The sequence below is a fragment of the Epinephelus lanceolatus genome, chromosome 4, assembly GCF_041903045.1.
Source record: "Epinephelus lanceolatus isolate andai-2023 chromosome 4, ASM4190304v1, whole genome shotgun sequence".
NCBI classification, from domain to species: Eukaryota; Metazoa; Chordata; class Actinopteri; order Perciformes; family Serranidae; genus Epinephelus; species Epinephelus lanceolatus.
This window is the reverse complement of record NC_135737.1, coordinates 38,765,986-38,883,136: the sequence shown is the minus strand read 5'-3', so window position 1 is coordinate 38,883,136 and position 117,151 is coordinate 38,765,986. Positions and strand designations below refer to the sequence as shown.

The 117,151-nt window shown below is 40.8% G+C and overlaps 12 protein-coding genes across 20 annotated transcripts; 6 read left to right on the top strand and 6 right to left on the bottom strand.

Moving 5' to 3' along the window:
• The first annotated feature begins 1,219 nt into the window (after positions 1-1,219).
• On the top strand, positions 1,220-11,375 carry LOC117260161 (sodium- and chloride-dependent GABA transporter 2-like). Its single transcript, XM_078166804.1, has 10 exons — positions 1,220-1,404; positions 1,485-1,619; positions 2,781-2,830; positions 2,909-2,999; positions 5,876-5,963; positions 6,074-6,368; positions 9,063-9,192; positions 9,994-10,094; positions 10,229-10,399; positions 10,836-11,375. Exons 1-10 carry the CDS (start codon positions 1,245-1,247, stop codon positions 10,926-10,928), a joined length of 1,314 nt encoding a protein of 437 aa, XP_078022930.1. The 5' UTR covers positions 1,220-1,244; the 3' UTR covers positions 10,929-11,375.
• Positions 11,376-23,281: 11,906 nt separating this feature from the next.
• LOC117259226 (sodium- and chloride-dependent GABA transporter 2-like) lies at positions 23,282-31,663 on the top strand. Of its 2 annotated transcripts, XM_033630473.2 has the most exons (14): positions 23,282-23,487; positions 23,565-23,699; positions 24,319-24,459; positions 24,751-24,838; positions 24,946-25,078; positions 25,163-25,297; positions 25,374-25,477; positions 25,634-25,758; positions 26,254-26,366; positions 26,454-26,591; positions 29,148-29,250; positions 29,506-29,606; positions 29,776-29,946; positions 30,388-31,663. In XM_033630473.2, exons 1-14 carry the CDS (start codon positions 23,328-23,330, stop codon positions 30,478-30,480), a joined length of 1,740 nt encoding a protein of 579 aa, XP_033486364.2. In that variant the 5' UTR covers positions 23,282-23,327; the 3' UTR covers positions 30,481-31,663. The 2 variants fall into 2 exon arrangements, with proteins under 2 accessions (XP_033486364.2, XP_078023377.1); XM_078167251.1 differs by lacking the exon at positions 23,565-23,699.
• A 1,529-nt stretch (positions 31,664-33,192) lies between these two features.
• LOC117260160 (sodium- and chloride-dependent GABA transporter 2-like) lies at positions 33,193-38,829 on the top strand. Its single transcript, XM_033632066.2, has 14 exons — positions 33,193-33,585; positions 33,663-33,797; positions 34,578-34,718; positions 35,164-35,251; positions 35,335-35,467; positions 35,551-35,685; positions 35,763-35,866; positions 36,005-36,129; positions 36,724-36,836; positions 36,924-37,061; positions 37,211-37,313; positions 37,511-37,611; positions 37,769-37,939; positions 38,294-38,829. The coding sequence occupies exons 1-14, from the start codon at positions 33,426-33,428 to the stop codon at positions 38,384-38,386; spliced, it is 1,740 nt and encodes a 579-aa protein (XP_033487957.2). The 5' UTR covers positions 33,193-33,425; the 3' UTR covers positions 38,387-38,829.
• An 888-nt stretch (positions 38,830-39,717) lies between these two features.
• On the top strand, positions 39,718-48,108 carry LOC117259828 (sodium- and chloride-dependent GABA transporter 2-like). The gene is made up of 14 exons (XM_033631601.2): positions 39,718-39,935; positions 40,016-40,150; positions 40,864-41,004; positions 42,030-42,117; positions 42,229-42,361; positions 42,444-42,578; positions 42,656-42,759; positions 43,025-43,149; positions 45,553-45,665; positions 45,754-45,891; positions 46,070-46,172; positions 46,872-46,972; positions 47,147-47,317; positions 47,490-48,108. Exons 1-14 carry the CDS (start codon positions 39,776-39,778, stop codon positions 47,580-47,582), a joined length of 1,740 nt encoding a protein of 579 aa, XP_033487492.2. The 5' UTR covers positions 39,718-39,775; the 3' UTR covers positions 47,583-48,108.
• Positions 48,109-48,585: 477 nt separating this feature from the next.
• LOC117259829 (CLOCK-interacting pacemaker) lies at positions 48,586-54,485 on the bottom strand. 2 transcript variants are annotated; one of them, XM_033631603.2, is made up of 4 exons: positions 54,202-54,485; positions 51,637-51,819; positions 51,128-51,327; positions 48,586-50,633 (listed from the first exon to the last, which is right to left on the bottom strand). In XM_033631603.2, exons 1-4 carry the CDS (start codon positions 54,290-54,292, stop codon positions 49,641-49,643), a joined length of 1,467 nt encoding a protein of 488 aa, XP_033487494.1. In that variant the 5' UTR covers positions 54,293-54,485; the 3' UTR covers positions 48,586-49,640. The 2 variants fall into 2 exon arrangements, with proteins under 2 accessions (XP_033487494.1, XP_033487495.1); XM_033631604.2 differs by lacking the exon at positions 54,202-54,485 and adding an exon at positions 53,831-54,055.
• A 1,166-nt stretch (positions 54,486-55,651) lies between these two features.
• Positions 55,652-59,906, bottom strand: ccnp (cyclin P). 2 transcript variants are annotated; one of them, XM_033631606.2, is made up of 9 exons: positions 59,714-59,906; positions 58,933-59,058; positions 58,572-58,641; positions 58,054-58,223; positions 57,756-57,854; positions 57,112-57,267; positions 56,709-56,867; positions 56,439-56,617; positions 55,652-56,223 (listed from the first exon to the last, which is right to left on the bottom strand). In XM_033631606.2, the coding sequence occupies exons 1-9, from the start codon at positions 59,765-59,767 to the stop codon at positions 56,055-56,057; spliced, it is 1,182 nt and encodes a 393-aa protein (XP_033487497.1). In that variant the 5' UTR covers positions 59,768-59,906; the 3' UTR covers positions 55,652-56,054. The 2 variants fall into 2 exon arrangements, with proteins under 2 accessions (XP_033487497.1, XP_033487496.1); XM_033631605.2 differs by having other exon boundaries at positions 58,054-58,226; positions 59,714-59,905.
• A 4,019-nt stretch (positions 59,907-63,925) lies between these two features.
• akt2 (v-akt murine thymoma viral oncogene homolog 2) lies at positions 63,926-73,533 on the bottom strand. 2 transcript variants are annotated; one of them, XM_033631617.2, is made up of 14 exons: positions 73,111-73,533; positions 71,170-71,342; positions 70,790-70,921; positions 70,570-70,681; positions 69,331-69,484; positions 68,382-68,516; positions 68,196-68,261; positions 67,860-67,928; positions 67,223-67,345; positions 66,953-67,081; positions 66,052-66,266; positions 64,821-64,908; positions 64,628-64,730; positions 63,926-64,517 (listed from the first exon to the last, which is right to left on the bottom strand). In XM_033631617.2, the coding sequence occupies exons 2-14, from the start codon at positions 71,213-71,215 to the stop codon at positions 64,438-64,440; spliced, it is 1,452 nt and encodes a 483-aa protein (XP_033487508.1). In that variant the 5' UTR covers positions 71,216-71,342; positions 73,111-73,533; the 3' UTR covers positions 63,926-64,437. The 2 variants fall into 2 exon arrangements, with proteins under 2 accessions (XP_033487508.1, XP_033487510.1); XM_033631619.2 differs by having other exon boundaries at positions 68,382-68,513; positions 73,111-73,521.
• Positions 73,534-73,893: 360 nt separating this feature from the next.
• On the bottom strand, positions 73,894-79,460 carry dhx40 (DEAH (Asp-Glu-Ala-His) box polypeptide 40). The gene is made up of 17 exons (XM_033630621.2): positions 79,125-79,460; positions 78,855-79,000; positions 78,640-78,759; positions 78,264-78,500; positions 78,068-78,134; positions 77,862-77,993; positions 77,621-77,720; positions 77,401-77,487; positions 76,377-76,559; positions 76,216-76,296; positions 75,962-76,119; positions 75,555-75,669; positions 75,309-75,417; positions 74,913-75,007; positions 74,730-74,799; positions 74,387-74,615; positions 73,894-74,112 (listed from the first exon to the last, which is right to left on the bottom strand). Exons 1-17 carry the CDS (start codon positions 79,291-79,293, stop codon positions 73,991-73,993), a joined length of 2,220 nt encoding a protein of 739 aa, XP_033486512.2. The 5' UTR covers positions 79,294-79,460; the 3' UTR covers positions 73,894-73,990.
• A 174-nt stretch (positions 79,461-79,634) lies between these two features.
• Positions 79,635-82,592, bottom strand: LOC117260231 (zona pellucida sperm-binding protein 4-like). Of its 3 annotated transcripts, none has more exons than XM_033632172.2 (10): positions 82,297-82,592; positions 82,085-82,206; positions 81,894-81,996; positions 81,596-81,813; positions 81,421-81,509; positions 81,212-81,345; positions 80,667-80,823; positions 80,422-80,560; positions 80,259-80,322; positions 79,635-80,136 (listed from the first exon to the last, which is right to left on the bottom strand). In XM_033632172.2, the coding sequence occupies exons 1-10, from the start codon at positions 82,538-82,540 to the stop codon at positions 80,045-80,047; spliced, it is 1,362 nt and encodes a 453-aa protein (XP_033488063.2). In that variant the 5' UTR covers positions 82,541-82,592; the 3' UTR covers positions 79,635-80,044. The 3 variants fall into 3 exon arrangements, with proteins under 3 accessions (XP_033488063.2, XP_033488062.2, XP_033488064.2); XM_033632171.2 differs by having other exon boundaries at positions 80,667-80,856; positions 82,297-82,586; XM_033632173.2 differs by lacking the exon at positions 82,085-82,206 and having other exon boundaries at positions 80,667-80,856; positions 82,297-82,583.
• Positions 82,593-83,388: 796 nt separating this feature from the next.
• Positions 83,389-87,551, bottom strand: LOC117260172 (uncharacterized). Of its 3 annotated transcripts, none has more exons than XM_078167248.1 (11): positions 87,177-87,551; positions 86,000-86,350; positions 85,705-85,806; positions 85,528-85,587; positions 84,621-84,668; positions 84,457-84,519; positions 84,181-84,348; positions 84,037-84,084; positions 83,900-83,962; positions 83,764-83,793; positions 83,389-83,668 (listed from the first exon to the last, which is right to left on the bottom strand). In XM_078167248.1, exons 1-11 carry the CDS (start codon positions 87,244-87,246, stop codon positions 83,610-83,612), a joined length of 1,062 nt encoding a protein of 353 aa, XP_078023374.1. In that variant the 5' UTR covers positions 87,247-87,551; the 3' UTR covers positions 83,389-83,609. The 3 variants fall into 3 exon arrangements, with proteins under 3 accessions (XP_078023374.1, XP_033487971.1, XP_033487973.1); XM_033632080.2 differs by having other exon boundaries at positions 86,000-86,353; positions 87,177-87,534; XM_033632082.2 differs by having other exon boundaries at positions 84,457-84,483; positions 86,000-86,353; positions 87,177-87,528.
• An 8,085-nt stretch (positions 87,552-95,636) lies between these two features.
• On the top strand, positions 95,637-98,726 carry LOC144462755 (uncharacterized). The gene is made up of 7 exons (XM_078167247.1): positions 95,637-95,978; positions 96,170-96,238; positions 97,122-97,216; positions 97,325-97,451; positions 97,553-97,673; positions 97,758-97,828; positions 97,991-98,726. Exons 1-7 carry the CDS (start codon positions 95,907-95,909, stop codon positions 98,105-98,107), a joined length of 672 nt encoding a protein of 223 aa, XP_078023373.1. The 5' UTR covers positions 95,637-95,906; the 3' UTR covers positions 98,108-98,726.
• A 6,629-nt stretch (positions 98,727-105,355) lies between these two features.
• LOC117259081 (P2X purinoceptor 5-like) lies at positions 105,356-116,206 on the top strand. The gene is made up of 12 exons (XM_033630292.2): positions 105,356-105,571; positions 106,359-106,509; positions 107,087-107,158; positions 110,598-110,673; positions 111,059-111,155; positions 112,183-112,263; positions 112,400-112,541; positions 114,721-114,851; positions 115,049-115,142; positions 115,226-115,291; positions 115,423-115,505; positions 115,907-116,206. The coding sequence occupies exons 1-12, from the start codon at positions 105,435-105,437 to the stop codon at positions 115,983-115,985; spliced, it is 1,209 nt and encodes a 402-aa protein (XP_033486183.1). The 5' UTR covers positions 105,356-105,434; the 3' UTR covers positions 115,986-116,206.
• Positions 116,207-117,151: the final 945 nt, after the last annotated feature.

Below are 117,151 nucleotides of genomic sequence, written 5' to 3'. Positions count from 1 at the left end.
GTAATAAAGTACTCTAACACAGTGGTTCCCAACTGGTCCAGCCACGGGGTCCAGATTTCTCCTTAGTCATTAGTTCAAGGTCCACACAGTTTAATATATTCAGTGTCATACTTGGGTTTGACCATGTCGCCAAGCTAGTTTGCTATTTCTGTTAAGTAGCCGTCCATTATTCACTGAGTCCACAGTAGGACACAGCACTTCACAATAAAAACTCTGTGCCTGAAATCCGCTGTGCTTAAGAATAAATTGTGTTTCTTACAAACTTGACATGTTTGCATGTCCTTTCAGAATGGACCCGCGGCCCATCAGTTTGGAACCACTGCTCTAACACACCTGCATCAGGGTTATGAGCTCTCACCTCCGCGGTTCAGAAAATGGAGCAGCAAGTAAAAATAGACACAGCACAAAAAATATGAATTCAACAAATACAACCCAATCACCAGAATAAATGTTAGCATTGTATGTTTCCGCAAACCACGGATAGCTTACATTTGTACGTCATTATGTTGTGGATATGACGTACGTCATTTGTACGTCATTTGTACGTCATATCCACAACATAATGACGTACAAATGTAAGCTAACCATGGATAGCTTACATTTGTACGTCATTATGTTGTGGATATGTTGAAACTTGTGTGGTTAGGTTTAGGCACAAAAGCCACTTGATTATGGTTAGGAACAGATCACGTTTTGGCTTAAAATACCTGCTTTTAGTGGCACAGTCTTGGCTGGAAACACAGCTATGGCTCCCTAACAAAAACACCCATGTTATGTAGATAAACAACTGGTTGTACTTCTCTTCAGTTGCAGGTTTTCCACTCCAAAACAGATGCTTAACAGTCTTGTCATCTCTCTTACAATTTGGCTATGTATTCAGTTAAGATTGATGTAGGCCTGCTACAAAATATTTATTTCACCATCCTTTAAATCATTTCAAGGCAATACTTATAGCACATATTGTGGGAACACATCCCTCCAAATATTCAGATATGCTCAAAATGTCCACCCAGCATATTGATCAAAAAAGACATTGAAACGTGGACTTTTCTAATCAGTTGTTTGTTCAGAGATTGCAATTCATGCTCATCCTGGAGATTATTCATTTCAACTGAGAACTCATTAACTGTCAGGCAGTTGCTTATTACACAACACAGTAAGTAGTGAATATAAAAGCATAGAAGGTCCTGGACACAAAGCATGTAAATGAAGAGGACGATCAGGTTCAGACTGAGCTTTTGGGCATGATGAATAAAAAATGTGCAAGAAAACACAAGCAAGCGAAGGTGGAGGAGAGAGGACATTGGGCCAGTAAGGTGGAGTTTCTCCTGGCTGTGGCGGGAAATATTGTCGGACTGGGCAATGTGTGGAGGTTTCCTTACCTCTGCTACAAAAATGGAGGGGGTAAGCAAATATGATGCTAACTCCCTGTTATTCTTAATCTGTGATAGATGTATACATTGTTGTATACTTTGTAAATTCAGGAGCATTCCTGGTGCCATATCTGGTATTTGTGGTGACCTGTGGCGTACCACTGTTCCTGCTGGAGACGACTATAGGCCAGTACACCCAGCAGGGCGCCATCACCATCTGGAGGAAGCTATGCCCACTGGCAGAAGGTATGCTGAAAACACTCTCAGTGATTTATTAGCTCCAGACGTAGCTGGTAGTTATATTATTGGCTTCTTTTGTGGACTGAGAGGGGTTGGTACTGTTGTGACAACGCCACTGAGGAGAGAACCTTGTGTCACAATTTGAGAGTAGCATGTTTGTACTTAAATGCAGAATTAATAGATTAAGGCAGCAGGATGATTTGGCTGATTTATTTTAAAAAAAACAAAAACTTACAGCAAGCAGTCCAGAAAAACAGACATACATCAAAGACCAATCAATCCAGATGTAGAAACACTGAAACACTGGGAAACAGACCCTGAAAACAGGCAGACTTTTTGGCACAGGGAGTGACGACAAACTGACAAATGACAAGGGGAGCAAAAGGACTCACACACAAGGACAGCAGAGTGAAACCCTTTTATTTCACAGAGAAAGAGTATACTAAAAAATATCTCTGAAAACCCCTCATATCAGAGCTTCGTCATGGATGTCTGTACAGGGCAAACATTAACAAGCTAACAACTGCATGGCCTCTGTGGGCCTAATACCAATTTTTTTTTTAATTAATATTTAAACAAGAGCGGGGGGTCTTAAGTTGTGTTGTGCTGCTAAATGTTTATTTTAAAGGGAAACTCCACTGGTATGGCACACATGAGGAAGACTTCTGGATATGTGAAAAAAGTTGTATTAAGTGTTTTGTTGCTCCAAAGCGAGTTGTGCAAAATCCTAGAGAGTGCCTCAGTTTAATATTGTACATTTAGATGGCCATTATATACATCCCAACATGGGGATGGAGAATTCCTCTCACTATTTTCATGATATATTATTAAATAAGACTATATATTACCAATTTATTTCATTCTGCCATTATTTAAATGTCTGCCATCTCCTGTGGTCAAATCTCTCTTGAGCTACACTAAACTGCCCCCACAATCTCTGTAAGCTTTCAGAAAATGTGCACAAATATGGACAAAATGATTGCAGAGTACAACACAAGGCACTGTCCATCTCCGTATCTAACAGAGAGCATAAATGAGCTCTTAGTGGCAACTTTTGGTCAGTCAGGTTTCCATGGCCCTGACTGTGAAGCAGTTTGGGTAATGGATAAATAGAGAAGGTCAGGTTTTCATAATGATTGTCTATAACCACCAAATGTGGCCCTGCAGGTATTGGCTATTGTGGACAGCTGATCCTTTTCTACAGCTGTATGACCAACATCATCATTCTGTCCTGGTAGGACAGAATGATGATGTAGGTCATACAGCTGATCCTTTTCTACAGCTGTATGACCTACATCATCATTCTGTCCTGGGCTTTGCTCTACCTGGTGTTCTCCTTCAGCTCACAGCTGCCCTGGGCCAGCTGCAACAACTACTGGAGCACAGGTAAAACACATACTGTCTCAAAGCATGAACATTGGTATGATGTACTGATGTTATGATAGGAGATACCAACACTTAATCAAGTGGCATCTGTGTTAAAGTATGGTCAAAATGAAAGCAACAGAGGTCCTGTGTCTTTCTTTTGACCTCTTTTGCCTGGTCAATGCCCACATCTTTTAAAGGGCCAGTGTGTAATATTTGGCATGGTTTATTGTCAATCTGAATCTGAATCTGAATCTTCTACCCAATAATATGTTTATACAAGTGAATAATCGCTATAAAATAAAATTCGTTTGGTTTTCGTAGCCTTATAATTATGCTTTTTTTTATATATATATATATATATATATATATCTCAAGGGCCTTGCTTTAGAGAGGTCGCCATCTTGCGCCACCATGTATGTACGGCAGCCCGAGCGGACAATCCAGCCAGCCAGAGAATGCGTTTCGCGTGTATAAATAAACCAACGAAGACAGCGGAAGGAAGGAAGAAGGAGGAGGAAACAGCAGAGAGTGTTAGTAGTTCGTCGATAGAGAGTAGTGAAAAGTTTTTTTAGTTATAAAGTTTGCGAATGGACCACACTTACCACGCAACAGGAGAGAATGAACCCGAACCGTCATCTGCGAGGAAAAGAAGACGCAGCTTCACTCCTTGTGATGCACTCTCTGCGGTGCTTTTCCTCCTGGTCATATATCTCCCCAACAATGGTAGCAGTAGCACCAAATCCCATTCTGTGCATTCAGCCTCTCTTCTCGCCCGCTCAGCATCAAACACATGGAGTTCCTCATCTGTATGCTCCGGCTCAAACAGGTATGGCTCTGGGTCTGTGTCCGCTACAAGAAACTCTTCAAAATCGCGTTCAAAGTCATCCATTGCAGCTACTATAGTCCGGAGATATTGCTAGGCTAAATAAACAGCTGAGCTCTGTTTACCGGCTACGCTGTCAGTTAGTGTGCGGGCTGGAGATTGAGCAGAGAGGGGAGGGGGGTCCCCACTCAGCATGGTAAACGAGTATGTGTGTAAAGTTATGAAGTGTTACGCTAGAAGAGTCAGAGTTTGGGACGGAGTGGAGCGTTACCGGAGTTTCTGGAGTGCTCAAATAAACAGGCCTTTTTCCCGAACGCTCCTCTGGTCTCCTGCTCATGAGGGATTCATTACAATATCGTAACATGGCTTAGATTTCTAAATAAACATTCACCTCGTCACTAGATAGACCTACTCCTGAAAAAGTCGTGCGCAAAGCGTTTTGTCCCTACGAGCCCGCCATCATTTACCCGACGGGAGGGGTGAGCGAGTGAGCCCTGCAATCTAGAATTTGGCCATTGATGTCACTGTTTTCAACCCATTTTACACACTGGCCCTTTAAGTTCCCCCCCAATGTTGCAGGTTGTTTGGTATAATGTGAGGTCTCTGTGAAGCCCCTGGAGACACATAATACATTATACACAGAGTTGGGTTACTTTGGGTTACTTTGTAACACGTTATGCGTTAGAGCACTTTGATTACTTTTTGCAGTAACGAGAAACCTAACGCGTTAGTTTGCTGTTTGAGTAATCAAATACTTAAGTACATTTTCAAACAAGACATCAGTTACTTCTGTTACTTTTAGAACGCTGGTCCTTCAGCTCCGAAACAGCAACGGCTGTCGTTTGGTTCTAATAACGGAGATAACGTTAAACCTATCAGTCTGAAAGAAGCCAGGGCGCTTGTGACTCGCTACGTGGTCGGAGAAATGCTATTTAGAGTCTAAATAGGTGGAGTAGGACTCGCTGACAGACATATTTCAGACTCAGGACTTGCATTATGCCTGATACACGCTACACGCTGGTACTCACCAGTTATCCCCGGTCATCTTTCATGGCGTGTGTGATGTCATTGGGTTATTCTTGTCCTATTTTACTACTTTCACTATCATTTGAGTCACTGCCAGAACTGTGTCTGTTCCATAGACTGTATAAAAATATGTGCCAGCCAACATGTTGTTGTAGTCACCTAAAAGCGTCAGCAGATGGCAGGAGCTACATTTGAAGCGCCATAAGTAAACTGTCAAGTTACTGTATCTTCCACAGGAAGTTGTGACAAATGTTTCAGAATAAAAGCCTATTTAGAAAATGGAGGGATTCTCTAGCCGAGGTTATAAGGGGCTTTTAATGTGAAACAAGTGTTGAGTTTGAAATTACGGTGCGATATGTTAACTTTACAAAGACAACGGAGCGGATAAAAAGTAAATATATAAACACACAGAGGGATTAATAAATAATGTAGTTTGTTTCAAATGAAGCTGGGAGCCTCTGCAGTTGTGGTGAGTAAAAGCCCCGCCGCTATGTTAATGTTATTACTTTATGTCCGACCGTGAGGATGTACCATTGTTTGCTAGCTTGATGCTAATGACAGTAACGTTAACTCAGTGGGCTGACAAAGTGCCTCTGCTGTTTCACACCATCATTTCCCCCTTTTACTCTGTGTGGTAACATCCCTAGAGGAAAAAACGCTGGGGTCTTGTTGTCATACAGTTGTCTACGGCAGCAGATCATTCTGTGTTTCTACTGGTCAAAGTGACGGCTGTGATGGGAGAATTGGATCTCAGTGAAGGGCAAGTGGTCCATACCTTTAATTTTGGAGACAAAAAAATGTAGGCTTAGTGCCCTGTGGTCCATTGCCCAATAGAAAATGTAGAATACTCAAAAGTACTTTAAAAGTGCTTGAGTTACTTTTCTCAGGGAGTAACGCAGTAAAGTCACTGGTTACTTTTTTTTTTTTAAAAAGTAACGCAGTAACGTACTTTGATTACTTTTAAAGTAACCCCTACCCAACAGTGATTATACATCATCCTGTTTTGTGGTAATTGTTATATATTTTTATCTCACTGTCCTTTCAGATGACTGCATAGACTTTTCAGCACAAAATAAAACCTCTGAATGGACCAACCAGACAAACACCACCTCTGCTGCCACAGAGTTCTGGGAGTATGTCCACGTAGATGAACAAACCAAGCCTCTAGGATCCTCTAGATGTCCAAAATGAGCCCTTACAAGTCTCAATAACACATTTCTTTGTCCATCTTTTTACCTCCTAGACGACGAGTGCTGGCTATCTCAGGGGGGATTGAGGAGATAGGCAGCTTCAGGTGGGAGGTGCTGTTGTGCCATTGCTATTTGACCACGAAGGGGAGTTATGGAGTGCTGCGGCAGATGACCTGGCCTCCACAGTCACCGGACCTGAACCCAATCCAGATGGTTTGGGGTGAGCTGGACCGCAGAGTGAAGGCAAAGGGGCCAACAAGTGCTAAACACCTCTGGGAACTCCTTCAAGACTGTTGGAAAACCATTTCAGGTGACTACCTCTTGAAACTCATCGAGAGAATGCCAAGAGTGTGCAAAGCAGTAATCAGAGCAAAGGGTGGCTATTTTGAAGAAACTAGAATATAAAGCATGTTTTCAGTTATTTCACCTTTTTTTGTTAAGTACATAACTCCACATGTGTTCATTCATAGTTTTGATGCCTTCAGTGAGAATCTACAATGTAAATAGTCATGAAAATAAAGAAAACGCATTGAATGAGAAGGTGTGTCCAAACTTTTGGCCTGTACTGTATGTTACAGAGTATCACCTCATTCTGACATCTTGTTACTTAATTTCAATAATGAGCCCTTAAGCTCAAATGATGCTATTTGACATTTTGTAACCACATGACCTCAGGGGTGGAGGGGGGGAAGGAGGAGAGGCTCCAGCCCTAAATGTTTTCTCATGAAACCCAGGATCTACACTATTCGCTAAAGAAATCTGATATAACTGAGTATATGTTTTTTATATGTATCTCATATCTAATGCAGAACATTGAAGACCACATTTACATGGCAGGTTTGGGATCCTTGATATGCAGTTAAAGAAGCCCAGACTATTGTGGCAGTGAGTCAAATGCTACAGGGTTGTCAGCTAAACTTTCAGTTTGAGAACTCTGTTCCAGCATAGCACAATAAAAACAGGTTTTAAGGTTAGTAAAACTGTTTAAGGCAAATTCCTACCCTACCTATGTCACTCAAAAATTGAAACATCAGACAGCTTTCCTTTTTTTTAGATGGCAGAAGTGATATTACTCATCCTCAGCATTTGCATACCCAACTCTGGTTGTGTTACAGAATAATGAAGACAATTCGGCAATTTGGCAACTACCATGTTTTTCCCAAATGATGTACAGATTTCCAGGCATTCTCTTATCTAAGCCTTGAAAAATACTGCCTATTGCTGCAGTGAATGGGAAAAATTTCCCTGGGGGCGCACGCCCCGGGACCCTTCTAGGTTTGGGCTGAGCCAACATTTGGCTCCACTCCTACAAAACCTCATTATACAGTAGTATGAGATGCACACCTCCCTCACTCCCAAGAAGCCTACCTAGTCCATGACAACACACAGCACAAACACAGCACTGCATAGACCTCACCTGAACCATCTCTTCAAAGCCCGGCTCATCCATCACATACGACTTCTGGCCAACAAAGTAGCACACCACAGCGTCTTTTTTCCCCTCCATTCATGGACTTGTAACATAACAACTGGGCCTAGATAATGTTAGCAGAAATGTATAAAACTTAGCAGACTGTTTAACTTTTTCAGTGTACATGTATTGATTTGGTTTGGTTTAATGATTTGGCTGTCCTCTGAGTTTTATTGTTGTGGTGTCTTTGTAGTGAGACAAATGGGGTGAAGTTAATGGTGGACACTGCAGAGCTGACGTTACTTTATGCTTCATACAGACACGACATATTGCATCTAGCTATCCTCCTTTTAACCTGGTCACGTTATCCTATACTGATCACACTCATATACTGTTGGCTTTTAAACACTCAAAGCTCCAACACTAGAAGGTGACAAAGCTACCAATGGGTATGGACGGACTAGTATATATATATATATACAGTACAGGCCAAAAGTTTGGACACACCTTCTCATTCAATGCGTTTTCTTTATTTTCATGACTATTTACATTGTAGATTCTCACTGAAGGCATCAAAACTATGAATGAACACATGTGGAGTTATGTACTTAACAAAAAAAGGTGAAATAACTGAAAACATGTTTTATATTCTAGTTTCTTCAAAATAGCCACCCTTTGCTCTGATTACTGCTTTGCACACTCTTGGCATTCTCTCCATGAGCTTCAAGAGGTAGTCACCTGAAATGGTTTCCACTTCACAGGTGTGCCTTATCAGGGTTAATTAGTGGAATTTCTTGCTTTATCAATGGGGTTGGGACCATCAGTTGTGTTGTGCAGAAGTCAGGTTAATACACAGCCGACAGCCCTATTGGACAACTGTTAAAATTCATATTATGGCAAGAACCAATCAGCTAACCAAAGAAAAACGAGTGGCCATCATTACTTTAAGAAATGAAGGTCAGTCAGTCCGGAAAATTGCAAAAACTTTAAACGTGTCCCCAAGTGGAGTCGCAAAAACCATCAAGCGCTACAACAAAACTGGCACACATGAGGACCGACCCAGGAAAGGAAGACCAAGAGTCACCTCTGCTTCTGAGGATAAGTTCATCCGAGTCACCGGCCTCAGAAATCGCAAGTTAACAGCAGCTCAGATCAGAGACCAGATGAATGCCACACAGAGTTCTAGCAGCAGACCCATCTCTAGAACAACTGTTAAGAGGAGACTGCGCGAATCAGGCCTTCATGGTCAAATAGCTGCTAGGAAACCACTGCTAAGGAGAGGCAACAAGCAGAAGAGATTTGTTTGGGCCAAGAAACACAAGGAATGGACATTAGACCAGTGGAAATCTGTGCTTTGGTCTGATGAGTCCAAATTTGAGATCTTTGGTTCCAACCGCCGTGTCTTTGTGAGACGCAGAAAAGGTGAACGGATGGATTCCACATGCCTGGTTCCCACTGTGAAGCATGGAGGAGGAGGTGTGATGGTGTGGGGGTGTTTTGCTGGTGACACTGTTGGGGATTTATTCAAAATTGAAGGCACACTGAACCAGCATGGCTACCACAGCATCCTGCAGCGACATGCCATCCCATCCGGTTTGCGTTTAGTTGGACGATCATTTATTTTTCAACAGGACAATGACCCCAAACACACCTCCAGGCTGTGTAAGGGCTATTTGACCAAGAAGGAGAGTGATGGAGTGCTGCGGCAGATGACCTGGCCTCCACAGTCACCGGACCTGAACCCAATCCAGATGGTTTGGGGTGAGCTGGACCGCAGAGTGAAGGCAAAGGGGCCAACAAGTGCTAAACACCTCTGGGAACTCCTTCAAGACTGTTGGAAAACCATTTCAGGTGACTACCTCTTGAAGCTCATGGAGAGAATGCCAAGAGTGTGCAAAGCAGTAATCAGAGCAAAGGGTGGCTATTTTGAAGAAACTAGAATATAAAACATGTTTTCAGTTATTTCACCTTTTTTTGTTAAGTACATAACTCCACATGTGTTCATTCATAGTTTTGATGCCTTCAGTGAGAATCTACAATGTAAATAGTCATGAAAATAAAGAAAACGCATTGAATGAGAAGGTGTGTCCAAACTTTTGGCCTGTACTGTATATATATATGTATATATATATATATATGAAAATAGGGTGTCAGGAATGGGCTTCCATATATCTGAGGTTGACATATTACGTAAAATAAATAAACCCTCATCAAACAAATGTCTATGCTGTCTCCAGGGAGGGATGTATGTGTTTCAGTTATGGGACCACTACGCTTGTAACGAAACCTGCATCCTCTTTCTCTGTGTGTTTGAAACTGGCACTAGGATGGATATTTGGTATGTGTGTTGTTTTTAAAGGGACAATCCAGCAATATTATAATGAAACTCACAAAGATTAAAAAAGAAAGTTCTAAACTGAAGGTATACACGTTTTCACCAGTTGATTAGTATTTTCAGCAATGAGTAAACTGATCTTTATGTTCAGAAATGTGAATCATTTGCAAACATCTGGTCCGATCTGTCCATTATGTACTGATCATCCTAAGTCATCTCTTATAAAGGGGCAGAGCGGCTTTATGGCATCGTTAAGGACATGACAGGTGAACACGCCAACCCATTCTTTAAAATCTGCTGGCTTTACCTCACACCCCTGGTCTCACTGGTGAGTTGGCTTTCATTGTTGCTTAAGCATAATGAATCACCCAACTTCCTTGGTCTTTTCATTGGTTTTTATGCTAAGTTACATTTCTACACTGAAAAGAAAATTTCTTAATCTCTTTGTATTGTTTCTTTCAGGGCTCTTTTATATGTTCTTTGGTTGAGTACCAGCCTCTGACCTTTAATCGCTGGTACGTGTACCCAACCTGGGCATACGTGTTGGGCTGGGTACTGGCCCTCTCCTCCATCCTGCTTGTGCCGGGATGGGCGCTGTATAAACTGGGAACTGGGACTTGTAGCCTCAGTCAGGTGGGACAACTGTGTAACTGACTGTTGAAGAAATGACATGGTGAAATATCATGAAAAAGAATTAAGTTTCTAATTTAAACTGATTTTACAGGGTCCTATAGGGCAATTTTGACATTATCTAAAATCATGCAGTAATCCAGACCTTACAAAATGAAAAGGGTGTTTAAAAGTGTGAAATGTTTAGATTTATTATCAAAATATGGTGATTTCGAGAGTACAAACTACATTCTCCTTAGTTTGACCCTTTATGAGGGATGCAACTGCCAACAGCCAACAAGCAGTGTTGCTGATATTGATTACTGCTGATTCGCCTCTGCAACAATGCAGTTAACACATATGCAACCACCTCAAAACCATGTGTTTTGCACAGGTCTTGTTTTATAAATGTTTTTCAGGTCACTGTAAAGTTTTGTTAAATATTTCTCTCCATTTTCAGCGTTTCCATCATCTGTGCCGACCTGACCCTGCCTACTCACTGACAGAAAAGAGAGAAACTGAGTTGCAGCACATCAAAGAGGGAGATCTGTAACTAAGGGTATGATATTGTAACCCTAGTTCTCTTAGCACAGGCAGAGCCCTCTACTGGACTCTTTGGGTAATACTCCTCCAGTCCTGAGCACACATTTGCCCACTGAGATTTGTATAAAACACCAATCAGGATGAACTTACCCAAATACATGTGGACTCATGTGTGAGATACAACTGTTTTCTACCAGCTGATGTGAAAAGTTACTTGTTCCTGAACTCTGTCAACTGTAAAAACATGTCTAACATCAAAGATCTGGCACTGATTGAGCTGGTTACTGTTTGTGATATGACTTCCTCTGCTTCTCTACAGTCTGTCTTACTTTAGCTACGTCATGCTGATCATGGATACTTTACTTGTGTGATATCACTGCAAGTGTTGTGGAAATGTTAATCAACACAGATTTCTCCTGTCAATGTCCCACACTGAATAAAAAACAAAATATTTCAACATACATTTTCAAACTGACATTTTTGCAGAAAAAAAGTCTTTGTAGTCACATCATCAGATTTCTGTTTTGATCCAAAGTAGTGAGTAGTTAAACACAATGTAAAATGCACATTCAAAACTTAATTCAAGTCTAAAATGAATTTGTTTTTAAGACATATTAGGAATTTGTTTTACACTTTACTGATAATGAAAGAGATATGAGAGGGGAGGACATGCAGCACAGGGACCTGAGATGGACTTGAATGCGATCTGATGCAGTAAGTTCTCAGCTATACGCTCTGCTGTATGAGCTATTGGGGCATCCTGAAAATACATCACTGTTACATGTGCAAAATGCTGTTGGAAGGAAGCGACCATCATAGGAGGGATTAAGCACAGTACGTCAGAGTAATTGACACTGTAACAGATATGAATGAACCCAAACGCAGCACTCAGTAACAGATGGTAATGACCTTTATTTATGCACAGAATAAACAGAAACTTCAGCTGACGAAGATATTCAATCAATAATTCATTCTTCGGGCTCAGAGCCCACACACAGTATCTAGGTTCAGGGGCAGACAGGTAGGTGAAAGGTGGACACACACACACACAAAGCAGTGTGTGATGTCTCTGAGCTGTAGCAGGCAATTGACAAGCAGGTGGGAACGCTCACGCTGAAACGTCGTGGCAGGAAAACACCACACAGCCACAGGCAGACGGAAACCAGAGACGCCGAGGCAGAACTCGTGGTCGGGGACAGAAGGCTGGTGAGTTTACTGGGAAACTGACGACGTAGACAGGTCAGAGGCTGGCAGGTAAGAAGTGCTAGAAAGTCTTGCATGAGGTTGAAGAACAATCTGGCACTGAGGGAAAGGCAGCAGCTGCTTATGCAGGGAGTGCTGATGAGCTGATGAGAAGCAGCTGTGTGCGCAGGTGAGTGGAGTTGTCTTGATGAGGGGGGCGTGGTGAATGGAAATTTACCAGGAGCAGGGGCCTCATGTACAAACCACCTACAAAACGTAGCGTACGTTCTTTTCCACGGCAAAGTTCAGATGTATCAATTGAAATGGCCTTGGAAATGTGAGGTGCCTCACGCCAACTTCATGGCTCGCGTAGCACATTTCTACAGCTGTTGATCCTTTGGCGACACTTAGGTGATGCTGGGAAACTGTTACAATAAATAAATGTGAAAACAATTAGTCCTCAGAGTGATGTGCACATCAGAGACACATGAACAATTAACACTGATGAACAATTAACACACCTTTGATATACTGGCATGTTTAAATTTAAATTCAAGAGATTTATTTTAAACCAAATAATACCATACAACATTTACGCATGAACATTTACACATGAACCTCTTATATATATCTTATAGGGCTGTGAGCAGGCTGTTGTATGACCCGTATAAACACATTTGTTGTAAGTTACACAAATGTATAGGTATTTACCTTGGGGGTAATGCGAGTCATCCACCTGTGCTCCCACCACCCCTTAGAGAGCAGTGTCACCCACAATTGCGGCGACTCTCTGTTCAAACGGGGTGAGCTCCTCCTCTCCTGTTCCCTCGCCTGTTTTGGCCACACTTTAGCGGTGGGCAGCCGTCCTCCACTTCACGACCACCTTAATGTCAAACCACTTCTCACTTCTGACCCCACAGCATTGACAGCCTCACACACACTCTCCCACTCACTCCTCGTGTTTAGTATTGATGCCGGAGGACAGCGTGCCAAAAAGTAAACGATATTTTTGCGCGCCTCCACTTCAGTGAGTAGCGATTCTGTTTTTTTGTTTTCCCGTCTTGCTCATTATTTTGTTTTAGTTTTCTGATCGTGCACAGAGGGGAATCTCAGGTGCAGGGCCCATTTAAATATGATTTGGGCATGGACAGGGAGCTGTCAGGTACTCCAACATGTGCACTCAATTCCACGTTGACTGGGATGTACAAAGGAAATGTGCTTGGATTCATGCATACGCACAGATTCATACATCTGGATGTTTTTGTGCATATGACGTTTCCTGGATTTAAGCGTACGCCATGTTTCAGTAGGAAGTCCACAAGTCTTTGTACATGAGGCCCATGAGGGAGAAAAGGGGAGCAGGATGCAGGCTGTGACAGACACATCATACAGACACAATAGAAGAACTTACTGAGAAACCAACCAGCTGCACTTCACCTCAAATGCAGGATTTAACTGTCTTGTCATTAACCCATTTGTCTTTTACAACTTGGCTACGGACGGAGAGAAATATGGGGTTCCATTTGTGCCAAAAATATGTCGACACGCGCACTGTCTATGTCTATTAAACGCTGAACTGTCCTTGTGTCATTTGACTTTGTCATTACATCATGTCGTCATGCTGTGTCATTTGACAAAGTGTTGTTATGATGGGTTGTTTGACAGTGTCATTATGATGTGTTATGTTGTGTTGTCTTGCTGTGTATTATACTAAGTGTTGTTTGACAGTGTCTTTACGTCGTTACTACGTGTCGTTACTACGTGTCGTCTTGATGTGTCGTTTGACGTCGTTGCTATGCGTTGTCTTGATGTGTCGTTTGACAACGTCGTTGCTATGCATCGTTACTGCGTGTCGTTGCTATGCGTCGTTACTATGTGTCGACTTGATGTGTCGTTTGACAACGTCGTTGCTATGTCATTACTATGTATCGTCTTGATGTGTCGTTTGACAACGTCGTTGCTATGCGTCGTTACTATGTGTCGTCTTGATGTGTTGTTTGACAACGTCGTTGCTATGCGTCGTTACTATGTGTCGTCTTGATGCGTCGTTACTGCGTGTCGTTTGACAACGTCGTTGCTATGCGTCGTTACTATGTGTCGTTGCTATGCGTCGTTACTATGTGTCGTTTGACAATGTCGTTGCTATGCATCGTTACTATGTGTCGTCTTGATGTGTCGTTTGACAACGTCCTTATGCCTGGCTACCGCGGTGGCACCGGGCGCCCCTTTCCCGGCTTACCCTTTGCGGTCGGCGGAGCAATCAGGATCTGCACATTAACTTCACCTATAGCAGTGGCGAGGGACACAGTCAGTACAGACACACACACAGGCTGCCAGGCGCTCTCTGTCTCCAGCGCAAAAGCATCCCAACTTTTTGCCGGGCAGGTAGAGCTACGTCACTATTACATTGTTGTGTACCATTAATTAAAGTCCCCCCGCTGCAACAGGTGACACGGAACCATAAAAATACTTAATTCGATTTAACACTGGTTTTACAAAAATATGAACATACATGGATAATATTACACATAGGTTTTGAGAATGTTCACAAAAATAAAAGATTTAAAATAAAATACATGATAATATGTGTAACACATTGACACAACTACACAATAAACATTAGTCAGAGTGATCAGAATTTATTTAAATGTTACAATACAGTAATGCAATAAAATAATAATCAAGGGGCATAATTGTTAATCACTGCTTTCACACAAAATTACACTGGAAACACAGGGCCAACAGTCACCAGTGTCCACTCAACTTCAAAGTTTACTGAGCACCTAATGTAGTTGGATTTAAAGATACCATTTCATTTCAAAAGTAACACAAATAACAAAAATATTGATTAGACTGTATTTCATTCCAAATAAGTCTGAACTGTCGTCTTCTTTTGTATAATGTTCTTTGGTATAACAAGAAAGTAAGCAACGATCTCACACGCAGTGAAAAATCTTCTAAAATACTGTATGTTTTTATTTCCACCAAGTCAGATGCACAATTTTTCCATGTCTCTCTTGGGCTCCTCCTCACGGACTGAAGGATGAACTGAACTAGCGTGGCCCAAGGATGGTGCTCACACCAAAGTGGTGACGTCACAGTTACCCACAGCCACCCTGTGGTGAACAAACAAACCGTTAACAGCAGTGTTTAAGACAAATTACACATTTCCAAATGGAGTTTCATGATCAATTGACACAATCTGTATCAAAAGACAGGAAAGGACATAGAAACAAAGGTAGCACACATCACAGGACCCATCAGTCTTGTGGTCACACTCAACTTGGCCCTGAACAGACACTCCACGGCAAAACCTGTAGAGGGAAAAAAAACTATATAGCAAAATCAGTCTCCAAAACACATGTACCATACGTACATGTGCAACCAGTGTAGTGTAACAGGCTGGATTTGACAATTCCACTTTCAAAGTAAAAGCCTATAGTTGTTAGATGAACACATTTCAGCATTCAATGCACATGCAACAAGTATTAGCGACAGAGTGAGTGACACAATTACCGCTGAAAAATAATGACACAAATATGAAGTACAGGGCATTACCCTGTGGCTGGCAATTTAGGCGTGGTGGTATGGTATTATATACAGTGCCTTGCAAAAGTATTCATCCCCCTTGAACTTTTCCACATTTTGTCATGTTTTAAGCACAAATCTATATGTATTTTATTGGGATTTTATGTGATAGACCAACACAAAGTGGTGCATAATTATGAAGTGGAAGGAAAATGATACATGGTTTTAATTTTTTTTTTTTCTCTAAATAAAAAACAGAAAAGTGTGGTGTGCAAAAGTATTCACCCCCCTTTACTCTGATACCCTTAAATAAAATCCAGTGCAACCAGTTGCCTTCAGAAGTCACCTAATTAGTAAATGGAGTTCACCTGTGTGTAATCTAATCTCAGTGTAAATTTACAGCTGTTCTGTGAAGGCCTCAGAGGTTTGCTAGAGAACGTTAGTGAACAAACAGCATCATGAAGCCCAAGGAACACACCAAACATGTCAGGGATAAAGTTGTGGAGAAGTGCATGGTTAGGATATGAAAAAATATCCCAAGCTTTGAAAATCTCACAGAGCACTGCTCAATCCATCACCTGAAAATGGAAAAGAGTATGGCACAACTGCAAACCTACCAAGATAATGGCCGTCCACCTAAACTGACAGGCAGGGCAAGGACAGCACTGATCAGAGAAGCAGCAAAGTGGCCCATGGTAACTCTGGAAGAGCTGCAGAGATCCACAGCTCAGGTGGGAGAATCTGTCCACAGGACAACTATTAGTCATGTACTCCACAAATCAGGCCTTTATGGAAGAGTGGCAAGAAGAGAGCCATTGTTGAAACAAAGCCATGCAGTTTGCCACAAGCCATGTGGGGGGCACAACAAACATGTGGAGGAAGGTGCTCTGGTCAGATGAGACCAAAATTGAAGTTTTAGGCCTAAATGCAAAACACTATGTGTGGCAGAAAACTAACACTGCACATCACCCTGAACACACCATACCCACTGTGAAACATGGTGGTGGCAGCATCATGCTGTGGGGATGCTTTTCTTCAACAGGGACAGGGAAGCCAGTCCGAGTTGATGGGAAGATGGATGGAGCCTAATACAGGACAATCTTGGAAGAAAACCTGTTAGGAGTCTGCAAAAGACTTGAGACTGGGGCGAAGGAAGAATGGACAAATATTTCAGTCTCTATATGTGTATCGCTGGTAGAGACTTACCCTGAAAGACTTGCAGCTGTCATTGCAGCAAAAGGTGGTTCTACAAAGTATTGACTCAGGGGGGTGAATACTTTTGCACACCACACTTTTATGTTTTTTATTTGTAGAAAAAAAAATTAAAACCATGTATCATTTTCCTTCCACTTCACACTTATGCAACACTTTGTGGTGGTCTGGTCTGTCACATAAAATCCCAATAAAATACATTTACATTTGTGGCTAAAACGTGACAAAATGTGGGAAAGTTCTAGGGGGGTGAATACTTTTGCAAGGCACTGTACATTACCGTGTGCGTTGAACCTCCAGGAGATGCTCTGCCCCTCACAGGTAATATCTATCAGATGTAGCAAGGACATATTCAAAATCTTTATCTCCTACAGCTTTGCTCTCGTGTGGCTCCTCGAGATTTGCTGTAAACAATGATGCACCGTAGAATCACAGATATTTTGCAACCAACACAGATGGAAAAACTGTTAAACTATATTCTTACAGAAACTGACACTTACTCCTGCCAGCACTTGATGTCTCTTGATGAAGACAGTGGGCTCTCTGGTGTCCGCTCTTGCAGTTGGTGATCTTTCTCAATGGCTGGGTCGATGGGCATTCTGTGCAGAGGCAGACAGAGTGATAAACTGACACAAAGACATCTCTGTGTGTAATGACATTATGATAGTGTTAGACTCCAACATTGTGACCACAGATACAGCAACGGTTCAGACATTTGGTGCGGGGAAACTGATGTGAGAAAAGTTTAGTGCTACGGATGCTTCCCGTCGCATATCAATGTGATTACAATAGCAAGCACCGGGTATGTCAATGCTGATTGCGGATTCAGGATCATCGATCACCATCGGAGGGAAAACGGTCCTCGTCACGTGAGTACTGCTCATTATTTGATAGGGATACGCAAAGAAACACGCACATCTGTGAAATAAACAGTATCTGCCATGTTACACTTGCGCAATGATGACACTGTCCATGCAGGTGCCAAATGATTTTATGCAAATCGAACAGAAACACAGTCTCCGATGAGTATCAGTTCTCTGTGTCTCTACGTGTCTTATGTTTTAGACATGGCTAACTCGCTGCTACGGCGGGATTACAGCCAACAATAACACAGTAACAAACAACGCAACTACAACTGCCCAGAAACTAAATTAATTATTAATACACAAAATAACATGTAATAAGGCTACTCACTAACAAACGGCTTACTGTATATGACCCACTTACATCACATCATCCACTGAACACAATACTGTATGTAGGAGACTCAGTCCACAGCTAACGTGCATGACCTGCCCTGATTACCTACCGAAGCTAGCGCTACTTAGCTGTTTCATTTTCTCATGTTTATAACCTTGTTAACATCAAATCATGCCACTGACTAATCACCCAGTACGCTATCTGGTTTCCCCTCGCCCGTTGTAGGGGCTAATGGCTTCAGTGGGGTGATAGCTGAATGTGAGCGCGAACGCTGCTGGAGTCCTGAATAGCGGCGGTAACGTTAGCTTGTTTGTTAGCTTTGCCGAAAACGCACACCACGCTTTGACAATCTGAACGCACTGCATTTCATTTAAAATAGCAATGACTACAATACAGTGTCCTTCGTGTCTTCAATATGACTCTTACCATAGCGCATTTACATCAGTAACGTTCCTGTAAACGGGGTGGAGAGACGGTGAACCGGGGAAACTGACGACGAATCACTCTCTGTTGTTGTTCTCCCGCCCCCCAGCCAATCAGTAACCGAGGAACTTGACGTTGCCTCATGACTGACGAATAAATGGTCGAACACAACAAACAGCAGTGTAGGATGTACAATAAGCAGGCTAGCTGTCAACACACATAAATAGTTGCAGACAAACACTATTTTACACATTATATGACTATAATAATAACAAAGATCTGATCAAGCAAACGTTTTAAAAAAAATATATAACTAAACTGCAATGTTGATAATGTGGAAAATTCTTTAAGAAAAATGTTACGGGAGTATGACTTTAAGATCAAGATTCAAGATTCAAAGATTTATTTGTCACATGCATTGTACAAGTACAGCAGCATTGAAATAGAATTGCAAACCAAATATTAAATAAAACAAGATGGGAGATATAAAGAGGAGAAAGATAATTACACAACAGACTTAAATTAAATAGAATATATATATATATATATATATATATATATATATATATATATATATATATATATGAGAGTTCTGCACAGTGTCTTAGCTGTTCCTGGGACTGCGTTCTTCTGGACAGAGACCTCATATGTTGTACCTGGAATCTGCTGGAGCCACTCACCCTTTCTATGTATAGTCATATAATGTGTAAAATAGTGTTTATCTGCCACTATTTATGTGTGTTGTTATTTTATACAGTCTATGTGTGTTGACAGCTAGCCTGCTTATTGTACATCCTACACTGCTGTTTGTTGTGTTCGACCATTTATTCGTCAGTCATGAGGCAACGTCAAGTTCCTCGGTTACTGATTGGCTGGGGGCGGGAGAACAACAACAGAGAGTGATTCGTCGTCAGTTTCCCCCGGTTCACCGTCTCTCCACCCCGTTTACAGGAACGTTACTGATGTAAATGCGCTATGGTAAGAGTCATATTGAAGACACGAAGGACACTGTATTGTAGTCATTGCTATTTTAAATGAAATGCAGTGCGTTCAGATTGTCAAAGCGTGGTGTGCGTTTTCGGCAAAGCTAACAAACAAGCTAACGTTACCGCCGCTATTCAGGACTCCAGCAGCGTTCGCGCTCACATTCAGCTATCACCCCACTGAGGCCATTAGCCCCTACAACGAGCGAGGGGAAACCAGATAGCGCACTGGGTGATTAGTCAGTGGCATGCTTTGACGTTAACAAGGTTATAAACATGAGAAAATGAAACAGCTAAGTAGCGCTAGCTTCGGTAGGTAATCAGGGCAGGTCATGCACGTTAGCTGTGGACTGAGTCTCCTACATACAGTATTGTGTTCAGTGGCTGATGTGATGTAAGTGGGTCATATACAGTAAGCCGTTTGTTAGTGAGTAGCCTTATTACATGTTATTTTGTGTATTAATAATTAATTTAGTTTCTGGGCAGTTGTAGTTGCGTTGTTTGTTACTGTGTTATTGTTGGCTGTAATCCCGCCGTAGCAGCGAGTTAGCCATGTCTAAAACATAAGACACGTAGAGACACAGAGAACTGATACTCATCGGAGACTGTGTTTCTGTTCGATTTGCATAAAATCATTTGGCACCTGCATGGACAGTGTCATCATTGCGCAAGTGTAACATGGCAGATACTGTTTATTTCACAGATGTGCGTGTTTCTTTGCGTATCCCTATCAAATAATGAGCAGTACTCACGTGACGAGGACCGTTTTCCCTCCGATGGTGATCGATGATCCTGAATCCGCAATCAGCATTGACATACCCGGTGCTTGCTATTGTAATCACATTGATATGCGACGGGAAGCATCCGTAGCACTAAACTTTTCTCACATCAGTTTCCCCGCACCAAATGTCTGAACCGTTGCTGTATCTGTGGTCACAATGTTGGAGTCTAATACTATCATAATGTCATTACACACAGAGATGTCTTTGTGTCAGTTTATCACTCTGTCTGCCTCTGCACAGAATGCCCATCGACCCAGCCATTGAGAAAGATCACCAACTGCAAGAGCGGACACCAGAGAGCCCACTGTCTTCATCAAGAGGCATCAAGTGCTGGCAGGAGTAAGTGTCAGTTTCTGTAAGAATATAGTTTAACAGTTTTTCCATCTGTGTTGGTTGCAAAATATCTGTGATTCTAAGGTGCATTATTGTTTACAGCAAATCTCGAGGAGCCACACGAGAGCAAAGCTGTAGGAGATAAAGATTTTGAATATGTCCTTGCTACATCTGATAGATATTACCTGTGAGGGGCAGAGCATCTCCTGGAGGTTCAACGCACACGGTAATGTACAGTGCCTTGCAAAAGTATTCACCCCCCTAGAACTTTCCCACATTTTGTCACGTTTTAGCCACAAATGTAAATGTATTTTATTGGGATTTTATGTGACAGACCAGACCACCACAAAGTGTTGCATAAGTGTGAAGTGGAAGGAAAATGATACATGGTTTTAATTTTTTTTCTACAAATAAAAAACATAAAAGTGTGGTGTGCAAAAGTATTCACCCCCCTGAGTCAATACTTTGTAGAACCACCTTTTGCTGCAATGACAGCTGCAAGTCTTTCGGGGTAAGTCTCTACCAGCGATACACATATAGAGACTGAAATATTTGCCCATTCTTCCTTCGCCCCAGTCTCAAGTCTTTTGCAGACTCCTAACAGGTTTTCTTCCAAGATTGTCCTGTATTAGGCTCCATCCATCTTCCCATCAACTCGGACTGGCTTCCCTGTCCCTGTTGAAGAAAAGCATCCCCACAGCATGATGCTGCCACCACCATGTTTCACAGTGGGTATGGTGTGTTCAGGGTGATGTGCAGTGTTAGTTTTCTGCCACACATAGTGTTTTGCATTTAGGCCTAAAACTTCAATTTTGGTCTCATCTGACCAGAGCACCTTCCTCCACATGTTTGTTGTGCCCCCCACATGGCTTGTGGCAAACTGCATGGCTTTGTTTCAACAATGGCTCTCTTCTTGCCACTCTTCCATAAAGGCCTAAACCCAAGAGAGACATGGAAAAATTGTGCATCTGACTTGGTGGAAATAAAAACATACAGTATTTTAGAAGATTTTTCACTGCGTGTGAGATCGTTGCTTACTTTCTTGTTATACCAAAGAACATTATACAAAAGAAGACGACAGTTCAGATTTATTTGGAATGAAATACAGTCCTATCAATATTTTTGTTATTTGTGTTACTTTTGAAATGAAATGGTATCTTTAAACCCAACTACATTAGGTGCTCAGTAAACTTTGAAGTTGAGTGGACACTGGTGACTGTTGGCCCTGTGTTTCCAGTGTAATTTTGTGTGAAAGCAGTGATTAACAATTATGCCCCTTGATTATTATTTTATTGCATTACTGTATTGTAACATTTAAATAAATTCTGATCACTCTGACTAATGTTTATTGTGTAGCTGTGTCAATGTGTTACACATATTATCATGTATTTTATTTTAAATCTTTTATTTTTGTGAACATTCTCAAAACCTATGTGTAATATTATCCATGTATGTTCATATTTTTGTAAAACCAGTGTTAAATCGAATTAAGTATTTTTATGGTTCCGTGTCAAGACGACACATAGTAACGACGCATAGCAACGTCGTTGTCAAACAACACATCAAGACGACACATAGTAACGACGCATAGCAACGACGTTGTCAAACGACACATCAAGACGACACATAGTAACGACATAGCAACGACACGCAGTAACGACGCATAGCAACGACGTTGTCAAACGACACATCAAGATGACGCATCAAGACGACACGTAGTAACGACACGTAGTAACGACACGTAGTAACGACGTAAAGACACTGTCAAATAACACTTAGTATAATACACAGCAAGACAACACAACATAACACATCATAATGACACTGTCAAACAACCCATCATAACAACACTTTGTCAAATGACACAGCATGACGACACGATGTAATGACAAAGTCAAATGACACAAGGACAGTTCAGCGTTTAATAGACATAGACAGTGCGCGTGTCGACATATTTTTGGCACAAATGGAACCCCATAGAGAAAGACTGAGAGAAATTTGGTGAAGAATTGTTTTAGGCCTGGTATGAAATTATTGTCTCACCTGCCTCAAAGTGTTTTGAAGGACATTTTGAACATTCTGGTATGCTCAAAGTCTGGATAATCAGGTCCTGACCTCGTGTGGAGATTCCCTTTCACATATGCAGCACACAGCAGGAGATTGTCCATGTCAGGAGCATTCACCTACTGGGAAAACTTTTTTCTTCCAGTTTCATGAAAGGCACGTGATAGAAACGTCATTGATTTGACCACTCGCACATGATGAAATCTCTGGACCATGACCTGCTCCACTCATGGCCTCATTTACGCAGTTCACAAACTGTACTAGGAAGCTGGCAGGATGAAGTCTATTTAATGTGTGATCCAACTGATGAGGACATTTGTGTTCTCATATACCCAGACCCCCTCAGAAGATTTGGTTCCCCCCAGTGTTGGCAATGGTTATGGCCTTGAAACATTTTGAAGCATCTGTGGGAATATTTTAGCTAAACAAGGTTAAGAAATGGATTTGACCCCTTTGGTTAAAACAGGACATCTAGGTGTTTGTTTAACTTGTGTTTATCATCAGTTGGACTTTCTTAATGTTTGTTGAGAGACTGTACTTATTGCTCATCCTGGAGATAATTCATTTTCTCTGAGAACTCATTGACTATCAAACAGTTGCTTATTACTTTCTATAATACGTAGTGAATATAAAGACAGAGAAGACCTGGACACAAAGCATGCAAGTTTAGAGGACGATCGGGTTCAGACTGAGCTTTTGAGAATGTCATATAAAAAATGTGCAACAAGGCACAAGCAAGCAATAGTGGAGGAGAGAGGACATTGGGCCAGTAAGGTGGAGTTTCTCCTGGCTGTGGCGGGAAATGTTGTTGGACTGGGCAACGTGTGGAGGTTTCCTTACCTCTGCTACAAAAATGGAGGGGGTAAGCAAATATGATGCTCTCTACTTGTTAATTCCTGTACATAAAGGTATGTATTGTTGTATACTTTGTAAATTCAGGAGCATTCCTGGTGCCATATTTGGTATTTGTGGTGACCTGTGGTGTACCACTGTTCCTGCTGGAGACCACTGTAGGCCAGTACACCCAGCAAGGCAGCATAGCCTTCTGGAGGAAGCTATGCCCACTGGCAGAAGGTATGCTGTTCAGGATTTTATTATAGATTGAGGATTCAGTGACACTCTATAACACTATTTGATTGATTAGCTCCAGAAGTTGATAGTTTCATTAGCGGGTTCTTTTGAGGATGAAGAAGAGGTTTGTTTTGTTGTGAAAACTCCATCTAGGAGAAAGCAGAGGTTTTGATCTTCATATTTGTTCAAGTTGATTAATTCAATTTGTTCTCGATTGATTTTACAAATATAAGCAAAATGCTAAGAGTGCTCTTCTAAAACTTAAAAATCAACTGTAACTGTGCCTGACTTTATCTTTTATTACAAAAATTAAAGACAAGAAAGTTTCTTTACAACAAACAAATGCTTCAAAATAATTTTTAAAAATTGAACTTATAAAAAATAAATGATATTGATTGATTGATACTTACGAAAATATTAGCTACAAACATGGGTAAAATCTTAGTCCACGTCAAAGTACTGTCTGTACAGTGGGCTGTTTTTGTCATTTTCAGAGCAGCTTTAGTAGTTACATGTGATCAGGTTTCCATGGTCCCGACATTAAACAGTTTGGGTAATGGATAAATGGAGGAGGTCAGGTTTTCATAATGATTATCTATAACCACCAAATGTGGCCCTGCAGGTATTGGCTATTGTGGACAGCTGATCCTTTTCTACAGCTGTATGACCTACATCATCATTCTGTCCTGGGCTTTGCTCTACCTGGTGTTCTCCTTCAGCTCACAGCTGCCCTGGGCCAGCTGCAACAACTACTGGAACACAGGTAAAACACATACTGTCTCAAAGCATGAACATTGGTATGATGTACTGATGTTATGATAGGAGATACCAACACTTAATCAAGTGGTATCTGTGTTGATTTATGGTCAAAATGAAAGCAACAGAGGTCCTGTGTCTTTCTTTTGACCTCTTTATGCCCACATCTTTTAAGTTCCCCCCAATGTCGCAGGTTGTTTGGTATAATGTGAGGTCTGTGAAGCCCCTGGAGACACATAATACATTATACATCATCCTGTTATCGTTATTATTATTATTTTTCTCTCTATCCTTTCAGATGACTGCATAGACTTTTCAACGCAAAATAAAACCTCTGAATGGACCAACCAGACAAACACCACCTCTGCTGCCACAGAGTTCTGGGAGTATGTCCACGTAGATGAACAAACCAAGCTTCTAGGATCTTTTAAATGTCCCAGACTGACCGCTTACAAGTACCAATAAAACATTTGTTCATCATTTTACCTCCTAGACAACGAGTGCTGGCTATCTCAGGGGGGATTGAGGAGATAGGCAGCATCAGGTGGGAGGTGCTGTTGTGCCTAATCGCAATGTGGATCACGTGCTACTTTTGTATCTGGAAAGGGGTCCGGTCTACAGGGAAGGTATTTAGCCTATAAGTCCTCATGTTGTAGTAAAAGTGTATACAGTATATTTCTTAATGTCTTACACTGTTGTCTTTTTCCCAGGTGGTGTATTTCACTGCTACCTTTCCCTATGTGATGTTGGTAATTCTTTTGATTCGTGGCCTCACTCTTCCTGGAGCTCTACAAGGAGTAGTGTTTTATCTTCTGCCTGAACCCTCACGACTCGCAGACCCTCAGGTTGGAGCTTTTTCATATACTACAACAGTTTAATGTTCAGGATGACAAACTTACTCACTGTTGCTTTGTGGAACAGGTTTGGATGGAGGCTGGTTCTCAGATTTTCTTCTCATACAGTGTGGGTGTGGGAACCTTAGCTGTGCTGGGCAGCTACAACACCTACAACAACAACTGCTATAAGTAAGTATTTATTAGTGAGTGACTGAGCTTGATGCTCCGACATCAACTTTTCTGACAGATGTACCAGAGGACAAGAGCTACGCAGTAACATATTAAAAAATGATCAACTATATGCTATGAAATCATGGTATACACACTTTTTGGTGTGTTTTGCAGAGACTGTCTGTGGCTGTGTTTACTGAACAGTGCTACCAGTGTGGTAGCTGGATTTGCAGTCTTCTCTGTGCTGGGATTCATGGCTCGCCAGCAGGGTGTTCCCATTGCAGATGTGGCCGAGTCAGGTAACGAAATCACCAGAGATATTCAGACAGCTGCAACCTACTCTTCCTGTGCATATATGTTACAGAGCATCACCTCATTCTGGATGGAGAATCTTGGATCTTCTAGATGTGAAGATCCAAAATAGGTCTGAACACTCCCATCTTCTTAGGAACCAGGAAGCACATGATGTAAAACCCTTTTTATCTGTCGTGAGTGGGGACGACAGACACTGCCTGTTTCTGTAACTGGTTCTGGATCTCTGCTGAGAGGTAATCTGTCTCCTCCTTCTGAAAGGATAGATTCACCTCCTTGGTACCCATGAATGAGGATGAATGCAGCAGGGCTGGAGAGAATAGCCCAGTCTCAGCGTCCTGTCCATCCATTCTTGTTGTTTATATGTTACTTGATTGATAAAATTTCTACTGCATCACCGTGTGGATGCATATCATTGATGCTAAATTGAAAAACAAAGGCAGTTGGTAGACAGTGATGAGTCTAGCATTGTTGTGTTCCAGGTCCAGGTTTGGCATTCATTGCATACCCTCAGGCTGTAGCCATGATGCCCCTTCCCCAGCTGTGGTCCATCTGTTTCTTTGTCATGATCATTCTCCTGGGTCTGGACACACAAGTAAGATACACTTGGATGATTTCTTTGTGGAAGAACATGTTCACATTTGGAAACGTACATATTGTGTCTTGTCCTTTCTCTGTGCAGTTTGTTGCCATGGAGGTGGTAATGACATCCTTTGCAGATATCTTTCCCACAGTGATGCGCAGGGCAGGCCGACGGGAACGTTTCCTCATCCTTTTCTGCCTCGTGTGCTTCTTCTCTCAGCTTGTGATGATCACTGAGGTCAGTATGTTGTGTTGTATGCATATTTATTATTTATTAATCTATCGTGGTGGACTGCCTCCAAAATGTGACAATCTCTATGTCATGACTTTGTCTTATCATTTTAACAAGATGATCTGAGCATTGTATTTGTAAAATATCCTCGGGGCTGTTAGGATTTCCTGGTTACCAGGAGTTAGAATGAACACTATGGCTGCACTGTCAGACACAATAACACAATGAAGAATCCATGTCAATTACGATTTACCAGGAAGTCTGGCACAAGTCAGTGCTGCTGGTTTTTATTCAGTCAAACAATTGTTGCTAGGAAGCCCAGGGTTCTCCTGCAGGTAGTGTAGGAAATGGACTCATACTTGAACCCAATCCATACACTCACATCAAACCAGACTCCACCTCCTTCCTGCTCCTCCTCAGACAGTTCCTTCTCCAGGCCTGATCTTTATAACAGCAATTCAATAAGCAGAGACAGACAGACATACAGACCCATTGCACTAACACCAGTAGTTGCAAAATGTTTTGAGAGACTGATGTCACAGCACATCAAAGACTGCCTTCCTCCTGCCTTTGACCCACATCAATTTGCATACAAAGCAAACAGGTCCACTGATGATGCCATCTCCACAGCTCTCCACACTGCTCTGAGTTACCTGGAACACCCAGGGACCACTGTAAGGATGCTATTTGTCGACTACAGTTCGGCTTTCAATACCATCATCCCCGACATCCTTGTGGGCAAGCTGGCTGCCCTGGACTTCCCCCCTGCCACATGTGCCTGGATTGAAGACTTTCTGACCAACCACCCACAGACTGTCAAGATCGGCACCCACAGCTCCCCCACCCTCATGCTCAGCACCGGCTCTCCACAGGGCTGTGTGCTGAGCCCTCTCCTGTATGCCATCTACACCCATGACTGCACTCCCACCCACCCCACCAACGCAATAATTAAATTTGCAGATGACACCACCTTGGTGGGACTCATAACTGGAGGGGATGAGTCGGCCTACAGGGACGAGGTGCTGCAGCTGGCAGAGTGGTGTGCCAAAAACAACCTGGCTCTCAACACCAAAAAAACAAAGGAGGTGGTCATGGACTTCAGGAGGCACAAAGCTGACCCCACTCCCCTATACATTAACGGAGACTGTGTGGAGAGGGTCCCCATCTTTAAATTCCTGGGGACTCACATCTCTGAGGAGCTCTCCTGGTCAGCAAACACAACAGCGGTGGTGAGGAAGGCCCAGCAGCGACTCCACTTCCTGAGAGTCCTCAGGAGAAACAGACTGGACCAGAGGCTGCTGGTGACTTTCTACTGCTCCACCATTGAAAGCGTGCTGGCATTCTCCATCACTGTGTGGTATGCTGGCTGCACAGCAGCTGACAGGAAAAGGCTGCAGAGGGTGATAAGGTCAGCTGAAAAGACAAATGGCTGTCCCTTGCCCTCCCTGGATGACATCGCTAGCTCCCGATGCCTCATGTGAACAAGGAAGATCATTCGCGACCACCTCCATCCAGGACACCACCTGCTCAGCTTGCTGCCCTCTGGAAAGAGGTACAGGAGCATAAAGAGCAGAACAAACAGACTGAAAAACAGCTTCTTTCCGTGGGCTGTCAGGACACTCAATGCTCACATGAGTCACTAATGCCTCCTTTTACAGACTCTTACAGACTTAAGTGCAATACCTTCTTTTATTAAGTGCAATACAATTTTTTTACTTATTGTTTTTATTATGACATGACCTGTATGCTCTTGTCTCGTTAGTCTTGTTTGTCTTGGGTTGTCTCCACTTGTTTTATTTTTGCTCTTATATTTACTCCTAATGCACCTTCGGTTGTGGCACTTCCAATTTTGTTGTATAGGTGTCTGTACAATGACAATAAAGGCTATCTTAAATCTTGAATCTTGAATCTTGAAGAATGAAGTAAAGATAATATTTAATACATAATATGAGTGTACAGATTAACAGATGATTTGTGCTGATTAAGATTTAACAGAAGTCTTTGGCACTTGGACACCAGAAGGAGATAATTTGTGATCAAGGGACATCTGAGTGGCAGCAGGATAAATCCCCCCATGGAGTCCAGACACTGGTGGTGAAGGTGGCTGGTGACTACGAAGCTGCTGACTGCTGAGGCATATGAGGCTGATGAATCCGTAAAGACTAGGTGGTGATGGGGAGGTAGAGGGCGAACATGACTACAGCAAGAAAGACTCATATTCAAAATGTGGAGCAGTAAGACGATAGGCTGACAAAGACTGCGTGTCGCTGTGCTGTTGGTTGATTGTGAATCAGCTGATGACAATGACATCTGGAGAAAGTGAGTGAGCATGCGTGCAAGGAGTGAATGGCAGGGTGAGAAAGAAACTCACTACCAGAGCATGAAAAGTGTTTTCTCCCTGTCAGAACTTTCACCAGAGCTTCCTTAATTGCAACATGTAACTTGATATGTTGTAAGCAGTATGAAAATAGGGTGTTAGGAAAAGGCTACCATAAATCTGACATTGACATATTCTGCAAAATAAACAAACCCTCATCAAATGAATGTCTGTGCTGTCTCCAGGGAGGGATGTATGTGTTCCAGCTGTTAGACTACTACGCTTGTAATGGATTCTGCATCCTCTTTCCCTGCGTGTTTGAAACTCTGGCACTGGGATGGATATTTGGTAGGTGTGCTGTTTTTTTTAAGGGGCACTCCAGCATTATTATGGTGAAACTCCATAAATTCAGAGGACTCACAAAGATTAAAAAAAAAAAATCTGAACTGAAGGTATACACATGTTTTCACCAGATGATTAGTATTTTCAGCAATGAGTAAACTGATATTTATGTTTAGAAATGTGAGTACCTCAAATCATTTGCAAACATCTGGTCCGATCTGTCCATTATGTACTGATCATTCTGAGTCATCTCTTATAAAGGGGCGGAGCGGCTGTATGGCATCATTAAGGACATGACAGGTGAACATGCCAACCCATTCTTTAAAATCTGCTGGCTTTACCTCACACCGCTGGTCTCACTGGTGAGTTGGCTTTCAATGTGCACTTTGAATAAACCCACAACCTTGGTCCTTATCATATACTCCTGAATATGTCTTTGCACTTTATTTGAATCCTTGTTTTTTTATGATAGATTACATTTCTACACTGAAAATACAACTTCTTAATCTTTCTTCTCTATTGTTCTCTTAGGGCTCTTTTATATGTTCTTTGGTTGAGTACCGGCCTCTGACCTTTAATCGCTGGTACGTGTACCCAACCTGGGCATACGTGTTGGGCTGGGTACTGGCCCTCTCCTCCATCCTGCTTGTGCCAGGATGGGCGCTGTATAAACTGGGAACTGGGACTGGGAACCTCAGTCAGGTGGGACAACTGTGTAACTGACTGTTATAATCAATACAAGAAATTACATGGTGAAATATAATGAATAGGAATTCATTCTCTTATTTTAATTAATTTTACAGTTCTGTTGGGCTGTTTCGACATTATCAAACAATCATGCAGTAATCCAACTTGCTGCGAATAGCATCCTTAAATCAGATGCTATTTAACACCTTATGAAATGGAAAATAAAGTTGTGCTTCATTATTCTTTTTCTCTTAAATCCTTAAGAAAAACATTAACTGATACAAGGGATTTGAGTATAAAAAGCAAAGGAGCAATGCATGTCTTCAATTCAACTGATTTTATCATCATATCCATATACTTTTAAACTCTTTGAGAATCCCATCAAAATGAGTCAAGTTTCAAGTTTTGTCACATTTTTGCTGTAAATCTTTAGTAAATATTTCTCTCTATTTTCAGCGTTTCCATCATCTGTGCCGACCTGACCCTGACTACTCACTGACAGAAAAGAGTGAAACTGAGTTGCAGCAAATCAAAGAGGAAGATCTGTAGCTGAGGTTACGATATTGTAACCCTAGTTCTCTTAGCACAGGCAGAGCCCTCTACTGGACTCTTTGGGTAATACTCCTCCAATACTGAGCATGCATTTGCCCACTGAGATTTGGAGAAACATGGCCGGTCAATAAGGACGTGCCTACCCAAATACATGTGGACCCCAAAGTATAGCTGAAGGCTGTCTAGCATCCTAAACTCTCTTCAGTGAGAGGTGTGACAGGGCCCCTCAGTGGAGGGCTCCGTCTGTGCTAATGGAACAAGGGTTACAATATAGTAACCTTTGTTCTACCTGACACGGGCAGACAGTTATCACCAGCAGGAGGTCTCAGTGGAGAGATGTTGTCGGTGGACTCCCGTGGGACACTGATATACAGGACACTGATGGGATGTCATCATCTACAAATGAGGTCATTGTCTGGGGTCCATGTCATTGGTCCGACAGCCCATTGGTCCGACATCCCATTAGTCCGACGGTCTGCGGTGCTGAACGGCTCCCGGCAGGCGTATTTCTGCCTTGATGGTCCGCCGCGACCGGCTCTGGGTCAGCTGGGAAAGGCTTGGAGGAGGCTGCTCAGTCTGACAGTGAGACTCTACCTCCTTGTACATTGTGGGATTCTCATGTATTTGGGTAGGCATGTCCTGATTGACTGGTTACATTTATGAAAATCTCAGCGTGCGAATGCATGTTGGTGATTACAGGAGTATTACCCAAAGAGTCCAGTAGAGGGCGGAGCATGTGTAAGATGGAACTGTTCACTCCCATTTGATATGAAACGTTACTTGTTCCTGAACTCTGTCACCTGCAATAATGTGTTTAACATGTAAGATCTGGCACTGAGTAGGCTGGTTACTGATTGTGATATCAATTCCTCTGCTTCTCTACAGTCTGCAATCCAAAGGTCAAAGACAAACAAGACCAGTTTTATTTATTTTAGCTACATCATGCTGATCTTGGATACTTTACTTGTGTGATATCACCGCAAGATTTCTCCTGTCAATGTCCCACACTGAATGAAACAACAAACCATTTTAACACACAAAACAGACAGTTTCAAACTGGTATTTTTCAGGATTTTTTTTTCCTGTCACATCATCATCACCATAACATTTCTGTTTTGATCCAAAATAGTGAGTAGTTAAATGCAATGAAAAATGTGCATTAAAAACTTGTATAATGTCTAAAATAAATTACTTTTTTAAAAGTAAAAGCATTTTTCATACTTTATTGATAATGAGAGAGAGATGTGAAAGGAGAAAGGGAGGGGAGGACATGCAGCACAGGGCCCTGGGCTGGACTTGAATGTGAGCGATGTTTTCTAATGTTTGTTTAGAGACTGCTTTTCTTGCTCATCCTGGAGATAATTAATTGTCTCTGAGAACTCATTGACTATCAAGCAGTTGCTTATTACTTTCCACAATATGTAGTGAATATAAAGACAGAGAAGACCTGGACACAAAGTAGGTTAAGAGGATGATCAGGTTCAGACTGAGCTTTTGAGTATGTTGAATAAAAAATGTGCAACAAGGCACAAGCACGCAAAGGTGGAGGAGAGAGGACATTGGGCCAGTAAGGTGGAGTTTCTCCTGGCTGTGGCGGGAAATGTTGTCGGACTGGGCAACGTGTGGAGGTTTCCTTACCTCTGTTACAAAAATGGAGGGGGTAAGCAAATATGATGCTCTCTACTTGTTGTCCTTAATCTGTGGTAGATGCATGCATTGTTGTATACTTTGAAAATTCAGGAGCATTCCTGGTGCCATATCTGGTATTTGTGGTGACCTGTGGCATACCACTGTTCCTGCTGGAGACGACTATAGGCCAGTACACCCAGGAGGGTGGCATCACTTGCTGGCTTTTTGCAGAGAAAATGGACAGTCTTTATAGTTACACTGTGATCACCATCAGATTTCTATTTTGATCCAAAATGGTGTGTGGTTAATGTGCACTAAAAACGTGTATAATTCAAGTAATGTCTAAAATAAATAGTTTTTTAAGAGATTTTTTGGCATTTTTCATGTGTTATCGATAGTGAGAGAGATATGAAGGGGGGAGGAAAGGGAAGGACATGCAGCACAGGGCCCTGAGATGGACTTGAATGCGGGCTGATGCAGTATGGACTCAGCTACTGGGTGAGCTACTGGGGCGCCCCTAAAATGAATCACTGTTATCTGTGCAAAATGCGGTAAAAGTTCCAGGAGATTCTAGATATCAAATTTGAAAATACATAAAAGGAGAACCCTTCCTGTTTGTTAGAGTCTCTTCCTCTCCCCATTCTCCTCTCTTTTTTAATAGTCATGCTCTAAACTATATAATTATCTTCTAAATAGGCTTGAAATATTCTTAAAGAATCCCAAACAATAGACACATAAAGCTCCGCATTCCTCCTCTGCGCTCTTTATGCACTGCAGCCCCAAACTGCATGTCATTTTGTTTAAATTAATTATCAGACACATCCTGGGAGATGAAAACATTAACAAAAAGCAAAAACATCACAGTGTTTCATATCACATCATTTAACATCACAGTGAAAATAGCAGTGGACATAAATATCACTGAAACCCTACAGATATGTTTGAGCTACACAGATTAAAAAAGTACATCTTTGTGGCAGACAAAACATGTCTAATAATTTGACTTTATGAGTCACCCCTATTCTTTGCCATATCAACCCCTCCAATGACCTTGAATAGACATTTTCAGCAGTCTTAACCAGGTGTTTCAGTGTCTGATGGTAGCTGCTTGTAGTGTATTAATGTTTAAACAGACTTAATGAACCTATCTTCGTATACCTAGGTGTGTGTTCCTACAAAGACCTAAGAACTGATTAACTGTTAGGCAGTTGCTGATTACATGACACATTAGTAGTAAATATAAAGACAGAGAAGACTTGGACACAGAGCATGTTGGTTAAGAGGACCATTGCATTCAGACAGAGCTTTTGGGAATGTCGTATAAAAAATGTGCAACAAAACACAAGCAAGCGAAGGTGGAGGAGAGAGGACATTGGGCCAGTAAGGTGGAGTTTCTCCTGGCTGTGGCGGGAAATATTGTCGGACTGGGCAACGTGTGGAGGTTTCCTTACCTCTGTTACAAAAATGGAGGGGGTAAGCAAATATGATGCTCTCTACTTGTTAATTCCTGTACATAAAGGTATGTATTGTTGTATACTTTGTAAATTCAGGAGCATTCCTGGTGCCATATCTGGTATTTGTGGTGACCTGTGGCATACCACTGTTCCTGCTGGAGACCACTGTAGGCCAGTACACCCAGGAGGGTGGCGTCACCTGCTGGAGGAAGCTATGCCCACTAGCAGAAGGTATGCTGTTCAGGATTTTATTATAGATTGAGGATTCAGTGACACTAGACAGAGAGGAGACTGGTTCTGTTGTGACAGGCTGCTGTGACCCTTACAAGATTTAAAAGAAGATAATTAATATTTAAAAAGGGGTGGGGGAATTTTTTTTAGCTATGTTGCTGAATGTTAATGTTAAAGGAAAACTCCATTGATTCCACACAAAGAAGTCTGTCAACAGGTCTTGGGCAGCACTTCTCCATATGTGAAAAAAGTTGTGTAAAGCGTTTTGTTGCTCCAAAGTGAGTTATGCAAAACCTTAGGAATCACCTCAGCTGATCTCACTTGAATCAGCCTGGGTTTGGCCTGCAGACTACCAGTTTTAAAAAAATTTGATGGTGTGGAGTCAGAAATGAGCTTACCAGACCTCTGCAGCCTGCTGATCATCTCTGCCTGAGGCTACACTCCTAGCATTAGTATTATTGAAGAAGAGACAGTAGAGAAAATAAAGTGTTTCTTTTTTCAACTTTTTCAACCATTCACACTCACATTCACACCTATAAGCAGTAAAGTCACCAATTAACCTGCATGTCTTTGGACTGTGGGAGGAAGGCGCAGTACCCAGAGAGAACCCACAATGAACATGCAAACTCCGCACAGAAGGGCTCCAGCACGGGTTGGAACCAGGAACCCTCTTGCTGTTAGGCGACAGTGCTAACCACTACTCCACCATGCCGCCCTTGGGGGAGGTCAGGTTTTCATAATGACTGTCTATAACAGAATGTGCCAAATGTGGCTCTGCAGGTATTGGCTATGGTGGACAGCTGATCCTCCTCTACAGCTGTATGACCTACATCATCATTCTGTCCTGGGCTTTGCTCTACCTGGTGTTCTCCTTCAGCTCACAGCTGCCCTGGGCCAGCTGCAACAACTACTGGAACACAGGTAAAATACATACTGTCTCATGCATTAAAGGTTGACTTGTTAAACAGAGTATAAACATTTGCATGATATGCTGATGTTATGATGGCAGATATCAACACTTCAGTCACGTTTGTTCCAATGAAAAGAGATTTAGTTTTGCTCTTCCTCAAAGTTGGGGGATTTCAGACTGATTTTTATAAGAACTAGTCAAAGTGAAAACAGCTGAGGCTGAGGCTGGGTCAAGATTCAGAAACACTGATCTTACATTCCTGATGATGCAACTGGACAATGTCTTTCATTAGATCTTTTCTGCCTGGTCAATGCCCACATCTTTTAAGTTCTCCCCAATGTTGCAGGTGGTTTGGTATAATGTGAGGTCTCTGTGAAGCCCCCAGAGACACATAATACATTATACATTATCCTGTTTTGTGGTTATTGTTATATCTTTATCTCACTGTCCTTTCAGATGACTGCATGGACTTTTCAACACAAAATAAAACCTCTGAATGGACCAACCAGACAAACACCACCTCTGCTGCCACAGAGTTCTGGGAGTATGTCCACGTAGATGAACAAATTAAAAAGTTCCTTAAAAGTCTCAATAACACATTTCTTTGTCCATCTTTTTACCTCCTAGACGACGAGTGCTGGCTATCTCAGGGGGGATTGAGGAGATAGGCAGCATCAGGTGGGAGGTGCTGTTGTGCCTAATCGCAATGTGGATCGTCTGCTACTTTTGTATCTGGAAAGGGGTCCGGTCTACAGGAAAGGTATTTATATTAGCCCTCATACTGTAGTAAAAGTATATACAGTGTATTTCTTAATGTCTTACACTGTTGTCTTTTCCCCCTAGGTGGTGTATTTCACTGCTACCTTTCCCTATGTGATGTTGGTAGTTCTTTTGATTCGTGGTCTCACTCTTCCTGGAGCTCTACAAGGAGTAGTGTTTTATCTTCTGCCTGAACCCTCACGACTCGCAGACCCTCAGGTTGGAGCTTCATGATATACTACAACAGTTTAATGTTCAGGATGACAAACTTACTCACTGTTGCTGTGTTGGAACAGGTTTGGATGGAGGCTGGTGCTCAGATCTTCTTCTCATACAGTGTGGGTGTGGGAACCTTAGCTGTGCTGGGCAGCTACAACACCTACAACAACAACTGCTATAAGTAAGTATTTATCATTGTGTGACAATAACTTTTCTGACAGATGCACCAGGGGACAAGAGCTACATAGTGACATATTGAAAAATGATCAACTATATGCTATAAATTCACTGAGTACGTTCATGTTTTTGTGTTTTGCAGAGACTGTCTGTGGCTGTGTTTACTGAACAGTGCTACCAGTGTGGTAGCTGGATTTGCAGTCTTCTCTGTGCTGGGATTCATGGCTCACCAGCAGGGTGTTCCCATTGCAGATGTAGCCGAGTCAGGTAATGTCACAGCCAGCTGGTGGCAAGCAGCAGCAGCACTGAGTCTAACCTGTGAAGTTATGCTATCTCTGTGAGTGTTGTAGTCCAATCCTCTGTGTGGTTTGTTGTAGTTAGCCCTAGCAGCAACCTGAAAAATGAAGCCAACGCAGAAGTGCCAAAAACTGCAGTTGTTTGAATGGCCATTTGAGGCCGGTTGCAGACAGGAGTCAATCCCTACAGACACCCATTTTAAAATGTTTCCAGCCTGGTACAACAGGACCATTTGGTCTCTATAGCTTATTTCCCCCGTCATGACACATGTAAAAACTCATGTTTTCACATTTTATTACAGCTTAAAGTTATGCAGAATTCAGGGTATGGCCTTTTCAAGCAACAGATTGTCAGCAAGGGGTCACAACAGTCTATGAGTCAGATCCACCTTCTCAGTCAAATATGCTAGGGAGGGACCTCTCTCTCGGTTGGGAAACTAAACTAAGCCAGCTAACTGTATATAAAGAAGTTAAAACTTGCTCCACCTCAGATGCAAATGCTAAATAAATTAGAAAACAAAGGCAGTTGGTAGACAGTGATGAGTCTTGCATTGTTGCGTTCCAGGTCCAGGCTTGGCGTTCATTGCATACCCTCAGGCTGTAGCCATGATGCCCCTTCCCCAGCTTTGGTCCATCTGTTTCTTTGTCATGATCATTCTCCTGGGTCTGGACACACATGTAAGATGCACTCTGATGATTTCTTTGTGGAAGAACATGTTCACATTTGGAAAGGTACTTATTCTGACTCATCCTTTCTCTTTGCAGTTTGTTATCATGGAGGTGGTGACAACGTCCATCATGGATATCTTTCCCACAGTAATGCGCAGGGCAGGCAGACGTGAACGTTTTCTCATCCTCTTCTGCCTCACGTGCTTCTTCTCTCAGCTTGTGATGATCACCGAGGTCAGATAGTTTCAGCTAATGACATTTTAATTATTACAAAATGTAAGTAAATATATTTTGATAATGTGGGCTTCTATACATCTGAGGTTGACATATTAAGTAAAATAAATAAACCCATGTCAAATAGATGCCTTTGCTGTTGTCTTCAGGGAGGGATGTATGTGTTCCAGCTGTTTGAGTACTACGCTTGTAACGGAGCCTGCATCCTCTTTCTCTGTGTGTTTGAAACCCTTGCACTGGGATGGATATTTGGTAGGTGTGCTGTTTTTGAAGGGGCACTTCAACAATATTATAGTCAAACTCCATAAATTCAGGGAACTCACAAAGATTAAAAAAAAAAGAGTAAACTGATCTTTATGTATAGAAATGTGGGTACCTCAAACCATTCGCAAACATCTAGTCTGATCTGTTCATTATGTACTGATCATGCTGAGTTATCTCTTATAAAGGAGCAGAACGGCTGTATGGCATCATTAAGGACATGACAGGTGAACACACCAACCCATTCTTTAAAATCTGCTGGCTTTACCTCACACCGCTGGTCTCACTGGTGAGTTTTCATGTTTCTGATCCTTACCATAGCCTTGTTCCTCTACACCTGAATATGTCTTTGCACTTTATTTCAACCCCATGGATTTTTATGATCATTACATTTCTATACTGAAAAAAACAAACAATTTATTAATCTATTTCTGTTGTTCTCTCAGGGCTCTTTTATATGCTCTTTAATTGAGTACCAGCCTCTGACCTTTAATCGCTGGTACGTGTACCCAACCTGGGCATACGTGTTGGGCTGGGTACTGTCCCTCTCCTCCATCCTGCTTGTGCCGGGATGTGCGCTGTATAAACTGGGAACTGGGACTGGGAACCTCAGTCAGGTGGGACAACTGTGTAACTGACTGTTATAATCAATTCAAGAAATGGCATGGTGTAATATAATAGAAAGGCTTTTTTTTTTTTTTTTTAGAAATTTTAATCAAATGTACAGGGTCCTATTGGGCCACTTACACATTAACAATTGTGCAATACTTCAAGTGGCTGTGGACAGCATCCAAAAATCAGATGCTGTTTAAGACCTTACAAAATAGAGATCACAGATCTTGCCTCATGATTCTTTTTCTGACAAAGTACAAATGTGCAAAACATTAACTGATACATGGGATTTTGATATTTTCCTCAGGTCCGTGTTAAGTTTTGTAACAGTTTTGATTAATATTTCTCTCCATTTTCAGCGTTTCCATCATCTGTGCCAACCCGACCCTGACTCCTCACTGACAGAAAAGAGAGAAGCTGAGTTGCAGCACATCAAAGAGGAAGACCTGTAACTGTCCACTAAGCTGATATGAAACGTTACTTGATCCTGACTTCCGTACAACAAGATCTGGCGCTGATTGAGCTGATTACTGTTTGTGATGTCACTCCCTCTGCCTCTCTGCCGTCTACTATCCAAAGGTCAAAGACAAACAAGACCAGTCTCATTTATTTGTCTACGTCATGCTGATCATGGATACTTTACTCGTGTGATATCACTGCAAGGTGACACGGTTTTCTTCTGTTAGTGTCCCACTCTGAGTGAAACGACAAACTATTTTAACACATAAAAAACACATTTTCAAACTAATATTTTTGCAGAGAAAATGGACAGTCTTTATAGTTACACTGTGATCACCATCAGATTTCTATTTTGATCCAACATGGTGTGTGGTTAATGTGCACTAAAAACTTGTATAATTCAAGTAATGTCTAAAATAAATAGTTTTTTAAGAGATTTTTTGGCATTTTTCATGTGTTATCGATAGTGAGAGAGATATGAAGGGGGGAGGAAAGGGAAGGACATGCAGCACAGGGCCCTGAGATGGACTTGAATGCGGGCTGATGCAGTATGGACTCAGCTACTGGGTGAGCTACTGGGGCGCCCCTAAAATGAATCACTGTTATCTGTGCAAAATGTGGTAAAAGTTCCAGGAGATTCTAGATATCAAATTTGAAAATACATAAAAGGAGAACCCTTCCTGTATGTTAGAGTCTCTTCCTCTCCCTATTCTCCTCTCTTTTTTAATAGTCATGCTCTAAACTATATAATTATCTTCTAAATAGGCTTGAAATATTTTTAAAGAATCCCAAACAATAGACACATAAAGCTCCGCATTCCTCCTCTGCGCTCTTTACGCACTGCAGCCCCAAACTGCATGTCATTTTGTTTAAATTAATTATCAGACACATCCTGGGAGATGAAAACATTAACAAAAAGCAAAAACATCACAGTGTTTCATATCACATCATTTAACACCACAGTGAAAATAGCAGTGGACGTAAATATCACTGAAACCCTACAGATATGTTTGAGCTACACAGATTAAAAAAGTACATCTTTGTGGCAGACAAAACATGTCTAATAATTTGACTTTATGAGTCACCCCTATTCTTTGCCATATCAACCCCTCCAATGACCTTGAATAGACATTTTCAGCAGTCTTAACCAGGTGTTTCAGTGTCTGATGGTAGCTGCTTGTAGTGTATTAATGTTTAAACAGACTTAATGAACCTATCTTCGTATACCTAGGTGTGTGTTCCTACAAAGACCTAAGAACTGATTAACTGTTAGGCAGTTGCTGATTACATGACACATTAGTAGTAAATATAAAGACAGAGAAGACTTGGACACAGAGCATGTTGGTTAAGAGGACCATTGCAATCAGACTGAGCTTTTGGGAATGTCATATAAAAAATGTGCAACAAAACACAAGCAAGCGAAGGTGGAGGAGAGAGGACATTGGGCCAGTAAGGTGGAGTTTCTCCTGGCTGTGGCGGGAAATGTTGTCGGACTGGGCAACGTGTGGAGGTTTCCTTACCTCTGTTACAAAAATGGAGGGGGTAAGCAAATATGATGCTCTCTACTTGTTGTCCTTAATCTGTGGTAGATGCATGCATTGTTGTATACTTTGAAAATTCAGGCGCATTCCTGGTGCCATATCTGGTATTTGTGGTGACCTGTGGTGTACCACTGTTCCTGCTGGAGACCACTATAGGCCAGTACACCCAGGAGGGTGGCGTCACCTGCTGGAGGAAGCTATGCCCACTGGCAGAAGGTATGCTGTTCAGAACTTTTTTGAGATTGAAGATTCACCGAAAACACTCTAAATTAGGGGTGTCAAACATATGGCCCTCTGGATGACTGTGCACACCTAATATTGATGCACATGTGAAGGCTTATTGTGGTCATATTTAAAGACATTAAATATTGTGCAAAATACACCACTTTGGTTGGGCGTGTTGATGCTTGCATTTCTACACAGGGGTAGAAATATAGCTAAAATACATTTATAATTACAGTGAGTTCTTAAAATTGCATTTAGATTTCTTTGGACATCTGAGGCTGTTCATCATTTGTAAATAGATATATATGTAATGCTAGTCGTGGCTGACGTAGCCTCAAACTGAGATTATGAGCTGGCTGCAGAGATCACTTCATTCTACCTCCACACCCTCAGATTTTTGTTTTTTCATTCTCAAACTTGCAGTCTTCAGTTCAGCCCCAACACACGCTGACTCAAGTGACATCACCTGAGCCAATCCCTAAGATTTTGCTCTCTGTGCATACTTTTTTTCACATATGCAGAAGTCCTCCTCAAGACCTGTTAACATACTTTAAAATCGATCTGGTTTCCCTTTCAAATAAACATTCAGCAACTCAGGTTACCATGACCATAACTGTTAAGCAGTTTGGGTAATGAATAAATGGAGGAGGTCAGGTTTTCATAATGATTGTCTATAACAGAATGCACCAAATGTGGCTCTGCAGGTATTGGCTATAGTGGGCTGCTGATCATCCTCTACAGCTGTATGACCTACATCATCATTCTGTCCTGGGCTTTGCTCTACCTGGTGTTCTCCTTCAGCTCAGAGCTGCCCTGGGCCAGCTGCAACAACTACTGGAACACAGGTAAAATACATACTGTCTCATGCATTAAAGGTACTATGTGGATTTTTTTTAGAAACTCCTTGTTATTAGTGACACTGGTGGCTCTTAAATGATCTAAAATCAGCATCCTGTTGCTCGCACTCATACTCTGTAGGCACAAGCTAGCATAGATGAGGTAAGAAAGAAAGCCAGCTGGGAGTCTGTTTTGATCCTTAAAACCAAACGAAGGTCCTTTAATGAATCCCCAAATCCCATTCCGCTGCTGACCCTAGTTTTTCTCCAAGGTCAGTCACATTCCCATTTGGCCAGGCAGGTTTCCCTAAATAAATCGTTTTTTCAGTGCTAATATTTATACTGGACTCTGTTGTGGTGGGGGCTAGCTGATTGCTGACATTGGTGGACTCAATTGCTGAGTTAACGTTAGCTACTGTTGCACACTATAGGGGAGCAGACAAGGCACTCGGGAATATGCACAAATGTCACATCCTTTGGGTTTTCCAGGCAAAACCGTTCCGTCCTTTACAAAGAGCTTAGTCACAAGGCTGTTATAGGAAACCGAGAAAGCTGTAGAAGAACTCTTTCTTTACGTTATGGTAAAACTGTTTTCAAGTTGGCAATACAAGGTGATTAATGCATGTAAATTTCTGGCATTTGCATAATATACAAATGCTAAAATAGGAGATATTAGCACTTAATCAAGTGACATCTGTGTTACATGAAGTGATTTAATTTTGTTCTTTAATAAAGTCGGGGTACTTGTAAGAGATAAAAAAAAAATTACTGGTCAAAATGAAAGCTACAAAGGACGAGACTTAAACCCCGTAACATGGTTCAAGTTTCAGAAACACTGGATCCTAACTTTCTCCATATTATAATTGTCTGCCCGCATCTTTTAAACTCCACACCAGTAGATTGTAATTCAGGCTGTTTGTTAAAAAGTCTTAAGCCTTAAACCTCTTGTCTTAAACCTCCCCTTGAGCCACAAAAGTCATAATACATCTGTTTCGTGATTATTGTTGGAATTTTTTTTCTCACTGTCCTTTCAGATGACTGCATAGACTTTTCAGCACAAAATAACACCTCTGTATGGACCAACCAGACAAACACCACCTCTGCTGCCACAGAGTTCTGGGAGTATGTTCACGCAGATTAACAATTTGAACCTCTGGGTTCTTTAAAATGCCCCAAAATGATCCCTTACAAGTCTCAATAACACATTTCTTTGTCCATCTTTTTACCTCCTAGACGACGAGTGCTGGCTATCTCAGGGGGGATTGAGGAGATAGGCAGCATCAGGTGGGAGGTGCTGTTGTGCCTAATCGCAATGTGGATCGTCTGCTACTTTTGTATCTGGAAAGGGGTCCGGTCTACAGGAAAGGTATTTATATAAGTCCTCATATTGTAGTAAAAGTGTATACTGTATATTTCTAAATGTATTAAACTGTTCTCCTCTTTCCCAGGTGGTGTATTTCACTGCTACCTTTCCCTATGTGATGTTGGTAGTTCTTTTGATTCGTGGCCTCACTCTTCCTGGAGCTCTACAAGGAGTAGTGTTTTATCTTCTGCCTGAACCCTCACGACTCGCAGACCCTCAGGTTGGAACTTTTTCATATACTACAACAGTTTAATGTTCAGGATGACAAACTTACTCACTGTTGCTGTGTTGGAACAGGTTTGGATGGAGGCTGGTTCTCAGGTCTTCTTCTCATACAGTTTAGGTGTGGGCACCTTAGTTGTGCTGGGCAGCTACAACACCTACAACAACAACTGCTATAAGTAAGTATTTATCAATGTGCAGCTGAGCTTGATGCTCTCGCATGAACGTTTCTGAGAGGTGAACAAGAGCTACTCAGTAACATAGTAAACTAGAAAAGTGCACTCAGTAGAGTTGTGAACAGTTGTGTGAACAAATATTAGGGTAATTAATTCAGTGGTTTGTGAGATTAGCTGCAGACAGATACAAACACTCACACATACTCACTCATGTTTGCACACACATGACCAAACGCATGATTGAGTGTGCTGTTTTTGTGTTTTGCAGAGACTGTCTATGGCTGTGTTTACTGAACAGTGGTACCAGCGTGGTAGCTGGGTTTGCGGTCTTCTCTGTGCTGGGATTCATGGCTCGCCAGCAGGGTGTTCCCATTGCAGACGTGGCCGAGTCAGGTAACGAAATCACCAGAGATACTCAGAAATAGTAAAACCATTCTGGCACCTTGTTACTGCCCAAGAGTTGTTTTTTAACTATCATTTCAGCAATGATCCCTTAAAGCTAAGGATGGCATAAATCTGCTTTAAAAATACACCCTCCTTCTGCAGCCCTCCTCTCTTCTCTCTCTGTCCTAAGCCCCTCCCACCTGACAACTACAGATATATGCACACTCTCCATACAGTAACCCAGTGTTTCCCATAAAATGATTTATTTCACTGTAGAAAGTTTCACAGAATGGACATGCAGGCACATTTGCATCTGTAGACCAGCCAATGAAGACCCTCTCTATGAAATGACCTTTGACTGGCCAAAGAGTTCTGCACTGGTTAGATATTCTAAAGCTTGGAACACCAGTCAAAAGGAGGCGCAAACGTTTACATTCCTCTCAGACCATTTGAATTACAATATGCTGAAAGTTCATCATGGGATGTTTGCCCCATGATGCCTACCCCAGCCTTCAGCATAAATGATGTTCAAGCTCACATAGGCTCCTCCCTCTACTGGACTCTATGGGTAATGCTCTTTCAGTCACAAGCACACATTTGCCCACTGAGATTTGTATAAACGCAGCTGGAAAATCAGGATGTGCCTACCCAAATACTAGGGATGCCAGGGCTGGGTTGGTAACATTTGCACAGAGAGGCAAGAATCCCTCTAAGTCAGCCTCTCTCATTTTCAATCAGTACAAGTGGTGCCATTTGCCCTTTTGCACATGCAGCTCCACCCTCCGGCAATCCACCCGGGGCATAGCAGCTTCCTGTGGTGGGGGACTGGGCACTCGAAGCTTTGTGCATCTGCTACATGTTCATGTCCATGTACTTTTGCCAGGTTTTAACACTTGAATGTGGTGTTGGGGAACAGGTGCTGGACACCACTATGCAATAGACAACATAATCACTGTGCCCCTGCGCTGGTGGGCCCATCTTACCCAGAACAGGAAGGTGTCTTTTTCAGTTGGCCTAGCCAGAGGTAGGGGGGGGGGGGTTGTTTAGACCTGCAATGTTTAGGGCACTCTTGTGGTGGGAATGTCTCATTTGAGGCGCTGCATCTGCTCAGTCTCCTTGGTCTCCCTGCAATGGAGTCCCCATAAATATGGAATATGTCTCTGTGTAGAAAGATTGTCTCAATATGATAGAGAATGTTAGGCTGTAACCCCGTCTCTCTGAGTGAAGAGACAATCTCCAGAGCAAGGCTTGGAGAACAATTCCAATCAGTGTTCATCAGTGTAATCACGCACACCTGGGACTTTTAAGCCTGTGCATGGTCCACATAGTGATGTGTCTTAAAGAGATATCCACGTCAACTGTCCCAGTAGGTCAGTCCCCGTACTCATGGAATATGTAGCTGTGTGGAGCAAGTCTGACTGTTTGGATTTAACTATACATTTATGTGCATGGCTGCCTTGGAGCATTGGTTTTGCACATTCTCAGAAAATAACATGGTGTGTCCGCAAGATGGAATACGCACATGAATGGTAGGGGCAGTGTTGGCAGAACAGGAGAAATAAACTCCTCATTGTCACAGCCTGCTTGATACACACTATGAACAATGTTGCTTTGATCTGTGGTGATCTCAGACCTAACAATATACTAACCTCCTGTTTGAGTGTCGCCACTGTTTGTTGTTTACTTCATGCAAATCACAAAGTGCTGTATGATCTGAGTTATTTCAGCTTCTTCTTGCAACATGCATAGTACACAGGCAAGTATGTGAACAATGCCGTTCAAGACGCAGCCAGTTGTCTAACCAGACAGGAGTTAAAAAGCTTTGCTGCCATCTTGAGGACAACTAGACAACTAGAGAGCATTCATAGTTACTCAGCCCCCACTGCAGTGTGTGCATGGACTCACACAGTAGATAAACGTCATGCACACATTCACTTTCACTCATGTCCTCATGGTACCTCCCTTGTTGCTTCACTCTCTTCATGTCTTTTCTTTCCTACCCAAATATTTATTTCACATCAGTACAAGCTAGAGTCCCTCAATCATCATCTGACTCTGACTCAGTCTGTTTCTTAGTCATTCAGTGCTCAGATTCATACTTCTAAATTCCATAGTGTACATGTAGTTTTCTGCAAATGTAATTTTCTGAAGAGATGCATGCAAGGAGATTTTAAATGCCTCATCCTCCTGTGGTATTTTAAACCCATTTGTGATTTCCAGTAACTTCACAAGTCCCCTCGATCTTGACAGACTGAGGAGGTTGTTGTTTATGTTACTTGATTGATGATATTTCCAATTGCATCACCATGTGGATGCATGTTACTGTTACTTTACAAAGTCATAGATGCTAAATAGATTAAACAACAAAGGCAGTTGGTAGACAGTGATGAATCTAGCATTGTTGTGTTCCAGGTCCAGGCTTGGCGTTCATTGCATACCCTCAGGCTGTAGCCATGATGCCCCTTCCCCAGCTGTGGTCCATCTGTTTCTTTGTCATGATCATTCTCCTGGGTCTGGACACACAAGTAAGATGCACTCTGGAAGAACTCTTTGTGGAAGAACATGTTCACTTTTGGAAATGTACATATTGTGTCTTGTCCTTCCTCTGTGCAGTTTGTTGGCATGGAGGTTGTGATGACATCCATCATAGATATGTTTCCCACAGTGATGCGCAGGGCAGGCCGACGGGAACGTTTCCTCGTCCTCTTCTGCCTCATGTGCTTCTTCTCTCAGCTTGTGATGATCACTGAGGTCAGTATGTTGTGTTATATGTACATTTATTATTCATTAATCCATTATGGCGGTGTATTGGCTCCAAAATATAACAATCTATGTGTCATGACTTTGTCTTATCATTTTAACAAGATGCTTTCAGCTTATGACTTTAAATAAGCACATGTCTAATAGATGCCTTTGCTGTTTTCTTCAGGGAGGGATGTACTTGTTTCAGCTGTTTGAGTACTACGCTTGCAACGGAGCCTGCGTCCTCTTTCCCTGTTTGTTTGAAACCCTGGCAGTGGGATGGATATTTGGTAGGTATGCTGTTATTAAAGGGGCACTCCAGCCACAAATTCATAGTGAAACTCCATGAATTTAGGGAATTCACTAAGTTAAATGTTTAAAAAAATGAATCACAACTGAGGATACTGAAATGTTTTCACTAGCTGGGTGGTATTCTCAACAACTAGCAAACTAACCTACATGTATAAAAGTGAGTATATTAAATCATTCAAAAGCATCTACTTGGATCTGGTCATTGTACTGATCATCAGGGGTGTAACAGTTCACAAATTTCACTGTTCGGTTCAATATGATGCAGTAGTGTCATTTCAAATGTGAGAAAACTATCATCATTTGGGCTTCAGCAAGAAGAACAGTCTTGCTGAAATGGATGCATTGAAGTCTAGCTAAAGCAAAATCAGTGACATCTTCCTTAACACAGAATACATGTCGAAAATACTTGTTGAAAACATTAAAAGACTGTAAACTCTGTCATATTTAATTGTGAAGTTAGACCGCCATGTCTGTGTCCTGGATTTTTTGGGTGTGCCTAAAAGTCTGCTTGACAATGCACTGGAGCCATCCTTAATATAACCCCTTCCCTACTATATAAAAACTACATTACTACTGACAGTAGAGTGTGTAGCATCATTGTTGTTTCTACTGTGTGTGAACAGCAAGTTAACTATGTTAACACTCCAACTGATCTTCCAACCTCATCTCCTATGAAGGGGCGGAGCGGCTGTATGGCATCATTGAGGACATGACAGGTGTGCATGCCAACCCATTCTTTAAAATCTGCTGGCTTTACCTCACACCGCTGGTCTCACTGGTGAGTTGGCTTTCAATGTTACATATCTTCATGACAAATAACCCCACAGCCATGGTCCTTGTTCCTCTACACCTGAGTATGTCTTTGCTATTTATTTTAACCCCATGGATTTTTATGCTAGAATACATTTCTATACTTTAAAAACAACTTCTGAATCTGTTTTGTTTCTCTTAGGGCTCTTTTATATGTTCTTTAGTTGAGTACCAGCCTCTGACCTTTAATCGCTGGTACGTGTACCCAACCTGGGCATACGCGTTGGGCTGGGTACTGGCCCTCTCCTCCATCCTGCTTGTGCCGGGATGTGCGCTGTATAAACTGGGAACTGGGACTGGGAACCTCAGTCAGGTGGGACAACTGTGTAACTGACTGTGATATTTAATTTAAAAATGGCATGGTGTAATATAGGCCTTTTAATCAAATTTTACATCATCCCATTTGGCCATTTTAACATTAATAATTATGCAATAATTCAACTGGACAGTGTTAAGTTTTGTTAAATATTTCTCTCTATTTCCAGCGTTTCCATCATCTGTGCCGACCTGACCCTGACTACTCACTGACAGAGAAGACAGAAACTGAGTTGAAGCACATCATAAAGGACGATGTGTAACTGTTCAATACCAGTTGATATGAAACTTAACCTGATCCTGAACTTTTTCAACTGTATTCATGTGTCCGACAACTACGATCTGGCACTGAGAGCGCTGGTTACCAATTATGACGTCACTTTGCTTCTCTGCAGTCTATAGTCCAAAGGTCAAAGACAAACAAGACCAGTCTTATTTATCTTAGCTAGTTTAAGATGATCATGGATACTTATGTGATATCACTGCAAGTGTCGTGGAAGTATTAACCAAATGTAAATGTCCCACACTGAGTAAAACAACAAAGTATTTTGACATACACATTTTCAATGTGATTTTTTTTTTTTTCAGAAATAAATTGTAATCTTTTAAGTCACATCATAATCACCATTAGATTTCTTTTTTGATTAAAAATAATGAGCAGTTTAAGCACGCTGATTCAAATTAGTTAGTTATCTGTGCAAAATGCTGTTGAAATTTTAAGAGATTCCAGAAATGTATTTTGGAAATGCATCTGAAGAGAAATATATAATTAAAACAAGAGCAATAACACCGATTTCTCCCACAGTCTTTGTGACAACAGTGCACTTACTATAATTTTCTTGCCCTGACAAAGTCACTCATTAATTTCCAAGCACACCGAATGCAGAGAATTTTCTCTGTCATCATGAAGCTCAATGGATGCACTGGGAAGGAAACTGTTTTGGTGGCTTTCAGGAAATAGTCAATCACATGCATGTACTTCACACATGTGCATCACGACCTTGGTGACTCAGTTTCCATGGTAGCAGCTGGATTATTTCAGGGACATGTGAGGCCATCGCAGAAACGCATTACCATTATCAATCTGAACGGATTATACACTGAAAATGTCTCTTCTTCATATGTTGTTTTATTTAAAAACCTTAAAATGATGAAGATTCGTTGTATAAACCACTTTAAATTTGAGAATGTGTGCACTGCTGGCTGTGATGTCTGTCATATGCACAAGCACAAAGAAATAAATGAAAAATCATACCACATGCATTTAACCACGCAACATACATTTATACTTTAAGATTGTCAGACTCTCTTAAACTCAAATACAAACAGTTGTCCATTTCTGATTAAAACAAATGACCACAAAACAACAACAACAAAAAGGAGTATTGTCAAAGTGAAGATGGAAAACAAAGCTGCTCCATGAGAGGAAACAGTATTAATTACTCCCCTGCAGATGCTGTGCTGAATTCATAGTCTGTGGTTGAATTGCTTCCGTTATTATGAGTGCTGTACTGGTAATATTGGTAATGACCACAATATGATAACCTTGCTCTGATAATGCAAAAAAAAAAAAAAAGTTTTTAAGGCTTTGTTGGGGAGCATTTGGATAGATGTCCTTGCAGCAGTCTAGGGTAGTGCAGTTTGTGATGTCACAGAGAGATTTTCTCCGCAGCACTCAGTGCCTAGTTGTGCCTCGAATCCTGCGTGTTTCCTTTATGGACCATTTTTCTGGTAGCCTTTGACTTTATGTCGCTTTGAAGGCACCAGTTTTGTTTCTTACCATGTTTGGACTGCTGGCTCACTCTCTGGTACAGCAGGTTGCAAGAAACCATTTTCTCAACATTCATCTCCCAGGAGATGGATTTAAATATTTTTTTCCCCTGAATTAAACACTGTAGTGCCACCTGTGTGTGAGACAGTTTCATCTGCCTCCCAGGAACACACATTTAATTTTCACATAATCCTTTAAGTGGCTCACAGGCAGAGACCCTCAACTCATCTGTGTGGTTCTATAAAATCTGTAGTGGTAGAAGATGGTGCCTTGGGACTTAATTGCACTTTTGTAAATTCATAATTGATCAGCTTTCAGATGTCAAACACTTAATTCTGGTAAAGGAGGGCAACTGAAAACAAAACTGCAACATTCACAAAAAGTACTAACCTCAAGTCATTGTTTGATTTCAGCTGACCTGCAGAGGTATTTCATCACAATCTTTATAAAACTAGGTTTAAATAACCAGGGATAAACCATTAAAACCACACATAATATCCCAGCATTGTCCTGAGTAATCTCTTTCCCTTTAAAGGCACTGCAGATTGTGTTAATCGGTGGAACTGTCAGGAGACATAAAGGTGACTTTCTCTGAGACTTTATCTCTGACCTCAGGCTCCCTGCCTTGTTCTGAGTTTGGGTGTGATATAGTAGTGAGAAGGCGAGATACTGGCACCTCTGAGCTCTCAACAGCTAGTGGCCCACTGACGTCACCTGTGGAAATATCTGAATGACATGAGATTTGAAAATGTTGTAGGATTTTAAGATTGGGGTACCTGCCAGACTCAGCCATTGCTTGGTGTACCTGCTCCCAGGCTGTGATACCACTAAGACTGCAGGTGGGGTTGGTGGCAGCCTGGCACAGCAGCTCTGTGTGCTGGCGAAGCTGGGCAATGTCCCGTTCAGTGGCGTTGCTCTGACGCAGCAGCTCCTTCGTGCGCAGCGTTATGTCCAACAGGCCTGACTGTCTGAGGATTTCTACTGTGTTGAGGAAACGGCGATGGCGAGTACTGGTGGTGCTGTTTCTGTGAAGTCCTCTGGTTGTGAGGATGGAGGAGGTGCTGTGCAGACTGGACTCAGATGGGGAGTCCTGGCTCGAGGAGACAGTAATGGGACTGGAAGCGGATTGAGCATCTTTGGTTGAAGAGGAACATGGCAACCCAGAGGTTACCACTGATGATGTGGGTTGCTTATAAACGTGCTGCTTGGGTAGACTGCTGGTCACAGGTGTGTCAGTGTTCCTGTGTTCAACGCACACCCTTTTGCTCAGATTCTGTGATTCATCGTTTGATAAAGCTTTATCAGGCGGCTTCTTGCTGGGGTGTGGTGCAATACGGGGGTAGGAGTTGAGAATGGGCAGGTATGTGCTATTCGCTTTCTTCCCTGTGCTGTTGGGCTTACGCGATGAAGGTTTGTGAAGCTGGACGGTGGCCGGCGACAAGCTAGGCTGCTGGAAAAGGATCATATGAGTAGGACCAGTACTGCCAGTTTCCCCGCTTCCATTTCTCGGGGGCAGCTGACCTCTTTTCTTGATCGTGTCCGGCTGATGGGACAGGGAAGAAGATTGACGTAAATTTAGTTTGTTTTAAGGGAATCATATTGCGAGATTGGTTAGACATTAAATGTACTCTTGTTCGTCTCTGTTTTTGGCAGGCAAACAATGAAAACTCTTTACCTGTCCCATCAGAAATTCAGAACAAAATCACTCAGCATGAAAAATACAAAAAACTGCCAACGCTCCCATAGAAAGAAGTGAGAGTATTTAAGTACATGTTATTCCTACGGTAATAGTCAGTCATCCTGACCTATCCCTGACCTATCCCTGACATTTTGAAGCCTCACTTCGCAACTACATTTATAACATTGTTTCTTTATGCACCCATTTCATCCTGCAACTCTCTACTTGCCTCAGTTCCTCATCTATGCTTCTGTTAAGGACATTCTCTGGGGTATGCTCCCTCACTTCTTCCATTTCCACTTAGAGTTTAAGACAATCATTAGTCCTAACCTCACTGGCTGCACCTTCACCTGTCTTACCTGCTTAAGCACCATGTTATTGATGATGTAGATGGGTTGGAGCTCATGGCCTGCTAACATCAAGTTAGGATTCCCAGGATTCCCTTGCCTAAGGTCTTTGTTTTGAGCAGGCTGTGAAGTTTCTGCACCCTCACTGCCTCTGGACTGACTTTTTTGGCTGTGCTGGTCCTCCACATCTGTCTGCTGCCAGTCCGAGCCATCTGCAGAGAAGTTGTAATTTGATTAAGTCCCTTAAAATTAAGAAACTAAGAATATAAATTGCTTCAGTTCCTACACGTCATCTGATGTGGATGTAAATATGTCAGCATAACAACCTCCTCGTGATTTCATTTCACTTCCAAAAAACTGTCCTGCCCATCATGTACTGCACTGTTTGTTCCATTCAGCTTAAATAATTATCACTACCTGATCTGACTTGTAAAGATAAATGGGAGTGGATGGGAAATAGCCGTAGAGAATAAAACTTGGCAAACCGATTTGTTCTTGTTTTTTTTTTCACAATTACTCACCAGAGTAGCCAGAATCTTTTTCTGAGCTGCAGCGGGAGCCCCTTCCACTGGAGTCATCTGCGTCTTTCGCATCACGCATTGCCAACAGTGTCGTACTGTTGTTCTTATTTTTAGCGTTCTTGCTGGATGTAGCACAGGGACTGTGCTCATTCAAGCTGCGCTGTTCTTTAGGCATACTGGACCCTAACAAGAGAATACATCATATTTAGTCTGTCTCTAAATGCCAAAAATTAACAGCATAAAAACAAAACAATGAGAGCTTTTAGCACTGTGCTGGACCGGTGACGAGCTCAGATTGTACCCTGCATATCACCCATTGCATGCTACAATACGATCCAACTTATAATAAACTTGTGTATAGAAAATGCTCTTTTTGTTAATTCTTTATCACAAAAAAAATATGCCATCAAATAAACTGTTTTGAATGTGTGGGCCCCTATTCTGTGAATGGCTTGATGATCATTGAAATCCCTTTGATGACAATAATAACCACAGATTTAAACCAATGGTGCGTAGTTATATCACTTCATCAGCAGCACAGTTTCACCCCTCCCAAAAAAACCCCCTGTGTGTTAATGCTACGTACTAGCTTTTTAAAGACACATCATGTTCCTCCTCTTCCCTTTCATACTGGGCAGCGGTGTGTAAAAAACACTTTCCTGAGTTCTTTCTCAATCTGTTTGTGTGGTCGATTGCACAACCACTTTACACCACTTTAATAGTGTTTCCAATCGTTTTTTTCCACGTGAATCCACAATGGAACATGCTGACAGTTGTAAATTTGCCTTTGGGAGGTGTAACTGATGCAACCAATGCACCATGACATTGTGTGCATGCCCACTAATAATACCTCGCAGATGATTTCTGCACAACATTCAGTTTCACATCATGTCAATTATCAAAGTCTAAATTTGAGCATATAGTCTGTCTTTGATGCTCCTGCAGATATTGTATTGCAGTGTACAGCACTGCACAATGTAGTCAGAGCAAAAACTTTTGAAAAGTCACAGTGCAAAAACTCTGTGTGTAAACATATATTTTGCTAACGCTCATGAGAAGTCAGAAGGGAAAAAAAAACAACTAAGCCCATTAGATAAAAACCCTTCACTCTGTTTATGTGCTTGTGTGCACTTGTACACGCCCACTGTGTGTTTACATGGAGCCAGAGGAATGTGGGGGATATGTGTTGTTTTGAGTCCATAGAAATAAAGACCCTATTATAACATTTACCCAAAGAAAGTGCTGTAAATCAAACTGTAATCAACAGTAAGCACAGAGAGAATTCATATTTCAACAAGATGTCTGCAACTCATTGCATTTATTAATTCCTATTCCTTCTCTCACACACAACTAACTGCATGAAAACCATCAATCTTGAAAGGCGTAGAAACTAAAATGACACTCCACATGTGTCCTCATATTTTTTCTGCTAATGGCCTCTGAGAAATGCCTGGGAACTGACATAAATGTCCACACCTCAATTCATAAATACTTTTTGTCTGTGTTGCTCTGCCTCCACAAGGGGTTGGCTGACCTGTATCCAATGGCCAAAGTACAAATCTAAATGCAGAAGAACAGTTAGTACATGGGTGGCTGAATCTGCTGGGGATATTATCAGACAGACCGCTTACCATAGTTGGCCCTGAGTGATATAAAATACTGCCCCATACTCTCCATTGTACTGGGTTGACGAGTTTATTTGATAATCACATTTTAGGAAGCTCTACAGTGGAAGAAAAGTGCATTTGAGTTTTATGATCAGCAGTACAACTTCACTGCTCTTTCTCCTTTGATAATCACCACGTCTACCTTAACATAGACATTTTTCACTATCCTGGGAAATTTAGTTTTGGTCATTTGCGTACGATCAACCCGTGCTTCTGATATTTCCAGCAGTGGTTCCGTGAAGGCAGCACTTCTCGCCCTCAGATGAACCAGCAGCACCCCCTCCCCCTCCAACTGTTATGTAACACTCAACTTCAAGTCCGGTCCTCTGTTTAATACACTTCCTCTCACACTGGACACGAACGTGCAACAAAAATCACATAATAATCAAAGTGGTTGGTCGAAATTAAAACCACATTATGCGTTGCTAACCTGCCAACATATGTGTAAAAGATGAAAAAGTTATTAATATCGTATCTTTTTTAAAGCGCACATTTACACGCTCTCCTGTCTGTGGTGGAAAACTTACCTTGAAATGTAAAACTGCCAATTATTTCCAGTAACGGTGTTTTCCCCTCTTAAGCTCACTTTTAAAGCGCCGGAAAATGACAACGTTGACATGGAGCGTCATCTTTAAATCATTTTTGTTAGATTTATATTAATTCATTAATCATTTTCCTGTCTCTGTGATAAGACTACATGGAAATGGGGTTGCTGTTCGGCAACGTCCGTCAGATTCAGCTCAGGTTAGACAAGATTAAAATTGTCATATCCGGTTGGTTTCAAAATAAAACGCACACATACAAAAATAGGGCGATTTTGCGAATGATACCACCTAGTCTGATAATATTCAGTTTAATTCAGAATCAGTTTGTTTTAAAACCATCAGTCAGTACGTACCTGCGCGTTTAACCGAAGTCGTAACTTCCCCTGCTTTTGTTTTGAAATCCCGGTGGCTAATGTCGGTTAGCTTGACGACGCCATTTGACATAACCACGACATGTTACAAAAAGGGGGTCAAAAACATAATAAATATCAAAATATCGTGTCATTCAATCCTGTATGCAGATAGAAGACACACAACCGGTGTCCCACCGAAGACACAATTAAAAATGGAGGTGAAAGCTATTGTCCCGTTGACGTTACCTCAATTGAACTCAGAGGCCTGTTAGACTGCCTACCAGAAACAGCGATCTCTCCGCGAGCTTAACACCCATTGGTCCATGAGACAACTGCGACAGCCAATCAGGAAGTAGTACACATGCAGCAGCGACTCAGATGAAGGAGACATGGTGCAAGTGTGCAGTAAACAAAGAGGCTCACTAGAAGACTTCTTACTTTAAAAGCTCACACTTAGGTAAGGCAAAGCAGCTTTACAGAGCAATAAAATATAAAGCAGAAAGGATACAGATTTACAATAATAAAGTAAAGAGAAACAAGATCTAAAAGGTTAAATTAATGACTAAATGATTTAATATTTAAAAAAAAAATCAAATAGAAAAATGGCAGACAAAAGGTGCAAAGATAACAAGTAGTCAGCAGTAATTATAGGGTGGAGTAGGCAGTGTAATAAAAGCAATGTGTTTTAGCTTCAAAAGGTCAGTTGGGGCTTGTCTGACATCATCTGGGAGGTTATTTCAGGTTTTTACTGTGTGATTACAAAACACTGCTTCACCTTGTTTTGCTCCAACTCATGGGACGGTCGGTAGGCCAGCCCCAGATGTCCTCAGGGTCCTGGATGGCTCATATATCACAAGCATGTCAGAGATATCTTTGGGTGCTGAGCCACAGAGCAATTTATACAGAAGCGGCAAGATTTTGAAATCAGCTCTCTGAGTGACAGGTAGCCTATCCAGTGTAAGGATTTTAGAACTGGAGTAATGTGGTCACTTAGGATCAAGATAAAATTAATGTGATAAGAAAGATGGTTTCAGCTGCATTCAGTAACTTGAATGCAGTCTGGAGTCATGTTGCTGGGTTTTATTCCAAACAGCAGCTGACCAGTGACCACAGACTTGCACACATGTATCCTGCATCAGCAGTGGGCTCATCTTATAGGTGTAGGACGAGCTGATTCAGTACAGAATAATCAATTTTACAATACGTAGCTTGTACAAAATGTGCATTTGTTTCTTTACAGTTATTAAAAAGAAACACTCTTAATAAAAGCCGTACCAGCTGTCCAACATTCTCTACAGTGACTCCTTTGAGCCAGTCATCTGTCTGCATGCTTGGAGGATTGCACATGTGAGCAGACTGGCCAACAACGCAGCCCTGCAGTCAGAAGGGGGGCTCTGTTATCATGCAGAAATTACACAATTTTGTGCAAATAAACAGCTGAAACTCCAAACTTTGCAGCAGACACTTTATTTTTAACATTAAAACGTTCAAAATTACTTCATAAACAGCCCAAATCCTCTTCACAAAATGACAAGACAAGGACACATTAATACAATTCAAACATTTTCTAAGCTGGCTGCAAGATAAGATCATAAAACAGGCGTGCCACTAAGTTGGCTAAATCACATACATGCAAAGAGCATGCAGTCCTTCTTCAAACAATGCATGTCATCAAGTCTTTCACACTTTTTCCTCACCCATTCACATGACAACTCTTCGGGATCCACAGCAAAGAACATATAGCCTTGGTCAGAGGCTTGGACCACACAGGAGTCAAGTCCTCAAGCGATACTGGTCTAGCTTCTCTACCTTGAAGCTTCAGTATATAACCAAGTTTCTGGCGGTCAGGAATGTCAAGTGCATACACCCAGCAGACCAGCGGCGTTCTTTAGACCTGGGTGTCTGCTGACTTGCATGGTCTCTGGGGAGGAGAATTTAATAAAAGTAGCGCAGGTCTCTTGGGTGTGGGCCTTCGCTGCTGCACTGGCCAGAATCTGCATGATCCTCAGCAGGGCAGGCTCACTGAAAAACCAAAGCATACTAATTAAAAATTGACAGGTGGGATGGATGCTGAGTAATATACTACAAAAAAAACCAAACAAACCCTAGAAGGTAAAGTGTATCTGTGATGTTCCACAGAGAAGCCAGAGCTCAGTAACTACACTGCTGATGATGCCAGAGGTACAGGCTTTTAAAAGGGCATGAGGGGAGTGCAGTTTATGAGTCAATAAACAAACCTGCCAACATGGATGCTGGAGGCCAGACACCAGGCAGCCTCCCCTTCTGCCGTTGGGGGCTCCTGCAGAACTTGGCGGGACATGCACAGAGCTGCTCCTGCCAGCTGCATAGGCAGGAACACCACACACTGGCCCTCCAGGAGAGACAGCTCCAGCAGATAACGAGCCATCCACACCGCCTTGTGGCAAGGATGACACATAAGATCTAGTCATACTGGAAAACAACCTCGACCCCTCACACAGGACAAAGAACACACAATGCAGATCTACCTTAGCGCTGCAGCGAGCAATGGAGGCAAGGAGGAGGAGGAAATGCAGAGGGGGACAGTAGGACAAATCAAACTTCAGCCCTAGGAGGACTTTGCGCTCCATTCGCAGCAGCTGATGCTTTGTATAGGCGTGGTCCATCATGTAGCAGAGTGCAGACACCTGGAGGACAGAGCACAAAGGAAATATGTGTTTTCTTAGAACAGAGAATTTTCATTGTTACTCATTACTACACTAATTTAAGTCTAGGTATAAATGAAATCTAAAGAAATACTTTCTCTACTCAGCCAGAAACAAACCAATCATGGATTATTTAGATATATTAAGCAGCAGACAGACACCATTTGCAGTCAATCAGTTTTAACATACTGTAGCTTTATTGTCTGGGAGGGCTGAGTCATCTTACCTCAGGGAGGAGACACTCTTCCTTCTTTGCAGCGAGGAAGAGGCAAACCATGCCGAGGAGCTGCAGGTTGATGGTGGTCACCTTGATCTGACGCAGGGAGCGGTTGAGGAGGTGTACGGCGAGATAAAGGGTCTCTTCCTGAAAATGCATAATTTCCTAGTGGGAAATAAACCAGGCACACAAGATTGAAAACCATAGCAAACAAAATGAAATTTAAAAAAAAAGAGGGGTGGGGTGGGGGGGTGTTAGGAAGTCACTGTGCCTGGCCGAAAAAAAAATATGGTACACCCCCCCGTAAAACTACATTTTTAAACGTTGGTTTTTGCACTGATTAATTATTGAGATTTATAGGTGCTGTTTTTTTACCTTTGGACAATACCAGGCTAGCAGTTTACACCGTTTCCAATCTTTATGCTTAGCTAAGCTAACCAGCTGCTGGCTGTATCTTAATATTCATTGTACAGACCTGAGTGATTTCATATTGTCATACTCTCTGCAAGAAAGTGGAAAAGCGCATTTCCTAAAAACATCAACCTGCTCCTTTAATGTAGCCTCACTCAAGTTTATATGATTTTCTTTTTTACTTTGACACTCAGAACAAATACAGCCACACTTTTACTACAGCTTTGTTGTGTGAGACTCACATGTACTTGAATAAGCCAGTCGACCAGGACAGATTGAGTGGCAGAAGTGAAATGCCGGGGCAGGTCAGTGTTTGGAAAGGAGTGTCGCGTTTGAGTTCTCTGCAGGGTGAAAACAGATGAACAGGAGGCACACACTAAAATATTTAAAGAGATACAGTGCGACAAGTGTTTGTGCCAATCTAGGTTGTCCCTCTTGCATACAATTAGTGGCATGGTGTGTATATAGCATATTTAAGGGATTATGTTCCTTCCTTAGGAAGTACCAACCCTTGAGTGACTTCTGTTCATGATGTCTTACCATCATATCCAAGAACATGTCCCAGGCGTACGTCCGGTCCCATATGAGGCCCAGTTTCTCCAGTGCCGTCTCCACTTCATGGCGCAGCAAGCTGGGCACCAGTGCCTGTAGGCTGTGAAGACCCTGCAGCCCAGGAGGGTAAAGAAGCACAGGCTCCTCCACACACCCATCTGCTACACGGGATGGAAAGGAGGACAAGGAGGAATAACACAACATGCAAATTATGTTTCACTCGTCTTTTACAACATGATAAAATAACCATCTGCTGCCATCTGAGCACTGAATCCCAAATTTTATCCAGAAAGAGGACTGCTTGTACAGGCCATCACTCTGATGAACAGTTAATATAACATGCATATATCTATCAAATATAAACCTAATAAAGCTGATTTTGATTTTTCATTTCACAGCGACTGTCATCCAAATATAGGAAGTGCTGCTATCCTCATATTAAGGGTGTTTATTTGAGACTCTTGTGTGAGAGGAAATTTTAAATCCTTTGGTATTTTTCACTTTACCAGCTGAGCATGTGTCTTCATGGAACCCCATGATGATGCCTTCACTTGTTTGCGTCGATAACCTCCTTTCCTGCAAACAGACATCTCCTTACACACATTCACTTGGATGTGGCATTGTTATGATTATGACAGAAAAAAAGACTAAATATTCCAAGCTGAGGCTCTAAACCAAATCAGTTCATAGAGAATGAAACAGCTCATGTTCATAGATCAGCAAGACTACAAATAGCTTAAATCCTGACCTTCCTCTAGACACACAGTCATCATGGAGGACTCATAAACTGATAAGTTATGACAACTGCAATGATGAGAGACACTGTAGTATGTTGTGTGAAGACGACAAGCAGGAAGGAAGGCGTACCCATCTGCGCTCTGGCTCCATTTTGACAGGAGCCATCCTGGACTCGTCTACTTCTACAGGCTGCCAGCGATCGATGGGCCCACAGGCATTAGACCAAGTTCTTAACGGGGCTCGCCTCTCATCCGCCTGCAGGAACAACAGAAAGTCATTGCATGGGTACTAATGTGACTCTGGCCTACCCATTTATTTATACATTTATTTTTCCAAAGCTGAAGCAAAAATATCTAATATCTTTGAAAGTGACTCAGGTTTAATCTTTGTATAGACATCAGTTACTATCAGAGGACAGTAATGTATTCAAATATGTGCTAAAACAGTGGTTTATTTCAGGTCATCAGCTACTGAGGTCTTACTCCACCCATCTAATCAACACCTGGGATCATGGCAGGTGGATGCAATTAGTCTCCTGACAGCACAAACATGGAGCAGGCCTGTAAAGCCTATTTAGAGTATGACCATAGAGAAACACTTCTAAAAAAAAAAGTATGATTATTTACACAGCTTAAATTGCAAAAAAAAAAAAAGTGCAAGTTACCTTCAGGCAGGTGTAAATATGAGATCAGGGTAAACTTCCCCAAATCAATTGCTCAAAAAATGTTACTATCAGCCACTGATTATTTAGAAAACAGTCTAAATCAACAGTGTCATTAAGGGAAATGAATAACCAGTTGCACAGGACTACACAAGCGCCTGAAAACTGGCACAGCACTTCATATCTAATGTTTTTATTTCCATGATAAAGACTGGGTCTGTTGATCCCACTGTGCAGACTGGTGCTCACCCTCTTGTGTAAGTCCAGCAGGGGCTTGGATTCGCAGAAACCAGTCCTGGCCATGTTTCACAGCCGGAGACAGAGTTCCCGTGATGGGCCGCTGCAGCTACTTATCCACAGGTGTCGGCGGAGGCTTGGAGCAGAGACAGCGACCGTGTTGCCTGGGCAGCCGCTAATAAATACAGGTGGGCCTCACTGATTGGGGTGGGGACACAGGTGTCAAGGGAGACGGGTTGGCATCCCGACTTCCGGTCCACGACCCAGAAAGAAACGTGTTAAAATATTTGACGTTTAAGTGACCAAAAGTTCAGGCGTATTGTTGTAGACTATGAGTTAGTGTGACCTCACTAATGCTCCATAATACAGCAGTATTGTGTAGTGTTTTGCAAAGTGGTGCAAGTTGTTTGCAATTATACAAATTTATGATATGAGGATAAACCCCTTGAGATCAGTTTAGTTTATTAGGATTGCATTGCAACTTTAAATTCCTGACAGTGCACATATGCATCATCTGGTATTTGAGTGGGTCCCAAAACAGAACAGTACAAGACACAGTTCTATGACATTACTGGAAACTTGTGTAGTGCGGTTTAATGCTACATATACAAACAGTTTTTGGGGTGCCAGATTGTGTTGTTCACCTTCCTTTACATATTTGAAGGAGACTGGATGATGTAAATGCTTTTTCTATACTATGCAAGCGAATTAAACAATACTTACTCCTCCTACCTCCACACAATTTCTATATTATTTTATTAAATATACATATTTATTACATTTAGCTATTGAAAACTTAAAAAAAACACCTCTAAATCATTTTTAAAGTTCAGTTTCAAAGCCTGTCCCTCAATGCACAACATTAATTCTGGTGGAGAAATACAGAATCTTGTCTTTCTGGCCTAAAAACTGATTTTAACTCTGCAAAAATGATCAGTACCAGGCTTTAAAAAGGCTCATCATGTTCAAGATGGCGCTGCACTAGGATCAACTCCAGCTCACCATTGCTTTTTCTCTTAAAGTGTTCTTAATTTAATATTATATTAAGTACTTTTCATGTAAATAGTTTCATTTAACTGTATATGTATATATATATTGCTCTGTATTTTATTTTTTTTTCCTACTGATGTTTGCACAACCCCTTTGCTGCTGTAATGTTGCAAACTTCCCGCTGTGGGATGGATGAAGGCTTATCTCATCTTATCTCATGTCTGTCACAACATTAAAACCCTCTAATTTCCTGACACAACTACTGGGCGATGACCTCTGTAATCAGCAGTAGCCACAACCCTGGTTATGATACATTGAACAGTGCTATACACAGGCTAATGTAAGCTTAAAGACCGCAGTGCTGTTGCAGAGTGGATTGTGTAAGACTGTGGAGAATAGCAAGAAAGACACACACAGCTTCATTCAGTAAAAATGTTTACTGGCACATTATAGTTGCAAATGTTATAAGCTACCATACTGTAGCAGGTATCACCCGTTACATTGTAAAGTCTTGCAAAGGGGGGCTGAAACTGTCTACCAGGACAATGTCCTCCCCTTAAAGATTGCTTTTTTTCATTGCCCTCTGAGCCTCAACTAACAGCAACAAGCAAAGAAAGGAAAACTTGTTACACCAGCATCAGGTGTGACATTCGTGACTGTTGATCACATTCAAATACACAGAGAAGCAAGGTAACCATAGTAAAGCTGCAAATCAAATACTACAAAGCTGCAGGCCTCCCCCTCTACGAATGCTGCATTCACCATCAAGCTTTTTTTTTGGTATTTACACAATAGTGAGGAGGCACTTGTTGTGCCTGTGTATGCCTACAGGAGAGGTCAGGGGTATTAACTTGCATGTTCAGCTGTGAAGCATTGCTTAAAGCGTGGCCAGCAGCGAGGTTCAGAGTATGGCTTCACAACCAATATTAAAAAAGTTCAGCAGCACCCCCTTATGGCCATGATAGCAATGAAGGCAAATCCACAGTGGAGTCCATCAGTGCAGTGGTTCTGATATCCGATCCTGCTGTTTCCAAAGCAGGACACTAGGCTAGAGTATGATGGCTGAGCCTGAGCCAGTGAGAAGAGGTGCTGGAGTTGTGAACTGTAAATCAAAGCCATCTGATCACATTTTCATCTGCAGGAACTGGGGCCACCTGCTGTCTGACGATGAGAGTCAAAACACCTGCTGCTTTTCTGTGTCCTCATCACCACTTTCACTCAACACATCTCACTGTCACGCTCTTGTCGTGCTGTCACTCACACAAACTTAATAAAAACAAATTAATATGTGACATGAGGGGCATCCCAGAGAATGCTGATAGAGGTTTTTGCAAAACCTTCAAACATCACTGTAGGATAAGTGTTCTGCTGAGAATGGGAGACAAAAGTATTGAACTACCAATTTCATTATTCTTGACTATGCAGTATAAATCAAAGGATGGGTCTTATCTACTTTGTTCAAGCATAGTCTGGAAAATAGATTTTTTTTAAGAAGTACAACTTTAAAATTTCTCTCTAGTTTCAAAAAGAAAATTCAAACTGAAACTTCTTATATATGCTCAATTATGCAAATTATGAACAATGTACTCAGTTCAGCCTAGGGGACGTAATAATACAAACCAAAAATGAGGTCATTTTGAAATAAAATTACTGACAGTCACCATCTAAATAAGCATTCCTCTGATGGAAACCCCCTTGAAATGAAGAACGTAATCAAAAAGAAAGCAGTTTAAAAACTTTTAATATATAATTTTTATATAATGTATACTTAAACAAGACAATGTGTCTTCCAAAATTTGAGAAATAGATGGACAAATAAAAGGAGAAAAATCAACAAACAAAAACAAAACAATGACAAACACAAAAGAACTTGATGTTCCTTTAGTGAAGCTCAAAGAGCAACCAACATCTCTTCCAGCAGTATGGAATATAAAATGCGTGTGTCAGTATGAGCACGTGTGTGTGTGTGTGTGTGTGTGTGTGTGTGTGTGTGTGTGTGTTATCATGTGCCGTCATGACTCAAAGTATGCAAATTTTCATTTCAACTTCACAGTGCATCAGCTGATTTGATTAGTTCTCCCTGTCTGCAGGTTGAAGTTTGGTCGACCAGCTCATGCAGCGTTTCGTTGGACTGTAAACCTGCAGACTGTTGCTCCAGACATACAACTATGCAGATTTAAGTGCCTCAACACAGCATTAAAGAAAACACAAACAAAAGGTACTAAACATCAAATGTGGAATCATTTGAAGTGTTAAACGTCCACCAAGTCAGTCAGTTTTTGGCCTCATGATAAAGACTTAACAATGATTGAACTCTCATTTCTTTAAATATGGGAACATTTGAAAAATATATTTAAAACATACTGATATTGAAAGACAGAAAATGGACAAAAGATTGGTGCCTAACTCTTCAGCTAGGGAGTGAGAATTACTGGATCGAGGACAGCGAATGGCTGTGTGCATCTACATTGGTCTCTCTATACAGGTTGGGGAACAACTGTGGTCAAACGTCTAGTCTATACTCCTCTTTCCCTCTATTCTTACTCACACAGTGCAACTGGCCTTAATGAAAACGCTTACACCTCCAAGCAGCAACTAGATGGTCGGTAAGTCAGTCTGGATACAGCCACAAGAACCCTAAAAGCCTGACTGCTGCATCACTTTGAGTGAATTAATGCAGCTTTTCAAGCAAAGGTTAGCCATGCAAGAGATCCCAGTTTCTATTCCTGACTGAGTCAACTTAGCGCCAAGCTAGTCACAGCAATCATAAATTACGTGCTTGTTCCCTTTTAAAAAAAAAAAAGAAAAAAAAAAAAAGGCCATTGAGTGTGTCGTGTAGTGTCCTCTCTTGTTGATATTCCAGCAATAGTTCAGTTTTAAAAAAACATGCATGAAAACAGACACAAATGGATGGTTGAGAATAAAAATGGTTGTTCATACATCCTCCTGCACTCATGTGCGCACGCATTCACGCATCCACTCATCCATTCACTTCTACACACGTGCAGTGCAAACACAGAAATGGCAACCCTCCTTCCCCTCCCCCTCTTCCCCATTTCCCCCTACTGTAGGAACAGTCCCACACTTGATTTGTAACAGCAAGTTCCAGAAAGAGCACTTGTTAAAATAAAAATAATAATAAAAAAAAAATCACAAAAAATGCAGAAATATGGCTTTACAGTTAAAACCGTAACAATCGATGAAATAAAAATTTGTCTTTTTTTCCCCCAAATCTTTTCCATTTTCCTAATTCTGATTATGCTTTTTTAAAATTCTATCAAGTATGTTTGTGTATATATATGCAGTCTATGCATGGGTTGGTATGTGTGTGTGTGTAGCATGGGTACAGCTGGTAAAGAGGTGGTACTTGCTGGCATAACCTGGTTTTTCAAAGTGTCAAGGCTTTGATGTGGTACCCCAGTGTAGTGCAGCAGAGGTCCTGCAGGGAAGCCTAGAGCCGACCCTGAGAGGACGCACAGAGACAAAGCTGCCAGTCTATCCACACAAACCTGCTGAGGTCAGTCATTCGCGGCCTGTGTGTTCATTTCATACTCGATGATCCCTGTCTTGTCTGATTTGCCAGGATATGTGTGTGTGCGTGTCTGTGTGTGTGTACGTGCGATAAAGACCGAATGAAAATGTGTCTTGTGCCAGTTTTTGTTTGTGTCGTTCCCCAGCAGTGCAAGTGTGTATGTGGGATTGTGATCGTGTGTTAGCCTGCCTGCTTTTTTCAAGAGTCTGAGTGATCATTCCCGTATGCTGGCAGAGTAGGAGAACTGAGGGAAGTGCGTGCGTTGATCTGAATCCTCTGCATCTAAACTGTCATCTGGAGTATATACAAAGGAAGAAAGAGAAAAAATGTATCCACCACTTCAGACATGAATGTGTAGAAAGACGTTAATCCAACATTAAATCACAAATGACCAATATACTTACACTTGTCAGGGGGAGTTATTGTTATGGTTTGTGCTGTGAACTCGTCATCAAAGTAGCGCGTGTCCGTCTCTGATGTTACCTGGGGCTTGAAGGGTGGAACAAGCTGAGGAGAAGAAAGATATCAGTCATTTAAAATCCTGAACATCTAATTTTAAATGTCAGGTTATTTGTTTTTTTTCTCCCAGTCCCTCACCTTTTTTTCAAGAACATCCTGCCAGTTGATGGAGGTGAAGAACTTGTGGCTCATCACTTCTTTGGCATCGTCTGGTCCGCCTCCAAGTCTGTAAACAGATCAAAACACGATCATCATCATCACCACCCACTCACCAGCTACCTTTTCTTTCTACAGATAATTGTGCAAACAGTCATTAGAGATGTACGGCACTTACGACGTGTTGTTCCCTTCTGACTGCTGTTTATCAATTTCTAGACAATTTGTTCCTCATTTCCTTACTACTTACGGGTGCATGGTGAGCCAGGCAGTGCTCAATGTACAAATATTAGGAGTTCTTCGACTGTTCCCAGAAACACCGGGGCTCGACCAAAACAACAATCAATTATGTCCTTGTTTATGGACATTACCCTGTACCAAAACTAATCAAGAAGGAACAAAGGCCTAATAATGTGGTTACTTATTTTATAGCTAAATAAGTGGTGCCCCCGGGGCACAGTGGAAGATTCAGAAAACTAATCAAGTGCTGCAGACATGGTGCAAAATCCCAGGAAGAAAATGTTTTTTCTTGAGCTGTACTGCTGCATCTCCAGGAGCCAGTTAGTCAGCTCAACAGCCATGTTTTCACAGGGTAACCATACATAAGAAGAAAGGCTTTTTTTATTTTAAATTATGTTGTTTAATATTAATGTCACACACCTCTCTCTCCCTCATTTCTAGACTGTCGTCTGTCAAATAAATGCTGTGCGGACACGTTAAAAAGAATGATTACTGGCTGACATGTCATTCTCCTCTCAAAATTGCCAGCACAATTGAAAGCCAATCCCAGGTTTGTCACTGTTTCACCCAGTTATATTTGCATTCTTTTGAGGCTGTTCTTCTTCGAAGATTCCTCTCCATGTGTGCTACTTATAGTATGGCACATAGTCACTACTTTTTATCACCTATGTGCTGCACCCAGGTACCCAGTGTACCTTTAACAATCTGTTGTGTGCTCTCACAAAACAGTAGCACTGCAATTAATTAACAATTTGAAATGCTGCTTGATAGAGTGAGATGCTTATGTTTTTTAAATGGTTGCAGTAAAACAGTTTTACTGAATGTTTATAAAAAAACTGACCTCAGCAAAAATGTTGGAGCTGGAATCTCAAGCTTTCATCAAAAGTATTTTCATTTTGGTTGATTATCTGGGTTTAAGTTTTATTTTTTGCCTTTCAGCTACTGACAGATTTGGTGACGCTTGTGCTAGTACCTTTGTTTGGGATCCTTTTTGAGCAGGCCGGCCAGCAGGGCCTTGGCTTCAGGAGCCAGATTCTTGGGGAAGCGGATCTCCTCCATGAGGATAAGCTCAAAAAGACGCTCGTGATCCTGGTTGTAGAAGGGCAACCGACCACACATCATCTCATACATGACCACGCCCAGTCCCCACCAGTCCACCGCTCTCCCATAGTCATTGTCCTCTAGCACCTGACAGGGCAGGAAAAAGAATTGAGAAAGAAATAAAACTGTGATATTAGTAAAAGAATCAGCAAATTTCTTTTCACATTATAGCTACCAATTTCAAAAAGTTTTTGGTTAAGTCAAGGAAATGCACTGTTCTGGAAATTGTCCATTTTCCATTCTGCGGTTTTCCATCAAATTAATGGCCCAGTCACAAGTTTCGTGTAGTGCGGGAGCCATGGCAGCCTGGTCACATGAAGGCAAAATGCCCCCAAAAATAGTAACCAACAAGTTTCATGGTGCTATTTACAGATACAAAGTAATTCAATTCAATACAATCCTTAAATTGTGCTATTTTCAAACTGTAATCAAACTTCTCTGCTACAGGACATTTAGCTGTTGAACTAAATTTAAGGGACCAAACTTTCCCATCCCAGGAACCTGTTGATTGTCAACTTGCATTTTCTTGGTCTTGTCTTGTTGTGGTAGCCAAAGCACCAACACTGCGATTTGACAACCAGCTCTACCAGCTTAACTACTATTCTTACTGGTTTGTAGTGTCCCACGGTGAAGTCAACAAAGTTGCTCCGAAACATTTAGACATGAAACTACCAATTTATTAAAACCAGTTTCCATCATGTGCTCATCCAGCCCAGTGGCATCAGTGCTTTTTAAACAAACCTGGTCTTAAAACACATTGATGTCATTGTTACCTCTGGCGCCAGGTACTCCGGGGTTCCACAGAAGGTTTTCATGGTGGCACCGTCTGTGATCCCCTCTTTACACAGCCCAAAGTCTGTTATCTTTATGTGGCCGTCCTTGTCTAACATGAGGTTCTCCAGCTGTGCAGGAAAAGATTCAAATTAGTAGACAGCAGTGGCTGTATCTCAGATTAAGATTGTATGACCATCTCAAGTTATAGCATATAAAATCTTATTTGCAACAAATGAATACTACACTGTCAGACCAAGCAGACGCCTTACCTTTAAATCCCTGTAAACTACATTGCGTGAGTGCAGGTACTCCAGTGCCGACACTATTTCTGCACCATAGAATCTTGCTCTGTCTTCTGTGAACACTCTGTCCCGTGATAAGTGAAAGAAGAGCTGGGAAAAAGCAAAAATGCAGACACAGGAATAAGGTACAGAACATCTCATGAAGATCCTTGAGATACTTGATTTCATAAAAAAATCCTTGATGTGAACAGAATTCTTGAGTCTTATTTATTCTTTGTGGTGCTTTTGTGGACAATTTATGGATTATAACCAGCCTAGTACATGCTGTAACCAAATAAATCTCTACAATGTTCTTTTCACTTCACAATTAGGCCCAACATTAATTTGATTTAGTTTGATGCATCATAAAATCTCACATCCAGCCCACAGTTTGATCGGATTTCGACGCTTCCACAGTTCCAGTCCAGTTTGATAGCTGGATTAAAATCCTTCTAACGGAACCAAACAAGTCAGGCATGAAAGCACCCTTTAAGTGATACATCACAATGTGTTGGGTTACTTTTTTACATCCCTCCTACAATTAGCCATCTTCCTAAAGGTCACACACAGGTATATTAACACAGCAGACACAACTGGAGGCCATATAAGAAAGAAGAAAACTCACCTCTCCTCCATTTGCATACTCCATCACAAAGCATAGCCGGTCATGTGTTTGAAATGCATATTTTAGTGTCTGTGGAGGAGGAAAACCAACATTAGCATCTGCAATTTACTGATTAAAGGGTGCCTTGAAGGTGGAGTAGGTGATTCTAGAGAAATACAGGCATTTGTTGAGTCTCATTCCCAGGTAGCTGACATTCTGAGTTAGTGGTTTGGTCTGAATATCAACCCAAAGTGTTGGTATTTGACAACCTGAGAATGAGACTCACAGAATCACTTCTTCAACCTTTAACTTTGGACAGCAAAAACTGAGGCAACAACACAGGCACTGGTAACTCACCGTTAGAAAGGGATGCCGCGTATTTTGGAGAACTCTGCTTTCTGTAACTGTGTGTGCCACCTCATCCTAGAGAAACAGACACATATACACACATTCAGGACATGCAAGACCCCATATGAACAGATAGCAATGCTGCCGCAAAACCATTCAAAGTCAAGATTTTACTGTGATGTGATCAGCACTAACTTTAGCAATGATGACTTCTTTGCGGAGGATTTTCATGGCGTAGTACATCCCTGTGGCCTTCTCCTTCACCAGGATCACTTTACCAAATGTCCCTTTTCCCAGTAGCTTCAGATAGTCAAAATCACTCATGGTCTGCTGGAACAACAGTCAAAGGTCAGCCACGGTGAAGATGCATCTATGAGTTCTGATGAGACTTTAACATATGTTCTTTTGTAATATAGAAATATAAAATAGCCTGTCTCTGAAATGTACAGGATTGTGATGAGAATTTGGATGAGTCAGTGCACTACATATGCTGTATTCTACCACACAAACAAACAGACACACATTTCTCTCATGCATGTGGGACATGACATTATGTTGAAACAGTGATAAATATTTCTCCTTAAATTGGAGAACCAGGCCTTTAAATCAACACTTGTGAAACCGCAGTGAGGAAGTGAAGTACTTTCTGGAGAAAATTACTTAAAATAGTGACGGATGTGGAACAAAAATTGACACTGATCACTATTTGAATATCGAATGCAGTGTAAAGCAGGAAATTATATAAATAAGGATAGGCCCATAAAGTACAAGAACATGTTTTCACAAAATAATAAAACTACTTTGAAAAACACAAACTTCTACTTGATCAGTAAACATAAAAAATATGTAGAGGCATAGTATGTATAGCTGTAAAACATCCTGCATCTCTTCATACTTCACATGCTGCATGTAAGCAGTCAACAGACAAACTAAGTCCGTACAAACAGAGCAGTTAAAAGTTACTGTAGTGAATCAGCGCTAGACAAAATATGAATGTTGCCCTCCACTCATTTAAAGGTTGCTTCACCATACAAGCTTTGAGAAAGAGGCTTAAAGTTTAAACAACTTGCTCAATAAAGATGAGCTTAGCTGGACAAACACAGCAAGCGCTCAGCTGCCAGGCACTGCTTGTGCAAATACTGACCACTTTTGTGCGGGATTTGGACACAGCAATCTCCATCTCCTCTGTGCCACTGCTGTCACTTGGTGAGCCAAATTTAATCTCCATGGGCTCCTCATCCTGCTGCTGACTCTTCAGGCTATTTGCCACTGCCTGGATCGATCGCATCCATTCCTCCCTGACCCAGAACAAAAAACACACATTGCTTTTATCAAATCTCGCCAAAGCCATGTCTACATTACTCTTAATCTGTTCTATCAACATCTGAATTGGTGACAGTTTTGCCTTGAGGTACAAATTGCTGTTAGCAGTAACATATTTTGTCAACGCTTTGTATTCGGACAGATGGTTTAGATGTTGTGCCAGAAATATATCTTAAAGGAAAACGGTAGTCTAGCAAGATAAATTTAGAAGGTAGAGGATAATCTGGGGGGCCGCTGGGATTTGGTACTTGGCAGAGCCGATGTAAACAAAACTCAATGACAACTGCTTGGGTTAGGGGTGAATAATCAGGTCTAATCTGGCAGTGAAATTCAAGCATGATGGTCTTTCCTTTTTTCCTACTAAATTCTGCACCTTGTTCATTCTGTCCTTGTTATATATGTCGAGTTTATCTCATGTCAATACTTCTGTCATATCCATTCAAATGTACAACAGAGCAAGGACTTGGACTCTGTGACTGTGTCCATACTAAAGTCTCTAAATCCAAAAACATTTCTTTCCTTTTCATTTACGTTGGCCTTCAATTCACAATAAGCCAGTGTTTTACATGTCCACAAATCTTTTCCAAAACTGATACATCGAAATAAACACTTCAACCTTTTCTTTAAACATGTATTTATGTTTATGCTGTAATCAAGCATGAATCACCTTGGCCATGATTTGATGTTTCAGTGCAAAAGAGTAGCGCAAAAAAAAACCCCTGATCACCTTGGTAACCATGTAACTTTCATAACTACTACTTTAACCTAATTCAGATATCTGACAAAAGAAAAATATATCAGTGAGAACAACTAAAAAGGCAGTTTGGCTCTTCTGAAACACTGTACTTGATAATGGGGAGCAGACAGCAACAGAAAAGAGCTCTACTAGGCCGCGACTCAGCAAAGTAACCAGTGTGTTTCACATGTAAATTTAATTTTCAGATGTACCAGCCTAAGCCTGCTACAGGCAGCACTCTCACATTTTCACTTGGGCTTTTTTTCTACCAAAGAGACCAAAAATGCGACTTAAAATAAAACCATTGGGATGGCGGTGTTTTACCTCTCATCGTTGCTGTCTACATGGAAGGTGCGCTCGATAACTGAGGTCCATTGCAGGCAACGAATGACAAACGTGTTGGGCCTTGGGCGCTCTGTCTTCATCAGCTGGCATTCTGAAAGGCAGAGACACATCAGCTACCACTGAAGAACTGAAGGCACTGACAATAAAACTTAAAAAACACTTCTCAAAATTTAATCTAGCACATGCAGATAGAACTGACCTGCGACAGAGAAGTTGTTGAGCGGTGGGAGGCTGTGATCGCTGGACACCTCAGGCTTCTCTTTGTAGCCGATGAAGGAGCCATCACTCTTTAAGATGAAGTAACGAGGCCGCCATGTTTTAATGTATTCACCTGGAAAACAGACAGGTTGAATTTTTAGATCCAATGCTGTTTAAATGTCTGACTACTTGCTTGTGTGTTTCGGGTTAATATGGCTACTCCATGTCCTGTTATTATTACAATGGAAATCCAGTGTAAGTGACCTATACACTTGACATATACATTAAAAGCCTACAGAGGCAATATTTAATCCTCAAAATATAGATTTAACGTGGACTATATGACTTAAATGTAGACTCAGATTTTGGAGGCCCCCTTACCTCTCTTGTGGAGCCATCCCTCTCTCACAACACTGACTTCATTCATGCTGGGGCAGAAGACTGTCTGGGTTGGGAGGGGGCTGCAGCAAGCTGGTGGAAATTGTGCAAACTGTTCCTATTGGTCAAGTGCCTGACAGTGGCTCAGATAAAAAATAATATATATCATGTAATACCTGAGGGAAGAGAACAGAGAGAAATACTGTTAGTGCAGAATACAAAATGAGTGTCAAACTGTACATGAAATAGAAAGACAATGCTAATCACAATGCTAATTACAACTTACAAAGACCATCAATGTCCATGCATAGAGAAGGGCTTTAAACCACCCATACTGGAGAAAAAACACAATAAAAACAACAAAATTTCAGGTGGATACTTAATTTGTGTGCAATGCTGCTCTTGGCTAAAAATGTAATACCTCTGCTGACTTGTAAAGGTGTGAGCAAAACAGCTTTGTGACTTTGTACTACTTACAATTCACTTCCTCACTTTAAATAAAAGGGGTAATGTTTTTTTTAACATATAAACTATATGTGAAATCAGGCCTAAAGAAAGTAAAACTACAGTCGTTTACAGTCAGGACACAAAGTGAAGACATAAAGCGAAACTGACTTCTGAAAACAAAGGAAACTTTTTGTGTATCGCTCTTGATGCCTATCTGAATGTTGTCACCACAGCACTGCGCTTGAATAAATTCTTCACCTTCGGAGACACACTGTTGCCTTGAAACACAACTCCGCAACAAAGAAAAACTGCTGAAATCTGCACGTCTGCTCACCACCCCATATCTGAACATCTTGACACTTGTGACGGTGACATCAAAACAGGACTAGCACAATGACTATCATGACCACAGGCAAGATATTAAGATGCCAGGCATCTCCATCATCCTGTGCAACATACACCAGTGTTTCAGTGTCACAACACATTTAAACATGGTAGATGTTTTTGCTCCGGTGATACCATGTAGAAACCACACATTCAATGTGATACTGATCTAACAATTAGCAAAATGGAAAGCTGTGCGTTTGTTAAATGTAAAAGCCTCCCACAGCTCTTGCTTAATGTTTTTGTGGCGAGGCCTTGGTGATCCAGGGTCAGCTCTGAATCGACAGCTTATGTTAGATAATAGGTTTAGCAGAATTTCACAGTGTTTCAGTGAAAGTGATGGGGTTGAATATTACAGTGCATATAGTCACCAGAACACAAAGACTGTTTGAACTGCTTTGTTTACAAAGATAAAAACAGATAAGGCTTCCCACGACTTCAGACTCTGTTATGGCCATCAGAGGTGCATCCACGGCTGTTCATATCTACTCATTTGAATAGCTAAAGTGCAAGCGGCTGCTCTTTGAGATAATAAATATGAAGCACAATAACTTTGTGCAGGTTGTGCAATTACAGGTTCAATGCTCGCACAAACAGGACATGTAGAAATGTACCCAGTCACGCGTTAAGTTTACATGTAGCACTGCTCGAGGAAACAATAAGAGCGCATTGATAGCAACACCTCACATAGCTACCCTGTTAGATAACTGCAGTGAACGTTAATCAATGTCTGAGACATTACAAAGTGTACCCAGCACAAACACAAGCTGCCTAACGTTAGCGTAAACATTAACGTGACGTTAACACATCCTCATCCTTTCAGTGTAACGTTACTGCCTAGCTAACTGAGGCAAATTCAACAAACGTTACCTTCCGAGTCCAGGACAGGTCGTTAACTTTTCCACAGTAGTTTAACAATAAACAAGTTGCCACGACACTTCAGTTAAAGCTGATGGGCAGTTTGGCCAAGTGGTGCGACAGACAGCAGTGAGGACACTGACCATGACCGCATTACGACCAAACAAGGCAGCTAGCCAAGATAGCTCCCAAGCTAGCAGCTAGTTAGCATGTCAGCTAGCCACTAGTTCTCCTCATTACCCCGGCTTTTCTTACCTCGGCTTCAGTGACGAAAATATCCCCAGCTAATCGGTTCTTGACGAGGCTCGGAGGTACGCTGCACAAAGCTCCCACCAGTTATCACTTGAAGCGTGTGTGTACTGAACTCTGTCAATGATCACACAGCTTAGCGGACTGCTCGCCGAGCTTGTTTTCTTCTCACAACAACAGCAGCGGCGGCGGCGGCGTGCTTGGTGTGTTGCTGCTGCAGTGGTTCACTGAAGCGTATGCGAGCGAGCCAGCGAGAGAATAAAGTCCACTGAGCTCCCGCTTGATGGATAGTTGTGTCGAGAACAGGTAATTTCCAAATCCTGGACAGATATAAACGCCTCTGTGTTAGGTTTAATGTGGTTAGTCTCCTGCTTAGCGTGGAAGCCCTCCGTCCCAGCCAGACAGTACAGCAGCCCCGCAGACTCACACAAAAGGAAGTGACGTACGAGGCCAGAGAGGGTCCACTGCACCTGAACAGTCGGTGTGAAAGTACATCAAGTACCATATAGTAACCTTAACCTCACCCCAACTGCACAGAGCTGGTGCACAGATAGTCTCAGACACAGGCAGTGCATTAAAAAAAAAGTTAAGTAAAATGTCCCAAAATGTGCCTTTTTTGACCCAATGTTCGCACCTCCTCTTTACACCACCACCTTTACTATAATCTACTCACTTTTCAAGTACAAAGCACTAGTTTTCTTTAGATGTGAGCCTTTTCAAAAGACCTATGAACCAACTACTGCTACAGCATTGTGTGTAAAGTGAGGCAATCAAGGAAGAGAGGCAATGTTAGAAATGTAACAAATATTTATTCACATATCATTTACAAAAATGCCCCTTTGTGATACATCATATGAATCATGTCTTCAAAAGCAAGCCCCCTCTGTCAAAGGGCTTTATTTTGTTGTCTTTGCTGCTTCCGTTGCAGGTAGCGTGCACGAGCATCGCTGACGGAGGTTTCGTCATTTCGCTTCTCCAGCTTCTTCATGGCATCCACAGTAGAAACCTCTGGAAAAGACCCAAGTAATCTATTAGTTGCCTCTATTAGTAGCCTTTTAATTCACCCTGTGACATAGGTGGATTTTTATTTTTGATGATTTCATACTGGCTCATAGCAGGGGCCATGAACCTTAAACATTACTAATACATTTATTTGTATTATTAATGTTTAAGGTCCATGGCCCCTGCTATGAGCCAGTATGAAATGATCAAAAATTAAAAAATCCACCTACGTCATACATTAAGCTGTACAACATCATGGTTTCTAATGAATTCTGAGAACCTGGTTGTCTTTTGGCCGCTTCCTTTGTCTCCCATTTTATCATCTCCTCATCGGTCACTTCTTCTCGCGCCACACTGCTAAGCTCATAGACGTCCACCTCATGGAGTTTAGGCAGTAAGTCCTTCACCCAGTCGTATCGGATGGGACATACAGTCCTGATATACACCCGTGAGGTCACCAGCACATCGTGGAAGATGATCCAGTTCAGCTCAGCTTCCTGGTCAAACAGCTTGGAGCAACAAGCGATCATGACGAAAGGGGAAATCAGAGAAGAAGCATTAAACTTTTGTCCTCTATGAAGACAGTTAGTTAATCAAGATCTTTTTTTTTTAAATGCATTTACCGATGAGGATGGATGAATGTGAACCATGGATCCGTGGCCATCCATTGTGCAAAACACCTTTCCAACAGACCTATGTGGGGCGGAAACAATTATTCCCAACCAGTAAAAGTTCACATGACTAAGAGATCATAAAGATATCCCAAAGGAGAATTAAATATGGATCATTGTAAATAATGGTGGTACCTTCTGGCAACGTTGGTGAAGTATCCCGTGCACAGGCATCGTCTGAAGACCTCACTTTTATTGCCGTCAAATGTTTCCACGGGGAAATCTCTCTTCTAAGAGGAAAGAGGGTCACACTCAATTTAACGATCACAGCATTATGTTGGCAATTAAAATAATTAAATAATAAATGACAGTGTTGAACATCTGACTACAGTAATCTGCAAAGAGGTCCTTTACAATTATCCAAGCACAACTCTGATGTGAGGAGCAAGCAGCATCTGTACAAGCTGATAATAAATAGGCAGACCTGTCCATTTTTTGTCAACAGCAATATGAAGCATTTAACAGAGCATAGACACACAACTGAGTCCATTCAGTCAGTGATGTGAAAATGAGTTCTGTAAACTGCTGTACCTGTTGTAGGCGGAGGAGGATCTCTCGCAGCTGAGTCTCCACACTAAAGGCTGACTTCAGCGCCCTCCAGTGGATCCAATTATCTTTACACCACGCTGAGGGTCTGTCACTGCAGGATGCAGGAGAAAGGCTCACACTTATGATAGCTGTTATATCATGCAGTTTAATGTCTTGAATACATGGTTAGTTATAGACTGACACTGACATTTATTTGTACACACGAATAGAAATATGCATGCATCTTGCCTGGATTTGCAGGACTGGAACACGCTGAGGAGAGTGGCAAAGTCGTTCATGCTGCCGCTCTTGGCAGCCAGCTCTCTGTGCTGTTTATCAGCCTCTTTCTGTTTCTCAGGGTGGCCTGCAGGCAGGAAGAGATCAGTCTTCACACTACACTTCTCTGTATGTGTCATTTCCTGACACATTAAATAAATTAAACCAACATGCCAGTAAACAGTACAGAACTTCCTTGGCACTCTATATTTAACTGACATGTTTAGCGTATCTTCTAATAGACAATTCATATAATATAATGTAATATCATGGATAACAAAGTATTTTTAAATTTCTTTGTAAGCTTTTATGTTTTTTTCTCCCTCACACTTTTAATTGAACGTATGTGTTTTGTTTTGCTTTAAAGCTAAATTGCAGACCTGGTCTGATGAAAATGTTCTCCACAGACAACATGGCGGCCACAGGGAGCAGCAAGTCCTGACAGCCAAGCGAGGCAGCTTTAAGCAGGGCCCTGGTAAGGCCTGGGTGCAGGGGGAACTCCACCATCAGCTCCCCCAGCTGGGTCACTCTACCTCTCCTACAGCCAACACACCAGACACATAGGAGTTCATTAAGTTTCAGAGAAATACTTAAACCCACAACTGCTGTCAAGTGCACAGGTATAAGCACTCACCTGTCGATGGCATCAAATTGGTAAAGCTGTTTTAATGCCTCCAGAATAAACCTTTCCTCTGGACAGTCCAGATAAGGAAATCTAAAAAGAAATCAAGTCATTATTAAAGAAGATAAAGGGAGAAAAAAAGATAAGCATGATAAGAATGGGCATCAGTGTACCTAATGACATCATGAACGCCCAGACACTTGAGTGTAAGTATCACTGCAGTCAAACTTGTCCTCTGGATTTCTGGAATTGTGTATTCAGGCATGCTCTTCTCCCAGAATTCCTTGGTGTAGATTCGAAAGCATTTCCCGGCTGAGGTTCTTCCAGCTCGACCCGCTCTCTGCTGAGCCTCGCTCCTAATCACACAAAATCCCCCCCCCCCCAAAAATCCAATCTAAATCTGTTGGCAAGCTTTCTTAGAGGGAAATTTTGCCACCTTTTATACAGCTGTCCAATCAGTGCTGATGGTAAATGGAGTCTGTTGAAGTATTTAAATCCTCAGTGCGTGCTACATGGAGCAAGAAAGCTGAGTTTGCAGCTGCAAAACCTATTGTTCCTCCTGCATCCAGCAGCATCATTTGACGTGACAGTGATGTAGTTGGAGGACGGAAGTTGCAGTAGAACCACAGGTTGCATTTCACCTCTTTTAGCTAGGGGGCGTGCTCTAGGTGCCACTCAAAAATAAAACTTCCTTGTTCTTTTTGGTTGTATTGCAAACTAGCTACGTTTCTAACAGCGAAAACGGCATCCCAAAATATGAGTGCAGATGATCTTTTGGACAAGGATACATTTTACAGTGTTTTGGCTAGCTCTGATATTCAGTTGCATTTATTCAAGCGCGTTCATGGATGAAGAAATGCAGCAGAGAGCAGCTTTTTATTTTGTTGCCTACACAAGTTAACAACATATAAACCTCGGCTACACTATGTTTTGGCCAACAAAGTTACAGCTATAGCCTAGTTGGCTAATACTTATGGGCACCAGAAGCTTGTGTGCAACACATCCTGGTAAATGTAGGCACTGCCGGCATGGCTCTGTGAGCAGGAGGACTCAGCCTCTCAGTCAACACAGCACACACTGAGGATTTATTGCTTTAACTGAACAACAACACCGATTGGACATCCACATAAAAGGCGGCGGATTTTTGGTGCAGTGGCATGGATTTTGAAATGGCATGTTAATTTTTCAAAAACTCACTTTGAAATAGGCACCACCTCCAAGATGTCCATGCCCACCCGTGAGTTGTGGTTGAGCTGCTTCACAAACCCGCTGTCCACGATGTACCTTTATTGGCAAAGCATTGGATGATAGGTATGATTTGCATGAAATATCTGAATGATGTTGATTTAACATACAAGTCATTGTTGTATATCTGATGGAGTCTCGTGGTTAGCCAGTGACCACAGGCCTCACTCACTTTATGCCGTTGATGGTGAGAGATGTTGCTGCGATGTTTGTGGCCACTACACACTTCCTTATCCCTGGAGGTGGAGGCTGAAAGATCTGCCTCTGTTGATCTGTGACGACAACAGAAATGATAAATATTTTCTTTTTCAGTATTACAGTGGCATCACAAAGAAAGATACTGACTTGACCTAGAAAAAGCTACAATATTAATCTGCTTAGCACAAAATGTGATAACTGCTGTGTGTGTTTACCAGTGGGCATGGATCCATAAAGGGGCAAAATAAGAAGGCCCTCCACTGTTTGGTCCTCCACATCATAGCGGTAGTCTATAGACTCAGCTTTTTCATACAGCATGTCACAGGCTCGCTCAATCTCTGACTGACCTGTCGAACATGGAGGATTATTGTGACAGATTTTGTCAGGGTTAGGATTTACTGTGAGGTTGTTAATGACTTACCTGTCAAAAACACAAGAATATCCCCTGCCATTTCACTGGTGTGCACATCAAGGGCCACTTTGACGACCTGACAAGTAACAGATGTAAAATTAAAGGAACACCAACAAATTAATCAGTTAATAAGTAATAATTGTAAAGTTGTAAAACCAAATTTATTTATTTATTTTTTTTCTGGACTCAAAGCTAAAAGTTTTACCTCTTTTACATAACCGGCGCTCTCTATGTCTTTAGGTCCTACAGCAAAACCAAATGTGCAGGTGACAGGAAAAGTCCTCCCAGGAATAGCAAAGACTGGACAGTCGCTGAGAAAGGCTGAAAGTTTGTCAGTTTCCAAGGTGGCGGACATCACCACCACCTTCAGAGGGACATATTGGCCCTTGGTGGCCTTAGCGGGGTTGGAGAACATTTTCTTCAACAAACCCAGAAGAATGTCCTGCAGCGAATACAAACACTTACTCAAAGTTTCAAAGACAGACAAACAGACAGAAGGACATTCTATATGCGGAACAGCTGTATGCATCTAACAATACAGTACAGAGAGTATATCCTGTCAGTGTCATATATTGACTCACTGTGTTGAGGCTGCGTTCGTGGACTTCATCCAAGATTACAACACTGTACTGAGTAAGTACAGGATCTGCCAGGATCTCTCTGAGCAAACAGCCGTCTGTCATGTACTTCACCACCGTGCTCTGGCTCAAACACAGACACATCTTCATGTTAACACACATATACAACAAATACATCGTACTTTTTTAATCAGGGATGAGTTGTCTTTGACTCCCACCTCTGATGTGCAGTCATCAAAGCGTACTTGGTAGCCAACCTCTCTACCCAGAGTGCACTGCATCTCCTGAGCTACCCTCTGAGCCACTGTGATGGCAGCCACCCGGCGGGGCTGGGTGATGCCAATTTTGCCATCTTTACAAAAACCTGGAGACAAAGAAGCGGAAACACACATCACATTGTGTCCACATGTTGTCTTTTACCGTTAAAGCTTGCAGTATGTGCATTAACTTCATATGACCAAGGACAGGACAACAACATGACAGCTTACCTGCTTGATGCAGGTACTTGGGAAGCTGTGTGGTTTTCCCGCTGCCTGTCTCTCCGGTGACAACCAAAAAAGTGCTGTCTTTGACAGCCTGAACGAGTTTAGCTTTGTGCTTATAGATGGGTAGATGTTTTGACTCATCTTTTGAGTCCCATCTCGTTGATTTTGACATGACTACAGGTCTTGAGTCGCTTTCAGACGAAATAAACACTGGTGTTAATCTCGCAGTACACGGTTAAGTTGTTGTTTGTGCCCACCGACGGCATTTAACTTTATAAAATAGCAATTTTCTTCATATTTCTCTCTGTCGTTTCAAAGGCAACACGCTCGCTCGGTAACTTCCGCAAACGAACCCATTCTGCGTTTCTATTGGTCGACTTGCGGTCACGTGACCCAAGCTCCCCCACCACAATAAAGTCTGGCTGGACTGTTTTTTTAAAATGTTATTTTTAATTAAGATTTATTTACACAGATTTATGCCAACATCAAATAACCACACAAAAAGCACTTAAGTGAAACTGTTCATATGCCCAGAACAAGTAATTTAATTATTTTATTATTATTTATGCATTTAATATTTGTGGATGTGCAATTTTCCCAAAGTGCAGCAAATTGATTACAGCCTGTGTCCTCTGAGGTCTTCACTTCGAGCCCACCAACGTAAGTACACACAATTTTTCACAACCACCCACAATAAACAAGAGCCATTACAGCGATGAAAAAAGGAAGGATATTTATTACCACTACTACAACAACATTTATGTTATATAATAAAAGCCTTCCCCGCTACCAAAAGACATCTGCCTACTTAAGGCCATTATAGTATATTATGTGTTTATTTTCAGTAAAAATCACACACAGTTCTTGACTGATTTGTGCTTCCAAATATGACTTGAAATGGCATCCCTCCTCTGGTTATTTGGCTACAGCAGATAAAGAAGAGGTCCACCTGAGACAACACTATGAAGAATCCTCTGTCTTGGCCCTGGTGTGATTCTTCTTAATTTACGCTTTCCTGAAAGACAATGGAAAACACAGACAATCGTTCACAGTGTTACACAGCAAGTGCAAAAATCAATAACACAAGATAGATTCATTAGACTTCTATAAGAATCAATAGGCTTTAGCTCCACTTACCACTGCTGCAGGTCTGTAAGCAATGTTGTCCTTTACAGATCTCTATATCACAGTGGAAATATACCTGTAGGAGGACATCCTGTTTTAAACAAAACACCAAGGCCAACAAATAGCAGCAGGATTCATAACATCTATTTATGTGAGTGTAAATTGTATTACATACCAGGCTTTCAAATGTCGGGGGCTTCACAAATGAGAACAGCTTAACCACAAACCATTTATGAAGAGAGGGATTTTTCAGCTCCTTACTGTAAACAACTGGCAACACAACAGTTCTGTGGCTATCACCACTGAAAGGACATCTGGATTGGATATAAGATGAGCTTTGGTTGATCAAAGTACAGGCAAATGGCCTTTTCAATACAAAACAATGCTGAAATATTGTCTGTTAATTTCTTGTGAACTCACCCTTTAACAAGCAGGTTCCATCTCTGTGGGTCATGTGGGTTTTTAGTTGGCGTCGCCCAGCAGTCCTCTAGCAGCAGCACTAAATCCTTGTCCTCATGTTTGAGGACAAAGACCTCCACATACACGGGCTGGCCAAGCTCGGTTACTGTTGGAGGGTCTCGAGAGGAATAGAAAGACTTGTAACTGGAATCTGTGAATAAATGATGAAAAATAAGTAGTAAAAACATAAATCATATAGCCTAGCAGGGCATTGCTATGCTCCAACCTAGTCCTTCAAAGTCAGAGTGATTCATTAATTTCATGTCATGTGTTCAGGGGTGGATTATTGGAAAGTGGGCTTCTGGACACAGATATGCAAAAGGCTCCCCCATCTCACCAACATAAAGCAAGATACACACACTTTATAGTTGTTTAGCATCTTTTTGTGTTGTACTTTTTGTGTCTGATATTTTGCAGGTGAGGGCCCTTTTACACTTGGTTTCTAAACATTTGTTGCATAAAAACACACACTCATTATTGCGAGAATAAGTGTCAAAAACCAATACCTTTAGCAAACCTCATTTCAGTCCTCAGTATTCCCTCACTCTTCAGTGTTGACACATACTCAGGTTTTTCTCCCTGAACCTTGACGCCCAGCTGAGTCGCTTGGGCCAGTGCAAAGCTACAATGCACAGTACGACTAAAAAAAGAGAGATCATTTAAATGAGTGTCCGTTATCTTCACAAAGCAGAAATGAAACATTTTAATTTCTTACTGGAAAGGAGCTTCTCGAAATATAGAGCCTTTCTGTGCATGTTGTTTCACTTCAATATTGACCCAGTAGGTTATAACCCCATCTGCAATCTGCAAGACACAACCAAGCCTGTTATAGTAAAGATACCACCTTACCTGTCTAAAGGCTGCACAGGAGGTAATTTATTTACACTTACCACAGATTGGGTGCCGCAGTCAGTGAAAGGAAAGCTGAAAGTGACAGCATCCTTTGATCTTTTTTGGGGTTTACAAGTGTGGCTTTGGCTGGAAGGGATCCAGACTGCATCCAGGTTCAGAGGTGGGACTGTGGCATTCTGAGCGATGGTGATGTTGAACCCATCCTTGTTGCAGAAAACATCTCTTGATACCAGTGGATTTTCATGTTTGATCACCTCTGTGGGAAACACACTGAGAATTAATAATAACCCCTATTCTAAAACTGTCATGATATTATCTGTACACATAGAATTATACCTTTAATTTTCCTTTCACAGATCAGAGGTATCGACTTGACAATTTCGACTCTGCCACTGTCTGCAAGCGCCATGATGACGACATTCAGCTTTGTCATCGATTTCTATTGCACAAAACAGCAAAGAAAGATTAGAGGATATAAAAAAAAAGTATATGTCTGCATTAAAATGAACAGACACTTTTCAGCTTACTTGTCTTTTCACAAAACATCCATGGAAAGCAACTGTTAAGACCATAAAGCTGTCTGTTTCTCCAAGGAAGTAGTGGCACTGTTTTGCTATAGTGATGGCTTGGTAATATCTGCTGTGTTCATCTGTGTGTAAATTGGACACAAACAAGAGCACAGCAGACACCTCAAAGCTGTGTCATCATCGATTAGATATATTTGTAGTGTCTGACTTACCTTGAACATAGATGGTGAAAGGAAGACCAGCAAAGTGCACCTTTGATATGTAAACAGACATGAAGCCATCATGGCAAATTGATGTGTCATTTTTCATGGTGTTATAAAGTGTTGCTTGGAATTGTTTTAAAGCAGCATGCGCTTCATGTTTCAACAGAAGCACTGATAATGAAACGAATGTCACCAAAATGGAGTCCGTGCTGTGGGCCTTCATCTTCAGACAGGTGGAGCAGCTGCCTCTCATTTGGCCTAATTGTCAGGACTCTCTTGAGAGGAAAGGCAACTCAAACACCCACCGTGCTGCTTCACAGTACAAGTCTCCTGTGTTTAAATCAGCTGGTTTCTGGGGCTGTTGTATGTTCTCCCTGTATTCTCCCACAATTAAAAAATGAACCTGAGGCGCTAAACTGTCACACAAAAGGCTTCTTGACTCTAATCGTGACACACACATCGAGTTTTGCAGTGATGATGACTTTATAATGGTGATTTTGAACTAGTTTTTACCTATTTTTTTTTTTCTTTTTTTAACTTAATATTGCATATTTTGCTTTGCTTGACTTTATGATGTATGGACACACTGCTGCTTGTTTTTTTAATTGAGTCATGTAGTAGTTCCCAACTGGTCTCCCCACAGGGTCCAGATTTCTCCTTAGTCATTACTTTAAGGTCCACACAGTTTAATACATCAGCATCACACTTGTGTTTGGCTGTGTCATCAAGCTAGTCTGTTGTCTCTGTCAAGTAGCTGTCTGATATTCACTCACTCTACAGCAGGAAACTGAACTTTAAAATCAAAGCTCTGCCCTTGAAATTCACTGTACTTCAAAATAAGTGTTCACGAGTCACTTGTGGTCCATTAAGAATCGACCCACAACCCACTTTTGGACAGCAACCCATTATTTGGGAACTACTGATGTAAGGTGTCCTTGAGTGAGAAAAGTGCCAAGAAATAAAATGTATAATCATCATTATCGTTATTTTATCTGCAAGTCAAACTGTGATCATAAAAGCACTTTACGTGGTCAACAAGTACTGTTTTACTTTCCTATCTCGCATACACAGATTTGTCTCATTCAACACACGATACATTGATCTTTTTTTCATGTGATAATCTTTATTTAATGAACTTTACCAAACAGAAATTACTCATTGTTTAACAGATGTATATAAAATACAAAACAATTATACAGCAAACACATACAGTAAAACATGTATCAAGTTTAAAATGTAAAATTAGCAATCAATAACTGTCATAGGAAAGGATGATTGATACTGGAAAGATCTCGACAGCTGTTTAAATCCTCCTTGGTTCTTTACAGGCGGTTGAGCTGGTCTGTGCTCCTGTTGTAAATCGGATTTTTGTAGTCACAAGCTGACAGGGAAACAACGGAGAAGTGGAAGAGCGGTTGAGTGCACATACAGTATTATTTCATCCAGAACATGCCCACAGATGAAGTCAGCACTCACTTTCTTTGGCTTTCTTCTTTCCCAAACCGGCTGCAAAACACATCAGCGTATATTGAATTTTTTTTTTTTTTGCATCAGGTTATTTATTTTCACATATGGATATATCATTCTGACAAGATAAATCAAATCTAAATACCTTTGCGTTGATTCTCCGCCTGAGTTGACATGGCTTGCTGCTTGTTGATTTCACCTTGGTTAACTGTAATAAAATGAATAAGTGAAATTCCTGACAGTATTAAAACTACGTGATGCAATGAAAGATGCTTATATTACCATAAAAATGCCGACTGAGACTTGCTTGCCGTAATCTGCTGAAGAGTTCTGGAGCGGTGAGAGGACACAGAGTTACTCCAGCTTGTCATGATAAGACGATACAAGTCACCACAAACTGCAGTAATTCTGCTGAACATAACACACCTCTGTGAAATCCTTGTTTTGTTCTGTGACTTTCCGTCCTCGCAAACTGGTTCAAGTTTGGATAAATCCCGCTGGTGCTCTGAGCGGGATCAGGCAGAACTCCTGATACTGGATTGCAATAATTTCTGGGGTCACTCTGCTGGTTGGATGGGCCTTGGTCATCATTTTCTGGTATTTAAAAAAGATGAGTTTCAAAGACATTAGCCTTTTAACCACAGGAATCAATAGACAACATGGAAAGAAAGGATTAAAGAAAGGAGAGCTGTGTGAACGCACCATAAACAAGATTATCATTGCCCGCTCCTGTGGGGAAAGGAAACACAGTGTGTATAGTGACACCTGTCAAGAAAACATAACAGAAATATCGCTTGTCCTTGTCAACTGGTGCATCAGATAAAGTGTCCAAGTGACTCTGTTGTGTTGTTACTGAGATAAATTACCGTGCTGCAGTTGATCCACTGGCACTCTGATTGGTGGAGCACTGGCACCTGCAGTAGGACATTATATGAAGCAACTTGAAGGAATATTGAGACATTTTGGGAAGATTGCATGTTTGCTTTTTTGTCAAGTGTTAGATGAAATGATCGATACCACTCATATCAGTCTGATAACTATAAGGCTACAGCTAGCAGCTGGTAAGCTTAGCTTAGCACAAAGACTGGAAACAGGGCAATGGCTCTGTTTAAAGTTTAACAAAATCAAATTAACTTGTTAGATTTTATATTTTGTACAGATTAAACACACAAGATTGTGTAAATTAGTCTTAATAAGCTTTAGAGGTAGTGGTGGTTGAATTTTTATCACCCACCAAAAAGTTTCTCAAGATAATCCACAGACATTTTAGTGAGCAATTTAAAGCAGGAACTATTTTCTTTCTAGCGAACTACACCTGCTATGTGGGCCCCAGTGCAACTGCACTGTCTGCACTGTCTGTATTTACGGCCCTGTGCTGCTACCTCATGCACCGCTGAGCTAGCTAACATCACAACTCAGACAAGCCTCTCGTCCATGAGTAGATGCACACTTCCTTCTGTATGGTGATACAGTTTGCAGATGTAGTTTGAAAGACAATAGTTCCTATATGAAACTGCTCACAACAAGGTCTGTGGATTATCTCGAGTGACTGGCAAAATATGGATTTTTGATTTTGGGATGAACTGTCTCTTTAAAGAACTTTTCACAGATACAACTTTTTAAAACAAATTTTATTTAAATTTTAGCTTTAACTGGCTGTACCGTCGTCTACTGTATATTCCTGTGCTCAAATGTCAAGGTAAACGTGTTGCAAGCAACATGCCCGAGGAGATAGATCAAATGTAATGGTAAAATTGTGAAATTATTGCTTACCCTCAGTAGCTGCACCTTCAGGATTGTTTGTAATGTCCAGTGTTTTCGTTTTACAGCACACTGAAACAAATTAATAACCAGACAATCCATCAAATAAACTAACAAAAAAAACTGCAAACTTTTCTTCTCTCATCTGCGTGGACTGAGAGTGTCAAACTGGGCAATCAGACTACTCACTTATGCACTTCATGCAGCAGTAGCCACCGACGCTCAGCAGGATCAAAGCAGCCACAGCAACACAGATGTAAATCAGGAGCCTCATCTCTTCTCTCAGAGCACCTGCACAATAGGTTGTGGTTTTACAAAGATGTATTGCACAGGAAACTCTAGCTTATCTGCTTGTCCTCTCACGTGTTTTGCCTATGAGGTTTGTGACCATAAGAAAGAAAGAGGATATGTGTCTGTCTGCACAGGCTGCTGCTCTACATTGAGAAAGAATTGTCTTAAAACTTCCAAACAGAAATCATCTTACCGCCTCCAGCTTCATCAACCAACACCACTTGATGACAGTAATGTCCCTGCTCACAGCGGTAACACCCCAGGTCAGAGGAGCCCAGCTCATCGATGCAGATGGAGTAGTTCCCCTCTGAGCCCTGGTTTGGAAAGGCTTTCACCCGACCGTACCTGTGGTCGAGGAACCTAATACGACCCTTAGATGTGAGATGGACCAGGTCCACCCCTGGAGTTTGGGTCCATGACACCCAGTTGAGGCTGCGTGTTGAAAAGTTGCATGGGAGGAACACAGAGGAGCCAAGCTGAACGCTGAGTGTGTGTGTCTCACAAACATCCGGATCCTGCACACAGGAGTTCTCAAAGTTCGGCTCTTCTTAACATGAGAAGAGAAATACAAGAACAAGTGTCAAGTGTAGGTCACTTAAACAACATAGAGTGCCAGAATATCTTCCTTCTTATTACTGAAGATATTCAAACTTTTATATCTTAAAATTAACCATTCAGGGGGCGTCAGTGGCTTAGTGGTAGAGCAGGCGCCCCATGTACAAGGCTGTTGCCGCAGCGGCCGGGGTTCGACTCCAGCCTGTGGCCCTTTGCTGCATGTCGCTCCCCCCCTCACGCTTGCCTGTCCTATCCATTAAAGGCTAAAAATGCCCGAAAAAAATATCTTAAAAAAAAATTAACCATTCAGGTTGAGAATAAATCTATTAATTGCAGCCAGAAAATAATTAAAGGCAAATTCATCAGAAATGCCAGAAAATATGAACATGGTAACTTAATTAAAGGTAAAAAATTAAACATATATGGCCTTACACTGAAACTGATTTAAAACAAAAGCTTTTAATCTGCGAATTGTTCTTACAAATCAGCCCAATATTATTAGGTTAATTAATAAACAGAGTGTTTTAAATGGTGGCAATGAATGTGACACTGGCAGTATATATATCATACGATATACAACACATTTAAATATATTACAAACATCGTAGTACAGTGTACATGGTAAAAATATCTTGCCGTTATCAGCGGATTTCGATATGTAAACTCACCTGTACAAGACTTTAAAGAGAACTTAAATAGACTGAATAATGAACAAACAGACCAAACAAATAATATAGCAAAAGAGGTAAAGTTGTACTCGTGGACTGTTTTATATAAATAATGTTCTTCTTCAATATTGTCACAAAAGGACTTACCATTTGAAGACACACAAATAAAGCACAAGGCGAAAGGGAAAATCCACCAGTCAGCATTCATTGTCAGCATCTCGTATGGTGTGAACAGCAATGTGGTGATACTGTATGCTCACCTCTCCGAGCATCATGGGACAAAACCACAAGACCATCATTTCACTTCGCTATTTCCGGAAGTGCTGTCTTTCATTTTCACGTGAATGACAGATAAAATGTTTGACACAAAAGGGTTTTTTTTCTAACTCTACCGTGAGCATGTCGAACATAAATTCAAATCAAGAAATGTTTATCTTTTACATGATAACATCTACAGTAGCCTAGATGAGTGCAAGAAAAAAATGACTGTGTCTGCCAGACGACTTCCTGTTGATGCTTCCACAGAAAGGGGCCTTATGATGAAGCATGTAAAGGTATAAAGGTCATCACCAGGGCTAATTAAAGCAAAAGAAGCACATTTATATATTTACTTAACATAAAATCTGGGCTTTGTCAGACAAAGCGAGAAACTGCCCAGCATCACTTTGTGTCTGTGAGTGTGAGAACACCACTAAATACATAATACAAAAGAAATTCAGATTAAATAGAAATATTAATGTATCTCACATAAATCTGCTTCATAGTTATTTCATTTGTTTCAATGATATTGCTGTTGTGTTTAAATCAGCTCAACCTTGACCACCTGGAACATTAAAACACCCACACAGATGAGGGGCCTGTTAACGTTGTGGTTTTACAAAGATGTGGGCTACTTCACAGGAAACTCTTGTCTCTCTGTTTGACACATGAGGTTTGTGACTATGGAAAGGAAAGAGACTGCATCTGTCTGTCTGCAAAGGCTGCTGCTCAGTAGAAAGCATCACCTTAATTTTCAGACAGGAATCAACTCACCACTTTCGGCAAGCAACTTCCCGTGATGGTCACGTTCCTGCTTACAGCATTAACACCCCATGCTCAAATAAACACGAGTGCCAAGACACTCTTCCTCCACATAACGGCGGATATTCAAAACTTTTATCCATCCATCCATGTATCCATTTTCATCTGCTTCTCCATGGCCAGATTTTCTGATGTTCTTCAGACGTCCCTCTCCCCAGCAACACTTTGCAGCTTCTCCTTTGTGATGCAGAGGCATTCCTCAGGCCTGATGAGATATGTAATCCCTCCAGCATGGTCTGGGTCTACCCTGGGGCCTCCTACCAGATGGAAGTGCCCAGAAAACCTCCAAAAGGTGGTGCTCAGGACACACAAACCAAGCTGTTCAAACATGTCCCTAAACTGTCTGGCAATTGACTAACAGGGGGTGACGATTGTAAATGAATGGGCATCTGTCAGATCATGATAAAACCTATGAGTTATCTTTAATGCAGGTGTCAGACACTGTAGAAGGTCATAATCCTTCATTGCTTTTAACTTTTAACTGTCTTAGTGTTAGTAGCTCAAACCCTGGTATTACCAGGGATTGCCACTGGGATAGCTAGGTAAAGTTGGAAAGATATTGGCAGATTCGAACTTCCGGGATCAGTAACTCTTAAGTGAAACGTTGTTAAAACACAAAACACACATATTTTCAATCGTAGTAAGATAGACAACGAGCTACAACATAATATTCATCAAAATGAGCCGTCCTCTGAGCCACACCAAGAACATTGGTGTTTACGTGCAGCCGGCTTTGAGCACAGCGCGCAGGGACCGTCTACAAAGTGCAACACCGAAAAGAGATATTACAAAAATATTCAGTAACGTCACTATAATACAGTGTAGTGTCACCAAACTCACTCCACACTTCATTGGTCTCCTACAGAGTACACTACAGCACTTGGTTTGAAAGAAAGGCATTTTACATAATTTCTGGCAATTTTTCTTAGGAATATTAATCAATAATTTCAATATGATGCAGTGTAGGGTCACCAAACTCACTCCACACTTCATTGGTCTCCTACAGAGTACACTACAGCACTTGGTTTGAAAGAAAGGCATTTTACATAATTTCTGGCAATTTTTCTTAGGAATATTAATCAATAATTTCAATATGATGCAGTGTAGTGTCACCAAACTCACTCCACACTTCATTGGTCTCCTACAGAGTACACTACAGCACTTGGTTTGAAAGAAAGGCATTTTACATAATTTCTGGCAATTTTTCTTAGGAATATTAATCAATAATTTCAATATGATGCAGTGTAGTGTCACCAAACTCACTCCACACTTCATTGGTCTCCTACAGAGTACACTACAGCACTTGGTTTGAAAGAAAGGCATTTTACATAATTTCTGGCAATTTTTCTTAGGAATATTAATCAATAATTTCAATATGATGCAGTGTAGTGTCACCAAACTCACTCCACACTTCATTGGTCTCCTACAGAGTACACTACAGCACTTGGTTTGAAAGAAAGGCATTTTATATAATTTCTGGCAATTTTTATTAGGAATATTAATCAATAATTTCAATATGATGCAGTGTAGTGTCACCAAACTCACTCCACACTTCATTGGTCTCCTACAGAGTACACTACAACACTTGGTTTGAAAGAAAGGTATTTTATATAATTTCTGGCAATTTTTATTAGGAATATTAATCAATAATTTCAATATGATGCAGTGTAGGGTCACCAAACTCACTCCACACTTCATTGGTCTCCTACAGAGTACACTACAGCACTTGGTTTGAAAGAAAGGCATTTTACATAATTTCTGGCAATTTTTATTAGGAATATTAATCAATAATTTCAATATGATGCAGTGTAGTGTCACCAAACTCACTCCACACTTCATTGGTCTCCTACAGAGTACACTACAGCACTTGGTTTGAAAGAAAGGTATTTTATATAATTTCTGGCAATTTTTATTAGGAATATTAATCAATAATTTCAATATGATGCAGTGTAGGGTCACCAAACTCACTCCACACTTCATTGGTCTCCTACAGAGTACACTACAACACTTGGTTTGAAAGAAAGGCATCTTACATAATTTCTGGCAATTTTTATTAGGAATATTAATCAATAATTTCAATATGATGCAGTGTAGGGTCACCAAACTCACTCCACACTTCATTGGTCTCCTACAGAGTACACTACAACACTTGGTTTGAAAGAAAGGCATCTTACATAATTTCTGGCAATTTTTATTAGGAATATTAATCAATAATTTCAATATGATGCAGTGTAGTGTCACCAAACTCACTCCACACTTCATTGGTCTCCTACAGAGTACACTACAACACTTGGTTTGAAAGAAAGGCATCTTACATAATTTCTGGCAATTTTTATTAGGAATATTAATCAATAATTTCAATATGATGCAGTGTAGTGTCACCAAACTCACTCCACACTTCATTGGTCTCCTACAGAGTACACTACAGCACTTGGTTTGAAAGAAAGGCATTTTACATAATTTCTGGCAATTTTTATTAGGAATATTAATCAATAATTTCAATATGATGCAGTGTAGTGTCACCAAACTCACTCCACACTTCATTGGTCTCCTACAGAGTACACTACAGCACTTGGTTTGAAAGAAAGGCATTTTACATAATTTCTGGCAATTTTTCTTAGGAATATTAATCAATAATTTCAATATGATGCAGTGTAGGGTCACCAAACTCACTCCACACTTCATTGGTCTCCTACAGAGTACATTACAGCACTTGGTTTGAAAGAAAGGCATTTTACATAATTTCTGGCAATTTTTCTTAGGAATATTAATCAATAATTTCAATATGATGCAGTGTAGTGTCACCAAACTCACTCCACACTTCATTGGTCTCCTACAGAGTACACTACAGCACTTGGTTTGAAAGAAAGGTATTTTATATAATTTCTGGCAATTTTTATTAGGAATATTAATCAATAATTTCAATATGATGCAGTGTAGGGTCACCAAACTCACTCCACACTTCATTGGTCTCCTACAGAGTACACTACAACACTTGGTTTGAAAGAAAGGCATCTTACATAATTTCTGGCAATTTTTATTAGGAATATTAATCAATAATTTCAATATGATGCAGTGTAGTGTCACCAAACTCACTCCACACTTCATTGGTCTCCTACAGAGTACACTACAGCACTTGGTTTGAAAGAAAGGCATTTTACATAATTTCTGGCAATTTTTATTAGGAATATTAATCAATAATTTCAATATGATGCAGTGTAGTGTCACCAAACTTGCTCCACACTTCATTGGTCTCCTACAGAGTACACTACAACACTTGGTTGGAAAGAAAGGCATTTTTTCATAGTTTGGGGGAATTTTTATTTGTAATTATATTCAATAACTATTACAGTGTAGTATCATAAACCTCAGTTCAACCACTCCTGTGTGGTACTACAACAATTAGCTCAGGAGAGAGGGCTTTAGTATAATTTGGGGGATTTTAATTTTGTTACATTTTAGTATGGTGTGGTTGCCTAATTGCCACTACCTTGAACCAATCAAATGAAGGATGGATGGGGTGAGTAAGTCACTAGCCAATCAGAAGCAACTTTCAATTAAGCTCTACCTGCAGTGATATTTCAGTCTGCAAAACCTCTATCATGGAAAAAGGAATATGTCAACTGCCTATGCATATGGTTTCCATTGAAAATGTGCCCCCAGTCCTGCTCCATGGTTCTATGTAAGTAATCTTTTCATTGTAGTTATTAACATATTTGTACTATGCTTGTATACTTGTTCTGACTCTTCAACTAACTGAAATTTTACTGGATATCAGCTCCAAACTAATGTGTATTTTCTGAATCTGAAGAAATAGCATGAAAAGACAAAGACACATGATGTCCCTAACCTATCATTAACCATATGTTGAAATAATACTGAAATTACGAATTAAGGACATTTTTATGGGAAAACTGTAAATGTGATTTTTTTAGTTCTTAGTTATGTATAGATATGTTCATGTACTGCTTGTGTCACATGACAACCATGGCTTTACTGTAGAGTTTAGCTCTATCAAGACTTTATTACACAAACTCACTTTATTTTGACAAAATGTTTTAGCTTTTCCTGTCCCCCTTTCCCTAGGTTAGAGGCAATTTAAAGACAATGGGAAGAGTTAAAAAAGGAAGCAGAGCTCAGAGGAAAGACCTGTGGGCAATGGCAGGTGGAATGGAAGCTCTTGTCAGATCAATGAAGAGTGTTAATATTACAAACAGAGGAACAGAGTATACTTCAGAAATCTGGTCTGAACTATCTGTAACCCTTTTTGGTCAAGATCAGAAGAAAAACCGTCATTGGCTATGGGTTATATGGACCAGAAATAGAAAAGGCGTGAGGGACCTGACTATTAAACAACAGGACAAGACAAAAAAGTCAGAGGAAGACAGTCATGCTAGAGACCTAGTATCAGATGAGGACACAGAAGAGAATGAGGCAGAGGAATTACAGGCAGGAGTTCAACCACAGGAAGTGACAGATGAAGACTCACATAAAGATGAGGAAGAAGACAAACAACAGGAGATGTCATTACAGACAGGAGTTCAACCACAGGAAGTGACAGATGAAGACTCACATACAGATGAGGAAGAAGACAAACAACAGAAGATGCCATTGCAGACAGGAGCCCGACCTAAACATGTAAAGACATGGAACAGAAAACAATGGAGAAAGTTGCCTGTGGTATCAAAGAGGTTCACAATTACAGTAAACAGAAAGAAATGGCAGACAATTGTTCCACTGCATGGCTCAACAAAACTGAGGCAACCATGGACCAAAGTCTTATACAACAGTTTCCGACAGAAAAATCCCTGTTGTACTCTTGCCTTCAAGAGCCAGCATATCAAAACTCCTCAAAGCCGGAAAATTAATACTCCATATTTAAACATCAGTGCTGTTTGTACATTCCCTTCCTGTAGTACAAAATACTTCTTTAAAAAGAAAAGGGAGCCAGTGGGAGAAAACCTGCTTAAGATATCTGTGCTCCAAAAAGGAAAAATGTCACACAAAACAAGTGAAAAAAAATTCAGGCCTGCAGTAAACACAAGAAGAGGGAAAATAGCAAGAGCTATACACAAAGGAGTGAGCCAACTGTACTACAGTAAACTTAAAAAAACACCCGTTGCCGAGCTGATTTCCGGAAACATAACACGAAGTCTGAACAAAAATGTTCTTAAAGTGATAAGTTCAGAGGTTAGTAAAGGGAAAAGAATTCATGATGATGTTTTCATGGAGATGCACCTCACTCAAAATATCATGAAGGAATGTGACTCCAAATTTTCCAAGATGCCTGGCTACATACAGCACTTTCAAGTTGACCCCTTTGGTGTACACATGTATACTGAAACAGGAGTAAGCATAGTTGTGCAACACCTGAGAAAGAAGATCCCGCTGACCTTATACCTAGATGCAACAGGTAATGTTGCATCCAAAGTTCCCGGGCAGACCAAAAAAGTCCTTTACTACTCTCTCACTCTTCCTGGAGGGGGTCCGAATGCACCTCCCCTCCCAGTCTGTGAAATGCTGACAAATGAACACTCTGTACCACCAATCACATTCTGGCTAATGCAGTTCTGCAGAAAACTGTCGCAGTACACAAAACTAAGAGTACATCAAGTTGAAACAGATTACAGCTGGGCACTAATGCAAAGTGTTCTTCTGTCATTCAACAGAGAGAGCATTGTTAGCTACATAGACAGGGCTTTTTCTATTTGTTCAAAACTGAAGACATGGAAGGACATCAGAATGTTTACAGTGCTACACATATGCTCTGCACACGTGATCAAAGCTGTCACTCAGTCAATTTCAAGAAAAACAGCAGACAAAGGATTGAAGGATTTCGCAACATTTGGTTTTGCCAGGTTACAAAACAGTACCTCAATGACGGCAGCACTCAAAATCTTCCGCTCACTGTGCACTGTACTAATTGGCAAATACAACAATGACATTGTCCTGAGTAATCTGAAAGTCATGCAGGACTTAATAAAAAAATGCAACATTCCTGACATGGAAGAAACTGAAAAATTAGATGGGAGCCCCTTAGCTCAGGAGGAAGATGATGAAGAAAGAAGAAATGCCCACACAATTGTTGGCAGATCTCCCTTCACATATGAGTTCAAGAGGGTCCTGGAGGAGGTACAGAGAGAGCTCGAAAAAACAGATGCCGAGAGCCCACATGATGAGGAAAATCCATACTTCTGCCCAGGCATTGTTGATGTCCTTTTTGAGAACTACCTTGGCATTTTTCCCCTGTGGAGTGGTCTGCTTTTGGGGAATTTGAAAAGGTATGCATCTGACAAAGAAGATGACACATTTGGCCCAGGTAAAACAAGGGACACAAACTGCCATGTGGAGAGATGGTTTGGAATTGTCAAACAGTCAATTCTGAAAAAGCAGAGGCAACTGAGGCCAGCGACATTTGTCAGGAAAATGTATGGCTCTCTGCAGGGGAGATACAGAGAACACATCATGTCTCATAACTTCTCTGAGCAGTTACTCCTTAAACCCATGCTACCAAAAGACCTCACTCAATCTCAGGAGGGTTGGGCAAAGCGAGATGGAGCAAAGCCCCAGACTGCCAGTTCCAAATTTTATACTGCTCCAACCACTATTCCAGTTCCAAAGAGAGCAAAGTCAACTCTGAACACTGGCAAAGATCTTCAAGAGAGCGCAGATGGGAAGAACAGCAGCAATGTCCTCACAAGTAAAGGGTCCACGTCTGCCACAGAGGTACTTTTTTGCTGATCACTAAAATGAAATGACTGCTCAAAACAGATTAAAACCAAGTCAGAGTAATTTGCACTTTCCAGAGCTATACTAGCATTGCTAAGGAAGCATTTACAAACATTAAGCATCAGTGAGGCAGTTGTATTCACATCCAAGGTGTGTTCACCCCAGGACACAGTCTCCCATAAAATACTGACAGAATTTTAAATAATGTGAGAAAATATTCATGAATACAGAACGATGTGGGATAGTTTAATGGCAGCTTTCTCCATAACAATAATATTATTATGATAATAATCTTTATTTATAGAGCACTTCTCAAAACCTACATTATATAGTGCTTCACAAAGGCAAAGATAAAGAAGTCATAAAACATCAGGTTTAAAACAAAAGTCCAAAAAACACAAAAACAGATAAAACCCCAAGTAAAATCAGGAATGACTGTCCAATAAAAGTATGTTTTAAGAAGGGACTTAAAAGAGATCACAGACTCAGGACAGTTGAATGTTGAAAGTATTGCAAATGCTGTATGAAGTGATTGCAGTTTCATTGTTCATATCCTTGTAGGTTGAGGCCCTTTGGACATGCAAACCAACCGAAGTTGTTGTGGCTGTTGTACGACATGCTGAACAGAAGCACAATTACACCCTGCGGCACAGAGAATTTCAGAGTTTGAGGCCTGATGAACTCATCGTAGGCGAGGCAAGTTTCTCATCAGAACTGATGTCACAGATTTATCTAAAATTAATCTACTTGTTGATGGATCAGTCCTTTAAAAATTATGTGAAAATGTTATGAGTTTTGCTGCATAAAATGATTTAACAAGTTGATTGTCGTGAAAGAAGGTCTGGAATGTGACTTCAGACAAACCAGTCTTTAGCTAAAGTGTTGCATCAATGACCCATTCTCAAACATGTTGACAACAATGTGATTAAATATGAATTAACTTTAGTCTCTACACTACCATTACCAACATACCAATATTTTTGTGTGATTAATTTTCTCCAAAAGGTGATAGAATGTTACATTAGAGCCATCCTCAATTCTAAGGATACTGCTGGCCGACTCTACCTCATGAATCACTACACCGTGGGTGCAATTGTACATGGCACAAGAGAGCAGATGGCAAGGCAAGGGTTAAAAAAGGTGAGTGTAATCATTATTATATTATCACTTTAGTAGTCTTGTTTTTAACCAATACATTTATAATAGCCACTTCACCTTTTTGGTTGGTCCAGTGGAGGAAAATTCATAATATATTCTCATCATTTGTTTTTTTGGTTCAGTATATTACAAAAGAAATACAGTCCTTTTTCCATTTTCACACATTTTGTCAGGTCACATTTGATGACTATGATGGAGCCATTGGATTTGTCAACATAAGAAATGTGCACTGGAAGTTTGTGGTGAGTATAAAGCTACTTATAGTACTATGTGTCTTTACAGCATTTATGTATGGCTCATGGTTTGTCCATTTAAATGCTATCAACCTTGCAATTGCTATAAAGGTTTATGAATACCTATAATAAAGTAAATAAAACTACATAGATTACTATTAGTTGAATCTTTTAATAAAAGTTCATGTACTTTTATCAAATTTTATAATTAATCTACTCACAGACAATAAGAGGCTTACTGTGCATCAAGTTGTCAACTGCAGTTTTGAAGTTTTACATAAATGAATCTTATTGTTACCTCCACCAAGGAGGTTATGTTTTCGCCGGTGTTGGTCTGTTTGTCTGTCTGTTTGTTTGTTTGTTTGTTTGTTTGTCTGCAAAATAACTCAAAAAGTTATGAACGGATTTTAATGCAATTTTCAGGAAATGTGGAAAATGGGACAAGGAACAGATGATAAAATTTTGGTGGTGATTAGTTGAAGCAAAGGGGATAAAATAATAAATAAAGTCTATGGTCTGACAGCCTCAGCAGCAATTAACATGGTGAAAATAGCGCCATCTGGTGGCCAGAAAGCACATCTTGTTCTACTTGCTAAAAATATTGTTTAAAAAAGTTGAAATTAATGTTCTGTGTTAGAAATACAAAAAAAACATTATATTCTGTGTTAGTACAAAATAAAAATGAAATAAATACACCACAGTCTCTCCATAGTGAAGGCATATATTTGTGATGCAGGCTGCAAAATATGATGCAGAAGGGGAGGGAATATCAGCTACTTGGTGGAGATCTGCACTCTGAGTGCTTTTCTAGTTTTATTATTGTTGCTGTTGTTGTTAATGACACATTTGAAGATGGTATATGGTTTAATGATGCTACCTTTTTATGTTACAGTATCTTCATGCCCTTTCAAACCACATTTTTGTGGTTGATCCTCTACAAGGGTCAGATGAAGTCGAGGACTCCAGAAAGGCTGGCTACAGATTTGGGTAATATTAAATAGATTATGGGAAGTAAATAGGTTACAAACACATTCTGTCAAGCCATAGAGTAAGCGCAAAGGTAAAGCAAAAATGTATTTTACTTTCAACCTGTAGACAGTATTTCAAAATGCGCCGGAACAGACTTGGAAAGGAGGACTGGGTTAACATCAAGTGGCAGCCTGGCAAGATAACGCACACCTTCCAGAAAGATGACACCAGTTGTGGGATCTTTGTCATGCAGGTGATTCTACGCAATATGTTTTCTTTATGATAAAACAGCATGTAGTTTTACTATGTAAGATGATCGTACACAGTACATGTGTTGTTTTGCCATCTCTACAGATGGCCAAGATGACCGTGACACAGTTTCCAAACATCCCAAAGAGGTTTCACATTAACACATCCAAAAAATCTCTTCAAAATCTAAGAAGAGACATGGCAGAAGAAATTCTGAAAGGATCAGGTATTGCTCAAAATATTACATTGATATGTCAAACACTTCCTACAAACTTAACAGTAATAAAGACCTGTATTTCCTTTTTTGCAGTTTCAAAGGATGAGTTCTGTTCCTTCTGTGGCAATGAGGACCTGCCCAAGACTGCTGTTGATGCTGTCTGGGTGAGATTTAGACATCAATAGATAATCTGAATAGTGGATAATCAGTAGATAATCTGGGGTTAAGAACCAGACACAACATTAAATTATTCAAATATTATATACTTTTATGCATTACATAGAGGTAACATTTTCTTAATATGTTTAATGAATTTATCCCTGTAGATTCAGTGTGAAACTTGCACAAAATGGTTTCACATGCAGTGCCTTGGAATGACAGCGGCAACGACACCAAACACAGATACCCCTTGGTATTGTGTACTGTGCAACGACCCTAAATAAAGAGGCTGTAGGTGACTTTGGTGAGGTCTTACCTGAGATAGACTTTCTATGTAAAAATAGGACTGTGAACTTCTGTCATTAATAATGTACAGTGAGATGTGTGTGTGTGTGTGTGTGTGTGTGTGTGTGTGTGTCTATTCTAGGAACGTTCATTTTGCCGTAGTTATTTTTCATGTAATTTTACTGTATCACAGATAATCAAAATGTTGTTTTTGAGTCTCTGATTGATTAACATTCCTACTAAAATTCCCAGAAATTATGAAAAATGCCTTTCTTTCAAACCGAGTGTTGTAGTGGAATCAGCGGCTGGAAAACTGGGGTAGATATATGCAGGGCTGATGAGCTGATGGATTGCATGTGACTGGCTTGGTGTGTCAGATCAGCAGTGACCAGGGAGCTGGAAGCAGAGGAGCGCCACGCCCACCACACAGACACAGACACACAGAGAAACACACAGGGTGGCACAGGAGACACAAGGGTAGGGGAAACACAAGAAAAAAACTGGAGGCCAGGCTGTGGCTGCAACAATTATAGTGAAGTTATTGATTAATATTACTTAGAAAAATTCCCAGAACTTATTAAAAATCCCTTTCATTCAAACCAAGTGCTGTAGTGTACTCTGTAGGAGACCAATGAAGTGTGGAGTGAGTTTGGTGACACTACACTGCATCATATTGAAATTATTGATTAATATTCCTAATAAAAATTGCCAGAAATTATGTAAGATGCCTTTCTTTCAAACCAAGTGTTGTAGTGTACTCTGTAGGAGACCAATGAAGTGTGGAGTGAGTTTGGTGACCCTACACTGCATCATATTGAAATTATTGATTAATATTCCTAATAAAAATTGCCAGAAATTATGTAAGATGCCTTTCTTTCAAACCAAGTGTTGTAGTGTACTCTGTAGGAGACCAATGAAGTGTGGAGTGAGTTTGGTGACCCTACACTGCATCATATTGAAATTATTGATTAATATTCCTAATAAAAATTGCCAGAAATTATATAAAATACCTTTCTTTCAAACCAAGTGCTGTAGTGTACTCTGTAGGAGACCAATGAAGTGTGGAGTGAGTTTGGTGACCCTACACTGCATCATATTGAAATTATTGATTAATATTCCTAATAAAAATTGCCAGAAATTATGTAAAATGCCTTTCTTTCAAACCAAGTGCTGTAGTGTACTCTGTAGGAGACCAATGAAGTGTGGAGTGAGTTTGGTGACACTACACTGCATCATATTGAAATTATTGATTAATATTCCTAAGAAAAATTGCCAGAAATTATGTAAAATGCCTTTCTTTCAAACCAAGTGCTGTAGTGTACTCTGTAGGAGACCAATGAAGTGTGGAGTGAGTTTGGTGACACTACACTGCATCATATTGAAATTATTGATTAATATTCCTAAGAAAAATTGCCAGAAATTATGTAAAATGCCTTTCTTTCAAACCAAGTGCTGTAGTGTACTCTGTAGGAGACCAATGAAGTGTGGAGTGAGTTTGGTGACACTACACTGCATCATATTGAAATTATTGATTAATATTCCTAAGAAAAATTGCCAGAAATTATGTAAAATGCCTTTCTTTCAAACCAAGTGCTGTAGTGTACTCTGTAGGAGACCAATGAAGTGTGGAGTGAGTTTGGTGACACTACACTGCATCATATTGAAATTATTGATTAATATTCCTAAGAAAAATTGCCAGAAATTATGTAAAATGCCTTTCTTTCAAACCAAGTGCTGTAGTGTACTCTGTAGGAGACCAATGAAGTGTGGAGTGAGTTTGGTGACCCTACACTGCATCATATTGAAATTATTGATTAATATTCCTAAGAAAAATTGCCAGAAATTATGTAAAATGCCTTTCTTTCAAACCAAGTGTTGTAGTGTACTCTGTAGGAGACCAATGAAGTGTGGAGTGAGTTTGGTGACCCTACACTGCATCATATTGAAATTATTGATTAATATTCCTAAGAAAAATTGCCAGAAATTATGTAAAATGCCTTTCTTTCAAACCAAGTGCTGTAGTGTACTCTGTAGGAGACCAATGAAGTGTGGAGTGAGTTTGGTGACCCTACACTGCATCATACTGAAATTATTGATTAATATTCCTAAGAAAAATTGCCAGAAATTATGTAAAATGCCTTTCTTTCAAACCAAGTGCTGTAGTGTACTCTGTAGGAGACCAATGAAGTGTGGAGTGAGTTTGGTGACACTACACTGTATTATAGTGACGTTACTGAATATTTTTGTAATATCTCTTTTCGGTGTTGCACTTTGTAGACGGTCCCTGCGCGCTGTGCTCAAAGCCGGCTGCACGTAAACACCAATGTTCTTGGTGTGGCTCAGAGGACGGCTCATTTTGATGAATATTATGTTGTAGCTCGTTGTCTATCTTACTACGATTGAAAATATGTGTGTTTTGTGTTTTAACAACGTTTCACTTAAGAGTTACTGATCCCGGAAGTTCGAATCTGCCAATATCTTTCCAACTTTACCGCACTCACAGAGCTGAATCATCAGTTAGTTTTTTTTAATGCGTTTTATTTATGAACATTTATTAACACAACAAAAAAGAAAAGAAACAAAGCAGTACACATGAAAAAAGGACTAATATGAGGGCATGGGATGTTTACAAAGACATGACAAATTTTCCTAATTTAAAGGGATAGTGCACCCAAAAATGAAAATTCAGCCATTATCTACTCACCCATATGCCGATAGAGGCCCTGGTGAAGTTTTAGAGTGCTCACATCCCTTGCGGAGACCTAATGGCAGACGGCGCCCCAGACTAACGTCCAAGAACACAAAACTGAATCCACAAAGTATCTCCATACTGCTCATCCATAGTGATCCAAGTGTCCTGAAGCCCCGACATAAAAAGTTGTTTCGAAAAACGTCATATGAACTCTGTTTTTAGCCTCACTGTAGCCTGTAGCTCTGACTGCTTCTCTGTGCTTCGCGTTCACGTGTGCGCACGCTCAGGGTGATCGGTGATCTCTGAAGAGCAGCAGTCTCGTTAGTACTGATGTCCAGTTTCTCAAGTGCAGGCATCGCCAATTCCCAGTCTGAGCAGCAAAGACTTTCCTCATCCGTTGGCATTGCTTTGCATTTGTAACAACTACACCACCAGGTTTCCAGTGCTCGACTCCGGTATTCTGCGGCTGGCTGAGGGTTAGGTAGCCTGAGTTCCGTCCGTATACTCGGGCTTAAACAAATACGGCTCAACAAAGAAATGCTGTTCCTCCTCAATTTCAAAGTCTTCAGACATGTTGGGCTGTCCTTTGCTAAAAGACCGTAGTGCAAATTATCTTTAAGCTACTATGGGTACGTTGTCTCTCCCTGCGGTGCATGTGTCACGTGATGTAAACACAGGTGAGCAAAGCTCATGCTTTCGCTGGTCTCACGCAGGCGCGCACACGTGAACGCGGAGCACAGAGAAGCAGTCAGAGCTACAGGCTACAGTGAGGTTAAAAACAGGGTTCATGTGACGTTTTTCGAAACAACTTTTTATGTCGCGGCTGCAGCACACTTGGATCACTATGGATGAGCAGTATGGAGATACTTTGTGGATTCAATTTTGTGTTCTTGGACGTTAGTCTGGGGCGCCGTATACCATTAGGTGTGCTGGCCGCTCCACCCGCCGATCTCTGCAAGGGATGTGAGGACTCTAAAACCTCACCAGGGCCTCTATCGGCATATGGGTGAGTAGATAATGGCTGAATTTTCATTTTTGGGTGCACTATCCCTTTAAAGTAAGGTTTCATATATGGTACATATGATTATCATGTGACATCAGTCTCATTGGCTAAATAAACATTTTCTCCACTGTTTCCCTCTCAGTTCTTTCTGAGGTCGTATACAATATGTCATCTGTTCCATAAGGTGTAAGTGATTAACAGTATTAATAAAGAGGCGAACACTGGGACAGTTTTTCTGGAGCCAGTATTTAGCCTTTTTACTTGTTGCCAGCAGGATCTTTAGTAAATAGATATAATCTTTGTTTGATGTGAATGTTGTACTGATACTAAAACCCAAAGTTTTTTAAATGATTGTTGCTACTTCCTTCCAGAAAGTCTGAATAGAAGGACAAGACCAGAAAATATGGGCATGTGCAACCATGATTTCTCCACATTCCCTCCAGCAGCACAGCTGGGTGCCACAGTCAGTTCAGAGGAGGACCCAAATGCAGACTAACAGACAGTTTGAGTTTTTAACAAAAAGCGAGATTTAATGTTGCTGATTGAAAACATCCAGTACAGGCAGGCAACTCAAAGTCAGAATGAAAGCAGAACAAAAACTAAACTGAAAACCATCCGGGAAACACACGATGAACAAGGATGAATGCAGGATGATCAAAAGAACGCACCCAGGAGGGACACAGACGAACTGACAAAGAACAAAGGGAAACACACAGGTATGCACAGAAAACTAATCACAAGAACAAGACACATATTATTATAATTTATTATTATTCTAGGGGGGGACAGATTCCCACCCTCTTTGGTTCCATTACTCACAAGCTCAGCTTGTGGAGCTGCTGTGGACTTTGGACTCTTAAGCGGGATTTATACTAGTGCCTCAGCTCAATACAGAGCCTATGCCGTAGCTTACGCACATGGCCTACACCGCTGTGAGCATTTTTACTTGTGTGGTGGTGTGTCTGTGTCACTCTGAAATTACACCTCCAAACACTAGTCAGAGGGGTAGTTTCTGTGAAGTGCTGCAAAGTTTTGTGGATTCAAAACACACTCAAAACACACATTAAACATGACTCACTGCCGACAGTTTCAAACACAAATTGGCTTCACTATAACACAGCATTCACAGACAAAGCACTTGTCTTTTGCTGGGGTCCATGTCATTGGTCCGACAGCCCATTGGTCCGACATCCCATTAGTCTGACGGTCTGCGATGCTGAACGGCTCCCGGCGGGCGTATTTCAACATTGATGGTGCGCTGCGACCGGTGTTGTGTCCCTACTGGTTTCCAATTTAACTGGTTTCCTTACCGAACAGCTGCAGATGTGCTGCGCCTCCGTCAGCAGATTCGTCACAAATTCACAAACATACACAACATATTACTGGCGATCTTAAAGTCGCAGCTCACATCTACCACAGTGAATATGTTTCTGTAAGTGAGCGCTACGTACCAGCGACATTAAAAAAAGAAAGGAAAGAAAATATAATATACACAAATTTGCGTCAAGCTGGACTTGATTTCACGTCAACAAAAGACAATATAACACAAACCGCACGTCTACCTGTGTGAGCCACTGAAACTCACAGAGCGCATGGCTTTCCTCAGGTATTAGTAAATTACGCCAGCATCCAGGTAACATTTTGATTTGGGCTGACCTGAGACAACTGGTTACCCTCGGCTTGCCTTGAACAATGGTCGGAACAATGGGATGTCGGACCAATGGGCTGTCGGACCAATGGGCAGTTCCCCTTTTGCTGGACACATTTTAAAATATAAATAGGCTACAACATGCTTATGTTTTTAGCACAAGCCTATGGCATTTCACATTGTATAAATTAGACTAGCGGCTAGCAAAGATTTCCTCAACACATACGAAGCCAGGGACAACATTTATCAAAGGTAACGTTGCAAAGTTTGGTTCCATTACTCACAAGGTTCACCGACAATACAGCTGTCTAATACTAAACACATTTTCCAAACAAATACAACATGCTAACGATATTAGCCTAAGCCCATGGCATTTTACATTGTATAAACTAGCCTATATACTATAGCTACACAATAGCCTACGCCGTTAAGAGCATTTATACTTGTGCTGTTGTGATTGTGTCACTCTGCAGTTACACCTCCAGAACACTAGTTGGCGGTGGAGTTTCTGTGAAGTGCTGTAAAATTTGACTGCTTCAAAACACACATTAAACATGGCTTGCTGGATACATTTTCGCCACAAATACAACATGCTAATGTTTTTAGCACAAGCCTATGACATTTTACATTGTATGAATTAGCCTAGCGGCTAGCAAAGATTTCCTCTACTCGTATGAAACCAGGGACAACAGCAAGTTAACAAAGGTAACGTTACAACTTTGGATCTATTACAACTCACAAGGTTCACTGACAAAACAGCTGTCTAATATTAACGTTTTCCAAACAAATACAACATGCTAATGTTTTTAGTACAAGCATATGGCATTTTACATTGTATTTATTAGCCTAGCAGTTAGCAGAGATTTCCTCTTCTCACATGAAGCGAGGGACAACAGTGACATTTAACAAAGCTAACATTACAAAATTTGGGTCCATTACAACTCACAAGGTTCACCGACAAAACAACTGTTTTACACTTAAGATGTTTTCCTCTTCCTCAATAAAATTAGAGACAACAGCAACATTTAACAAAGGTAACGTTACAAAATTCGGCTCCATTACAACTCACAAGGTTCACCGACAAAACAACTGTCTTCTACTAAATACGTTTTCCAAACAAATACAACATGCTAACGTTATTAGCACAAGCCTATGACATTTTACATTGTATAAATTAGCCTAGCCGTGTGCAGAGATTTCCTCTACTCATATGAAGCCAGGGACAGCAGCGACATTTAACAAAGGTAACGTTACAAAATTCGGCTCCATTACAACTCACAAGGTTCACCGACAAAACAACTGTCTTCTACTAAATACGTTTTCCAAACAAATACAACATGCTAACGTTATTAGCACAAGCCTATGACATTTTACATTGTATAAATTAGCCTAGCCGTGTGCAGAGATTTCCTCTACTCATATGAAGCCAGGGACAGCAGCAACATTTAACAAAGTAACGTTACAAAATTTGGCTCCATTACAACTCACAATGTTCACCGACAAAACAACTGTCTTATACTAAACACGTTTTCCAAACAAATACAATATGCTAACGTTATTAGCGCAAGCCTATGGTATTTTACATTGAGCAAATTAGCCAAGCGACTGGTGGAGATTTCCTCTACTCATATGAAGCCAGGATAAATTACATGCATTACACTTATTATGTATGTATTTTCCTTCCCATCAATTGTTAAAACCACTATGTTGTATCAACAGAATGCCGGATATTCTCATCAGAAGGCTAGCATTATTTTGAAAGTCCCACCTGGATATGGTGCTTGTTGATGCTGACTTGACGCTGGCGGTGAGAAGCGTGTGTGTGTGTGTGTGTGTGGGGGGGGGGGGGGGGATCATAATGAGGGCTTGGCAGTGGGAGTGTGTGTGTCCGCCGCCCGCAGATAGAAACTCTCCGGCTGTGTGTGTGTGGACCACTATCACTCACTATGCTCTGACACCCAACTGCCCGCAGACAGCTGCAGGATGGCCGGGAGCTTCTTGAAAGGACGCTTCCTCTCCTTGTTCGACTACAAAACGGAAAAATACATTGTCGCCAAAAATAAGACAGTTGGAGTTTTGTACAGACTTATTCAGTTATCTATCATCGGGTACATTATAGGGTAAGTCAGTGAATTACTGTTGTGGCTTTTACAGTTTTATTACCTCGTTTTCACATGCCATAAATTCATTTAAATTAATTAACCCAAAGCAAATCATTTTGAATTCCTCTCAGATATAAAATTAGCCTATATATTAACATAGAAATTTATGTAAATTTAGCAGCTCACATAAATGTACCGAACTATACACTCACCTATTTTATTATGTTTCCAAATTGACCATTATGATGATTTTAAAGCTTGATAAAGTAAATGGGCTTTAAGTTTTTAGTCAGTGCTTTCTTAGGCCAAGTGACAGGAAGGTTATATCTTTATTTATTGATTGATTGAGTTACAGTTATAATTGTAGCACAAAGTTTTTTTATGTTCAGAGTACTCTTGTGGCTTTCTCAGTGCCTTGAAGCAAAACCCATACATTAAAAACCCTAATATAGTAAGTAAATTTGACTTAAAGTTGCAGTACCTTAATGATAAACAACAAAGCAACAGTCAGTATTAGAGTTAAAAATAACTTATTCTTATTATTGCACAAAATGTCTAACAGTGTACAGTCTAGTCCTATAACCACAGGTATCATGGCAATACTTTTAACTTCAAACAAGAATATTATATGATAGTGGAACAAAAAATCCACTACCATAAAGCACAAACATGAATGTGTTCTTATTGCCAAATATAGAAGAGACAATAGGCCCACACATTCTGTATTTTCCTTAATGTTTAACACAAACAATAAGTCAATTAAATGACACAACAAACAATTTTCCATTTTTCCTTTCACTCACAGATGGGTTTTCATAGTAAAGAAAGGCTACCAGGAGACAGACGAGGCTATCCAGAGCTCTATTATAACTAAACTGAAGGGAGTCTCAGTGACGAACACCACTGAGTCTGGTCTGCTGGTGTGGGGACCAGAGGACTATGTCATCCCACCACAGGTGAAGCATTTACACTGCAGCCAAACTAATATGTGCATACATCCAAACTGGGTGAAAGACATGCTCGTGGCTAAATTAAGAAGATAACAAAACATCCATTTTAAAGTATTTGTTTCTTATGTCTGCTTGACTTCATGAACATGCAGGATTCAAGTGAACTTCAGTGGTGACATGTACCAGTGCAGGCTGACAAAACAATAAAATGTGACTGTTCAGGGCCCATATACGGACAGTCAGTCAGGAAAAACTGGTTGAAGGGGTAGTTTGACATTTTGGGAATTGTTCCCTTTCTTGTTTAATAAGAGGAGACAGAAGCAGGTTTAAATCAACAGAAAACAGGTTATGGGGGGAATAGTTAGACACTATGACAACACAGTCGTTGGAACAGTGGTTACTGTATACTGTATATCCTGAGAGGGACAGGTGTGCGTGCAGGAGCAGGGTCAGGTGACAGCCTGACTGAAGACCCCTCAAGATAGAGTCTAAGGCTGAAGAGGGAGAAAGGGTGGGAGTACAGGGGTCGTCATGTTATGTTGTCAACATAAAGACCAGTTCATATTGTTTTCTCTACATCTAGGGTGAAGCTGTTCTGTTTGTTGTAACCAATTTCCTAGAAACACCAAACCAGAAGCTGGGATACTGTGCTGAGGTAAGAATGTGTTATACAGTTAGCTTAAGTGTACACCAAGGACTGTTTCTTAGACCACTGTGTTTGCACTCACATGGGCACTTCTAGTGGCTTTAATCGCAGCTGTCAAAATGAATCTTGAATCTAATTTGCTAGTCATTATTTTCATCTTTGACAGCATAATGCCAGTAATGATAAACTTTTATTGGAATCTGATACATCCTGGGTCTTAAACAGGGGGTCCATGCCCCCATTGGGTCATTAGAGTTACTGCAGGCCCCCCAAATTACCTCTTGATAATTTAACCAAACTTATAATTTCAATGTTCTTTTTTTTCCAAAAAGTAAAATGTGTGTGACATTACACATTAATACAAATTCAACATGTAATCAGCAAAAATAAACTGGCCCATTCATAAAATTAATTTACAGTGTACAACATTTATGATAGGCGTACCCATGAATCAATGTGCAATCATGTGAGCTAGCTCATGTGAAATCACTGTGCTTCTCCTTTTTATTCACATATTGGCCAGTTAGCTGTATGATTACTGGTATGTCATGTGTAGTGGTTTATAATACGGAGCAAGAGACTCTGACACGTTGTCTACCCCAGAAACCACTGACGAAAGTGCAGGGGGTGAGGTTAATGCACCTAGCTATGCTGCAGCTGATGCTGACTTAGCAGCTACAGGCGAGTGCAAACAAGAGAAGGCCCCAAAATATTCAGAGAATTGTCCTAAGGGCAACTTGTTTTTGTACAGTTTATGTAGTAGGGGGTCCCTGCTTTGTCTCTCTTTCAGCAAAGGGGTCCTTGGCCTGAAAAACAATGGAGACCCGTGTGGTTCCCAACTGGTCCACCCACGGGATCCAGATTTCTCCTTAGTCATTAGTTCAAGGTCCACACAGTTAAATATACTTAGTGTCATACTTGCGTTTGGCCATGTTGTTGAGCTGGTTTGCTGTCTCTCAAGTCTCTGTCAGTTAGACACTCACTTTTCAGCAGGAAACTACTTCAAAATAAAAGCTCTGTGCCAGAAATTCATAGTACTTAAAAATAAAGTGTGTTTTTTTACAAACTTGACATATTTGCGAGTCACTTGTGGTCCATTCAGAATGGACCAGCAACCCACTTTTGGACAGTAGTTGTGTTATTCTTGCCTCGCCAGGTCAAAGTTTTTTGTCAAAATTTCATCCTTCTTATTAAAAAAAATCTGAATCAGTCCCAACAATCCATGTAACACATTACAGATGAACCCCTGAAAGATAAATAGGCTATCAGCCAATATCAGTGTCAACAGCTGTGTATTAAACATAGTCCCTCGCTTTATACGGATATGGACATGTATGTGTGTCTGAGGTCAAAATGAAGTAAACATGGTCAGACTGACCGCTGGCACTGGAGCTGCGCACAAGGTCATGCAGAACTGAGAAGATACTGCTGCACCTCCATATTTAGTTAAACACAGAGAAACTTGAGCTGTCATACAATTTTAATGATGCACAGCATTTTCTTGAGAGATGAAATTTCCTACTTCAAAGTACTTGAAGTTTTCAGGTCAGTTGTCTTCTTGAGAAGCAAAAGACAAGAAGTTAATTTAGTTAATTTAGTATTGCTGTTGTTATTTGACCATGCTTCACCTTTTTATTGTGTCTGTCTAGAAAGTTGTTATGACTGTCATCTGGATGAACCGCATTTAATTCTGAGACAAACATGTTTATGTTTAACATTTGGATACTCGTGAGTTTTCTGTTGTGAGCATCAGCTAGCTGGAGGGCATGATGTCCTGTTTAGACACTGTGTTCCCTCGCCGTTTGGCTCGCAGTTTCGAGCTGTCGGAGACTAGCTGTGTTTATTTTAAGGTTACTTTGTTTACTCTGCACTGTTTGACGTCTAAAACATCTGGAAACTATTTGCACCGCCGTTTCATAGATACAATAGGCCATGTGCGACTGAGGTTAGGGAAGAACTGGAAAGGAAGAAACATAAATAAACTAGAACTTTGCCATCGTTAGATCCCCATAGCTGATATTTTGTCATTTCAGTAAACTGTAGAGACAAACTTGTTATCGCTCTTCATAAATGGTTACTTGAGCTACTCAGCTACCAGAAGCACCACGAATCAGTTCAAACTTTTAAAATGCCAGGATGAAGAAGACAGTTGCGCATTACAGTAACCCCCCTAAAGACTGAGAAAGTTGTGAATCAGTCATCAGTGTATTGTGCACAATGACAGTGGCTGATCTATAGCGCCCCCCTACTGATTTCTCATGGCTTGTGTGGTGGCAAAGCCAGTCACAGCCAGAGCAGCACTGGTCTGCGTTTTCTTCACAGCGCTTACTCATAACAGAAGACTTCTAACTCTTGACAAAGGCTGACACCTCCCCCGTCTTTCTACGGGTGTTTGCCAGTTATACTGTTCATCATTTCTCTTAGCTACATCTTTAAATTTCCAGAAGGTTCCTGGTATGTAAACTCAGCCTCTCTTGGTCTCTTGCCTCACTGCATCAGCCAAGAGAAATAACAAGCGTCCAAAAGCACCGCACAGCCATAAAACACTGCTCCTGTATACATTTCGGCTCTCACCAGCTGCAGTGCCCCTGTGCCTGAAAGGCTGCCACACTTGAGTGGGAGCCTTTAAGTGTCCTTTATCATGTCTAACTAGGCACAGTCTCACTAACACAAGAGTGTTTTAGTTGAAGTCTGATATGAAAAGGGCACAGACATGTGTTCATAAACAACCCCGAAGCACATTTTTACTTTCATGTTTTGCTAGAAAACAGAATCCTCTTACCTTTACCATTTATGTGAAAGCATGCTGGAATACTAACAGGACAAACTGTTGCAAATACAGCCTCAGATGACCTTGTCTAACCATATTAGTATATGTTTTGGTCACATTGTCTGTGAACATTTTACACCTTTTCATCATATTTCATTTCCAATAATTGTTATTAGAGGAACAGCCGATACATGTGATATTTTGGGAGCCCATACTTGCCAGGAAAAGTAAAATACTAATACTAAGTCAAGGTGTTTAAACACTAAGACAAAGTTATGAGCTACTTAGTCAAAAGTATGAGTTACCAAATCAAAATGATGGAATAGTGGAAAATTAGGAGCTTGTAAGTCAAAATTATTAAATACTAAGTCAAAAGTATGAGATACAAAGTCAAATTAGAAGGTAATAAATTAAGGACACTTGAAATGTGACAGCTATCTCACAATTTTGTCTTAGTTAGTCATAAGGTTGCCTTACTGCGAGTATTTTATTTCTAACATGGCTAGGATTTTATGTATTTCTTTTCTTTTCAAAGCCAAGATGGGCCTCCATAGCTATGAACCTTGCTTATTATTGTTTTATTATTATTTATTGTTTATAATTGTGTAAAAGTGGTCTGTTTATGGTTAAATACACTTTGAACCTTTGCCTTTTTTTTTCTGTGGCGTTTGATCTCAGAGCCTCAAGGTGCTGGATGGCCACTGTCAAGACGACAAGGACTGTGAAGAGGGGAGGATGGTGGTGTCTGGTCATGGTCAGGAAGAAACAACGCTTTAAATTTCCATTTAGTTAGTGGTTAAGTCAGTCAGCCTAACATGAAAAATGATTTGGGTCCAAATTTAACAAGGTTACATTCTCTTTTGTTGTCACTGTGTTTTTCCAAATAAACAAAAATTAGTGCAACATGTATGATAGAAAACACAAGGGGTTAAGATAATGATAAGGGATGTTCTGAGTGGTGATTAGTGTCTGTTCAAGTCGAGGTCACTGACATGAAATTTGGAAATAAGAGTAGAATTATCATTTGAACTTTGAACATTTTGAACTGATGTATGTATATGTATATCTTTGCAACAGAAATTCAAACTTCTTTTACATGTTACAAGCTGTGTGACTCTTATTTTGCTGTTTTTCTGAAGGGATGATGAGCGGCCGATGTTTAAGATACGATGAAAACTCCACTGGTACCTGCGAAATCTACGGCTGGTGTCCCATTGAAAGAAAATTGAAACCACAGTAAGGAGCAAAGCAGACTCACCATTACATTACATTGATTCTACAAGTCTCATGAATTCTGCTAGAGGGATGAACACCTTCCTCCAAAAGATATTATCTGATTAGGTTTAATGATGATGGTGGTGGAGAGCGCTGTCGAGCATGTCAGTCAAAAATCTCTCACAGGTGTTGAACTGGGTTGAGATCTGGTGACTGTGAAGGCCATAGCATATGATTCCCGTTATTGTCGTACTCATCAAACCATTCAGTGACCCCTCGTGCCCTATTATCATCCAAGAAGACACCATTCCCATCAGGATAGAAATGTTTTATCACAGGATAAAGATGATCACTTAGAAACAACTTTGTTTTGACTTGCAGTGACCATTACCGCTAAGGGAATAAGTAGGTCTAAAATATGCCAGCAAAACCACCAGATCTCCTCACTGTAGGGGTCAAGCTTTCAGGCCTGTGCTGTTCTCTTGGTGTATGCCACACATGCACTCGCTCACTTGGGGAGAATATGGAGTGTGTAAACCATCTATCTTCCAATTGGACTTGGCCTACATGGGGAACACACTCTGCCTGGTGAGCTAGAGGTCACCCCATGTTGAAAGACGTTTTGACCCATCACTAGGCCCTGCAGTTGGTATCAGGCTGTGCTTTTATACATGTACTAAGCCCCAAGACAAGAACATAGTCTTCAATCTGTTCATTAGCTAATGTTTAAGCTGCCTTTAAATACCACACTCACCTAAACAAAGAGCAGATACTAAGCAGCTTGACATTGGCCTTTTATTTACATTGCATTTGTTTAAGCTAAACATCCGGTGCTGGCCCGACTTGTTTGAGAGGTAACTTCGTGTGAATGTGATGGCCCTCTCAGTTGTCCAACCACTATCACTGTATATCTGCTCCACTTGTTAGCAACCCCTCTGCACTGAGAAACATCTCATGAATTATGTCCCTAAACCTGTTTTTTTCCAATGTTATATTCTTAGCAAAGCACAGAATGTGTGACACTAAACAATACTCTTTCATTTTACAGAGAGCCGCTGCTGATACACGCTGAAAACTTCACCATTTACATCAAGAATTTCATCCAATTTCCAAAATTCGAATTTTCAAAGTAAGTCCTCTTCTTCTGTGTTCAACATTCATTATAGGCTCTCCATCCAATTACAACTTGGTTAACTAGAAACAGATGCGTACAGTAGTGGACACTCATTTACACCCTGTAATGTTTTGCATTTCTTAAATCTGAGGTCCAACGTTTTCGAAACAAATGATCACTCCTATTTGAAGACATGTCGATTTGATGAGGAGCTCCACCCCTACTGCCCCATCTTTCGCCTGGGTGACATCACCAGAAGAGCCCGACACAACTTCCACGACATGGCGACATCGGTAGTATTACACTTTTCAGCTTTTTATTCTATCTAGAAATTAGAAGAGTGATGTAATAATAAACAAGGCAAAGCAGCTGCCATTTTAACATGAACAAACGTTTTGTGTCCTTTTTTAAAATCATAGGGATACACTATCTATAACACCATGACCATAGGGATTATTGTGACTTAAATAAATGTTTTCCCTTCAAGAAAATAACACTGAAAAGTGAATTAAGTAATAATATTTAATATTTATATAGCACCTTTTAAAAACAGCGTTTACAAAATGCTTTGACAAACAAAGCAAAACCAGAATGAGCAACAACAATAATTCAAAAAATAGAAGAAGACAAAAACAGCAGCAGCATTCAAAGAAAACATAGCAGACAGTACAGGAACAACAAAAAAATATAGCAAAGGCAGACAGGGTAGCAACAGCAGGGAAAACAACAACAGTAAATAAAAAAATAAAAACAATAAAATAAATAAAACAAATAAAAACAAGAATAAAAATAAATAATAAAAGAAGAGCAATGACATCACATAAAAGCAAGTCTATAAAAATGCGTTTTAAGAAGTAACTTAAAAGAAGATACTGATTCTGCTAGCCTTATCTCCTCAGGCAGGTGGATCCAAAGCCAAGGGGCACTGATGGCAAAAGCTCAGTCGCCTTTTATTTATTTGGTTTTAAGCCTCGACTTTGGAACGACCAGAAGGGCCCCACCTGAGAATCTAAGGCTGCGCACTGGTTCAGCGGGGGTCAGCATATCAGTAATGTAGCTTGGGGCAAGACCCAGATGTTCTTTAAAAGTGATCAGTAAAATCTTAAAATCAATTCTAAAACTTACAGGGAGCCAATGGCGGGAAGCCAGGATCGGGGTGATGTGATGTCATCTCTTAAAACCAGTGAGAAGCCTAGCTGCTGTGTTCTGAACAAGTTGGAGGCGGGAGAGAGATTTATGGTTGATGCCAGAAAAGAGGGAGTTACAGTACAGTAGTCCAGTCTTGAGAAAATGAATGCGTGAATGACTTTTTCCAGATCAGCGTGAGTGAGCATTGGTTTGATTTTAGAGATAGTTAATACTTAACTGATTGAAACAGGACTGTACAACTTTTTTGATATGGGGCTGAAAGCTTAAGTCTGAACCAAAAATTACTACAAGGTTTCTGGCAGTGGGCTTAACGTTTGAGGACAGGGGACCGAGACCATTTTTGATGAGGCTGATGCAGTTAGGGGAACTGCACAGGAGGATTTCAGATTTTGAGTTGTTGATTTGTAGAACATTTTGTGCCATCCAACAGTTAATATCACAGGTACAGTCTCCAACAGCAGTTAGGCTTTTGGGGTCACCAGGTCTCAGCGGGAGGTATATCTTTGTGTCATCCGTGTAGCAGTGAAAAGAGACATTATGTCGTTGAATAACGACTAAGTGGGAGCATATAAATAGAGAATAAAATAGGACCTAAAATTGAACCCTGCGGTACCACAGGTAATATAGGCTGTAGAAGAGGAGTGGTTGCCTATGGTGACCACAAAGGTTCTCTCTAAAAGATAAGACTGAAACCAGTAGCCTCCTGAAAGAACCACAGGATTTCCAAGTGATGAAGTACAGACATCTGGTTCGATTGTGCTGGACAGATTTAAAACAACGGCAAATATTTATTAATTTCTTTTTTACAAGGGTATTTTAAATTTGGGAAAAAGAAAGCACTGACACTGGGTCTGGGTCGGCACTCAGTATCATGAGATACCCTGAGCTGAGGTATCGACAGTGGGAGAGAAAACGTTGGATCAGTGCATCTCTGATATTTACATGGTAGTTAGGCCTCCTGTCAGTCAACATATTTGTCATTATTTAGGCACATTTCTATCATGATAACTTTAATAAACTGAGCAGAACACTGACATTGGTAAATTACTAAATTAAGTTAATTTTTTAATGTTTCTTATGCCTCATCATGGAGTGAGCATCAGTGTGTTGAAGAAGATATGCTTGGATGTCTATTGGCCCTGTAGGACAGTAGTGTAAAGATATGCACCCACCAATGGGGCCATGGCCACCCTGATACAGTGGCTCCATCAGCCACCACTATGAAAAAATTCTGGGGACGCCATTGGCAACCACCCTTTTCACCATGATTAATTGATATGGTTAAGGAGCCACATATGACCAAATGTGTACTGTGTTTTCTAGGGTGGCTCCATTGGCATTATGATAAAGTGGGACTGTGACCTTGACAAAGGTTACTCTCACTGCCATCCACAGTACCACTTTACACGTCTGGATGTCTCCAACATGACTATCGTAAAGGGGTTTAACTTCAGGTGAATCTCACTGCACACACTGTCTTAGTCTGTGTTGCTATGTTTTGCAGAGTATAAAAAAAAAGTATAATTATTTACAATTAAAAGCACATTATTTGAGAGGAGAAAACTATCCAGGAGTCCTAATCGTGTCGTTTCGTATTCTCATGCCTCCATAATTTCACCTTCCTTGTCTTCTTTTCTTTTATCCCCAACAGACACAGTCGGTATTACCAAAACGCTGATGGTGAGACCTATCGCTCTCTATTCAAAGTCTATGGCATCCGATTTACCATCATGGTGCACGGAAAGGTAAATGTGTTTTACAGGGGTTTAAGATGATTTTTGTGATTTATTTTAAACCACATTTTTTGCATTTCTTTTGTTATTCACAGGCCGGGAAGTTCAGCATCGTCCCAACAGCCATCAATGTTGGTTCAGGGCTGGCTCTGATGGGTGCTGTAAGTACTACTGATAGTTACAAATGCTTTTGAAAGAACTGCACAGGATTTTTTTTGTATTATTATTATTATTATTGTTATTTTTTACCAGTTGCAACAGTCACATCACTAAATAAAACTTTATTTAACAGGGAGCTTTCTTCTGTGACATGGTTCTTCTCTACCTGTTGAAGAAGGGCGACTCTTATCGACAGAGGAAGTTTGAAGCAGCCAAGTATGAAAGTTACACACACGAGTACACATGCAGAGTTTCCGTATAGTTAAGCATCACTGTACTTGGACTATTTTGTAATGGGGGGAAGTCAGAGAGATAGTATTAAGAAGAATCAACTTGGGTCAAAGTAAACTAGAACCCACAGCTTTGTAAGGATATAGTACTGTATGTGTCTTTGATGTTTTTATTTCAGTGCATAGGCCAACATGTTCCAATAATGATATGGTCAATATGTGGACTTCAGGTCAGCCCTCAAATTTAAATGAATAATGATGTCCACCCATGCCTCACTCACAGGTTATCTTGATAGAATTAAGCTGTTCTTGGCTAGTGCAATGCTGGTACTGTATGACACATGGCTTATCTGCAAAGATAAATACTAATCTGCCTCTGTTCCACAGAGGTATGGAGTCAACATCTGAAGACAACTGTGTGAAAGACAGAAAGGATGCCATGGAACAGGAGAATCTAACGTCTTAGTCCTTTCACCACATAAGATGAGTTTGCACCATGCTCTCGCTGGTTATACTGTAGTATAACAATCTGTATTATATATTATAAAAATGAAAAACAGCAGTACAGTACGACTTATGTTGTACTGTTGTGGAGCTCTTGTTAGATGGGGCACCTTTTTGCCTTAAATTTGTAAGAACTCTATTTTTATAACTTGAAAACACTTATTAAAAAGAATCATGAACACAGATTGCATTAACTTTGTCACATTATTAACACTGTCTGAAACTGTTGTTGCATCTAGGCCACTTTTACTGATGCTTTTATTATAACAACTTTTTTTTTTAACCAAACATATTATTAATTTATTGAAACTATTTTAGATATTTTATATGGATAAATATTGTTTAAAATCAGCAAGATATCAAGAATCAAGCCATTCAAGACTCATCTTTACAAATCCTTTTATTTTGTTTTATTTTATTATGCGGTAGCCTGGCGACCTGTCCAGGGTGTACCCTGCCTCTCGCCCAGCGTCAGCTGGGATAGGCCCCAACTCCCCAGCGGTTAGAAAATGGATGGATGGATTATTTTTTAATCTTTTTTTATTTTTTAATTTTATTTTAATTTTCTATTTTAATTTATTTTATTATTATTTTTCATTTTAAATTTTATTTTTTAATTTATTTTATTCATTTTTATTTTATTCTATTTTTTAACTTCAAAAAGCATATTTTTAAGGAAACACAGACTTTCTTTATGGTCATTATGACATACTGTGTAAAGGTTGGATTGCTGATTGGATAAAAGGACATTTTTGTAGGTCACATTTGCTGCCTTACCGTAAAAATGTAACAGGTATGGTGACTGATACGCTAATTATTATAAAGTTTATATATACTGTATAAATGTACTTTAAACATCATTGTTTAAACCAAATGTCTACAGAGAGGCCTCACACTGTGGCTCGGTATTTATGCCACATATCACTGAGACTAAGAGTCATTTATGTTTGTAGAAATTCTCTGCACTAATTTTCAAATCCACTTATCCTGTCCTGGGCTGTGGGAGGCATCAACAGATCAAAATGCAAAGCAGAGCAAACTTCACTCAAGTTATTATTTTACATTTTACAAGACTTAAATCACATTCTTTTTTTAGTACCTTGCTTCCGGCTTGATTTGCAATGACTA

What these genes read in the sequence shown, in the direction of transcription:
- LOC117260231 (XM_033632171.2), bottom strand. Translation starts at nt 82,540, where the DNA reads ATGAGAGGCAGCTGCTCCACCTGTCTGAAGATGAAGGCCCACAGCACG. An exon ending in TGAAATGAGGTTTGCTAAAG is followed by an intron (nt 80,857 to 81,211) that starts GTATTGGTTTTT and finishes ATTTATTCACAG; the next exon opens with ATTCCAGTTACAAGTCTTTC. An exon ending in TGGAACCTGCTTGTTAAAGG is followed by an intron (nt 80,561 to 80,666) that starts GTGAGTTCACAA and finishes TATCCAATCCAG; the next exon opens with ATGTCCTTTCAGTGGTGATA.
- dhx40 (XM_033630621.2), bottom strand. Translation starts at nt 79,293, where the DNA reads ATGTCAAAATCAACGAGATGGGACTCAAAAGATGAGTCAAAACATCTA. An exon ending in TATTCTTGTGTTTTTGACAG is followed by an intron (nt 77,994 to 78,067) that starts GTAAGTCATTAA and finishes CATGTTCGACAG; the next exon opens with GTCAGTCAGAGATTGAGCGA. An exon ending in CAATTTGATGCCATCGACAG is followed by an intron (nt 76,120 to 76,215) that starts GTGAGTGCTTAT and finishes TGTTGGCTGTAG; the next exon opens with GAGAGGTAGAGTGACCCAGC.
- LOC117259829 (XM_033631603.2), bottom strand. Translation starts at nt 54,292, where the DNA reads ATGTCAAATGGCGTCGTCAAGCTAACCGACATTAGCCACCGGGATTTC. An exon ending in GACTTCGGTTAAACGCGCAG is followed by an intron (nt 51,820 to 54,201) that starts GTACGTACTGAC and finishes TTCTCTTGTTAG; the next exon opens with GGTCCAGTATGCCTAAAGAA. An exon ending in AAAAGATTCTGGCTACTCTG is followed by an intron (nt 51,328 to 51,636) that starts GTGAGTAATTGT and finishes ACTTCTCTGCAG; the next exon opens with ATGGCTCGGACTGGCAGCAG.
- ccnp (XM_033631605.2), bottom strand. Translation starts at nt 59,767, where the DNA reads ATGGCCAGGACTGGTTTCTGCGAATCCAAGCCCCTGCTGGACTTACAC. An exon ending in TGCTGGACTTACACAAGAGG is followed by an intron (nt 59,059 to 59,713) that starts GTGAGCACCAGT and finishes TTGTTCCTGCAG; the next exon opens with GCGGATGAGAGGCGAGCCCC. An exon ending in TGGAGCCAGAGCGCAGATGG is followed by an intron (nt 58,642 to 58,932) that starts GTACGCCTTCCT and finishes GTCTGTTTGCAG; the next exon opens with GAAAGGAGGTTATCGACGCA.
- akt2 (XM_033631617.2), bottom strand. Translation starts at nt 71,215, where the DNA reads ATGAATGAAGTCAGTGTTGTGAGAGAGGGATGGCTCCACAAGAGAG. An exon ending in TAGTTTACAGGGATTTAAAG is followed by an intron (nt 67,082 to 67,222) that starts GTAAGGCGTCTG and finishes TTTCCTGCACAG; the next exon opens with CTGGAGAACCTCATGTTAGA. An exon ending in AATAACTCCCCCTGACAAGT is followed by an intron (nt 64,518 to 64,627) that starts GTAAGTATATTG and finishes TATATACTCCAG; the next exon opens with ATGACAGTTTAGATGCAGAG.
- LOC117259081 (XM_033630292.2), top strand. Translation starts at nt 105,435, where the DNA reads ATGGCCGGGAGCTTCTTGAAAGGACGCTTCCTCTCCTTGTTCGACTAC. An exon ending in ATCATCGGGTACATTATAGG is followed by an intron (nt 105,572 to 106,358) that starts GTAAGTCAGTGA and finishes TTTCACTCACAG; the next exon opens with ATGGGTTTTCATAGTAAAGA. An exon ending in AGCTGGGATACTGTGCTGAG is followed by an intron (nt 107,159 to 110,597) that starts GTAAGAATGTGT and finishes GTTTGATCTCAG; the next exon opens with AGCCTCAAGGTGCTGGATGG.
- LOC117259828 (XM_033631601.2), top strand. Translation starts at nt 39,776, where the DNA reads ATGTCATATAAAAAATGTGCAACAAAACACAAGCAAGCGAAGGTGGAG. An exon ending in TACAACAACAACTGCTATAA is followed by an intron (nt 42,760 to 43,024) that starts GTAAGTATTTAT and finishes TGTGTTTTGCAG; the next exon opens with AGACTGTCTATGGCTGTGTT. An exon ending in TCACACCGCTGGTCTCACTG is followed by an intron (nt 46,973 to 47,146) that starts GTGAGTTGGCTT and finishes TGTTTCTCTTAG; the next exon opens with GGCTCTTTTATATGTTCTTT.
- LOC117260161 (XM_078166804.1), top strand. Translation starts at nt 1,245, where the DNA reads ATGATGAATAAAAAATGTGCAAGAAAACACAAGCAAGCGAAGGTGGAG. An exon ending in CTGCTACAAAAATGGAGGGG is followed by an intron (nt 1,405 to 1,484) that starts GTAAGCAAATAT and finishes TTGTAAATTCAG; the next exon opens with GAGCATTCCTGGTGCCATAT. An exon ending in CCCAATCCAGATGGTTTGGG is followed by an intron (nt 9,193 to 9,993) that starts GTGAGCTGGACC and finishes TCTCTTATAAAG; the next exon opens with GGGCAGAGCGGCTTTATGGC.
- LOC117260160 (XM_033632066.2), top strand. Translation starts at nt 33,426, where the DNA reads ATGTCGTATAAAAAATGTGCAACAAAACACAAGCAAGCGAAGGTGGAG. An exon ending in TGCACTGGGATGGATATTTG is followed by an intron (nt 37,314 to 37,510) that starts GTAGGTGTGCTG and finishes TCTCTTATAAAG; the next exon opens with GAGCAGAACGGCTGTATGGC. An exon ending in GGACTGGGAACCTCAGTCAG is followed by an intron (nt 37,940 to 38,293) that starts GTGGGACAACTG and finishes CTCCATTTTCAG; the next exon opens with CGTTTCCATCATCTGTGCCA.
- LOC144462755 (XM_078167247.1), top strand. Translation starts at nt 95,907, where the DNA reads ATGAATCACTACACCGTGGGTGCAATTGTACATGGCACAAGAGAGCAG. An exon ending in CAAGGCAAGGGTTAAAAAAG is followed by an intron (nt 95,979 to 96,169) that starts GTGAGTGTAATC and finishes ACATTTTGTCAG; the next exon opens with GTCACATTTGATGACTATGA. An exon ending in GTGGGATCTTTGTCATGCAG is followed by an intron (nt 97,452 to 97,552) that starts GTGATTCTACGC and finishes CCATCTCTACAG; the next exon opens with ATGGCCAAGATGACCGTGAC.
- LOC117259226 (XM_033630473.2), top strand. Translation starts at nt 23,328, where the DNA reads ATGTCATATAAAAAATGTGCAACAAGGCACAAGCAAGCAATAGTGGAG. An exon ending in CAACAACTACTGGAACACAG is followed by an intron (nt 24,460 to 24,750) that starts GTAAAACACATA and finishes CTATCCTTTCAG; the next exon opens with ATGACTGCATAGACTTTTCA. An exon ending in TGCAGATGTGGCCGAGTCAG is followed by an intron (nt 25,759 to 26,253) that starts GTAACGAAATCA and finishes GTTGTGTTCCAG; the next exon opens with GTCCAGGTTTGGCATTCATT.
- LOC117260172 (XM_033632080.2), bottom strand. Translation starts at nt 87,246, where the DNA reads ATGCTGACAATGAATGCTGACTGGTGGATTTTCCCTTTCGCCTTGTGC. An exon ending in TATTTGTGTGTCTTCAAATG is followed by an intron (nt 86,354 to 87,176) that starts GTAAGTCCTTTT and finishes TCTCATGTTAAG; the next exon opens with AAGAGCCGAACTTTGAGAAC. An exon ending in AAAGAAGAAAGCCAAAGAAA is followed by an intron (nt 83,669 to 83,763) that starts GTGAGTGCTGAC and finishes TTTCCCTGTCAG; the next exon opens with CTTGTGACTACAAAAATCCG.